We start from the raw sequence: 144,179 nt of genomic DNA, 5'->3' as shown, positions 1-144,179 counted from the left end.
GAGGCCCCTGCACAAAATACTCCAAAAGTTCTCAATTGGGAAGAGATCCGACGACCACTCACGCCAAGGCAGCATTTGAAAAGCACGAACACTAGCAGTAGAAGCTCCCGCTGGTCTTGCTAAAATGTAAGACCTGGATGGCTTGTCTTGAAGGGCCGCTAAATATTATCGACGTACTGCTGTGAAGAGACTAGTCAGGAAGAATCAAACACAAACGAAGTGGCATACGGAAATACTAAGGAATGAAGAGATACATATTCGCTGAGGCTATAGATACTACGATAAGGAATAGCTCAGTACGAAGTTCAGTGGAAGTTGGAGTCTTCCCCTCCTTCCTTCTTCCATTTATTGTCCACATTAAACAATGCCCAGCCCAGAAAATTAAGAAGCAAAGCCTTTTATGAAGATGCGAGAGGTGCGAAGATTACAATAAACGCCGGCCGGTGTGGCCGTGCCGTTATAGGCGCTTCAGTCTGGAACCGCGAGACTGCTACGGTCGCAGGTTCGAATCCTGCCTAGGGCATGGATGTGTGTGATGTCCTTAGGTTAGTTAGGTTTAAGTAGTTCTAAGTTCTAGGGGACTGATGACCTCAGATGTTAAGTCCCATAGTGCTCGGAGCCATTTGAAACATTACAATAAACTATCAAGTTTACTTAGGTTCTCATGTTGAGATGGGTCCGCCGGCCGGGGTGGCCGAGCGGTTCTAGGCGCTATAGTCTGGAACCGCGCGACCGCTACGGTCCAGGTTCGAATCCTGCCTCGGGCACGGATGTGTGTGATGTCCTTAGGTTAGTTAGGTTTAAGTAGTTCTAAGTTCTAGGGGACTGATGACCTCAGAAGTTAAGACCCATAGTGCTCAGAGCCATTTGAACCATTTTTTGAGATGGGTCCAGTTCTTCTTGTCTAGGGGTCTCATTCTTGAAGCTGAAAACGTAACATCAGGTCCTCAAAGTTGGTTTAAACTAAACAAATTGGAAGATTGTTGTTGCAGAATTTTGTACGTAAATATATTTTCCATTGATTATCTCACATTTTAGTACATCATACAGCATTTTGATTTTTCACATCAAAGACGAAATTACATTGTTCGCACCTATTATACAAAATACCTCCGATCACATTAGACAGCAAGCTTACGAATCCCACCCTCTGCGGAAATAACAATATCCGATGTGTACAGCTTTTCTTAAGAAATGCTCTTAGTTTTCGTTACGAAATTAATTTCGACTATTATTTCATAAATGAATCGAGAAATAAGCAAAGCCAACAGTACAGGATTGCGTAATTAATAACGGAAATTTTAAGTGTGCAAATAATTCGTAATTTCAAATGTTTCTAGGAAACAAAGTAATTTTAACTGTATATTGATAGCTAGTATTTATCGGTTATAACATCGAAACTAAAATATTTTGTTAAGTAATTCCTTTTCATAAATTTTAGCTTGAAATATAGCACACTGTGTATAAAATTATATGACAGTTTTCAGAAAAGCATCTGCGATAATACTGACCTGTCCAAAATTCGAAAAATAATACTCCTATCGACAACTACTGTTGAGAAAATGTAATGCTAGAGGAGGATGTCCCGTTACAAAGTTGAATGAACATCTCTAAAGAGGGCAATCGCAGAAATTCGAAAGGAAAGCACAGGTACAAAGAAGGTAACTGAGAAGAAACCGTGGGTAACAGAAGAAATACTTCACTTGATATATGAAAGAAGAAAGTGAAGAATGTTCAGAGACCTTCAGGAATACAGAAATACAAGTCGCTTAAGAAAGAAATAAATAGGAAGTGCATGGAAGATGAATGAGGCGAAATGGCTGCACGAAAAATGTGAAAGAAATAGAAAAAGAAACGATTGTCGGAAAGAAAGACTCACCATACAGAAACGAAAATCTCAGAACACCCTTATGTGAAATTAAGAGCAAAGGTGCTAACGTTAATAGTGCAATGGGAATTCCACTGTAAAACGAAAGAGAGGACGCGGATAGTTGAAAGGAGTACACTGAAGGATTCTATGAGGGGAAGATTTGTCTGATGCGACAGAAAAAGAAACATGAATCTATAGGGAAGAGATAGGGGATCTAGTACTAGAATCAGAATTTTAAAGAGATTTTTAACATTTAAGATCAAATAAGGCAGAAGGGATGGATAATATTCCATCAGAATTTATAAAATTATTGGTGCAAGTCGCAACAATACGCCTATTCATGTTATGTTTAGAATGTGTTAATCTGGTGATATTCCACCTGACTTTCGGAAAAATATCATCCACACAATTCCGAAGATTGCACGACCTAACAAGTGCGAAAATTACCGCACAATCAGCTTAAGAGCTCTTGCATCCAAGTTGCTGACAAGAATAATATTTAGAAGAATGGAAAGCAAGCCTGTTAGCTGACGATGTTTGGCTTTAGGAAAGGCGGAAGCACCACAGAGGCTATTCTGACGTTGCGGTTGATAATGAAAGCAAGGCTAAATAAAAAAAAATCGAGACACGTTTATACGTTTTGTCGACCTGTATAAGGCATTCGACAACGTAAAATGTGTTAAGATGTTAGAAGTTTTGAGCAAAATAGGAGTAACCTATAGGGAGAGACGGGCAATATACAATATGCACAAGATCCAAGAGAGAAAAATGAGAATGGAAGACAAGGAATGAAGTGCTCGGATTAAGAAGGGTGTAAGACAAGGATGTACTCTTTGGTAACTACTGTTCAATTTGTACATCGAAGAAGCAGTGATGAAAATAAAAAAAAAGGTTCAGGAGTGTAATTAAACTTCAATGTGAAATTATATGATTCGCTGATGACACTGCATCCTGGGTGAAAGTGAAGAAGAATTACATGTTCTGGTGAATGGAATGAAGAGCAGTCTAGTGAGTACAGAGTATGGATTGAGAGTAAATCGAAGAAAGGCGAAAACTATGAGAAGTACCAGAAACGAGAACAGCGAGAAACTTAACATCAGGACTGATGGTCACGAAGTAGATGAAATTGAGGATTATACTTTTTTTTTTGTCATAAGTCTTCTGACTGGATTGATGCGGCCCACGAGGAATTCCTCTCCTGTGCTAACCTCTTCATCTCAGAGTAGCACTTGCAACCTACGTCATCGATTATTTGCTGAATGCATTCCAACCTCTGTCTTCCTCTACAGTTTTTGGCCTCTACAGGTCCCTATAGTACCATGGAAGTCATTCCCTGATGTATTAACAGATATCCTATCATCCTGTCCCTTCGCCTTTGCAGTGTTTTCACATACTCCTTTCCTCTCCGATTCTGTGCAGAACCTCTTCATTCCTCACCTTATCATTCGTCTGTAGCACCACACCTCAAATTTTTCGATTCTCTTCTGTTCCGTTTTTCCCACAGATCATGTTTCACTACCATACAATGCTGTGTTTCAAATTTCTTCCTCATATAAGTCCTACGACGACGAATGTTGGAAATTAGATTGACATAAGGTAAGGAATGAGGAGGTTCTGCGTAAAACCAGAGAAGATATATTGGAAACACTGACAAGAAGAAGGGACAGGATGATAGACATGTGTTAATACATCAGGGAATAACTTCCATAGTAATAGGGAGAGCTGTAGAGGGTAATGACTGCAGAGGAAGACAGCGATTGGCAGGTTGCAGTTGCTACTCGTACTCTGAGACGAAAAGTAGGCACAGGAGAGGAACTGACGGTGGCCTCATCCAACCAATCAAAAAATAAATTAATAAAAATTATAAAAGACTGCGGTGCTTCACGGTTCCAAGGATGACAGCCAACGGGGTCCGCAGTGTAAAGAAATGGCACCTCAGACCATCACTCCTGAATTTCGGGCCTTATGTCGGGCGACAGTCAAGTTGGTATCCCGCCACTGTCTGGAGGCTCTCCAGACACGTTTTCGGCCTGGAATCTCTCTGACTGGAATTGTCTTCAATGATCAGTCCGCTTCGGATTGAACCTCGATGACAAACGAACGTTGCTTCTTGTATGGCCCTCGGCAGCATGCGCCTGGTACATACACCCAGGGTGAACGCTGTTCATTGGCAACGAAAACTGAAATCTGCAGGCCATTACCGCACCTGGACCTCCACTGGGTATCGACAAGTGCTCCTTTCATATGAAATACGTGTTGTGCTCCATCGGACTGAAGGCGAACACCTTGCAACAACCTTCGGATGGGCCCAGACCGGAGGAGGGTGCACTACGATTTGGGTTATGTCATCGTTCTGTCGTCGTCGTTCTGAAAGTCACAATGGATCAATAAAAGTACGCATCCCTATATCCTTGGATTTAAACCTCCCCCAGAATCTGTGGGGCCACATAGATCGGGCTGTTAGAGCCGTGGACTCTCAATGGAGAAATCTAGCGAAGCTGGTCACGGCACTTGGGTCGGCATAGCTCTACGTCACTGTCGGTAACTTTAAGAACCTCACTGACTCTCTTCCTGCACGTCTCGCGGCTGTCACCGCTCCAAATGTGGTTATGCTGAAGGAAAACGAATATTTTTCTACAAAAGTACCTTAACGGATTTAGTGAAACCAAGGAAAAATTAATTTTAGATTTACTAACGGGGTTTTGAACCCTATTCCAGTCAATGTGTATCTACATCTGCATCTACATCTCTACTCTGGAAGACGTTTTAAGTTGTGTGACGGATGGAACTTCTGATTCCATTGTGCAATCCACCGTCCTGTTCTTCATTCGTGTGTGCTGCGTGGGAAGAACAGCTTTTTCTCGTCGTGGTCCTTTCATGAAACGAATGTGAAAAGAAGTAGAATACTGCACGACTCTTCCACGAACTTCTATATCTACATCTACATGGATACTCTGCAAATCACATTTAAGTGCCTGGCAGAGGGTTCATCGAAACACCTTCACAATTATCTATTATTCTAATCTCGTATAGCGCGCGAAAACAATGAACACCTAGATTTTTCCGTACGAGCTCTGATTTCCCTTATTTTATCTTGGTGTTCGTTCCTGCCTATGTAGATCGGTGTCAACAAAATATTTTCGCATTCGGAGGACAAAGTTGGTGATTGGAATTTCGTGAGAAGATTCCGTCGCAACGAAAAACGCCTTTCTTTTAATGATGTCCAGCCCAAATCTTGTATGATTTCTGTGACACTCTCTCTCATATTTCGCGATAATACAAAACGTGCTGCCATTCTTTGAACTTTTTCGATGTACTCCGTCAGTCCTGTCTGGTAAGGATCCCACACCGCTCAGCAGTATTCTAAAAGAGGACGGGCAAGCATAGTCTAGGCAGACTCCTTGGTAGATCTGTTATATTTTCTATGTGTCCTGCCAAAAAAACTCAGTCTTTGGTTAGCCTTCCCCACAACATTTTCTGTGTATTCCTTCCAATTTAAGTTGTTTGTAAGTGTAATACCTAGGTATTTAGTTGAATTTACGGAATTTTTAGACTGATTTATCGTGTAACCGAAGTTTAACGAGTTCCTTTTAGCACTCATGTGGATGACCTCACACTTTTCGTTATTTAGGGTCAACTGCCACCTTTTGCACCATTCAGTTATCTTTTCTAAATCGATTTGCAGTTTGTTTTGATCTTCTGATGACTTTATTAGTCGATAAACGACAGCGTCATCAGCAGAAGGCGGCTGCTCAGATTGTCTCCAAAATCGTTAATATAGATAAGGAACAGCAAAGGGCCTATGACACTACCTTGGGGAACGCCTGAAATCACTTCTGTTTTACTCGATGACTTTCCGTTAATTACTACGAACTGTGACCTCTCTGACAGGAAACCACAAATCCAGTCACGTAACTGAGACGATGTTCCACAAGCACGCAATTTCACTACGAACCGCTTGTGTGGTACAGTGTCAAAAGCCTTCGGCAAATCCAGAAATACGGAATCGATCTGAAATACCTTGTCAATAGCACTCAACACTTAATGTGAATAAAGAGCTAGTTGTGTTTCACAGGAACGATGTTTTCTAAACCCATGTTGACTGTGTGTCAATAGACCGTTTTCTTCCAGATAATTCATAATGTTCGAACACAATATATGTTCCAAAATCCTGCTGCATATCGACGCTAACGATATGGGCCTGTAATTTAGTGGATTACTCCTACTGCCTTTCTTGAATATTGGTGTGACCTGTGGAACGTTCCAGCCTTTGGGTACGGATCTTTCGTCGAGCGAACGGTTGTATATGATTGTTAAGTATGGAGTTAATGCATCAGCATACTCCGAAAGGAACCTAATTGATATACAGTCTGGACCAGAAGACTTGCTTTTATTAAGTGATTTAAGTTTCTTCACTACCTCCGAGGATATTTACTTCTTCGTTACTCATGTTGGCAACTGTTCTCGATTCGAATTGTGGAATATTTGCTTCGTTTTCTCTTGTGAAGGCATTTCGGAAGGCTGTGTTTAGTAAATCTGATGTGGCACCACTATCTTCGATAGTATCTCCATTACTATCGTGCAGAGAAGGCATTGATTGTTTCTTGCCCCTAACATACTTCACATACGACCAGAATCTCTTTGGATTTTCCGCCAGGTTTCGAGACAACGTTTCGTTGTGGAAATTTAACAGTCAACCTCCTTGCAATGCAAAACTCCTATCTTGTAGCGTCTGAAACTACAGTCGGTTAAGAATTTCATTAAGGGTAAACGACACCGTGCTGAAACGCGCTGCTCCTCGTTACGCGTTGTCTGACTTTCCTAGTTAACCAGTCTGGTATTGGTGCCGGTTGATGAGCTGCCCTCAAGAATCTTTCTAACAAGTGTTTTGTAAACTGCTTCCTTCTTAAGTGAGTTACATTTCCTTAAGATTTCCTACAATGGATCTCAGGCTTGCGTCCTGTTTTCTTACCACTTTTTTTAATTGGTCATTGCTTTATAGGTGTTTCCGAATGACTGAGGTATTTTAGTGTAGTTACAGTGCCCAACTATTGGCCATCAATAACGTAATCGACCTGTAGTGAATTTCTTCGCCTACTTATGCTTGATACGTCATATTTATTTAGGTTCAACTACCAGGCTCTGCATCAATCGTCGCTTCTCTACAGCTCGTCCTGCGTTTTGCTACAGCGTTCTGGCGTTTTAATCTTTCCATAGACAACAGAAGACTGTGAATAGGCTCAGGGAGACTCCAGCGTTAGACTACGTTAGCCATTATTAATTATAAACTGTAACGCTCCTAAAACATAACCATGATGTACTCTTGAAAATAAATTTACGTCTGTCGAGTATTTCCCTCTAAGGAGGACTTTTTGAGTTCTGTGTACAAGAAAGTTAAGGCAGATGTTTTAACTATAGTATCACCTCACTCTGTGAGCGCTTTTTACCTACAAGGCAGCCTTCCACTGCCACGTAGAGAAAATACCTCGTCGTCCACCTAACAGCGTATTCCGCGGGAAACAATGCACCGTAATGGTTTTAGACGTATATTGCTAAATTTGTAATTAGGATGGTGTTGTTGCACGTAAAATAGAATCTGTGGAAGATGAATGATGAAAATAGGCCGCCAGAGACTTTGCACGCCTTATTCCCGGTGCAGAAGTCCAGTTAGCGGGGCAATTTCCTGCGGCCCTGGAACACACACCTAACTGCACTCCATCTCCGGTCTGGAGATTAGTCGTCTGCCACATCGACACTCTGCTACTGGCGGCAGCAGCGTTCGCCACAACATTCTCTATGAGCTCTGTGGCCTTCGCGACGTCTGTGGCTGCAACACGTGCCAATGAAACGAGGCTTTCATGTTCACCGTGTGGCCGTATCTTTGGTAGTCGCTATCAGACAACGAAGTCGAATGTTGCACGTTTGTAGGACAAATTATTCAGCACTGGAACAGGATGTGGCCTTTACAAGGCTCTCGCAATGGTGTACACAAAGAGGATTTGGGAACCTGTGACACATTTTCAGGAACTTTCCGTCGACCATAAAATGTTCAATAGTTAAAAGCGTTCTATTTAAGAGAAGCGCAAAGGCTTCATTGGTGTCCAATTTCTTCTACTCCATTCACAAATTTCTTATTAGAACCGACTATTGTACACATTGATAGTAATATCAAAGGCGGAAGCGGTGGCCGAACGGTTCTAGGCGCTTCAGTCCGGAACCACGCTGCTGCTACGGTCGCAGGTTCGAATCCTGCCTCGGGAATGGATGTGTGTGATGTCCTTAGGTTAGTTAGATTTAAGTAGTTCTAAGTTTAGGGAACTGATGACCTCAGATGTTAAGTCCCATAGTGCTTAGAGCCATTTGATTTGAATTAATATCGAGTAACGTGAGCGTTACGAAAACCTGTCTTCTGCACTCCTTTAGTACAATAATGTCGTCAACGTAAATAAGAGTTGTGAACTGATTTTTTCTAATAAACATCGTATTCACCTCAGAATACAGTACATTTACATGTTTTGTGATCCGGTTGTTATGACCCGTACTGTATAACGGCCTGTGCGGGGTATTCGGAAATTCTCGTTGCAGTCTTCTTGGACTTGTAGACGGGAGGGAGTACATAACATTTCGAACAGGAACCCATGTCCGGAAACGTATCGTTTCCTTTCCACGGTGGTTTCAACTCAGATGTGTAACGCGCCCACGACTGCTGAGCGAAAGAGAAACGTCTCAGAGTTGCTTGTCTCAGTATGCAGTAGGGTAGACCGCAAGACGTGGACTACTTCCTATGCGGTCGTACGCAAAGTTTAATTTACGAGACTCTTGGACAGACTGAGGAAGATTTGCTGGTAAGAGTTCCGGCCGTTGCACTAGAGATTGAAGATACTTCAGGGGGGCGGAGACTGTGTCCCAGAACATGCTTCACAGGTACAGGATCTGTAACGATGATGGTGGTCGTCACATCGAGTTACTGTTGTAATGCATCAGTACTGTTCTGTACTTATACTATGTTGGTTCTGTTTTGGTTTGATATAATGTCAACGCGTAATGGTGGAGTGTTAATACAACCCCTAAGTGGTAATTGGATGTTTCGTTATGTTTCCTTTTGAATTGTTACCTAATAACTGTACTGCGTCAGGCCTAAAAGGATTACTCATTAAGCTTCTGATCTGAAACTTCTACGAGTCCTAAAAGTTTGTAACGAGAATTTCCGAACACCATGTGTATGAGCCAAACTTGAAAACGCCTGCGTTCTTTCTGTACGATTTTTTTTCACTATCGAAAAACATGTAAACGTATTTTCTTTTGATGCTACTGGACAATATTGACAACCAATTTAGAAAACCCCATTTTATTTTCCAAAATGTCAAAAAAAGTCGGTCTGGCATATCTGGTACAGCACATATATATGGCTCAATATCTAGCAGTTAATTGTTTTTTACTACTACTTTACTGCAGGTCATAATTGCTGCTTTACTCATGTTGCTCATTGACACACCATCCACATCAGTACTCCGTTACTCATGCAGTATGGAATATTTTGAAACAGTTTCTGTTCTTATTCGAACACATATAAACGTCAACTTCACACACTGGACAAAGGATGTGTCTACCCTTGTAATATGGAAATTTGCATCGCTGTCGATCTTTTCATGTAGTAAGTGTCCAATTTTGGTTCATTCACATATGAATAAGTATAGAAACAGTTTCAATATGTTCCATACTGCATGTAAAAAGGAGTAAGATGTAGATCAAGTGTCACTGGACAGCAGGAGCAGTTATGTCGCATAGTAAAGTAGTTTTTAGTGAAACAACAGTAAACGTCTAGTGTGCCACAGACGTGTCAAACCATTTCGTTTTCTTATATCTCGGAAAACACAACATTTTTCTCAAGTACTTATCTTTAACCTCAAAAGCCAATACATACATTGTTCCACTAAAAGAAAGGAACGACGCAGAAAGAGGTTACATGAACAAATATTCACTAAAGTTCACCTACTCCACATCGATTTCACTAAGATCTGTCGAAAGGATATTAGCGTATCACTTTTTCCTGTAAATGTGTATTACACATTCGTTTTTTCATCCTTGAAGAGGTCTTCACTATGCGTCTACAGAACAAAGAATGTATCTAATCTAAAATACATTTTACATTTAACCTACTTTACCTGATTCTGAGTGTATTACTTGTCATCTGCTACCGAGATAAATTAATTATGTTAATAACAGATAAATTCTGGACATGGCTAGAAATTTCCAAACATCCGTCTGAGGAAGCACAAACTGAAAACGATAGGTTGGCGTTCAGAAAAAAAGTTTGATAGTTCTAAGACTTTGTTTCTTGCCACATTGTTCATCTATTATCACATAATTTGCACCCTGCAGTGTGAAAACTAATGATTCTTTGATACCAGTATTGAGCATCGGAGTAGCATTTCCGGATATAAAGGAACGTCTGTTTTTCAGACACCTCCTTACTTTTAAGAACAGTGGAATTTTAGGGAAGAATACACTAGTTCTCACGCTTGTGCGCTGAGAAATTTTAAAGAATGATTTTCTTCAATAATTGGAAAAGTCCTAAACTTTCTACAGCATTACAGGAAATAATTTTTTCGGAGGGAAAAAGAACCATTACTTTAACCAAAATCCACAATCCTCAATCTGTTTTGACTGACGACTGGGATGTATCACTGCTTGATCACTGTGGTAAATTTCTCTGACTTACTTATGACGGTTTCATTGTTTGCTGAAGCGCTTGTTGTGCATTTTCAACTTCTCACGGCGTAATGAATAATCCTTTATATTTCGGGAATGCAGCCGCACAAATAAAATTTCCTCTACTGATATTTCGGCCGCGTATCGTCCGGCCATCTTCTGAGCGAGTCACAAGACTGATGACAAGGTGCCAGGCGCGGCCTTATATGCTCCACCGCGGCGGTACTGCGCATGCGGTTCACAGATGCTGGTCGGTGGCAGAGACATACGCTTACACATGCGCCGCCTGTGGCGAAGGCGTACAGACATTCGATTCGCTTATCGACGTTTGATCGGCGGCGGTGACACGATGACGACTTCTCTGCAGTTTAATTACTCCAAGTGCCGGATTGCATGCTTTGTCCAAATTAAAACCTTGATCTCTGTTTATTAAATTGTTGGCTAATCGAATTTCTATAGCTTCCTTGAATACAGATTCCCAGAAAGAAGAGGTGGATGTTAAAATCTTCACACCACTGTAATTCATGGAATGACCCGTATCAATACAATGTTCGGCCACAGCTGACTTGTCTGGTTGTAATAAGCGTTTACGTGGACGACACATTCGTGGTATGGCCCCATGTTATGGATGAATTACATCGATTTCTTGAGCATTTGAATTCCATCCATGCTACCATTAAATTTACTATGGAAAGAGAAAAAGACGGCTGCCTCCCCTTTCTGGATGTTGTCGTTCGCCGTTAAAGTGATGGCACATTAGGACATGCCGTATATCGGAAACCAACGCACACAAATTTATATTTTCATGCCAGTAGCTGCCATCACCCTTCACAGACCATGGGGTGTCCTTAAGACCTTAGTGCATCGGGCGCACTGTATATCCGATAAAGACAATTTGCAAGGAGAGCTAACACACCTCAAGAGCATTTTTAAATCCAATGGATATTCTCCGCAACAAATTCGTAGAGCATTCGATGCAAAACCTAAAAATCAGATATGTGATGGTGAAGAAAATAGTAATTTTTTCAGATCTAGTGCGTTTTTGCCCTATGTGGGTGCTCTTTCTTCAAAGATAGGCCGTATTCTTGAGAAACACTGTGTTAAGGTGATCTTCCAGCCCCCCACGAAGATTGCAGCTTTACTCGGCTCTGTGAAGGACGATTTACTGCTTCGTAAAGCGGGTGTGTACCAAATTCCTTACGGAAATTGTGAGCAGTCATACATAGGTCAAACAACACGCACCTTTCATGAGAGGTGTGTGGAGCACCGAAGATACACACGCTTATTACAACCAGACAAGTCAGCTGTGGCCGAACATTATATTGATACGGGTCATTCCATGAATTACAGTGATGTGAAGATTTTAACATCCACCTCTTCTTTCTGGGAATCTGTATTCAAGGAAGCTATAAAAATTCGATTAGCCAACAATTTAATAAACAGAGATCATGGTTTTAATTTGGACAAAGCATGGAATCCGGCACTTGGAGTAATTAAACTGCAGAGAAGTCGTCATCGTGTCACCGTCGCCGATCAAACGTCGATAAGCGAATCGAATGAACACGAGGATCTCCAAAAGCATCGGGCGAAATTTCATGGAGTTTTCATAGGTAACTTGAACGAAGGTTGGGACAACGTATAGGCTTTCTTTCATCAAAATCGGATCTCGAAAGAAAATGATATATAGGATAATATACACCACTGGCCATTAAAATTGCTACACCACGAAGAAATGCAGATGATAAACGGGTATTCATTGGACAAATATATTATACTAGAACTGACATGTGATTACATTTTCGCGCAATTTGAGTGCATAGATGCTGAGAAATCAGTACCCAGAACAACCAACTCTGGCCGTGATAACGGCCTTGATACGCCTGGGCATTGAGTCAAACAGAGCTTGGATGGCGTGTAGGCGTGTACATGTACAGCTGCCCATGCAGCTTCAACACGATAACACAGTTCATCAGGAGTAGTGACTGGCGTATTGTGACGAGTCAGTTGCTCTGCCATCATTGACAAGACGTTTTCAATTGGTGAGAGATCTGGAGAATGTGCTGGCCAGGGCAGCATTCGAACATTTTCTGTATTCACTTGCAACATGTGGTCGTGCGTTATCCTGCTGAAATGTAGGGTTTCGCAGGGATCGAATGAAAGGTAGAGCCACGGTTTGTAACACATCTGAAATGTAACCTCCACTGATGAAAGTGCCGTCAATGCGGACAAGAGGTGACCGAGACGTGTAACCAAAGACACCCCATACCATCACGCCGGGTGATACGCCAGTATGGCGATGACGAATACACGCTTCCAATGTGCGTTCACCGCGATGTCGCCAAACACGGATGCGACCATCATGATGCTGTAAACAGAACCTGGATTCATCCGAAAAAATGACGTTTTGCCATTTGTGCACCCAGGTTCGTCGTTGAGGACACCATCGCAGGAGCTACTGTCTGTGATGCAGCGTCAAGGGTAACCGCAGCCGTGGTCTCCGAGCTGATGATAGTCCATGCTGCTGCAAACGTCGTTGAACTGTTCGTACAGATGGTTGTTGTCTTGCAAACATCCCCATCTGTTGACTCAGGGATTGAGACGTGGCTGCATGATCCGTTACAGCCATGCGGACAAGATGCCTGTCATCTCGACTGCTAGTGATACGAGGCCGTTGGGATCCAGCAAGGCGTTCCGTCTTACCCTACTGAACCCACCTATTCCATATTCTGCTAACAGTCATTGGATCTCGACCAACGCGAGCAGCAACGTCGCGACACGATAAACCGCAATCACGATAGTCTGCAATCCGACCTTTATCAAAGTCGGAAACGTGATGGTACGCATTTCTCCTCCTTACATGAGACATCACAACGAAGTTTCAGAAGGGAACGCCGGTCAACTGCTGTTTGGTTATGAGAAATCGGTTGGAAACTTTCTTCATGTCAGCACGTTGTAGGTGTCGCCACCGGCGCCAACCTTGTGTGAATGCTCTGAAAGCTGATCATTTGCATATCACAGCATCTTCTTCCTGTCGGGTAAATTTCGCGTCTGTAGCACGTCATCTTCGTGGTGTAGCAATTTTAATGGCCAGTAGTGAATTTACTCTTAGGCAAATCTAGTTACTCTTTGGCTAATCATCTGTTTCATATTTGTGAAACTGCTTTTATTGATTGATATTTTCTATGTAACATGATTCAACGTAATGAATGCAGTGCTTATACACTGCTCAGTCTGTTTAATCCACACTTCCATACTAATAATATTAAATTTTAAGAAACTCTGTCCTAGAAAGTGGGAGAAAAAAACCTCCAAGAGTCTGAACAATGGAACATCTGTTTTTCATCAGGTAACACAATCTAAGTGCCAACGGCCTTGCCGCAGAGGTATCACCGGTTCCCGTCAGATCACCAAAGTTAAGCGCTGTCGGGCTTGGCTAAAACTTGGATGGGTGAAGATCCGGTCAGCCGAGCGCTGTTGGCAAGCAGGGTGCACTCAGCCCTTGTAATGCAAACTGAGGAGCTACTTGATTGAGAAGTAGCGGCTCCGGTCTCGTAAACTGTTCGGAAGGAGTTTAGTTTTTAATACAATCTATGTTAAAAATTATGAAATTTCTTACATAATGCCAACATTGTATGATTAACAGTTACTTCAGTATCACGATGCACAGAGCATGCCCCTCCCAGGCTTTCAACATGCACAGCTCAGCAGTGATGCTGCGATAGTCACTGCGCCATGTATTAAGGCAGGGGGGGGGGAGGAGGAGGAGGGTAGGGGAGGAGCAGGGGTGCACATCACTTGCTATTCATGCCAGAACGGGAAAACACGTGAGGGCAGCTGACATTATTGCATGTATAGTAATAACCATGTACAATGAATATGTACAATAATAACCATCACTAATCACAAAAAGCTGCTGATATGCGAGCACAGCTGCAGGAAACAGTTAACAAATCAATACATAAATACACTCCTGGAAATTGAAATAAGAACACCGTGAATTCATTGTCCCAGGAAGGGGAAACTTTATTGACACATTCCTGGGGTCAGATACATCACATGATCACACTGACAGAACCACAGGCACATAGACACAGGCAACAGAGCATGCGCAATGTCGGCACTAGTACAGTGTATATCCACCTTTCGCAGCAATGCAGGCTGCTATTCTCCCATGGAGACGATCGTAGAGATGCTGGATGTAGTCCTGTGGAACGGCTTGCCATGCCATTTCCACCTGGCGCCTCAGTTGGACCAGCGTTCGTGCTGGACTTGCAGACCGCGTGAGACGACGCTTCATCCAGTCCCAAACATGCTCAATGGGGGACAGATCCGGAGATCTTGCTGACCAGGGTAGTTGACTTACACCTTCTAGAGCACGTTGTGTGGCACGGGATACATGCGGACGTGCATTGTCCTGTTGGAACAGCAAGTTCCCTTGACGGTCTAGGAATGGTAGAACGATGGGTTCGATGACGGTTTGGATGTACCGTGCACTATTCAGTGTCCCCTCGACGATCACCAGTGGTGTACGGCCAGTGTAGGAGATCGCTCCCCACACCATGATGCCGGGTGTTGGCCCTGTGTGCCTCGGTCGTATGCAGTCCTGATTGTGGCGCTCACCTGCACGGCGCCAAACACGCATACGACCATCATTGGCACCAGGGCAGAAGCGACTCTCATCGCTGAAGACGACACGTCTCCATTCGTCCCTCCATTCACGCCTGTCGCGACACCACTGGAGGCGGGCTGCACGATGTTGGGGCGTGAGCGGAAGACGGCCTAACGGTGTGCGGGACTGTAGCCCAGCTTCATGGAGACGGTTGCGAATGGTCCTCGCCGATACCCCAGGAGCAACAGTGTCCCTAATTTGCTGGGAAGTGGCGGTGCGGTCCCCTACGGCACTGCGTAGGATCCTACGGTCTTGGCGTGCATCCGTGCGTCACTGCGGTCCGGTCCCAGGTCGACGGGCACGTGCACCTTCCGCCGACCACTGGCGACAACATCGATGTACTGTGGAGACCTCACGCCCCACGTGTTGAGCAATTCGGCGGTACGTCCACCCGGCCCCCCGCATGCCCACTATACGCCCTCGCTCAAAGTCCGTCAACTGCACATACGGTTCACGTCCACGCTGTCGCGGCATGCTACCAGTGTTAAAGACCGCGATGGAGCTCCGTATGCCACGGCAAACTGGCTGACACTGACGGCGGCGGTGCACAAATGCTGCGCAGCTAGTGCCATTCGACGGCCAGCACCGCGGTTGCTGGTGTGTCCGCTGTGCCGTGCGTGTGATCATTGCTTGTACAGCCCTCTCGCAGTGTCCGGAGCAAGTATGGTGGGTCTGACACACCGGTGTCAATGTGTTCTTTTTTCCATTTCCAGGAGTGTATATTAATACCTTGCCTGAGCCACGAGATTCTCCTTTCGTTTAGAGGGAAATTCCTGCAGTCACTGTTCAGTCAGAACGCTCATGAAAACAACTGGGGCGAAAGGTGGTAGTCAGCTGCGGCGCGCCAGTGGCGACTGGTCCTGCTGTGGTTGAGTTTCTTTCCGCCCCGCCGCAAAGAAGACAAAACGACCGCTCTGCTTTCTCCTTCTTTCTACCGGCATTACTCAATTAACGCAGACTACGGCATGTAACTCCGTTATGTCCCGTTGTGGAATTGTTACTTAAGGCATTATATTTTCGAAAATAGCTCCATTGGTCCAAGCCGACAACTGCATCTTACTGAGTAGATTTAGTTCTGCACTGTCAATACTGATGTTTAAGAAGGAGAAACACACAACGAATTTGATGAATCTAGAGAACTGTGTGACATTCGAACACCCATTTCTTTTCGACTTTCAGTCACAGGTAACACAAACACTACGTTCCTTTTCAAAGCAAAGCTTCGTTAATAACTTTGAAGTTGACCCAAGTATCCATATGTTGCAGTAACAACAGAACTTCTGAGACCAACTTGCTACTGGTAGCATTTTCTTCACGCTATAACGTAGTCTTCTTCGAATATGTTGAAGGATCTAAACCGACTTCAATTTAGAGTTTTTACTGTTCAAAACCAATGACATGTGATTTCGTTATTTGTTTAAGAAAGCAAGATATAAAAATAGATGTCCTTTTTAGAAAGTATACGTTTTAGTTTATAGTCGCAATTTCTTTATTTTGCCAACTGGCTACCGGTTTCGATACACAGTACCATCCTCAGGTCGTTTTCTGGCACGCAGTCGTCACACTCGCTTCTCAAGTAGGTGTATTAAATACAGTCTATTTTACTCAAAGTTTGCTAAGCGTTTTTACACATATTAATACACACCTTAATGCTACCACAAGTTGTCGTTAGTCATAATAACTTAGACAAAAAAACTGGTTTTTATTCTGATCACTAGTGATAGAAATGCACTCTCGATCTTATATCGAAACGAAGCAAATGTCGTGTTTGTGTGTGTGTGTTGCGAGCTAACATCTCATAGATGTTCGGGCTCACATGCAGTTACAGTTCGTCGAAATGTCTTGGCTTAAACTCGTCTAGAGTTTAAACCACACGTGTCGCATTACACGCCCTAAATTAGACATTTGTGATTCTTTCGTTAAATTGTCTGACTTATGGTAAGTTTGCCAAATACAATGTTACCGTAACATGTAATAACAGTAATAATAATATCGGGAACTAAACTAACGACCCATAAATGATGTAGGCCACACAGTTGCGATTTGGTTACACTAATGTTTATTCAGAAAGCAAATTAATAGCGAAAGTGGTTGTATTCAGAGTTACTGTTACACTCGAGCGCATATCCATTTGACACAGTTCGATCATTCACAATGTAATCGCAAAATGCAAGTTACCTACTAGAAAAGTTAGAGTTCGCACCAGGCGCGCGGCTGCTCACCGCTCAGAAACTAAGTCCACTGATACCACGAAACGAGAAATTTTATAAGTCGTTTCACTTTCTGGCTACCTAAACGCCGACCATCTGTTTTCGCACCTCCACCAGCACTGGACCCTTTGGTGTGTCCAGCCGAACTGTCCGCTTTCGCGTCTGCCCCGGAACTCCGTCTGCCCGTCCACGGTCTCGTTTGCCCGCGCGCCGAACATCTTCGCTAAACTGATTAGGGCAGTCCCCTTTCCTGAAGCCGTCCATCTGATTGGCTACAGCTTATTGTACATTATTTTACATTTTAACATACGTAAATTATCAAAGCTGGACCACTTTCACGTTCTAAATAAAGTAACAATAATATCCATTACATGATAAACGTAAAATTCTTTTACATAAAACCAATACAATTTCCTTCTTAACTTTGAATGTCACGGCCAAAAGCCTTGCACCAATGTGCATTCTAATAAATAACTAAAGAACAAAAGTAACTATAATGCACTAAACATTACAACAAATAACTTATTACCTAATGATTCAATAGGGTATCGTACTGTCGTCGTTCAAAGTGTTTCATGCGGAGGAAATGATGATCTGATGCTTAACTGAAATTACTGATAATTTAAGTTTACAGCATCTTTTAAACAAATGAAGTTACAGAGTTGATATTTACAACATTAGTCATTTTAGTGATGCGCTTCTATATGAAATGCGGATCGTTAAGATCGACTAAAGGATTCAGATTTTAGCATTCAGGTCTTTGTTACAAAACTTGTGAATTTCGCTTTGACAGTAAATCCTAAACTATTATACATATGATTATTATTCAAGTGTTATTGGGATCACCATGAAAATTTATGGAGGATGTCAGATTAAAATTACTGTGGCTTGATTCCCTGCATTACTATAGAATTAAATAGTTTTCATAAATGTTTCCCTTTATGGCCGATCTTAGTCCGCCATATTTAACACTGCTGTGTCTCCTCAGCCACAAATGGCTTCTTCTGGGTTTCCTTACGATGTAGGTTCTCGTCTGTCTCACTCGCACATAACAGCGCTAGGGCCGCAATAAACAATAGACGCGACAATAGACGCCTGTGAATTTCCCAATCTCGTGGTGAATCTCCGCCCTTTGCGGCACACGGTCCTCAACAACAGGGTTCGTTTCACAATTCCTGTAGGCTGACTCTTTCGGCCATGAATTTAAGTGAGAGCGAATGCTTGTTAACTCACGGTGTGTGTGTGTGCGTTTGTGTGTTTGTGTGTGTGTGTGTGTGTGAGAGAGAGAGAGAGAGAGAGAGAATGTAGAATCTGTGGTAGAAATAAATTGATAGAAGAGCAGGAGCGTAAGATCTTTGCCCTTCAGGTGCAGTTGCAATACGCAGAGAAGGATCTAGATAGGTTGAGGAGGGAGAAGGGTGCTGGGGAATGGGAATTGGCCGCTGGTAAAAAGGCAACTAGGAGGAGGAGGTATTCATACAGTTACACTTTGTGTATATGCAATCGATTTGACCAACAGAGTTGAGTGGAGAGGAGCCTCTTGTAGCTGCAGGTGTAGGAAACATGCAACAGACCTCAGCAGTTAGTAGTCCTAGGTCGGTTGCAACGTGTAACAGAAAGAAGGTTCCGCTGCTAGGTACTTCACACGGTAGAGGTGTGGGCCACCAGTAGCATGAAGTGTTGGGGAGTGAGTACCAGGTCACCGGCATTTCGAAGTCTATTGCAGGGTTGGCTCAGGTGACTGACAGCATATGGGAGTTATGTAGGAATTTTACGAAAGAAGATCAGGTATTGATAGTGGGTGGAGTCGGTAATAATCTTGATAAGGACGGGGAATATGACTAGTTGGTGACCTGGTAAAGATAGCTACACAAACTGGTGTTACTAATGTGCATTTCGCGTAACTGTTTCAGCGTCATGATCGGCCTCATCTTAATGCGGTTGTTAGGCGCGTTAACATGCAGCTGGAGAAGGTACTGATGGCAGAGGGCATGGGTCACATTTCATTGGTGCCAGTTGAGTCTATCAGTGCATCAGGTTTCACTAGGCATGGCCTACCCTTCAGTACGTGTGGGAAGGGGAGGCTGGCAAAGCTTATACGTGACAATGTAGTGGGTGGTAATGGGATCACTCATGGAAAAATTCCTGCAGTAGTTGGTGTTAGAGCTGCACCTTTTTTTTAGATCGAAGTCAGCTGATAGGTATACCTGCTTAAAGGCAGTCCCTCTAACTAAGAGAGCACCTTCAGAGGACGTCATGTTTCCGAGTGGAAAAGGTGTTAGCATATTTCATCAAAATATAAGAGGTATTAGAGATAAAGTTAGTGAATTGCTTGTATCTGTTGAATCTGAAATAATTGGTATATCGGGGCACCACTTAAATAATTTGACAATTCAGAGGCTTCCTTTACCAGGTTACAGATTAGCTGGCTGTTTTTCAAGGAGTTCCTTGCGGAGAGTGGGAGTGGCCATGTACGTAAAAAACAGTATTCCATTTGAGTCCATAGACGTATCACGGCACGCATGGAACAGATATTTGAATGTTGTGCAGGGGCAGATGAATTTAGTGCAACTAAACTTCTCATTTTTGTTGTTTATGGATCCCCTAGCTCTGACTACAGAGCTTTTCTGCACAAGCTAGAGAGGGTTCTTGATTCACTTTATAGGAAGTACCAGAAATTAGTTATATGTTGTGACTTCAATATTAATTTTGCATATGATGGTGAAGAAAAAGGATGTTGGTAGATCTCCGAAATTCGTATGACCTTATGCACACTGTGTTTTTTCCGACTAGAGTGTAGAGGAACAGTAGCACATACATAGACAATATTTTTATTAATTCTTCATTACTAGATGGGCATTCTGTTAGTAAAAGGGTTAAAGGCCTAAAGACCATGATGCACAAATTTTAACACTAAAAGGCTTCTGTACTAAAACAAATGTCAAATATAATTACAAACGATTTAGGAAAGTTAATCCAACAGCAGTAGAGAGTTTTTTAAACCTTGTCAAGGAACAAGAGTGGCAGGATGTTTATAGTGCCAATAAAATAGATGATAAATATAATGCTTTGCTTCACACAATTCCCAATCTCCTTGAGAATTGCTTTCCATTAGAACGTTCTAAACGGGTTACTAGCAGTAAAAGGTAGCCTCGGTGACTGGCTAGTGGGATAAGAGTATCCTGTAGAACAAAGCGGGAATTATATTAAGAAGTAAGAAGTAGTCACAATCAAGCTACAGTAGGCCATTATAAATAGTACTGTAAGGTGCTTAAAATGTTATTAGGAAGGCAAAGAATATGTGGTACGCAAAAAGAATAGCTAATTCACAGGATAAAATTAAGTGAAGAAAGTGTCTGATAAGCAGCACAAGGTTGACGATATGAGAGTTTATAGTAAAAATATTTCTGTTACTGATATATGAGATAATGTACAGTATTTAACAATCATTTTCTGAGCATTGCTGCTGAATTAAATAAAACTTTAGTCTCTGCAGGGAATCATATATCTCTCTTGGCAAATATCCTTCCAAGATTGAAGTCTGAAATACTTGTCTGTGATACAAACAAGAGGGAGATGAGTCAATAATTAAATCACTGAAGACTACGGACTCTCATGGATATGATGGAGTACCTAGCAGAATATTCAAGTACTGCGCTGCACATGTTAGCATTCCCTTAGGAATAGTCAGTTTCCAGAACGATTAACGCACTCAGTAGTAAAGCCGCTTTATAAAAAGGAAGAAAGGGATAATGTACACAATTTTAGACCTATTTCTATGCCATAGGATAATTGATCATTTTATATCACACAATTTGCTATCAAATGTACAGTTCGGCTTTAGAAAGCATATTTTATGATTTAACTAAGGCGTTTGATTGTGTAAATCACAAAATATTGCTCTAGAAATTGGACCATTACCTAATACGGGGAGTAGGTCACAAATGGTTCACTTTTTACTTTAGCAACAGACAGTAACAGATCGTTATTCACAGTATTGAGAATGTCTGTGATGTGGGGTCTCAGTGGGGTACAGTCAAATGGGGGGTGCCCCAGGGATCAGCGTTGGGACAACTCCTGTTTCTTATTTATATGAGTAAATGATATGCCCTCTAGTATAACGGGTAACTCTAAAATATACCTGTTTGCTGATGACACTAGCTTGATAGTAAAGGATGTCGTGTGCAACACTTGCTTGGTTTCAAATAGTACAGTTTATGACGAAATTTGGTGACTTGTAGAAAATAAACTAAAGCTAAGTTATAGGATGACTCAGCTTTAACAGTTTCTAACACACAGTTCAATAAAACCCGGTGTTTTAATTTCACATAATGGGCATATGATTCGTGAAACTGAACAGTTCAGATTTCTAGGCGTTCAGGTAGAAAGTAAACTGTCGTGGAAAGCCCACGTTCAGGATATTGTTCAATGACTTAATGCTCCCATTTTTACTATTCGAACGGTATCTGAAGTAAGTGACCGTTTGACATGAAAATTAGTCTGCTTTGCTTATTTTCATTCGCTTATGTCGTATAGTATTATATTCTGGAGTAATTCTTCCGATTCTAAAAGGATATTTTTGGCTCAGAAACGGGCGGTTCGGGCAGTAAGTGGTGTAAGTTCGCGAACCTCTTGTCCACGAACCTCTTGTCGACCCCTGTTAACTAGTCTGGGTATTTTGACATTGGTCTCTTGGTCTCTCAATCTATATATATATATATATATATATATATATATATATATATATATATATATATATATATATATATTCTTTACTGTCATTTCATGTTAACAATATCAGCATATTCCCAAGAATAAGCAGCTTTCACTCAGTTAATACTCGGCAGAAATCAAACCTACATTTGGATCTGACTTCCTTAGCTCTTGTGCAGATAGGTGTGCAGTATACTGCTTCATCCATTTTACAAAAATGACCACAAGAATTCAAAAGTCCACGCGCTTTCAAATCGGAACTGAAGAGTTTCCTCATGGGTCACTCCTTTTATTCTAAAGAGGAGTTCCTTGAAAAATGAAGATGATGCTTGTTGTATTATTGATTGCGTTTACTTAAACTTACGGTTTGTAATTTTTTGGGTTCATAAACATTTTATTGTTATCTGTTATTACTTTTACTTTGGACTGACACGTTCCATGGCCTTGGAGATATACTCCTCAGTTTGGTCCTACGAAACCTGACCTGTAAATAAAGTAAAACACACACACACACACACACACACACACACACACACACACACACACACAGAGAGAGAGAGAGAGAGAGAGAGAGAGAGAGAGAGAGGAGAGAGAGAGAGAGGGAGAGAGAGAGAGAGAGAGAGAGAGAGTGAAAACAAAACACAGGCAAAAATCTTGTTGTAAATGACCAGCTCAAGCTGCTCAGAGCTTCTGTTTTATTTTTTTAGATCTAACTGTTTCCTTGAGGAAATAATCTGAAAGAACTTTTAAATTTTTCATGTTGATTACCACGTGTCCCTAATTTTAAAAATTCAGCTACCTTCTAAGTGTAATGGCATGAGTAGATCTACATACTAAACATTGTTCATTAACGTCAAGACTAATCATTTATACATTCCACATCAATACGAAAAAAATATCGTTCAAATAATCTATGGAACGTTTAAGAAACTAAAATGCAATCCGCGAAAATTTATCGCGTTCCCTGTGTATTGTTCTTGCGCATGGCACGACTAAGTCAAATTAGTGGTTACTATACTTACTGTAAGAGATATGGCAGATGTAATGAGACTAACGATTCTGATATTAGTAATAAGGGGAAACTGTACGAAAAATAAATTACGTTGAAAAGGATTAGTGTAACTTCAAATTTTTTGAGAAAGTAAAATTACGACATTAACTGTTTTAAAACATGCACTGTTGCAACATGTTCACGTTCAAGAACTAATACAAATATTGCCCTCTGTACTAAAGATTCTATTCATTTATGAACTGTCACTTTCTGTTCAGTACTAAAGAAACTCTTTTTCAATTCCATCAAGTTTGTCAATACAACATCACTGTTGCGTCAAGTTCGAGAAGGTGCAGACTGCAATTCACAAAATAAATATTTATCTATCTCAAGTGAAGAATTGTTCTTACGATGAAATTATTACAGTCTGGCGCTTAAGTGAAACCACAATTTTCCAGCCTGCACGTGAAACGGCAGAAGAACATGACGTATGATATAAGTCAATTTTTTGACATCACTTGTTAGAACGATAAATGAAAGAGCGAACCCAGTATGGGACGAAATACAGGGTTTTGCGTCCCGTTTCTTTGAAGTTGGTATGGCGGAAAAGACATCTGCATACAAATTGATGCAAGTTAAATTGCATCTGGAAGAGGTTGAAAATGAATTTCACTTCTTAATTGAACTCGTCAGAGAGAAAATTTTAATTACTTTTCCATTCAGGAATAAATTAACACCACTACGACAAAAAAATCTTACGAACTTATTATTCCGAGAACTGGAAAGTAAGTCATCATTAATGAACTGAGGGAGACTTCGGGGTCAGGCGTCTGACGGACGATCTCATTAGATTCCGAAACTCGTCCTCTGAGAAGCCGGGTTCAGTCAGAGTGGAAACACTTGAAATCATTGAACACGGCAGAGCGCGCGCACAGAAAGGCGACGGAGTGCAGCAGCCTTTGTGGTGTTGTGTTTGCACAGTCTGCCGCAATTTACACTGGACAAAAGCGTGTGGTGGCGTGTAGACCAGCCAAACACGTTCGGTAACTGCAATACTGCTCTTTGGGCTATGAGAGCTATGGGGGATGGGGGATGATTTTTGTTTTGGTCTGCCTTTCTGAAATGTATTGTTGGGGTAACACAAGCGTTGTAGAATGCGGTCGCAATTAATTAGGGACGAAACGCGTCACGTATCATGAAAATTGAAGCAACTCGTCAGATGCAACAGTCCTTACATAGAAGTGACTAACATGATGAAATTTATAAGTGTACCCGTCTATATTAAGATAAGTATTCGAGCTTTACTTATCTTTGGCAATGTAATGCATATGGATTCAAGGAGACGAAAGAGAAATAACTGTAACACAAATTTTGGTGCTTTGCGCCTCACCTCTGCATGCTTCACTTCATCACTATCAAAGTCCTCGAAGGCGTCCTTTTAGTTTTCGAAAGAATGAAGAAAGATGGGGCCACGTCAGGACTGCATGGATGATCGCTGACAATGCAGCCAAGGCGTCAGATTGTTGCAGATGTCTCAGCGCTCGTGTGCGGTCTAACATTGAGATGCTGAAGAAAAGGGTGCTCCGTGAGTGGACGAACTCTTCGAATTCGAATCTCGAGCACAGCATGCTGTTTCTCACGCACCGCCCAGGTTAACGTTATACACCGCAAAGTTACACGCTGCAGCTCGGAGCACTCCAGCCGCGAAGGGCTGGAAAATATGTAAACATGAAGAACAAACATGTATAGCATTAATAATGTTTGCTTTACTCAAAACATTTTTACAGTTTTCGCACAAAAATTCGGAGCCATTACTTTTCGGCACGCTTTCGTAACATATCGCCGGATTTGTGTGTTGCTCTTGTTTGATTAATGCAACAGAACTACACTACCGGCTATTAAAATTGCTACACCAAGAGTAAATGCAGAAGATACACGGGTATTCATTGGACAAATATATTATACCAGAACTGACGTGTAATTACATTTTCAAGCAATTTGGGTGCATAGATCCTGAGAAATCAGTACCCAGAACAACCACCTCTGGCCGTATTAACGGCCTTGATACGTCTGGTCACTGAGACAAATAGAGCTTGGATGGCGTGTGCAGGTACAGCTGCCCATGCAGCTTCAACACGATACCACAGTTCAACTAGAGTAGTGACTGGCATAAGCCGGCCGAAGTGACCGTGCGGTTCTAGGCGCTGCAGTCTGGAACCGCGAGACCGCTACGGTCGCAGGTTCGAATCCTGCCACGGGCATGGATGTGTGTGATGTCCTTAGGTTAGTTAGGTTTAACTAGTTCTAAGTTCTAGGGGACTAATGACCTCAGCAGTTGAGTCCCATAGTGCTCAGAGCCATTTGAGCCATTTGACTGGCGTATTGTGACGAGCCAGTTGCTCCGCCACCATTGACCAGACGTTTTAAATTGGTGAGTGACTTGGAGAGTGTGCTGGCCATGGCAGCAGTCGAACATTTTCTGTATCCAGAATGGCCCGTGCAGGACCTGCAACATGCGGTCGTGCATTATCCTGCCGAAATGTGGGGTCTCGCAAGGATCGAATGAAGGGTAAAGTCACGGGTCGTGACACATCTGAAATGTAACGCCCACTGTTCAAAGTGCCGTCAATGTGAACAAGAGGTGACCGACACGTGTAACTAATGGCACCCCATACCATCACGACGGGTGATACGCCAGTATGGCGATGACGAATACACGCTTCCTATGTGCGTTCACCGCGATGTCACCAAACATGGATGCGACCATCATGATGCTGCAATCAGAACTTGGATTCATACGAAAAAATGGCGTTTTGCCGTTCGTGCACCCAGCTTCGTCGTTGAGTACACCATCGCTGGCGCTCCTGTCTGTGATGTAGCGTCAAGGGTAACCGCAGCCATGGTATCATAGCTGATCGTCCATGCTGCTGCAAACGTCGTCGAACTGTTCGTGCACATGGTTGTTGTCTTGCAAACGTCCCCAACTGTTGACTCAGGGGCCGAGACGTGGCTCCACGATCCTTTACAGCCATGCGGATAAGATGCCTGTCATCTCGACTGCTAGTGAAACGAGGTCGTTGGGACCCAGTACAGAGTTCCATATTACCCTCGTGAACCCACCGATTCCTTATTCTGCTACCAGTCATTGGATCTCGATCAACGCGAGCAGCAATGTCGCGATACGATAAACCGCAATCGCGAGAGGCTACCATCCAACCTTTATCAAAGTCGGAAACGTGATGGTACGCGTTTCTCCTCCTTACACGAGGCATAACAACAACGTTTCACCAGGCAACGCCGCTCAACTGCTGTTTATGTGTGAGAAATCGGCCGCGCCCGGGTTCCCGGGTTCGATTCCCGGGGGGTCAGGGATTTTCTCTGCCTCGTGATGACTGGGTGTTGTGTGATGTCCTGAGGTTAAGTTAGGGTCAAGTAGTTCTATTTTCTAGGGGACTGATGATCATAGATGTTAAGTCCCGTAGTGCTCAGAGCCATTTGAGAAATCGGTTGGAAACTTTCCTCATATCAGCACGTTGTAGGTGTCGCCGCCGGCGCCGACCTTGTGTGAATGCTAATCATTTGCATATCATAGCATCTTAGTGCTGTCGGTTAAATTTCACATCTGTAGCACGTCATATTCGTGGTGTAGCAATTTTAATGGCCAGTAGTGTATGTTTCCGGTTGATATGTACAATGTAGGATACTGGCGATATACCATCATCCACAAAGTTTCCAAGATTGCAAAGAGCCAACAAATGTGAGAATATTCGCAGAGTCAGCTTAAAAGCTCATGCATCCAAGCTGCTGACAAGAATAGTATACATCAGAATGGAAAAGAACATTATCTGCTAGATGACGATCAGTCTTGTTTTAGCAAAGGTAATGGAACCGGAGATGCGGTTCTGCTGTTGCGGTTGATAATGGAAGCAAAAAACAGAATACTCCGTCCGAGCAGGCCTCGGATGGCTCAACGGTACCGACCGACAGCCGTGTCAACGTCAGTAGGAGGCTTTGCCGGATGCGTATATGGAGAGGCATGAGGGCAGCACACCGCCCTTCCATCCGTTGTCAGTTTTCGTGATCCGAGCCGCTATTTCTCAATCCATTATCTCCTCAGTAAGCCTCACAAGGGATGAGTGCACCCCGCTTGTCAAAAGCGCTCGGCAGACTCAGGTGGTCACCCGCCCATATGGTAGACAAGCCCGACAGTGCTTAAATTTGGTGATCTAACGGGAACCGGAGTTACCACTGAGACAAGATCGTTGGCTAATTGAAGCAAGACTGAAGAAAAATCAAGACACGTTCATAGGATTTGCCGACAAAGAAAAGGCGTTCGACACCGTAAAATGCTACAAGATGATCGAAGAACAATAAGAGTAGAAAATGAAGAACGGAGTCCACAGATGAAAAAGGGGTGTAAGACAGGGATGTAGTCTTTCACCACTGCTGTTCAATCTATACGTCGAAGAAGCAATGACGTAAATGAATGAAAGCTTTAAGAGTGGAGCTAAAATTCAAGGGGAAAGGATATCAATTTTAAGATTCACTGATGAAATTTTTATGATGAAAGTAATGAAGCATTCCGTGACCTGTTGAATGAAATGAACAGTCTAATGCATACACAATATCAGCTGTGAGTAAGACAAAGGAAGATGAACATCTTGAGAACAGCAAGAAACTTAAAATCATAATTGGTAATCACGAAGTAGACGAAGTTAAGCAATTCTCCTACCTAGGGAGCAAAAGAACCCATGATGGACGGAGCAAGGAGGATGTAAAAGCACTGGCATAAAGGGCGTTCCTGGCTAACGGAAGTCTACTAATATCGAACATAGGTCTGAATTTGACAAAGAACTTTCTGAGAATGTACGTTTGGACCACAGCATCGTATGACAACGAGGTATGGACTGTGGGAAATCATGAACGGAAGACAATTAACGCATTTGAGATGTGTTGTACAGAAGAACGTTGAAAATTATGTGGACTGATAAGATAAGGAATGAGGAGGTTCTCTGCACAGTCTGCGAGAAAAGGAATATATGAGAAGAAAAAGGGCCAGGATGATAGGACATATGTTAAGACATCATGGATTAACTTCCATGGTTCTAGAAGGAGCTGCAGAGGGTAAGAACTGTAGAGATTGGGATATATTCAGCAAACAATTGAGGACGTATGTTGGAGTAGCTACTCTGATATGAAAAGGTTAGCACAGAAGAAGAATTCGTGGAGCTCGTATCAGTTCAGTCAGAAGACTAATGACACAAAATAAGAAAAAAAGCAATGGTTTAGCTTTTCCCTTAGGCTACCGGTACTGAACCCCACGATCAAGCTCTGAATGGCACACGCTTTTGAACGGCCGCTGCGTCATCCTTCGCCGCCTGGTCTCATAATGGAGGGGAATGGCACTAGCGCAGTGCCCTACTGGCCGTTGCCGACTTTTGAGATGTGGGTCTGCTACTTCTCAGTCAAAATAGCTCCTCAGTTAGCATCAGGGGACTGAGTGCACCCGTTCTAGTCTTCCGGCAAATAAATCATCAAACTTCCTGGCAGATTAAAACTGTGTGCCAGACAGAGATTCGAACTCGGGTAGAGCACTTGCCAGCGAAAGGCAAAGGTCCCGAGTTCGAGTCTCGGTCTGGCACACAGTTTTAATCTGCCAGGTTGCAGAGTGAAAATTTCATTCTTACGGAAATAGTCTCCGGCAATACTGGTAATAGACCCATAGTCCTCCACATGGGATTCAGACGTGCTAGCCTATCTTCAGGTAAAATCACGATTAAATATCAATACGGACAGGTTAAACAGAAAAAGTAAGTAGATTCACACGCTGAATGCATACCTTCCTCGTTTGACGAAACCTCATGCATCACGTCATACCTCGGCCGGCCCACCAAATCACGCTACCTCATTCCCATGGAATATTTCTACGACTAGAACAGCGGATAAAACGTGCCAGCCAACATCCTCGCAAATTAGTAGCTCTTCGGGATATGTTCATCTACTATTGGATTCAGATGTATGTGGCGTACCTGAAGAAACTTGTGAACTGTACGGCTCACGGAACAGAACCGATTATCAAGAGATTGTATAACTGTACGTACATGGTATTAGCGTGATGTCTCATGACATTGGCTAGTATTTTGTCCGGTCTTCTTAACTCGACAAGCAAAAATTCAAGCCTATTCTGGCTATAGATAAGAAGAAGAAACCTAGTTCAACTTTATGCAGAGGCAGAGAGTTTTCTACATTTATTGTCAGGGAGTTCTCAGTTAGTGAGTCCTACCCAAGGAAATGGTGGTGTGATTCAAATGTCGTTGCTTTGTATTGTAATATATGTACTGCATTGCTGTCTGTGCTTCAGTGAGAATACAGCAGCCGACTAACGCGTGGCTCTTTCTTTTTTTCGCAGGGATGGTGAAACAAGTGAAGGGTGGCTACCTGCTGCGATACAAGAGTAAGTAGGAGCGGCGGCACCGCTGTTTGCCGTAGCGCTGACGTAACAGCGCGCTTGCCACCCGCCCTTTGTCATTCAAATGTGCGCTTTGTGCGCCACCGTGTTTGTCCCATCAGCTGTCAGCTAGATGACGTGTCAGACGGCTTTTGCATTACAATGGAGCCCACAAAAACGGTGATTTTGTACACCGTGTGCTTTATTTATATCAGTTGATAACTCCATGACAAAACCTAGAAGTGCCACGTCTATCTCTAATTTCATCAGTACTTATTAATTTAGATGCAGAATAATATTACTGCTTCAACGACTGGAATATGCCGATTGCTGATGAAATTCTTGATGTTTACCTCATTTCCCGTTGCAGTTAGATGGCATGTTCAAATAAGCTTCACAGCACTCAGTGAAGTACGCTGTACTCTTCCAAAATCGCAGCAAATGTGATTATTGACATTGCAATTTGGATGGCTTCAGAATTTCAGAGACAACTTTCTGGGACGACAGATACACCATATATAGATATTACTTTACCCATGTAGGACTTTGTGAACTCCGCAGCCGTTAATGTTGTTTGATGATGACGAAATGTGCTCTAAAGTGCATACCTGAGGAGCTATGACCATTTGTTCATCTTCGCTAATGTGAAACACATCTCCTCTACTGAGCAAGTGTTCATAGCTGTTAATGTACGGCCGGCCGCGGTGGCCGTGCGGTTCTAGGCACTTCAGTCCGGAACCGCGTGACTGCTACGGTCGCAGGTACGAGTCCTGCCTCGGGCATGGATGTGTGTGATGCCCTTGGGTTGGTTGGGTTTAAGTAGTTCTAAGTTCTAGGGGACTGATGACCTCAGATGTTGAGTCCCGCGGTGCTCAGAGCCATTTTTTTTGTTAAGGACATTTTTTCTCGTTTTTGTCCACACAACCACCACTGAAAGTTACCATCCCTACACTCTTCGCAACACAAGAACCGGTACATGTATTCAACTGTCAGATGTATCAGAATGGTTTTCGTTTATAACTTTCGACTCGTTCGTTTCCGGCACAGGGAACCTTACTTCAAATTAGTACATTTATCGTTCTCCATCATCTTAGAAAGATGGGTTCATATTCAAAATACGATGTGCTCGCTCCCCTCTACAAGTCCTAGAAGACTGTAACGGGAATTTCCGACCACCCTGTATAGACAACGTCCTTGTTGTCATGTTTGACTTAAAAGTTATGTCACTAGTGAAAACTAAACCCTGCATCCAACACTTGGGTATTTCTGGAATCGTAAGGAGGTGTAGGTTGACGCATGTACACTTTGTACGTTCTTCCACATAGCGCTCAGTAGCTTGCGGAGTGAAGATATAGATGTCACTTTGATATGAGTTGTATCATTGTACTTTAAGCAAAACCAACCATCAAATGGATTACAGAAAAACTATCCTCTTTGATTAGTACATACTCCAACGACACACTGTAAATATTTAGAATATTATGAAGTAACGGAGCATCCATGTTATTGGGGATATACAGTATATGAGGTAATATGCATCATTAGTCGTTCATGTTTGACGGAATTTGGTCCTGTTTTCTTCAATTTCTAGCGGTTTACATGTAAATTACAGTCAGACTGCCACTACCGACATGGAACGATTGCCAGGGAAGTAGAAACTAGGCCTAGCTCCAGCGCGCGGTGTTGCTATCGAGCGCTGGATGCGGTTGCTGCGTTGCCAGGTCGATACCTGTACGACTCCATGGAGCCCTTCTCCCAACGGACATCTCGCCGCTGCCGAGTCGGGCCAATAAAATTAACGATGCTAATGAAGACATGCGTCACGTTAATGAACACTTTCAGCCGATGGTAACCTGATGCCACAGACATGGCTCCCTCTATTAAGCTCCTCTTGCTAGTCTCGCCACCGCCTCTATGCCACTGCATGTAGTTAATTTCCTACCTTTGAGCTACAGTGTCTGACATTATAATGATAACCCTTACAGCAAGGAAACGTAAATCGGACACACGATGGTAGTCAATGTTTTAATCACTTTCGAGTAAGTTCCAGGAATTAAGTGAAGCACGTAAAATGGCGTACACTGAAGTTAAAAATGCAAGAATTTCTACTAGTAACCATCATTGCTGTTTTTCTATTGAAATCCTGCATTTATATTTTGCACTCTCCTTAGTTATAGCAGACTCAGGCATTGCTACAGCTAACATGCTATAAACTATTTTTGCACATATGGGAAATAAAAGAAGTTATAAAGACACAGCCAGTAACATGGAAACGTGAACCCTATTTTATTTATGCAGGAAGGTAAATATCATATTAATATGCCTATTCTTGAAAAAATTCGAGAGAAAAGTTATCAGAACAGTCCCACATAGATGACTGACGATTCTTATTCGTCAAGTGTAATTTCATGACGGTCATTTACTCAAGCAGCTGACGCCGCAAACACATATCTGATGACAATCAATACTAAGTTAAGTAATTTTCATCGTTTTATTTGGTTTAAATTGTATTTCGGAAAACCAGGCTGTGTAAACCTGTACTAGCAAGTAACAACTCACAATGAATCTTTCACTCAGAATGGTCGTTGCTTTGAAATTTCCTGGCAGGTCAAAATTGCGTGCCAGACTGGAGCTCGAACTCATTTTGCACATAGTCAATACCTCGAAAAGTAACGAGCCCATGGCAAGAAAAGGTTTACTCAGAAAGTTATGAAGGCACTGGTTCATTACTTTTCCTCATACTCATCATGATTATTTACGCATTTGTTTAATGGGGAAACAAGTCCAAACGAGAGTGGAAAATATCAGGGTCCAGGGCTACTATAATAGCCTTCCAATGGACTCCATCGGAAACGTCGAACCAAATAAACCGCAAGCGAGGTCGTAAGCAAGCGCATGTTGTCGTACAGCACCTCTACACCTTTCGAAAGCAATACCGGTCATATCGAATGGTTCAAATGGCTCTGAGCACTATGGGACTTAACTTTTGAGGTCATCAGTCCCACAGAACTTAGAACTACTTAAACCTAACTAACCTAAGGACATCACACACATCCATACCCGAGGCAGGATTCGAACCTGCGACCGTAGCGGTCGCGCGGTTCCAGACTGTAGCGCCTAGAATCACTCGGCTACCCCGGCCGGCACCGGTCATATCCTCCGAATCGCCCTCTGCAACCGTTTCAATAGGGCACAATACAAGTAGGATTCACAGACTCTCCCTCATGGGTGGTCATAACTTTATTCGCCGACACCGTTGTTTTGAACTTCTTATGCGGAGGAGACGAGAGTCGTCTCTCAGATACTGATGCTTTCTTTCTCTCGTGTTTCTTATGAAGCACTCACATTTCGTTCACTAAAACTGCACGGAGGAGGAATGGAACTTCCTTCGCCTATTACTGCATTAACTACTCAAAAAACAATCCCATCCGCTTGAGAGTAGCCACTGTAACCGGCGAGAACACTTCTTCAGCTAGTCCACGTGTTCTGTGTGCCATTCGCTACACTGCCAATGTAAATATTGAATTCATGTGTGTTATGGCTTATGTGAATCAAACCTTCGAGGCAGCATACGTTCACATCGAGGTGGATGTACTTGGCCGCCTTAACCGTTATTCGCCTCCCACAACTGTTTTGCAATTATTAAATTGCTAGCACCAAATCGACGCCTGTTTTTATTACATTCACTAGCTCTGCAAACTTCTTATAGTTGGTGATGAATTGTAGCTGATGATGTTTCCTTTAAGCGCGAAAACGTTATTAAGCTTGTCACTTATGCACTTCAAGCCCTATATAGCAAAACGGCATTTCGAAGAACAGTGGTGTATATATCTGCATCTAACGGCCACGTTTGAAATCTTTGATAGTATGTTCTATCTAGGCATGTTGCTTACTGAGCCATCCCTGCACAACGTGTTAGAATTGGAGGTCAATAGAGAATTAAATAAATACTACTACATAGACTAACAGACCAGCTTTTAGCGAATCGAATACATGTCATTAACGAAGAGAAAATTCCAGATGTAATTTCAAATGTTTCCAAAGGAGATTTATAGCACGATTAATGTCGCGTTATATATACACCTCCTGCGTTCCATACATATAGAATGCGAGTTGTCCTGCATGACAGGCGCGTTTTGTGGCAACAGTGTTCTGCCAAATCAACCTACTACTAGAGCAGCCTACATTTCGGGGACAAAAAACGGTTTTCAGGACCTCAACATGAAGGCGGCCTGCATGACAGGCATGTTGTGATGGAGTAGTATCTCTAAGCTTTATTGGCATACTTTGCATTGCAACCTTTACATGAGGAGGAGCAAATAAAAGATTTTCAAGCCTCAGGTGTGTAGTCTGCCTACCAATAAGAGGCACATTGTGGGAGTAGTTTTGGCTCAGCTTACTGAACTGTACTGCAAAGCTACATGTGTCGGTGAGCAAGGCTGGGGACAGGTTCAGATGGATAGAGAAGGGGTTGGACAGAGTGCAGGGAGAAAGATAGATCCATGAGGCAGGTGGAAGATGTAGAGAGGTAGTGGGCGGGTGGAAAGGGAAGAGGAGCAGATGGAGATAGCCAGCAGGAGGAGCATTCTGTCGATGGAGCGTGGGAGGGGTGGAAGATATGGTCAGAAAGAGGGCTTAGAGAAAATGGACAAAGAGAGAAGTAGATGAAGAGACAGAGGGATTGGGGAGGAGGAGATAGACCAGTACAGGTGGGAGTATGAGGTGGACAGACAAGACAGACAAAGGAAGGAACAGGTGGACGTAGAGAGGGGGAGGAGGAGGAGGAGTTTTCAACAAGAGAAGCCGTGTGTGTGTGTGTGTGTGTGTGTGTGTGTGTGTGTGTGTGTGTCTGTGTGTGTGCGTGTGTGTGTGTGTGTGTGTGTGTTTGTGTGTGTGTGTGTGTGTGGGGAGGGGGGGGGCTTCTAGGATGATGCAGTTGTGTTACAGAAGTGACAACTCTAAAAAACTGTAGCATTATGTAGGAAGATTTGCAGAGGATCGACACGTGGTACAGAGATTGGTAGTTGACCCTAACCATAAAAAAATGCAACTTATTGCGATTACGTTGTAGCAAAAACCTGTTATTGTATGACTGTACCACAAGGAAGAATCTGCAAGAAGTGAAGCCCACCCATTAAGTAGGTAGTCTGCAGAACACATTTTAGACTGATATTTTAGTGCTGCTCGTGCCTCTGGTACGATTACCACATAGAATTAAAGAAATTGTAGAGGGAATGGAGAACATCCAAAGAGCGGTCATTTTCATATAGGAGATGACAATCAAACTCGAGTAGCAAACGCTTTAAAAGAGGCGATATACATCACTGTGTGGTTAGCTGTTGAAATTCCGAGAGAGGCTGGAGTTCAGACGGAAACATATGAACAATCGTCTCTCCTACGCACGATTCAGCAGTATAGGAGAGAATTGACACCGTTAAGCCAAGAACGTTCCAGCATAAACCAGTAGATGAATTGTCAATTATAGATACAGACGTAGCTGTAGAAACTGTTGGAAACGAAGATACAATATCTTTCCTCTAGTGTTCATCCCACATGTGGGAGAGGCAGTGAATGAAATAAAAAGAAATAAGGGATCGAACTATGTGATGTAGGTCTAAATTTGAGGAAGAAATTTCTGCATATTCATATCTGGAACACAGCACTGTGGAGAAGTGAATCATCAGTTGAGAAAAAACCGTGCATGATGAGAATGGAATTGTCTGAAATGTACGTTTACACATGGGAATATTTGAAATTAACGGCAAAATATGTAAATATCAGAGGATCAGACAAAATCAAGTATCTAGGAGAGGTCACTGAGCGTAATGTAGAGGGGATAAAGAAATTATATTAAGACAAAGAAAAATTGAGTTGGAATTTCTCTTAAAATGAAGATGTTTACAAAAAATTGTGCTAATTCGCAAGAAATGATCACTACAGTGCGTTACACAAGGCAGGATATACTCATGTGTCAGAAATACTGATTTTAGGATCAACCAAAGAAAACGAAGAAATCAAGAAAAAGGAAAGAAAGACTGTGAGGAAGACTTTAGGAAATAGAATAACCTTAAAAACATTTAAATTACGGTGTAATCCAAAAGAACATGTGGAAACGTCATGTATCAGGAATAATAGACGAAAATAAGAAAATAAGACTAATGGTCTATGGGGACATACAAAGAATTGGTGCATAGATACTTAGTGAATTGTACATATCGGCTAAAAGTCTTCATCCAACAGTAGAAACTATTTTTGCCAATAACTGACAACGTTACACTAAGACATAAAATGTAAATTCATTTTTCCAGATATACCAGACGTCTGTAACGCGCGTCTGACAACTACACACACTATGATGCTCGCGCGACGTGATGTAGTGGTCTGTAATTATACTAAGCGTCGCCCTGGTTGTTTCACGTAACGCGCGTCTGACAACTACACACACTATGATGCTCGCGCCACGTGATGTAGTGGTCTGTAATTATACTAAGCGTCGCCCTGGTTGTTTCACGTAACGCGCGTCTGACAACTACACACACTATGATGCTCGCGCCACGTGATGTAGTGGTGTACTGCCTGCTGGAGAGTAAGGTCTTTCCGGCGTTAGTTGTTCGCGTAGGGGGTAGCTGCGGAGAGACCTGAATAATAATTTTAAAAAATAAAAAAAAAAAATAAAAAAAAGAGAGAGAATGCTAAGTCGCTATAAGTCCTAGCAGATTGATAAAAAAAATTGGTCATTATTTTGAAAAAATAGAAGAAAAAACTAACTATGTGAATGCAAGGTTTTATGGCAAATTAAACTTCCACCGTGTCACGTGGTTTAAAATCCAAGTCCTTTCAGCCCTGTGATTCTCGGCCATTGTCAGGTGGTGACTGTCGTGTGGATCCTGCTGTCGTCCTTATATAGCCGCGACGCGTTCTGTGACGTCACTGATGCTCATTCCAGCGCCATACACGGTAACATTTCTGGTTCGTACCTTAGCACTCGCCACGCCCCCTTCAACCTTACAACGACCGTGTCCCCAGCTGTGCTTAGCTGCAGACCGCCGTCTTTATTGAGGATGTTGTCACAAATTCTTTATATGGGTCGCTTATTTTGTAGCGCTATCCCAGAAACATTTAGTCTGTTTAGAAACGGACGTCTCGTTAAAAGCTGTTTGGTGCCCGTTTCCCAGAGCATGCATTGCTACCGATGGCTGCTAAGAATATAGTAGGCAGAAATATCTGCCGTGTTCTACATGGGACTGAGCGTTAGCACGCGCAGTCTGTTCTCTCTAAACGGTCTACTCGCGAAGGAACTGAACCACTTACGGAAATCATTCAAGACACGGATACAACAATTGACAGTTGTGGCAAAGGTATCTCCGAAGACACGTAAGCAGAAGGACCGGGAGGAGAACACGAGAAAGTTTGCATTTTTGCCGTTCCGTGGCCCACTAAGTGGAAACATTAGCCGGCTCCTAAAGAAGCAGAAAATAGTTTGGGTCGTCTCGCTTCCAGATACAATTCTACAGCTGATAAAGCCTCAGAAAAACGATGTAGACCTCAGAACGCCAGGAATACCGACTATAAAATACCATGTGGGTGTCGAAAATTTTATGTCGGACACACTGTGTAAACTATTGAAGAAAAAAGAAAAGTTCAAATGTGTGCGTGAAATCTTATGGGTATTAACTGCTAAGGTCATCAGTCCCTAAGCTTACACACTACTTAACCTAAATTATGCTAACGACAAACATACACACCCATTCCCGAGGGAGGACTCGAACCTCCGCGGGGACCAAACTATTGAACACCGCCGAATCGAACACGGTAGGTATTCCTGCGTACGGTGTACTGAGAAATCAACGCTAGCAGAGCATGCTGTAGACAACTGATACCGAATAGTATTCTCTGAGACATATGTTATTAAGCAGCCAATTGTTTCTGGGGTAGCTTAATAAAAGAAGCAATCCAGATAAAAGGCTTATGGCTCTGAGCACCATGGAACTTAACTTCTGAGGTCATCAGTTCCCTAGGACTTAGAACTACTTAAACCTAACTAACCTAGGGACATCACACACATCCATGCCCGAGGCAGGATTCTAACCTGCGACCGTAGCGGTCGCTCGGCTCCAGACTGTAGCGCCTAGAACCGCACGGCCACTCTGGCCGGCGACATTTAGTAACCGGTTGGTTTGGTGAACAGGCAAATGTTACGAAGATGCTTTGTGAATGCAAATGTGAATTCCTCGAGTGAAGATAAAGTGCTTTTCGTTAAACACTATTGAGAAAATTTGGAGAACCACATTTGAAGCTGACGGCTGAACCATGCTGCTGCTGCCAATGCACAGAATAAACGATTTAAGAGAAATTAGGGCTCTTACGGAGGCTTATGGACGGTTTACGTCGCTCTATTTGCGAGTGGAACAGGAAAGGATATCATTATGTGGTAGTAGTACGGGATATCCCTCCATGCTTGCGTAGTATGTGTGCAGATGTAGATATCCGTAGCAGAGGTGGAGCATCATACCGACAGGATTCGAGATCGTCTGGCTGCTAACGACGGTTCAATTCAATTCAATAGAATTTACTGCCACGAATTTTGGACCTCTTAGCTGGAAACTGTAAGTAGGTCATACATATTCAATAATCATGGCGACATTCAGTGTTTCAAATTATTTATATAGTAATATGTTAACAGAAACTATTGCTATTACGACTGTAGAAATAAAACAGAATATTGAAAATATGAATCAATAGAAAGGTAAAAAAATGAATGAAACTAACTCAAGTGAATAATTATTAACTTATGTTAGTAGTTATGTTACTACCATTCACAAAGTAACTCGAGGTTTGCCAACTACCTACAACTATACCTATTTCTAAATCTGTTGTTGCTACTATATTTTCCACTCACGCACTGTTACGTGAGTGCCTTGGTATCTCGAGTCTCCGCTTATCAGTGGTAATGGTAAGTTCCTATGGGACCAAACTGCTGAGGTCATCGGTCCCTAGGGTTACACACTACTTAATCGAACTTAAAATAGCTTACGCTAAGGACAACACATACACCCATGTCCGAGGAGGACTGGTACCTCCTACAGGGGGAGCCACGCGAACCGTGGCAAGACGCCTAAGGTCGCGCGGCCACCCCGCGCGGCTACGCTTACCAGTGTGGTAGCATCGATTCTTTCTTCCCTCGAAATCCTTCACACACACACACACACACACACACACACACACACACTCACACACACACACACACACACACACACACACATATATATATATATATATATATATATATATATATATATATATATATATATATATATACGAGTTGTGCCCTAATACTGTGTCGAATCTCCTTTTGCCTTGTGTAGCGCAGCAATCGACATGACATGGACTCAGATACTCGTTGGAAGTCCCCTACAGAAATATTGAGCCTTGCTGCCGTCTCTATAGCCGTCCACAACGAAGAAAGTGCTCCCGGTGCAGAAGTTTGTGTACGAAATTACGGCTCCATTACGTCCCATAAATGTTCGATAGGATTCACGTCCGGTGATGTGGGTCACCAAATCATTCGCTCCAATCGTCCAGAATGTTCTTCGAACCGATAACGAACAACTGTGGACCGATGACGTGGCGCTCCATCGTTGTTTGGGAACGTGAAATCTATGAATGGTTGCAAATGGTCTCCAAGTAGCCGAACATGATTATTTCTAGTCAGTGATCGGTTCAGCTGAACCAGAGGACCCAGTTCAATAGCCTACACCAATATAGAGCTACGACCAGTTTGGACAGTGCCTTTTTGACAGGTCCATGGCCTGGTGGGATCTCCGCCACACTCGAACCATACCATCAGTTCTTACCAAATGAAATCGTGACTCATTTGACTTGACCATAGTTTTCCAGCCATCTAGGGTCCAATTGGTATGGTCACGAGCCCAGGAGAGGTACTGCAGCCGATATCGTGCTGTTAGCAAAGCACTTGCGTCGGTCGTCTGCTGCCATAGTCCATTAACGCCAAATTTCGTCACACTGTTCTAACGGATATGTTCGTCGTACGCCTCACATTTCTGCGGCTGTTTCTGACAGTGTTGCTTGTCTGTTACCAATGATGACTTCGCAAAAGCCGCTGCGCTCGGTTGTTGCGTGACGGCCGTCGGGCACTGCGTTGTCCTTTGTGAGAGGTAAAGCCTGTAATCTGGCATTCTCGGCACATTCTTGACGCTGTGTATCTTGGAATATTTAACTCTCTAACCATTTTAGAAATAGAATATCGCAAGCGTCTAGCTCCAACTACCATTCCGCGTTCAAAGTTTGTTAACTCCCGTCGTGCGGCCAGCATCAAATGGTTCAAATGGCTCTGAGCACTATGGGACTCAACATCTGTGGTCGTAAGTCCCCTAGAACTTAGAACTACTTAAACCTAACTAACCTAAGGACATCACACACATCCATGCCCGAGGCAGGATTCGAACCTGCGACCGTAGCAGTCGCGCGGTTCCTGACTGAGCGCGTAGAACCGCTAGAGCGGCCAGCATCACGTCGAAGATTTTTCACATGAATCACCACAGTAAAAATAACAGCTCCGCGAATGAATTGCTCTTTTATACCTTGTGTACGCGATACAAGTGCCGCTTGTATATGTACATATCGCAATCCAATGACTCTTGTCATAACAGTGTGTATATATTAAAGGTTCTCTTAACTAAATTTTTATGTGCCTATCATTATCTATAACGGAGGAAACGCTTCGTGTGAATTACTGATGTCACTTCGATATTCAGTACGTCTACTTGATTTTATAGCCTGAAAGTTGAGCAGTTGCCTCTTAGATATTCGATGAGCAATGTTATTAACTGTAGTCTACAAGCTTTGGTCTCCTACATTTGTTTCCCTTATCGCAGTTCCGCTGTCTGAAAGCGAGGATAATTGAAAACTACGATCAGCGAAACCTTCCTCTCTACATTCACATACTGGTGTATTAGTACATACGACTCGATGCGCCGGCCGCTGTGGGTGAGCGGTTCTAGACGCTTCAGTCCGGAACTGCGGCGCTGCTACGGCCGCAGGTTCGACCCCTACCTCGGGCATGGGTGTGTGTGATGTCCTTAGGTTAGTTACGTTTAAGTAGTTCTAAGTCTAGGGGACATGACCTCAGATGTTAAGTCCCACAGAGCTTAGAACCATTTGAACCACTCGATGCAAACATTCGGGAACTGCACAGCGATATATTAACAAGTGAATCGTATTTAGAGTACGATACAGTTCCCCACAGTCGTTTAATGAACAAAGAAAGAGCATATCGACTGCCAGACCAATTGTGTGATTGGATTGAAGAGTTCCTACAGAACACAGCATGTCATTCTCAATGGACAGAAGTCTTCCGAAGTAAGAGTGATTTCAGGTGTGCCGCAGGGAGTGTCGTAGGACCGTTGCCATTCACAATAAACATAAATGACCTTCTGGATGACATCGGAAGTTCACTGAGGCTTTCTGCGGATGATGCTGTAGTACATCGAGAGATTTTAACAATGGGAAATTGTACTAAAATGGAGAAGGATCTGCAGCGAATTGACGCGTGGTGCAGAGAATGGCAATTGAATCTCAGTGTAGAAAAGTGTAATGTGCTGCGAATACATAGAAAGAAAGATCCCTTATCATTTAGCTACAATATAGCAGGTCAGAAACTGGAAGCAGTTAATTCCATAAATTATCTGGGCGTACGCATTGGGAGTGATTTAAAATGGAATGGTCATATAAAGTTGATCTTCGGTAAAGCAGATTCTAGACTGAGATTCATTGGAAGAATCCTAAGGAAATGCAATCAAAAAACAAAGGAAGTAGGTTACAGTACGCTGGTTCGCCCACTGCTTGAATACTGCTCAGCAGTGTGGGATCCGTACCAGATAGGGTTGGTAGAAGAGATAGAGAAGATGTAACGGAGAGCAGCGCGCTTCGTTACAGGATCATTTAGCAATCGCGAAAGCGTTATGGAGATGATAGATAAACTCCAGTGGAAGACTCTGCAGGAGAGACGCTCAGTAGTTCGGTAGGGCTTTTGTTGAAATTTCGAGAACATACCTTCACCGAGGAGTCAAGCAGTATATTGCTCCCTCCTACGTATATCTCGCGAAGAGACCATGAGGATAAAATCAGAGAGATTAGAGCCCACACAGAGGCATACCGACAATCCTTCTATCCTCGAACAATACGAGACTGGGTTAGAAGGGAGAACCGATAGAGGTACTCAAGGTACCCTCCGCCACACACCGTCAGGTGACTTGCGGAGTATGGATGTAGATGTAGATGTAGATGTAATGTCCAGCAGTTTGAACCTGTTTCGGACGCTTGGGAAAATGCAGTAAACCCTCCTTGCAGTGCTTCAAGTGATCAAGGCAGACTGCCATTGACCCAACGTCCACGTTCGTAAATGTCTTCCATCAATGGTATGAATTCTTGTGAACTTGTGGAAACGATCGTACTGTTCACGCACCAACCAAAAAACGTTTCCATATAATATACCACAATATCCATCGGCCATGTCCCAAGATTCATCAGTAAACCCTCTGCGAAAGGCACCAGGGAGTCTCAGAAGTACGCTCTGCTCAGTTCGTAGCAGTAATTTCTTCTAGCTGCATACTGCAAAGCGATGCGCCTAGACCGACAGTGATGCATCCCACAATGACGTTAAAGATACCTTCATTATATGACTACACCACATGCAACGGCAATTTATAGTCAGTAATGTCAGCACGGACAGTCTTGTGCGTGATTTAGAGCTTTGTGAGTAAATGATTGTACACGTTTAAGAAAGTTCCTTTCCTTGTCTAGAAAAATGCCTAAATATCTACAAACAGTGGTGTGTTTTACAGGGGTACCTACAAGCTCCAGGGAATGATTTCTGTCAAGAGAAGGTGTTCCCTTCCGAAGATAGTCTGTGGTTTTATAAACAGCTATATTCAGTTTGCTGCCACTGCACCAATGCTGCATCTGAGCAAGCACTTCATTCGTCTTTTCGCCAAGTCACGTCCTCGTGTCTGTAGACACAAGTAATAGCATATCGTCTGCATGTGCAACAACATATTCAATAGCATCTGCCCCCTCTAACAGATGTAATAGGGGTTCTGTAGTAATAACCCAGAATAATGGACCACTTATGGAACCTGCAGCACAGCCCTTGGTAATCTGATTACCTTGCTCTGCCCCGCAAGCCACTGGACGCTACGTTCACTACAATAATTAATGAAGTTTTTATACATATATTTGAAGACCCTGCATTCACGGAGGCATGCGAATATCGCAGGCCACTTAAGATTGTCGAATGTGCGTACTATGTCAATCATGAGAGCGACTGAATACTTGGTTGTCGAATTTTATACAGTCTAAAGAGCTCATTAACGACACCATGAACGCTCTCCAAAATGTCGTTTATGCCAAATTCTATTCATCTACAGACTTTCCTTTCCTGTATCAATATTGATGTTGATTTAGACCCAAGAGATCCTTCTGCGCCTGCAACCAGTCAGAGAGCAGGCGTTCCTAAACTTTGGCCAAGGCGTTTAATAGGCAAATACGGTGGCGGGAAATATTTAGTACACCGTTTTAGAGGTATGCAATTCACTCAAGATTTACTGTTGCAACAGTGAATATGGAGTACATGATATGGTTACATCTACAAATCATTCGCACAAGCGATTTTAAGGTATTAGGTATCGATCCAGGCTGAAACACCAATATTAGCACGTGATGAAAGGTAGTTCTTGAAATGTCAGTGGACGCTCCAGGGTAAAGGAACAACTAAACGGACATGGTAAAGGTGTAGGTCATTTATTACAAGTCATTTGTTACTTCACAAGAGTTCAACAATCTTTTATTGCACAGATACCAAAATCACTAATAAAATGCAGATGATAATAGTTGCTTGCAATGAACGTAATTAAGAAGTTACAATTAATGAGTGACAGTAATTAGCGCCAGCAGCAGATATGAAATGTTAAAAGCAGCTCAAATTTCAGCAGAAAATTAGATAAATTAATTAAGGAGAGGCATTCAGGCAGTTACTCCAAAATTTTGTCAGTTAAACTATTTGCTGATTAATTAGTTAATTTGAACGAATAAGATGCACCGATTTAGGAAGTACTTTCAAGCAAGTAGGACAATCAAATATAACTCACACACGCCCTAAGCGTTGAGTGAACAATGACAGCAATGATGCTAAGCATTACAATCGCGGCATTTAACAGTATATTGGGGTGCTTAACATTAATGAATACAACTTACAAAAAGTGTAGTAACACGAAATTTCACAAGTCTGGTATCTCCTGAGCTGATGCCCGTCAAGTAGAAATATTTTGTGCAACGAACACAGGAACAGTTCGCAAAGCAAATATTCAGTACTTGATCAATCAGAGAAACCCTTTGGGCGTAATCAAGATACTGACGTGGAAAATTAATAAAATACCATTGAACAAACTGAGAATTGTATTGTATGTTAACCGGGTCCTAGAAACGACGGAGAGGCTCCGTCCCCGCCGCAGCCGCAGTGGTCCAGAACCCCACGATGGCTACCGCAGTCCACTTCACCCCTCCGCCGCCCCACACCGAACCCATGGTTATTGTGCGGTTCCGGCCTCGGTGGACCTCCGAGGGAACGTCTCACACCAGACGAGTGTAACCCCTATGTTTGCGTGGTAGGGTATTGGTGGTGTACGTGTACGTGGAGAACTTGTTTGCGCAGCAATCGCCGACATGATGTAACTGAGGCGGAATAAGGGGAACCAGCCCACATTCGCCGAGGCAGATAGAAAACCGCCTAAAAACCATCCACAGACTGGCCGGTTCACCGGACCTCGATACAAATCCTCCGGGCAGATTCGTGCCGGGGACCAGGCGCTCCTTCCCGCCCGGAAAGCTGTGCGTTAGACCGCACGGCCAACCGGGCGGGCAACTGAGCATTACACCAAAATTAAAACTGTTGCGTTAAAACCAGACTTCAGAGAAGGCAAACATGGAAGGTATAAATAAGATGGTTTAGAATAACGGGCATTTCATGTAAATTTAATGCCCGATTGCTAAGAGATAGAAGCTGGACTTATGAGCGATGCCCTAGCGGGCCAGGAGGCCGCTACGTCTCACAGGCTACGGTGAGACGGGCAGCGGGGCGCCGCCTGCGCGCTTGTGCACAGCCGACGCGGGCAGCCTGCGCCCGATGAACCGGCGGGTAACAGGTGACACCCGGGGCAGCGCCTCCAAACGCTACAAACTGCTCGGAAAGCCGAGAGCAAACAATCAGACATACGATTCATGTGGAATAATCATAGAACATACGAAAATGCTCAAACCAAGACAAGAAACTAAATGTTGGTATGGCCCCAAGCCGCAACCAAACCTTACGTATTACGACAAGAACATTATATTAAGAACTAGCTATACACGGCGAACTTCGTTCCGAATCTGAAAATCTTTATATGTTACAGCTGACCCTGCTAACGTTGTTTTGCCACTTAAATTATCTCTAGTCTATAAGAATAATGTATACGTGTAACACAATGTATACGTGTATCACAATAGCCGTTGTTGGCGGGAGCTCGTGACACAAACAATAATAGTGGCAGAGAACTGTGTAGGGAGTGAGAAAAGGCTTAGGGGGAAGTCCGGCAGTATCGGTCACTATTAGTTCTAGCGTTCCTACGAGAGATAGCGCGGATTTAACAATTGCAGCTGATACAAGGCTCGTCCATGAGCATACAAACATAGTGGCAATTCCGTGTCGAAACGTGTTCGCCAGCATTATAAATAAGGCCAAGTGCACACGCATAGATTTTTATCGTACGTAAAAATATTGTACGATTAAACTCTTTTAGAGGAACAGAGGAGAGCAAAGCAACTTCTTTGTTCCACTAAAATAATTTGATCGTACGATATATTTCCGTACGATAAAAATCGATGCGTATGCGACAGGCCTAAATGTCGGTTTAGCAAATTACGCGTGTTACCTAGTTAAAATTCTCGGTCTAGTTAAGTCGATTAAAAGAGGGATATTCGAGTCGTTGCTTTTGGTACGTTTACATAAATTACCTGTCTATCGAATAGTGAAAGACTATCACCGGTAGACACCTGGCGGCAATAACTGATCAAGTGATATTTGATCAGTTATAGACTGGGGTTGAAAATTATTGAATTACTAAAATCGCTATTAAAAAATATTGGCTGGTGGCAGAAGGGTGAAAATTTAGTGTTGCGTGTATTTTGTAATGCCACATCATAAAATAAAGTTCTTTCCCAAAAATGAAAAAAAAATTTGGGTGGACCACCCTTATCAGTAAGGGGTATGAAAAATAGATTATGACCGATTCTCAGACGTACCGAATATACATGTAAAATTTCATCAGAATCGATCGCGCCGTTGATCAAGTTATAATTGATCAGTTATCGACTGGGGTTCAAAATTATTAAATTACTGAAATCACTGTTAAAAAATAGGGGTCAGTGGTAGAAGGGTGAAAATTTAGGGTTATGTGTATTTTTTAATGCCACATCATAAAAACAAAAATAAAACGTTCTGTCCAAAAAATAAGAAAAAGTTTTTGGGATGGACCACCCTTATCACTTAGGGGTATGAAAAATAGATTACGACCGATTCTCAGACCTACCGAATATACTTGTAAAATTTCATCAGAATCGATAGAGCCGTTTCGTAGGAGTATGACAACTAACACTGTGACACGAGAATTTTATATATATATATATAAGGATAAGGATTACTTAAGACAATTAACCCGTTAGACTTACTATAAAATATAACAAGAAGTTAATGTAAGATCTAATTTAAATGACTTAAAAAGTAACAGTTAAATCTTGTTGGATAACACCCAAAAAACTACAATAGTAATTGTATTTAGAACAATAAATATTAATTTCTTTGAAAGGAGCAAGATCTCACCTGAGTTAGAGAACTTAGTTACCCAAATGAGTCAAGATTAACTGGATCGCTAGCCTTTGCTTACCACGGCCGTAGCCAGTCTCATAGTCATTACATCAGTCAGGGAAGCAACAACTTCCAATACAAATAAGACTCAGCTTCGACATCAGTGGTCACTAATACACGTGGCAGCCTAGAATATATGACACAATTAATTTCACGCCCGAATGACAAGATAAGCAGGATTTGAACAAGTTGCAATTAAAAAAAGATTTAAAACACCCAATAATTATGGCAATCTGATAATTTTAAACAGAGGCACAAGAAAGTAAATTTAATACTTGAGACAGAGTGAAGGAGAACCACAGGCAATCCAGTGTAGCGGGAGAAACTTCGACGTGGGAGCACATATGACAATCAAGTAACGAGTAGCTTACCCCCCAAGGGCAGAACAGATGGCACCAGAAAATGAAGCACTCCAGTACCCAAATCCGCAACTATGCCTCATTAGTCTGGTGTAAACCGGCCGCGTCGACATTAGGCCCAGGTATTGCCGTCCAACACAACTCCACGCACCATCGGCCGCTTAGGCAATCGTGTGCCCGTTGGCTCCGTGATCAGCTCACCGTACGTCACATGTGCCTCTTGTCTTTCTCTCATTGAAGCGGCTAGTTGTCTGCCCATGTGGTCAACAATCCGCTGCGAGAAACTACAACCAAAGAGTCAACTAACAGGCGACCGAAGCGCCACCCGGCGAACAGACAGAGACGGGTCGTGCCACTAGCAAAAGATATTAGAACATAGGATGAGCTGACACGGCTGTATGAGTCGTTGGTTAACGAGTTGCACATGTCATTCTCGTCCCATCACATCCAATAGATGCTCCATTGAAGACCAGTCCCGAAATCGTGCTGGTCAGGAAAGTTTCAGCACATCTTGCAGAGGACGTTGAGTTTCAGAGGCAGCGTCTGAGCGAGCATTATCCTGTTGGAACAACACATTACCTTCCTGTTTCAAGAACGGCAAACGTGTCTAACAATAATCTACGCCAACAGAGCGCTGGCTAGCGCCCCCATGAGAAACACTAACGGTGAACGAGAGTTGTGGCTTATTGCACCCCAGATCATAACGCATGGGTTGGAGCCAGTGTGTCTTGGACTAACGCACTCTAGGAGACAGCGCTCACCAGGTCAATGGTGCACGCGCGAACTACCATTATTTGGGTACAGGCAGAACCTGCTTTTATCGCTGAAGACCACGGTGCTCCATTCCAAGTGATCTTCTGATCTGCATGACTAGAAGTCCCACTGCTAATAACCAGTTTGCAACAGTTCGTGCTGACTGCTCTTGAGCCCTCTTATCTGCGCTGTGCTAGCTGTACGATCTGCCACTGTTGCCCTTATAATACGACAATCCTGGCGGGCGCCTGTATTTCGTGGACGTCCAGAAACTCGTCTACGAGTGTGACAATGTTCTCATGCCTACTGATAACCAGTATCGTTGCACAACTGACGCAGCACGTCCAGCTTGCTTACAATTCTCCGACATGGCCACCCTGCTACACGGAAGGTCGCAATTTGAGCCCTTTCAATTTCGCTCAGTAACTGTAGAAAGCTTCTCAAGTTGCGACATGGTCGCGAATAAAACAGCGACCCGAATACAGAATAAATTCCCTTTACGTCTATGGTCACAATTTTTTTGTCATCAGACTACCGGTTTGGGTTGAAATGACAGTCTTCAAATCTGTTTTATAAAAACATGTCCTAATGTACTGCATCCATAGTGGCATCGCCAAATGTTAGACACAAAATTAGCACCAGCATCGTCAGATATATATATATATATATATATATATATATATATATATATATATATATATATATATATATATATAACAGCATATGCAAGAGTCGTCTTGTCAGCAGCACTACTGTCCAAAACAAACTTTTTATAAAACAGATCTGAAGATGGTCATTATAGACCGAAACCGATAGTCTGACAAAAAAATTGTGACCATTGTCTGTAGGAAGTACGAGTGTGTCTCTATTGAATAGTTGCCTGATTGGTTCATATGTTTGCCTGACGGCAGGCCGGAATGGCCGAGCGGCTCTAGGCGCTTCAGTCCGGAACCGCACGACTGCTACGGTCGCAGGTTCGAATCCTGCCTCGGGCATAGATGTGTGTGATGTCCTTAGGTTAGTTAGGTTTAAGTAGTTCTAAGTTCTAGGGGACTGATGACCTCAGCAGTTAAGTCCCATAGCGCTCAGAGCATTTGAACCATTTGCCTTCTGACTGTAAGCGATCTGGTAGGTATGCCACCACGCTATCTGTTGGTAGACGACGTTGAAATCATTATCACTTCAACAATCCTCCAGATGGCCTATGCCGTTATCGGATCGAAACCGACTTCGTCTTTCCAGATGCGCTATTTCTTTGTCCGACACTGTAGCTCTATATGCCAATGGCTGTACCGCAGTGGTAACACAGGTTCCCGTCAGATCACCGCTGTCAGGCTGGACTAGCACATTGAAACGTCCCCTTAGAAAAATTAATGAATTACTGTGCTGGTAAACCCCTTACGTTATTTGATTATGAAACAGCTGAGCAAAACTGAACGTACTCAGACATTTCTCTCTTTACTAATTCTGATTATAACTAAACTGACACACAATATTTTTAGGGCAACGCAAACTGACTTTTAATAATCCCTACGAAAGAATGGCCCTGACTAACAATAACCAATACCTTTCATGAATCACTTACCTCACAAAAATCTTCGTTACTCAAACTACTGCAATACAGCGAGCGCTAATACTGCCAGCTAAATAAAAGACTCTAACTACTGAAGGCACTAACTACTGATAGGCGTAGTTAGCAAATGAAAGATTTTGATTGAGAACAAACAATGTATTTATCTTAAGAGTGCTCAAAAGTCATTATATATATATATATATATATATATATATATATATATATATATATATATATATATATATCTCAGTTCTTACAAATTTACTCTCTCTGATGGACACACGTCCAGATCATCCGCTTTCAAAACTCCGCCATCTCACTCCCCACATCCACCACCGCTGGTGGCTCACCTCCAACTGCGCAACGCTACGCGCTGTTCACATCCAACTGCCCAACACTACAATAGCTAATATTCCAACAATGCAAACCAGCCACAGACTTCACACAGCACAGTCAGTGATTTTCATATAGAGCGCTATGTGGCGTTACCAACATAAAAATCAAACAGCCTATTTACAACATGTATGGGTCACTGTCCAGGCTGCCGAGCGCTGTTGACAAGCGTGTACACTCAGCCCTTGTGAGATGTAAATGCTGCGGGGCGCGGTGCGTTGAACACGTGCACCTCCATTTCCACATGCAGTGATGCCTGTTGGCCGAGGATGACACGGCGGTCGGTCGATACCGTTGGGCCTTCCAAGGCCTGTTCCGACGGAGAGAGAGAGAGAGAGTATGAGCGGGAGAGTAGGTCCACAGATCTTGGGTAATGCTTACTAGCAAATGAACGCAGGTATCATACCATTTTCGAAAACAATACCCACTTAGCAGTGCCGTTAGTTTTGAAAACCGCTGTGCAGATATGTGCCTGGTGAAAGCGGAGAGTCGCCGTCTATTTCCGGGCGCCGTTGGAAGGAGATGGGCTGTGCAGACGTCCAGTCTACGGGCCCCACCCTGGCCGACGCGGCCCGCTTTAATCCATCAACGTCAGCGCCGGCAGCCGGCAGCCGGCTGCAGCCTGCCCGCTCGTCAGCGGAGCTGGAGAGGAGGGGGGGGAGGGAGGGGGAGGGAGCCTCATTCTGCCCAAATTACTTCCCACGCTCGTCCTCCCCACCACTCTCTCTCTCACCCTCTTTCCCTCTCTCTGTGCGCGTGTGCGCATGTACGTGTGTGTGTGTGTGTGTGTGTGTGTAGGCGACCACACCGTGAAAATTTAGTCGCCACGGCCCTTGTTTCCGCTTAGGAGCCCGTCACACAGCTTTATAAATTATTTATGAGCATGAGCCGTTATTCCACAAACTTTGGGCTCGCGGTTCGTTTAATTGCTTTATAGCTTAATGCAGTTCTCGCAGGGGATATGGGAGACGAAATTTCGTCGCTTCGCGGAACGCCGTAACACAGCAGGCTGCCACTAAAATGTGGTCCGACCAGGGCAACACTAGAGTCCTTCTGAAACTTCTTCGCAGTACAAAAATTACCTCATTCTCCTCTCAGCTTGTTTCCGAGAAACTAGGCGGAAGTAAGTGCCAGTAATTCAAAAATGGTTCAAATGGTTCTGAGCACTATGGGACTTAACTTCTGACGTCATCAGTCCCCTAGAACTTAGAACTACTTAAACCTAACTTACCTAAGGACATCACACACATCCATGCCCGAGGCAGGATTCGAACCTGCGACCGTAGCGGCCACGCGGATCCAAACTGAAGCGCTTAGAACCGCACGGCCACACCGGCTGGCGCCAGTAATTCACCAAGCGTTTGTACGCTAAAAGGTCGCTGTGAGGTACACACAATTAATGCACCGACTAATCAGGCATCTTCATTCGAGGTGCGGTCATGGGCCCATCTATACACCACAGCTTCTGTCTGCCATTCGGTCACGTCTCCACGTCGACCCATCTTCATCATACTGCGCTGAATCCATATAGCCGCTCGCCGCTTACACACCACTGTACTGACACGACCTACGTCAGTTGTGGAGGGTCGTTTGACCACCGGATTCTAGTTCTTTAACACGTGCAGCGCTACTAAGCGACTTACGTACTCCTTTAAGTGCATAACTAGAATTGTCTTAATCAAATATTAAATATCTGGCGTCGTCTAAAGAAGGGATAATCACTACATTAAATCAGGCGACAAAATTGAGTATGCTTCCAATTATGTACAGGATCTCTGAAACGTTCCGCAAGTGAAATCGTTACGAAAACGATGCTCGCCGGCCGCGGTGGTCTCGCGGTTCTAGGCGCGCAGTCCGGAACCGTGCGACTGCTACGGTCGCAGGTTCGAATCCTGCCTCGGGCATGGATGTGTGTGATGTCTTTAGGTTAGTTAGGTTTAAGTAGGTCTAAGTTCTAGGGGACTGATGACCACAGCTGTTAAGTCCCATAGTGCTCAGAGCCATTTCAACCATTTTTGAAAACGATGCTCAATAACTCAGGTTACTGTGTCAAATGTATATCCTTCCGCTTGCCCACAACTACTGTTTCCTACTTACGCCGTTAGAGAGTCCGAAAGTTTAAATTCAAGCGTTATTAATTTACTGGCTTTACAAGCGAGAAACGTAAATTAATTTATCCGAAGTAATCTTAAACTGAGGGGTTATCATGCTAGAGGAGCTAACTGCAAGTTTTGCATAAATAGTGTTTTCTACTTCGTTAGGCGCAATGTGAACAGGGCTTCAAAATATTACGAGGGCAATCTCCAATAATGACTGATTTAGGCGCTCCGAAAGTTAATAGGCGACATGAAAAGTAATTCCTATGAATTCTTACGGTAGATAAGTGCTGAATGTGTTACACGAGTTGCCTATAGTGGACACATTTCGCTTGTCCTGCCTGTATTCAGTGGCGTTACAACGGCTAGTGAAAAAAAAAAAAAGAAAAAATCAATAAAGGGAAGTAACAGAAAAACTAGTAACTCTAAAAGGATGTTTGGGCAAAGATGAGGAATCATTGTGTTACCGATGATGTACTGAATACCATAGCAACAGCTCGCAATAAGCAACCATTTAAAGGGGTTCAGATAAAGGGGACCTATTTTATGGACTTTGAGCAAGAAGCTGATATAATCTTTAAGACAACTCCGGTTAAGCTCTCCCTCAGGGATTTAAACCACCACGTATGGGGGACAACAGATAAAAAAAAATGATAAAATAGATGGACGAGAAATTATAAGAGTATTGAGACAGAATGGCGAAGTGAAGATTTAAAAACGATCACATTCAGTAAGGTCACTGTTGCAAAAGTATTGTATTCAGAGAAGAAAAGTATAATGGAATACCTACCTGAGGTGCAGAAACAGTGTTAACAATGAAGTTTGTCAAGGCTGAACAGTAAAATGGTTACTGCAGGTAGAAATATTACAAAACTTGTTTGATGGGCTTAACCCGTTAAGCATTTCAGTGCAAACATTTTTAGAAAACTTAGGGGTTATTTGTTATTTTTGGGTCGTGCCAAGTGATAACTTGCTTTCATAAAGTAAATGAGCAGGTGTCAATGTGGAGTTAGTGCATATTTATGATCTTGTTATTTTAATTTTTAATACCCTAGAAAGTAAACTTTATTAAACAGCCCCTTCAACATATTAACACTTAAGTTGTCTTCCTTTCATGAGTTTTCAGTCCGAAGATTGGCTGATAGCAGTTGGTTTCCCACAGATCTCCTGGCGTACTGCCTTTCAGAATTAATTTCACACATTGGAGTTACAATCGGGATTTTTTTGTAACTTGACGTGTCTATTTCACTCGTGGTCATCATCCTGTTCCTTTGCCGTTGACATTCCCCTTTATTACCGTTTTCGGAGGCACTCGTATTTTTCAGTGGATGACCGATAACTGGTACTCTTCTTTTTCCGATGGTCTTACTTAAACTTTTGTTCTCTTTCAGCTCTTTAATGACTTCGTGATTCGTGATCTTATCCGTTAATCTGATTTTCAGAATACACCTGAGCACCACATCTCAAAACAATTGAGTCGTTTCCTTTCCCAAATTCCCACAGTAAAACTCTCACAGCAGTTCAGTGTCACACTTCGAACTTAAACGATAAATACAGTATTGAGAATTAAAATGAAGAATTTAAAACTCACACGAGAAAAGGATAAAGACGCGTCTGGATAATCGCTTTCAGGTTTCGGAGAGGCGAGCGTACCCTGGATCGAATCCACTCCTTGGAAAAGGCGAGGAAGAAGGAGAAGAAAACATGCGAAAAGAATAGGCATCGAAGGAATCATCCTCTCATTTCCCTTAAGAAATTACGAAAATACAGGTGTCTCACCTGCTGTCACCCAGATATGAATCAGTTGCCTCATCACTGCACCACCTCGGTCGCTCACGTTCGCGGGTCGGCTTCATGTTCCACCAAATACACAATTTCATTTGAGTTTCAGAGACGAATTTGTGTAACACACCGACATCACAACTGTCGATTTTAGTTTCTTGTATCGAAGCCCTATCATACCTGCGAACAAAGGTCATTATTCACAGTGTTGAGAATGGCTGTGAAATGGGGTCTGAATATGGTATGGTCAAGTGGGGAGTGCCCCAGGGATCAGTGTTGGGGCCACTCCCGATCCTTATTTATATAAATGATACGCACTCTAGTATTACGGGCAACTCTAAAATATTTCTGTTTGCTGATGACACTAGCTTGGTAATAAAGGAAATGTTCAACATTTGCTCGGTTTCAAATCGTGCAGTTCATGAAAGAAACTAACGCTAAATCATAGTAAGAATCAGTTTGTACAGTTTCTAACACACAATTCAACAAAACCGGACGTTGTAATTTCACAGAATGAGCATGTGGTTAGTGAAACCCCAAGTTAAATTTCTAGGCGCTCAGATAGATAGTAAACTGTCGTGGAAAGCGCACGTTCAGGTTCTTTTTCAAAGACTTAATGCTGCCATTTTTACTATTCGAACGGTTTCTGAAATGAGTGATCGTTCGACACAAAAATTAGTCTACTTTGCTTAATTTCATTAGCTTATGTCGTATAGTATTATATTTTTGGGGTAACTCTTCCCATTCTAAAAGGATATTTTTGGCTCAGAAACGGGAGGTTCGGGCAATATGTGGTGTAAGTTTAAGAACCTCTTGTCGACCCCTGTTCATGAGTCTGGATATTTTGACATTGGCCTCTCAATATATATATTCCTTACTGTCATTTCTTGTTAACAATATTACCTTAAACCCGAGAATAAGCAGCTTTTACTCAGTTAATACTCGGCAGAAATCAATCCAGAATTTGGATCGGACTTCCTCAACTCTTAGGCAGAAAGGTGTGCAGTATACTGCTGCATCAAGAAGCTACCGCTAGAATTCAAACATCTTAGCAGTAATCCACACGCTTTCACTTCGAATCTGAAAGGTTTCCTCATGGGTCACTCCTATTCTTTCGAGGAGTTCCTTGAAAAATTAAACTGGTTCTTGTTGTATTGTTGATTTGGTTTACTTAAATTTATGGCCTGACTTTTCGGGTTCATAAACATATTTTTTTATCTGTTACTACGTTTATTTGTAATTTTATGTACTGACACGTTCCATGACCTTGTTCCTCAATTTGGTTCTACGGAACTTGACGTGTAAATAAAATAAAAAATATAATAACAATATTTTAATCCTGCCACCGAGGAAAGACAGTTGGTAATATTAGGAACTGAATCCACAGTTTCCGTGAGGTTGTTATGCTTATCACTTAGTTACAGGAGACATTCATCATTTATAAATTTTAGACTCAAATGAGTAATTGAGGAAATGAATTGTTTTATTTTATGACTATTTATGATAATGATACTAACAAGTGCAAAAAAAAGACAAGGTAAATTTCAAGCCGTTCACACGGTTGTCAGGATCATATCTGCCACTGTACTTCCAAGTATCTTATGTACAAGTGTATAGTAAATTGGAGATTATAGTGGTAAAAGATCTTCTGTAAAATTTATACATGTGCCTCCAGTCTTGTTGAACGAACATATATGTTTTCTGCCTTTTATTTCTTGTCATAAAGTGTTATCCGCAACACAGATTTCAGATTAAGTAGGTGTGGAATTTCAAATGTACTGTCAGTTATCCCTACAATACTCCAGTTATCGCGACCACATTCTCACTAATACACTCCTGGAAATGGAAAAAAGAACACATTGACACCGGTGTGTCAGACCCACCATACTTGCTCCGGACACTGCGAGAGGGCTGTACAAGCAATGATCACACGCACGGCACAGCGGACACGCCAGGAACCGCGGTGTTGGCCGTCGAATGGCGCTAGCTGCGCAGCATTTGTGCACCGCCGCCGTCAGTGTCAGCCAGTTTGCCGTGGCATACGGAGCTCCATCGCAGTCTTTAACACTGGTAGCATGCCGCGACAGCGTGGACGTGAACCGTATGTGCAGTTGACGGACTTTGAGCGAGGGCGTATAGTGGGCATGCGGGAGGCCGGGTGGACGTACCGCCGAATTGCTCAACACGTGGGGCGTGAGGTCTCCACAGTACATCGATGTTGTCGCCAGTGGTCGGCGGAAGGTGCACGTGCCCGTCGACCTGGGACCGGACCGCAGCGACGCACGGATGCACGCCAAGACCGTAGGATCCTACGCAGTGCCGTAGGGGACCGCACCGCCACTTCCCAGCAAATTAGGGACACTGTTGCTCCTGGGGTATCGGCGAGGACCATTCGCAACCGTCTCCATGAAGCTGGGCTACGGTCCCGCACACCGTTAGGCCGTCTTCCGCTCACGCCCCAACATCGTGTAGCCCGCCTCCAGTGGTGTCGCGACAGGCGTGAATGGAGGGACGAATGGAGACGTGTCGTCTTCAGCGATGAGAGTCGCTTCTGCCTTGGTGCCAATGATGGTCGTATGCGTGTTTGGCGCCGTGCAGGTGAGCGCCACAATCAGGACTGCATACGACCGAGGCACAAAGGGCCAACACCCGGCATCATGGTGTGGGGAGCGATCTCCGACACTGGCCGTACAACACTGGTGATCGTCGAGGGGACACTGAATAGTGCACGGTACATCCAAACCGTCATCGAACCCATCGTTCTACCATTCCTAGACCGGCAAGGGACCTTGCTGTTCCAACAGGACAATGCACGTCCGCATGTATCCCGTGCCACCCAACGTGCTCTAGAAGGTGTAAGTCAACTACCCTGGCCAGCAAGATCTCCGGATCTGTCCCCAATTGAGCATGTTTGGGACTGGATGAAGCCTCGTCTCACGCGTTCTGCACGTCCAGCACGAACGCTGGTCCAACTGAGGCGCCAGGTGGAAATGGCACGGCAAGCCGTTGCACAGGACTACATCCAGCATCTCTACGATCGTCTCCATGGGAGAATAGCAGCCTGCATTGCTGCGAAAGGTGGATATACACTGTACTAGTGCCGACATTGTGCATGCTCTGTTGCCTGTGTCTATGTGCCTGTGGTTCTGTCAGTGTGATCATGTGATGTATCTGACCCCAGGAATGTGTCAATAAAGTTTCCCCTTCCTGGGACAATGAATTCACGGTGTTCTTATTTCAATTTCCAGGAGTGTATTTTCGGTCACTGTAGTTCTAAGATACTAGGTTGGTGGAAAAGTACGTAGCATTTTTCCGTACGTTTAATAAATACAAAGGATACACATAACAGATACTTAGTCATCATTAATAAATCCTTCTTCAGGGTTTACAGCAGTCTTCCGATTTGGAGTAACTTTTCGGTTCCGCGCGTTTCAAAATCACATGGTTTTTGGGCGAATAAAACGAGGAGCCATGTTCCGAGCGGATTTGCATCCGGAAAGCAAGTTCATTGAAGATTTCTCGACAGAGACTGGGAAAAGGTTAATAAGGTGGGTACGGAATGACTTCCCAATCCGACCCTTGTACACTGTTTTTTTGTCATTCTAACAGAACGCCGGCGGGCGTTATTGAGGAGTAGCATCACTTCACGCAGCCTTCCTAGTCGTTATTTTGGGGTTACATCTGCAAGACGCCTCAGTTGTTGATAATAAATGTCTGCAGTGATGGTTACACACCGGGGAAGCAATTCGTAGTACACCACGCCATCGCTGATCCACCTGACGCGTAAAATTATATTTTTTGGATGCGCACAGGTCTGTGTACGAGGAATTGCTGATTCGTTTCGGGTCATCAATTCCTTTCTTTTTCTTATGTTAGCATAAAAATGCCATTTCTCGTCACCAGTAACTAAACAGGATAGGAATAGTCGGTGTTATTCACTAGCCACTTCATGTCGAGTAAGCAGAGATGCACATATGGTCACATCTTACTTTTGTAGCTTTGGCTTAGAGCATGCGGTACCCATACACTAGATTTTTGAACCTTCCCCGTTGCAGGAAAATGTCGAATGACGGACGAAGGATCACGATTCATCACATTCGCCAGTTCTCGAGTACACTGACTTGGATCATTGCGAATTAATGGGTTTAAAACATCTTCATTGATCTGTTTCTGAACATCTAGAGTCACTAACGTCGAAACTATCTTCCTTAAAACAAGAAACTATTTTCTCGCCTTGCTCTGTCCAACGGTATTACCAAAATACACGGCCTAAATGTTCTTGGCTGCATTCGCTGCTGTCACCCTTCCAACGAACACAAACAGAACAATATGTCTGAAGTGTTCTTGTTTCTCCACTTTAGCACTTCATTTTCTAGCGACCACAGTTCCACTCTTTATCTCCAAATGACAAAGTGATAATCCCAAATAACAACAGTGAAACACAAATAAAAAATAGCAATCGATAAATGAACCCATGGCAGTCGGAATACCAAAATTATAAACAAAAACGCTAGGAAGAAATGCACCAACCTAATAGAGAGAGAGAGAGAGAGAGAGAGAGAGAGAGAGAGAGAGAGAGAGAGAGAGACAGTGGATGACTGGAAACGAGTGGTTTGGAGTGGTGAATCTCGCTACCCTGTGGCAACGCCATGGAAGAGTCTGGGTTTGTAGAATGCGTGGAGAACATTACCTGCCACGAAATCTTCCGTGTTGTATGGCCGTAGTCCTTGGAACTCTTCTATCCCTGACGTTTCGTCGAAAGCTACGTTCGACATCTTCGGAGGTGCTCCTGGTACATCAGATCGATAGTCATGCAGGGACACGCCGTCATCCAGCCGAACGGCTAGTCGGCACTTACGTGTCCCGCGACAGGAACGCAGGTTGAAAAAAGCATTCATATGTTATGGGAGGATTCATCTTGGCTTCCATGGGACATGTGGTAGCAACCCAACGCACCATGACGTCTTTGGACTACGTGAATATTGTTACAAACCAACTGCAACCCTACACGTATGAGCTCTTCCCGGCAGGGACAGCTTCCTGCAGGACAACTTTCCTTGTCACAGACCATAATCATGCTACACTCGTTTGATGAGCAGACCTCTACACTTTGGAAGACATCTGAGCCACTATCACGTCACAGCTATGGGCTCACAAGGCAGCGGTCCATAATTTACAGGAGTTTCATGACTTGAATTGTTATTTCAATTCATTAAAATTAAAAGTAAAACAGTGTTGACCGCAATAGCACATTTGTTGTTAAATAGCAACCGATGACCATTGTCATATGCACTGAACAGCCAAGTAAACTGGTACATCTGCCTAATATCCTGTAGGGCCCTCCGTGAGCACGCAGAAGTGCTGCAGCACGACGTGGCATGGACTCTACTAATATCTAAGGTAGCGCTGGAGGGAATTGTCACCATGAATCCCGCAGGGCTGTCCATAAATCAGTAAGAGTACGAGAGGTTGGAGATTTCTTCTGAACAGCACGGTGCAAGGCATCCCAAATATGCTCAATAATGTTCATGTCTGGGGACTTTGGTGACTAGCAGAAGAGTTTAAACTCAAAAGAGTGTTCCTGCAGCCACTTTGTAGCAATTCTGATTGTGGGGTGTCGCACTGGTCTGCTGAAATTGTCCAAGTCCGTCAGAATGCACAATGGACATGAACGGATGCAGGTGATCAGACAGGATGCTTACATACTTGTCATCCGTCGTATCTAGACCTATGAGGGGTTCCATATCGCTCCAACTGCACACACTCCACACTATTACAGAGCCTCTACCAGTTTGAACAATCCCCTCCTGACATGCAGGGTCCATGGATTCATGAGGGTTGTCTCCGTACACGTACACGACCATCCACTCGATACAATTTGAAACTAGACTCGTCCGACCAGGCAACATGTTTCCAGTCATCAACAGCCTAACGTCGGTGCTCACGGACCCAGGCGAGGCGTAAAGCTTTGTATCGTGCGGTCATCAGGGGTACATGAGTGGGCCTTTGACTCTGAAAGCCCATATCGATGATGTTTCGTTGTTGATGGCCCAGCATTGAAATGTGCAGCAATATGCAGAAGGGTGGCACTTCTGTCTGATTGAACGAGTCTCCTCAGTCGTCGTTTGTCCCGTTCTTGCAGGATCTTTTTCCGGCCGCTGCGATGTTGGATATTTGATGTTTTACCGGATTGCTGATATTCACGGTACACTCTTGAAATGATCCTACGGAAAATCCCCACTTCATCGCTACCTCGGAAATGCTGTGTCCCATCTCTTATGCACCGACTATAACAACATGCTTAAACTCACTTAAATCTTTATAACTTGTCATTGTAGCAGCTGTAACCGATCTAACAACTGCGCCAGACACCCAGACACGTTTCATATACAGGCGTCCCCCCCCCCCCCCTCCCAGTGCTGTCTTCTGCCTGTTCACATATCTCTGTATTTGAATACATATGCCTAAACCAGTTTCTTTGGCGCTTCAGTGTATTTGAACTGAAACGTAAGTACAAAACGTATCTAGGGGGAAATCCAACAGCGTCAGCTAATAACCGAAATCTGGCATACAAGACGTAAAAAGTGTTATCAAAATGATGTTAATGTAAAACTCTTGTACGAAAATCAAAATTTATTAAAAAAAGTTACATAATATAAATAGCTTCTATGTAAAGTTTTTTGTCAAAAGTCATTTCAATAAATATGAGAATGTATGGAAGGATAAACAATTGTAGTCGTCTGTAAGTATATATATTGCCGTCTACGGGCATTTGAAGAAAACTCGTGGAGCGTAACCACAACAAAGGTAGAGTTATGTGACGCCGTTGGCTTCCACGAAAATAGCGTGAAGGTACCGGTATGCACCATCCAGGACTGGCGGAAGATGTCAAAGATGCCACAGCAACTTACCGCCACAGTATAGCGGCATGCAAGCAGGAAAATTTGTTGATGTGCATAAAACAAACAGCGTCACATAGCTCTACCTATGCTATGATTACGATCTACGAGTTTTCTGCGAACACCCCTGGAGGATAATCTACGTACTTACAGCTGACTGCAATTGGTTATTCTCTTCATTTACTTAAATGCATTTTGGCAAACTGTTTACTATAGCAGCTATTGTGATGTTATGTAACCTCTCTATTAATTTTGTTCAACTGTCTTATCTGTACATTATTTTATTCATGCTTTTTGCATATCAAATGCCATTTTGGCGGTTATTCATGTAATGCGACAAACGGTAGATATAGCATCCAGTACTTAACATATAACCCCTCTTGACTAATCAGCAGCTAACTTTCGTGTATCCACGACTCCTGTTCTGGTCATAGCCACTGCCTGCCATCATGGGTAAACTTAATTTTGGTTTCGTCCCATTTTATAAGTCTTATATTAATTGTTATTGTTAGATTTCTCTTTAAATCTATATTTTGCCTACATTTAAATGCTTATGGTCTGAAGATGGTCGCTTTTTGACCGAAAACGATTGCCATTTTTCAATAAATTTGCTGTTGTGATCAGTACTATTTTAATTTCAGTTTTACAATATTCCATTGAAACTGCTGTTTTATTATCAATAAAAATGCTTTCAAAAATTATTTTACTTACTGTCGTAGTTGGAAGTAGCAATATGAAAAAACTATTCCCTGCCGTCCGTTTTCAAATTCGTGGGGCCGTGGGACGTATTGGGTTAGCCATAAGTACCTCCAGTGTTTCGGACGACTATACAAAAGCTACAGGACATAGAGAAAACAGACAGTATCCTCCAGTTCTTAACTCAATTACAGGTGCTCGACGTGGGCAGTTCATCGTCACGTATTGTCCGGGAAGGCGTTACAGCAGCCCGATTTGCAAATTTGTTCACTATGTTACATTTCTGCATGTGCCAACTAAATCTTAGCGACAATACAGAGCGTTGCGGAGCAGAGTGTTAGCCATGAAACTTGAAGACAGGGCAACGTACAGCTGCAAGCTCTAATTGTAATAATTCTGCAATCCCTTGTCAGGCTTCAGTGTACGTAGATGACAGGCAGTTCCACAAGCAAGTCTACTCCATACTTTTGAATGTACCGTGCGCAGCGACATCTCGGTCGTAGATTCGAATATGTAATCAATGCGTTTTTGCACGCTATATTGATAAACAGCATGAGAATTGAATGTTTTGTTTTGTCGGTCGCAGTTTAAAATGAGTGCAAAATATCTGAACCGTCACGGGGCAGTTTTCCTTGTAAATAATCCAAACGCACCAAAGCTTTCTTATGGAGCTGCTGCTAAAATTCTTGGAGAGTCAAAGACATTCGTTTTGAAGTGGGTCAAACGATATTTAGAGGTTGCAACCATGGGTGATTTATCGGAGAGACAGCTAAAATGCCAAGCTATAATCGATAATGGTAGCTGTAGGATTAATTATTAAGTAATTGTGCAATTATTAATAACATGTATTTTCATACAAACATATATTTATCATAGCATCTTTTATTTCATACAGATAACGGCGTACACTTTCTTGCGGAACTGACTGTATATGAAACTGTAAGACCACAGAAAACAAGAGAAAATCCTAGGGTAGCAAGTACAGACTGCCTGTAGCTGTCTGTGGGTTAGAGACGGGAAAAGCCGAGCGATTAAAACCGATACCACGTTTTTAGTCCTGAATAACCAGTATTTATCGGTATTTCTTTGGTTTCAGCTACAATTTTTTTTCTGTCAATATGGTAAGAAAAACGAAATATCAATTAGCGATAGCAGCAGTGCTAAAATTTTTAGTTTTGAATCAAAAAAATGGTTCAAATGGCTCTGAGCACTATGGGACTCAACAGCTGAGGTCATCAGTCCCCTAGAACTTAGAACTACTTAAACCTAACTAACCTAAGGACATCACACACAACCATGCCCGAGGCAGGATTCGAACCTGCGACCGTAGCAGTCGCGCGCTTCCAGACTGCGCGCCTAGAACCGCGAGACCACTGCGGCCGGCTAGTTTTGAACCAACCAAAAAAAGAATAATTTTCATTCGTAAAATTTGCATCGCTTTGAAATACTGCTTTATTATAAAAAATGGGAAAAGATGTCCGTGCCATTTTAACAACAATGCCAACAGAAACGAGCAACAAATACATGCCGTAAGAATTGGTACAACATTTCTGAGACAATTATGTTCCCATTACCATGTCACGTGGCCTGTTAGATGGTAATCATGTACACGCTGTGTCCGGACTTGACCTATCCGGTGTATATGGTAGATTGTCGCTATGGACGTCGGACGTTAGCTGTACCTAGTTCGGAAGCGTTTTACGAAGTGTGTTATCAGTGAAGTACAGTACTGTATTTGCTTTAAAATATTAAGAACGGGAGGACCCGCGATGAACTTAAAAATTCATTCACTGTTTACAATAAAAACAGAAAGTATGTCATCAGTTTCCTGTGCTACATAATATGTCTTATATATTTGTAGCCCTTGAAAGAGGACAAATGAACCCGAAAAATAGAGTTCTCCAACCTCGGTTTTCACTCTTTATCACTGACTATTGATAATGAACAAACACCGGTATGATCCACGATTTCAAAGTGTTTTTTGAGCAGGAGAGTAAAAATGAATTCTTGTGGTATTCAATCACTTATCACTCTTCCAGAAAAGCAGCAAACGGCTGACGGATAGAGTTTTACTTGTATATTTAATTTAATATTTTGATTCTAAATATCTTGAATCTGAAGAACTCGAAATGTTTCAGTCTTTGACAATTTCTGCTTTTGTTACAGGAAAAAATACGAATGAAAAAAAGAAAATCGTTCATTTCAGGAACCCGTTATTTTAAGTGGCTTTAACAGTCAGATAAATCTGGCGTCGAGAACAACCGATACAAGCGAAAAGTAGTTGTTTCTGGCATGACCGCCATCCCTACTGTGGATGGGCCAAATGAGGTCGGCTGAGTTGTGCTGGGAAGCCTATCTGGATAGGGCGCGAGTGAGGGCGTATTGCGGGCGTGACAGCGCCAACCTGGCAGACGAATGGCCGGGGAAGCTGGCCGCCCCGGATCGCCCCAGGATCTGCTCCGCCCCATGACCGCGTGAGGCCGGGCGCTCGCAGCTGACAAATTGTCCCGCGTAGTCCGGCTCCGCCACTGAATACGCATCCATCTGCCACTCGCACTCAGGTACCGGTTAGGAGCAAGAGCGCGCAGTAGTGCACTTTTCGCGTCTACGTGATGTGTCGAAAAAGAAAAGAGAATTTTAATTTTTTGGAAATAATCCTATTTTTTCCAATGTTAACTCCTTCAAAATAGTCCTCGTGAGGTATTATACAGTTACGCCAGAGATTTTTCCAATCCCCAAAACCCTTCTGGAGCTTACCTTGGATATAGTTTTAGCTCTATTTGTGACGCGTCCATACTCATGTTTACACTTAAAAAACCACCGATCCTTTAATGTTATATTTATTTTCGAGCAAAGAAAAATCTCACATGTTGCCATCTCTAGCGAATATAGTGACTAGAACTAGAATCTCATTACAATATGGTTTTTGGCTAAAAATTCACTAACAAGCAACACCACTTCTTCTCTAAGCTGATCGTAGGTTGTGTTCCAAAAACGAACAGCATAGAGACAGAAGTGATGACACTTTCTTCTGAACCTGACCATCATTTTGCAGGACAATGCTCAAGCAAGTACATTGCAAGTTGTTACTGATTAGTTTCACTGATAAGGCTGCTAAGTGCTATACCACCAACTGCACTCCCCTGACGTAAGCCCTCGCAAGTTCAACTCGATTTCTAAACTGAAGGACACACTTCACAGTATTCGCTTCAGAACTGCTACAAATTCTTCGGGAAATATACCGCGCTGCTCGAACTGTCAACACGACTGGCACTGCTAAGAGTATCCTACGACTTCCACATCGCTGGCAACGGGTTATACACAATGCTGGTGACTACTTTGAAGGTTAGCAAAACTTTGAAACACGTATCTATTTTGTACGAGCTGTAAATAAATAATTGCCACTATTAAACTTCCAACCTTCGTATTTAGCAGATTTTACCTTAATCATGCGACATCGAGTTCGAGAAGCTATATAATCGTCAGTAATACCATTGCCCATATTTTACAATCCATGTCGAACCATTATTAACTCTCCAAGACGTACACACGTCCAGACCGTCCGCTCGCGCTAACACTGCTTCTAACCTCCATCACTGCTAACTATTAACTTCTAACTGCCATCACTGCTAACAATTAACTTCTAACTGCGAGTCCGACCAGCCACAGAGTCTCTTACAGAGGGCGCACAGCGCTTTCAGTGATATTAATGCTGTCTAAAGCGCTGCCAACACACAAACATATAAACATGCTACCTACAGTAGATTTGGTTGTGTTCATAGACTGCTCTGAAGTGCATCCCTACGTCTAGGTTGGTCAACAAATGTGAATGCCAAACAAAGAGCCGGCCGGAGTGGCCATGCGGTTCTGGGCGCTACAATCTGGAGCCGAGCGATCGCTACGGTCGCAAGTTCGAATCCTGCCTCGGGCATGGGTGTGTGTGATGTCCCTAGCTTAGTTACGTTTAGTTAGTTGTAAGTTCTAGGCGACTGATGACCTCAGAAGTTAAGTCGCATAGTGCTCAGCTCCATTTGAACCAGAGCCAAACAAAGTTTGTGTTAACACATTGTCCGATAGCGGAGCCAAGTGTTTACGGTCGCACCACATTAAATTGGTTGATTTCAGCTGAACGCCATATGTACCGCGCTCATTTTAGAGCAATTGTAAATTAATTTAGTAAGTGTATTCATACTTTTTATATTTTTTTCAAAATTGTGACCGTGTTAGTAGAAATACTTTGCTGCCATCGTATAGCCTATTCTCTTGACTACTGAGAAATAATAACATAGAAATCGTTCAGCACGAAACATTGTAGTTCTTTTCGACATCGGCTGTAAATGTCGTTTGGGTGGCAACTCAGCATGCGCCATCTCTGTGATAATGCCATCTTGACTTAATGTAGCTAAAAAGGAGTTTTACTCTCTACACGTTCCTCATGTACTGTGAAAGTTAATCCCTGAAGTCTTAACACATGTGCAGTCATCCTGGCGCTTCTTCTGTTGGCGTATTATTTTCCTTATTTCCTTATCTTAAGTCCATTTAAATTTTCGGCATCATTATGCACACGGTAAATTTCAAACACCCCGAATCTTGTATTTTCCGGCTTTCCCAAGGTCAATATAATTTTGTGCTCCAGAAGAGCACTATCAGAAATTTCATGGTATATTTAATGCCTGCGTTGTTTGTTAGTAGTCTTTTTTCAGTGAGGAATGCCGTTTGATATGGCAGGAATGTGGGTCGGGAGGAGTGGAGAGCGCTGGGACTCCTTACTGAACCGAGTTGCAAGCTATCATTTATAAATAAAAATACACTACTGGGCATTAAAAATGGTACACCAAGAAGAAATGCAGATGATAAACGGGTATTCATTGGACAAATATATTATACTCAAACTGACATGTGATTACATTTTCACGCAATGCGGGTGCATAGATCCTGAGAAATCAGTACCCAGAACAACCAGCTCTGGTCGTAAAAACGGCCTTGATACGCCTGGGCATTGAGTCAAACAGAGCTTCGATGGCGTGTGGAGGTACAGCTGCCCATGCAGCCTCAACATGATACCACAGTTCATCAAGAGTAGTGACTGGCGTATTGTGACGAGCCAGTTGCTCGGCCCCCATTGACGAAACGCTTTCAATTGGTGAGAGATCTGGAAAATGTGCTGGCCAGGGCAGCAGTCGAACATTTTCTGTATCCAGATAGGACCGTACAGGACCTGCAACATGCGGACGTGCATTATCCTGCTGAATATAGGGTTTCACAGGGATCGAATGAAGGGTAGAGCCACAGGTCGTAACACATCTGAAATGTAACGTCCAGTGTTCAAAGTGCCGTCAATGCGAACAAGAGATGACCGAGACATGTAACCAATGGCACCCCATCAATCACACCGGGTGATACGCCAGTATGGCGATGACGAATACACGCTTCCAATGTGCGTTCACCGGGATGTCGCCAAACACGGATGTGACCATCATGATGCTGTAAACAGAACCTGGATTCAATCGAAAAAAATGACGTTTTCCCATTCGTGCAGTCAGGTTTGTCGTCGAGTACACCACCGCAGGCGCTCCTGCCTGTGACACAGCGTCAAGGGTAACCGAAGCCATGGTCTACGAGCTGATAGTCCATGCTACTGCAAACGTCGTCGAACTGTTCGTGCAGATGGTTGTTGTCTTGCAAACGATCGAGACGTGGCTGCACGATCCGTTACAGCCATGCGGATAAGGTGCCTCTCATATCGACTGTTAGTGATACGAGGCCGTTGGGATCCAGCACGGCATTCCGTATTACCCTCGTGAACCCACCGATACCATATTCTGCTAACAGTCATTGGATCTCGACCAACGCGAGCAGCAATGTCGCGATACGATAAACCGCAATCGCGATAGGCTATAATCTGACCTTTATCAAAGTCGGAAACGTGATTGTACGCATTTCTCCTCCTTACACGAGGTATGACAACAATGTTTCACCAGGCAACGCCGGTCAACTGCTGTTTGTGTATGAGAAATTGGTTGGAAACTTTCTTCATGTCAGCACGTTGTAGGTGTCGCCACCGGCGCCAACCTAGTTTGAATGCTCTGAAAAGCTAATTATTTGCATATCACAGCATCTTCTTCCTGTCGGTCAAATTTCGCGTCTGTAGCACGTCAACTTCGCGGTGTAGCAATTTTAATGGCCAGTGGTGTATTACCCATAATACGTTTGGTGACAAGGAAAGTCAAACTTAATATTAAATAAAATTACCAAAGGCGAGGAAACAATGCAGAGACACGCTTTATTTACACTAGACACAATTCCTGTAACATGTATAATTAAAAAGACACGAAACACAAGTAGACTACAACGCGATCCAACGATCCAATACACAAACATGACCGAAAGACATCATTGACGAGGCTAACGCAGTAGTAGACAACGAGATAACTGAGAACCGTGACACTAGTACGAATACAAGTCAAACTACCTTTTAAATAAAGTATGTCAGTGCTGCGCCCCAGAGGATGGTCTCGGCGTTGCTTAAAATCTGGTAACAAAAACACGCCACACTGCTGCAGTTGCACGCGGCAATACAGAGGAACGAAGACAAATAGCCTCTCACAGAAGACAGTAAACTGAACATTGCGTCACTCTGTCGATCACTGGCGATCTAGCCACAAGGAACCAAAGCCACAAACAATGCTAATATATTTCATCACTTCCACAGCCATTCGAAAGCATGCTATTCTTCGTGAGAGCAGCGAGAATAAGGCAGGCAGACAGCCTCAACTCATGCTCCACACAAGGCAGCGAAAACCGGAAGGCACGCAGCATGCATTCATTGCCCCGTCTGTGCATCAACCATCCGGACGACTTACTACGTACGCGGCGGCGAGTAAATGACAGTCACTCTAGCCCCCCGCCCCCCTCCCCCTCGCCCCTCTTTATCTAGGATCGGCACTCTGACGTAGGCGAGCTGTCGCCTCTCAGTGGCACAGTACATAGGTTGGCTGCTCCCCAACGCAGCCCAATCGACTGTGTGTTGTTTTTCTCATCCGCAGGCAGACTGTGACTGAGACTCCACTTCCATCTTGACCACACAAAACACTCACCACACAGCGGTCAAAGCACGCCGCTGTGAATGTGATACCAATGGCAGAGTCGTTCCTGGAACAACTCACTCAATTTGCCTGTGCTAGCCTGTTACTTATATCCTGCTTCCTTTATACGTCAAGCATTACTTGCCATCCTAGGTATGAAAATAACACCACGTCATCTACTTTTTGTGTCCAATTTTTTGTTAATGTTATCGCTAATATCGTTTCCGTTAGTCATAATTACATCTGCATGTAAACGGAAGGGGATCACTGCTATCAGCTGCACCGGAATATTAAGCGGAATCAGCGACGACGAGCGAAAATGAGGACCGGACCAGGATTCGAATGGTGAAGCAGTTCTAGGCGCTTCAGTCTGGAACCGCTCGACAGCTACGGTCGCAGGTTCGAATCCTGCCTCGGGCATGGATGTGTGTGATGTCCTTACGCTAGTTAGGTTTAAGTAGTACTAAGTTCTAGGGGACTGATGACCTCAGATGCTAGGTCCCATAGTGCCCAGGGCCATTTGATCCACTTTTTACTAGGCAGGTGCGGTAACCACTGCGCCATTCGGAACGCAGCTGCACCGACTGTCTCGGTACGCCTCACGACCGGTCCACAGTCCCATCGAGCGCCACTTATCCGCAATCCCTGTCCATTTCCTCATGTTCTCTACTCAGAGATTCCCACAGAACTTCGGACGTCTTTCGTGCATTCGCAATGAAGAAAGTGGATCCATTGCCCATCCATGCTCATTAATTATATGAATGTGTGGCGTCTGTTCTTTCGAAAAAAGAAACACTACACAGATCCATAGTGAACAGGAACTGCTGATAGGTGGCGCTCTGTGGGACTGTGGATCTGCCGTAAGGCGTACCGAGACGTGCGTGCAGTTGCGGTAACGCTGTGTCCCGAATGGCGCAGTGGTTAGTGCATCGCTCTAGTAAGTAGGAGATAACCGGTGCGCTACACATTTTTGCCCGTCGCTGCTGATTCCACTTAATGTTCCGCTGCAGCTGACTGCAGGGATTCCCCTTCCATTTACATAATAAAGTTTCAAATTGTTCGACGTAGCGTCTGTTAGTTCGAAGGAACAGACACCACGCTTTCATATAATTATATCTGCCTTTTATTAGTTTACTCTGAGTACGCATTCTGTGTTCATTAGACTCTTTATCCAATATAACACGTCCTGTAATTTCTCTACACTTTCACCGAGGTTAGCAACGTCACCAGCGTATCTGATCGTTGATATCCTCTCAGTGTGAATTCCAGTCACACTCCTTAACCTCCCTTTAATTTCCATCAGTTGATGATAAATTGTAGGAAGGTTAATTTAAAAGAAAATGATCAGCTGTGGGTGCAAAATTGCTTTAACCTTCAAAAACGTCACAGAGGCCTGGGAAACGTGCACAAGGAAATTAATCGGTCTGTCATCAGCAATCTTAGTTGTGAACTGTGCGCTCTCTCAAGATCTTGGCCAGAAGGTGCTTCAGGAATGCTCCTTTAATGGCTAAGATCAACGTCCTATTTTCTCCCCTCCCGACGTGCAGCTTTGCATATACGTCTCCAGACAAATGGCCGCAATCTTTTAGAACTGTTTACGCCAATCTCATAGAATTTCAACTCAGCTCATTTCGAGAGTATCGAACGAGGTCCCTTATTTCCAGAGCAAGGACGGAGTGCTGGGTAGCAGGTACAATACACCTTGTCGGATCCTTCCACGACCCATTCTTCAGTTTGCATCCTTAATTGTTAGTCTCGTCTTCCGTTTTCCTTCGCTAACATGCAAAAAGTGCTTCATCTTTCGGTGGAGAGCACTCTGCCACCTCATCTGGCACTAGGATAGTCGAAGCCCTGTCAAAAGTTGAAAACCATTGCAATGATAGGTAACTCAACAGTTACGAGAAATAAGCTGACACCGCACTCTTGCTGTAGATGAATAATCGGCAACTGGCGGACCACGATCCAGGTCCGGACTGCAGAAGGTCAAAAACTGGACCGCCAAAAATACACTCCTGGAAATGGAAAAAAGAACACATTGACACCGGTGTGTCAGACCCACCATACTTGCTCCGGACACTGCGAGAGGGCTGTACAAGCAATGATCACACGCACGGCACAGCGGACACACCAGGAACCGCGGTGTTGGCCGTCGAATGGCGCTAGCTGCGCAGCATTTGTGCACCGCCGCCGTCAGTGTCAGCCAGTTTGCCGTGGCATACGGAGCTCCATCGCAGTCTTTAACACTGGTAGCATGCCGCGACAGCGTGGACGTGAACCGTATGTGCAGTTGACGGACTTTGAGCTAGGGCGTATAGTGGGCATGCGGGAGGCCGGGTGGACGTACCGCCGAATTGCTCAACACGTGGGGCGTGAGGTCTCCACAGTACATCGATGTTGTCGCCAGTGGTCGGCGGAAGGTGCACGTGCCCGTCGACCTGGGACCGGACCGCAGCGACGCACGGATGCACGCCAAGACCGTAGGATCCTACGCAGTGCCGTAGGGGACCGCACCGCCACTTCCCAGCAAATTAGGGACACTGTTGCTCCTGGGGTATCGGCGAGGACCATTCGCAACCGTCTCCATGAAGCTGGGCTACGGTCCCGCACACCGTTAGGCCGTCTTCCGCTCACGCCCCAACATCGTGCAACCCGCCTCCAGTGGTGTCGCGACAGGCGTGAATGGAGGGACGAATGGAGACGTGTCGTCTTCAGCGATGAGAGTCGCTTCTGCCTTGGTGCCAATGATGGTCGTATGCGTGTTTGGCGCCGTGCAGGTGAGCGCCACAATCAGGACTGCATACGACCGAGGCACACAGGGCCAACACCCGGCTTCATGGTGTGGGGAGCGATCTCCTACACTGGCCGTACACCACTGGTGATCGTCGAGGGGACACTGAATAGTGCACGGTACATCCAAACCGTCGTCGAACCCATCGTTCTACCATTCCTAGACCGGCAAGGGAACTTGCTGTTCCAACAGGACAATGCACGTCCGCATGTATCCCGTGCCACCCAACGTGCTCTAGAAGGTGTAAGTCAACTACCCTGGCCAGCAAGATCTCCGGATCTGTCCCCAATTGAGCATGTTTGGGACTGGATGAAGCGTCGTCTCACGCGGTCTGCACGTCCAGCACGAACGCTGGTCCAACTGAGGTGCCAGGTGGAAATGGCATGGCAAGCCGTTCCACAGGACTACATCCAGCATCTCTACGATCGTCTCCATGAGAGAATAGCAGCCTGCATTGCTGCGAAAGGTGGATATACACTGTACTAGTGCCGACATTGTGCATGCTCTGTTGCCTGTGTCTATGTGCCTGTGGTTCTGACAGTGTGATCATGTGATGTATCTGACCCCAGGAATGTGTCAATAAAGTTTCCCCTTCCTGGGACAATGAATTCACGGTGTTCTTATTTCAATTTCCAGGAGTGTATTTTGGAAGTACACACAAGAAAATACGTTTGACTGCCACCCTTACCACTTTAAAAAGCATTTTACAAGTATTTACGAGACTCATTTGAGTTCTTAATGGTTAGTAGGCAGGTTAAATGCACAGTCGCTTTGCTGTGTAGCGCAGGAGGCTTCGCTGTGAAGTGGGGGTGCAGCGGAGCTAGGTAGCCGGCCGGCACAGCGTGTAGCGTTGATTCACACAGGAGCTCTGTACACGCTAAGGCAATACAAGAATTCTATATAATGAAATAGGGAACTTTAGAAATCGATCTCTGGCTCTGGCAATCAATGAAGTCCCGGAGCAGGTCTGTTCATCTTAATACAATTTTGCATTAACGCCGCTGTATGAAACTTTGATGACAATTACTATTTTATCCCTTGGGAGGGTGTACTCGGCGGCGACGACTGTGCCATGGAAACGGATTATTTGCAATGCGTCGACACGCAGGCAACTCCTTGCAGTGCGCCGACATGCGCTTCGTGGCGGGCAATGGTACCTCTATAAATAACGAATCGAAATAAAATGGACAAATTTTATTGTCACTTTGTCTAGAGTTGTTTCGATCTCGTACAGAGCTGTTATTAATCTGTCTTGTAATAACAAGCAGCTTATATCGTTACTTTGTATCGATATGGATCCTAAAATACGTAAATATAGTAGTGAACATAGGAAGTTACTGACTCAATGGACTGAAAAAAAAAATTATGCTTCGTTGTAGGCCTAAACTGTTCCAGTGTGCCTCATAAGCAACAAAACTATCGATTCTCTTAAACGTGCCAATTTAAAGTGACACTACCGAACAGCTCATTAACACTTTCAAGAAAGTTTTCCGCTGGATAATGAAGATCGTCAAAAGAATCTTTAGGCACATTTACCATCTTACAAAAAAAAAGCTCGGCCTTACAAAATCTCTCTATGGGCGGGCAACCAAAATCGGTTTTTGGGCGCTTAATAAACACCAGAAGCCATTTTCAGACTCTGGGACAGTAATAAAATTTATGTTGGGAGCGGCCGCCACACATTTGGACGAGAAAAAGAACGTTGTCGCAATTCATAATATTCAATGTCAGCAACAAGCAATGCAAATGAAAATGAAATTTTGGCTGCTGATAGTAAAATTAATTTGTTCGAATTTCTGCAGAAGATGCATTGCCACGCCATAGCACTTGATGAATCATGTGACAATGAAGAACAAACGCCTACTTTCGTGCGATTTTTTGGTATTGAAAGTAAGGCACTTTAGGGTGCACTGCTAGCAATATTGCCGTTTAAAAACGGGACTCACGGAGAAGATTCATTCGAGACTTTTGATGACATCATGACAAAATCGACCCTCAGTTATGATAAAATGATGTCTGTTTCAAGTGTCAGCGTTGATTGGCCAAGACAAGGGACTTGCACATTTCTATCAGACTATCACCTCTGCAATAGAACTTATTCAGGTTTTAAACCTAGCGTTCACTTTTTATTTTCTGCAGACTTTTGTTAAAATTACAAAAAAATACTCTGGAAAGCTAATGTTTCTTCAAATGTGAAAACATGTTACAAGGTACAACATTATCAATTACCCAGGAACAAATATTGCATTGAAATTTAAAAGCGTTTCAGTCCAAAAAATCTGATCAGTACTGTATTTAATCGCCTGTCTATTAAATTATTACCCTACTAAACGCTAATAATCAGTCAGTGAAATCAAATCGAGCAGAGATATTATAAGAAAAACAGTAACAAGGTAATTAAATTTTCAAGCAGAATCTATTTAAAACTAACAAGACAGGTAAAATTGTTCAGACAGTAAATAGCCTTAGTTCATTTGCAAGTGACATGTTCAATGTTAATAGAGCTTCTCCTATTTCATGGTGGAAGATGCCTGATGACAGACGAAGTACGGCTTTAACTGGTCTTATGTTATATAAATAATTCTAAAAATGTATAGAATTTTAGTGATCATATAATTCTGTAACTGTCGGTTTAATATATTCCAAATAGCTTTATCGTACATTATAAGGCCTTAAATGTGTAAAACGTGAAATAGTTACAAATGCTGCGCATAATACATCCTCGTACACAGTAAAAACTAAGCGTGTAAGAAAATGACGGAAGTGCGAAATCCATCATGTGATTGCCGGCCAGAGTGGCCGAGCGGTTCTAGGCGCTACAGTCTGGAATCGCGCGACCGCTATGGTCGCGGGTTCGAATCCTGCCTCAGGCATGGATGTATGTGATGTCCTTAGGTTAGTTAGGTTTAAGTAGTTCTAAGTTCTAGGGGACTGATGACCACAGAAGTCCCATAGTGCTCAGAGCCATTTGAGCCATCGTGTGATTCTAAAATCGGACTTCTAGTAACTTCCGCCGCGGAAGTCGAACACGCGGCAGAACAAATGGACGTGGTCAGCCCATAGAGGGCTCCGCCTCCGTGGCGGCTATTCCGCGCAGCGGCTCTCGCGCAGCGAGGGCGCCACCGCTAAGCCACGTGCAGACAGCGGCCAATAGCCGCTCCCTCCGGTTTCGCATATAGGGACCCGCTCTGCCCTAGTCCAGCCCTTCCACCATCCTTCACACCTACAAATCCATGATCCGCCCCATCCTTTGTTATGCCAGCATCGCTTGGATTTTCGCCCCTCCCCGGTTCTATAAAGCCCTCCAAATCCTCGAACGCCATGCACTCCGACTCGCCTTCCGCATCTGCCTTCCGTCCCTCACGCACATCCTCTATGACCTCATCCCCTTTCCCCACCTTCTCCTTTTCCTTGAGCACATCCGCACACTATATATTGTCCGCCGCCTTGATCCCCCTCACCCCCTGGTGTCCCCCTTCCTCTCCACTCCCAACCAGTTGCCGCGCCTTTACCGTTGTGTCCCTCCCTCTCTCCATCTCCACACCCTCCACCTCCTTTCCCAAAACAACTTCCACTGTCTACCCCTCCCGGATGATGAGTTTCGCCCTGACAACTACCCTTCCTAACAACTCTAACCCCTCTTCCTGCCTCCTCCTCCGGGCTCCCTCTCCTCCACCTCCCTCCTTCTGAGCGAATTTCCCCTCCTACTCCCCCTCCATCTCTTGTGCCTTCTTTCAGTGTCTCTGCGCTCCCTCCTGCCCTGCCTTCCCTTTTCCTCTCCCACCCCATGTGTCTCCTGCCTCTTCGTGAACCCATGGTTGCCCCTCCTCTCTTCATCCCGCCGCTTCCCCAGCTGCCCCATGCTCTCCCCTCCTTTTCCATCCTCTCTGACCTTTCCCTCGGCAGGTCCCACCTGGTAGTTTTATTCTTCGTTGTGTGCTTCAAGTGGATTTTAAGTGTGTTGTTTCAGAGTGTATTTAATACTGTGGCCAACTTTTAACCTGTGCATGCACATTCAGTGTCTTCTCTGTGTTTTAAGAATCGCCAACTGTGTTTTTTAACTTTCTGGTGACTTTTTTAACTGTTCCCCATGAACGTCTACATGTCAGTGTATTTTTACCTCCATTTTCTCCCCTTACTCTGTTTTATGTTCCCCTTTTTTATCTCCTTATGTATGTATCATTTTATTCTTGTTTTAGTTGTCATGTCACTCGGCTGAAGAGCGGCGGATTGTGCCGTTGACAGCCCTCCCCTGCCCATATGGGACAGGGGAATGAAATCACAATAAATAAAATAAAAAAAAACCTAGTCCAGCCAGTCTCTTACTCGCTCTGGATTTCGTCCCTATCTCGGCAGTACTGTTTGTGGTCGTTGCTCGTTGTTAACATTTGCCTGGCTCTGGTTCCCAGTGGATTTACGTTTGGTGTTTGGTGTTGTGGTTTCCACAAGCCTCCATTGTTTATCTCTTCGTTTTTGTGTCACTTATAGTCAGTCGTGGTTGGTCGTTGTCAGTTGTCGTTGGTCTGTCGTCCGACTCGTCCTGTGTTTACCCGGTGGTGCGTGCTCCACCGCCGGCGGCTTCACCACCCAGCCCAAAGCGTTCCCGCTGTTGGTTGTGTTTACTACAGGACTGTCGTGCCGACTAATAAATATAATTTAGTTTGTTTCTAGGTGACTATCTTCTAAGTACAGCACTCTACAGTACTCTTTACTTAAATAACAACCGTTGTCTTCTCTAAAATGGCACAAGACATTCGTTTAACGCAGACCAGTATGTAAACCGTCGTAACTGCTGTCATGATAAATCAAAAAATAACTTATCAGTACTAAATATAAATTTGCACAACATTCGAAATTTTCTTGTTTCCTTTCCCATGTAGCCAGCAATGCGTCTGAAATACGTTGTTACAGAATTGACATGAAATTCTTAACCGAGTACAAAGCACAAACGAGTGCGAAATATTTTGTAAATGAGTCGTAAGGATATTAGGAACAGAACATTAGAATATGAAAAACGGCCTATTACCAAATTCGCAGAATATAAACAGAGAAAGTATATTATGGATGATGGACCGAGACTAGCCAAATGTAATGACGGAAACCTTCTCAGAAGAAGAGGCTATATGATGTTCTTTAGGCACAAAGTAGATAAAGGAGAAGATCGAAGGTTTCTAGAGACCTTGCCTACAACTAACATTGCCACTGCTATTACTACAAATAAAAAACCAAAACTGGACCATCAACTAATATCGTTTAACATACTTGCCGACAGTAACGTTGCGAGACACTGAAGAGAATACGACAGCACAGACAGCAAATATAAGCCTTGACGAAACACAATTAAACGTGTTTATCTACATCTACATCTACATTTACACTCCGCAAGCCACCCAACGGTGTGTGGCGGAGGGCACTTTACGTGCCACTGTCATTACCTCCCTTTTCTGTTCCAGTCGCGTATGGTTCGCAGGAAGAACGACTGTCTGAAAGCCTCCGTGCGCGCTCGAATCTCTCTAATTTTACATTCGTGATCTCCTTGGGAGGTATAAGTAGAAACGCACCCTCTCGAAACCTGGCGAGCAAGCTACACCGCGATGCAGAGCGCCTCTCTTGCAAAGTCTGCCACTTGAGTTTGCTAAACATCTCCATAACGCTATCACGGTTACCAAATAACCCTGTGACGAAACGCGCCGCTCTTCTTTGGATCTTCTCAATCTCCTCCGTCAAACCGATCTGGCACGGATCCCACACTGATGAGCAATACCCAAGTATACGTCGAACGATTGTTTTGTAAGTCACCTCCTTTGTTGATGGACTACATTTTCTAAGGACACTCCCAATGAACCGCAACCTGGTACCAGCCTTACCAACAATTAATTTTATGTGATCATTCCACTTCAAATCGTTCCGCACGCATACTCCCACCTATTTTACAGAAGTAACTGCTACCAGTGTTTGTTCCGCTATCATATAATCGTACAATAAAGGAACCTTCTTTCTATGTATTCGCAATACATTACATTTGTCTATGTTAAGGGTCAGTTGCCACTCCCTACACCAGGTGCCTATCCGCTGCAGATCTTCCTGCATTTCGCTACAATTTTCTAATGCTGCAACTTCTCTGTACACTACAGCTTCATCCGCGAAAAGCCGCGTGGAACTTCCGACACTATCTACTAGGTCATTTATATATATTGTGAAAAGCAACGGTCCCATAACACTCCCCTGTGGCACGCCAGAGGTTACTTTAACGTTTGCAGACGTCTTTCCATTGATAACAACATGCTGTGTTCTGTTTGCTAAATACTCTTCAATCCAGCCACACAGCTGGTCTGATATGCCGTAGGCTCTTACTTTGTTTATCAGGCGACAGTGCGGAACTGTATCGAACGCCTTCCGGAAGTCAAGGAAAATAGCATCTACCTGGGAGCCTGTATCTAATGTTTTCTGGGTCTCATGAACAAATAAAGCGAGTTGGGTCTCACACGATCGCTGTTTCCGGAATCCATGTTGATTCCTACAGCTTAGATTCTGGATTTCCAAAAATGACATGATACTCGAGCAAAAAACATGTTCTAAAATTCTACAACAGATCGACGTCAGAGATATAGGTCTATAGTTTTGCGCATCTGCTCGACGACCCTTCTTGAAGACTGGGACTACCTGTGCTCTTTTCCAATCATTTAGAACCTTCCGTTCCTCTAGAGACTTGCGGTACACGGCTGTTAGAAGGGGGGCAAGTTCTTTCGCGTACTCTGTGTAGAATTGAATTGGTATCCCGTCAGGTCCAGTGGACTTTCCTCTATTGAGTGATTCCAGTTGCTTTTCTATTCCTTGGACACTTATTTCGATGTCAGCCATTTTTCGTTTGTGCGAGGATTTAGAGAAGGAACTGCAGTGCGGTCTTCCTCTGTGAAACAGCTTTGGAAGAAAAGTGTTTAGTATTTCAGCTTTACGCATGTCATCCCCTGTTTCAATGCCATCATCATCCCGGAGTATCTGGATATGCTGTTTCGAGCCACTTACTGATTTAACGTAAGACCAGAACTTCCTAGGATTTTCTGTCAAGTCGGTACATAGAATTTTACTTTCGAATTCACTGAAAGCTTTGCGCTTAGCTCTCCTTACGCTAACTTTGACATCGTTTAGCTTCTGTTTGTCTGAGAGGTTTTGGCTGCGTTTAAATTTGGAGTGAAGCTCTCTTTTTTTCGCAATAGTTTCCTAACTTTGTTGTTGAACCACGGTGGGTTTTTACAGTCCCTCACAGTTTTACTCGGCACATACCGGTCTAAAACGCATTTTACGATTGCCTTGAACTTTTTCCATAAACACTCAACATTGTCAGTGTCGGAACAGAAATTTTTGTTTTGATCTGTTAGGTAGTCTGAAATCTGCCTTCTATTACTCTTGCTAAACAGATGAACCTTCCTCCCTTTTTTAATATTCCTATTAACTTCCATATTCAGGGATGCTGCAACAGACTTATGATCACTGATTCCCTGTTCTGCACTTACAGAGTCGAAAAGTTTGGGTCTGTTTGTTATCAGTAGGTCCAAGATGTTATCTCCACGAATCGGTTCTCTGTTTAATTTCTCGAGGTAATTTTCGGATAGTGCACTCAGTATAATGTCACTCGATGCTCTGTCCCTACCACCCGTCCTAAACATCTGAGTGTCCCAGTCTATATCTGGTAAATTGAAATCTCCACCTAAGACTATAACACGCTGAGAAAATTTATGTGAAACGTATTCCAAATTTTCTCTCAGTTGTTCTGCCACTAATGCTGCTGAGTCGGGAGGTCGGTAAAAGGAGCCAATTATTAACCTAGCTCGGTTGTTGAGTGTAACCTCCACCCATAATAACTCACAGGAACTATCCACTTCTACTTCACTACAGGATAAACGACTACTAACAGCGACAAACACGCCACCATCGGTTGCATGCAATATATCCTTTCTAAACACCGTCTGTGCCTTTGTAAAGATTTCGGCAGAATTTATCTCTGGCTTCAGCCATCTTTCTGTACCTATAACGATTTCAGCTTCGGTGCTTTCTATCAGCGCTTGAAGTTCCTTTACTTTACCGATGCAGCTTCGACAGTTTACAATTACAATACCGATTGCTGCTTGGTGCCCACATGTCCTGACTTTACCCCGCACCCTTTGAGGCTGTTGCCCTTTCTGTACTTGCCCGAGACCATCTAACCTAAAAAACCGTCCTAGTCCACGCCACACAACCCCTGCTACCCGTGTAGCCGCTTCCTGCGTGCAGTGGACTCCTGACCTACCCAGCGGAATCCGAAATCCCACCACCCTATGGGGCAAGTCGAGGAATCTGCAGCCCACACGGTCGCAGAACCGTCTCAGCCTCTGATTCAGACCCTCCACTCGGCTCTGTACCAATGGTCTGCAGTCAGTCCTGTCGACGATGCTGCAGATGGTGAGCTCTGCTTTCATCCCGCTAGCAAGACTGGCAGCCTTCACCAAATCAGATAGCCGCCGGAAGCCAGAGAGAATTTCCTCCGATCCATAGCGACACACATCATTGGTGCCGACATGAGGGACCACCTGCAGATGGGTGCACCCTGTACCCTTCATGGCATCCGGAAGGACCCTTTCCGCATCTGGAGTGACTCCCCCCGGTATGCACACGGAATGCACATTGGTTTTCTTCCCCTCTCTTGCTGCCATATCCCTAAGGGGCCCCATAACGCCCCTGACGTTGGAGCTCCCAACTACCAGTAAGCCCACCCTCTGCGACCGCCCGGATCTTGCAGACTGAGGGGCAACCTCTGGAACAGGACAAGCAGCCATGTCAGGCCGAAGATCAGTATCTGCCTGAGACAGAGCCTGAAACCGGTTCGTCAGACAAACTGGAGAGGCCTTCCGTTCAGCCCTCTGGAATGTCTTTCGCTCCCTGCCACACCTCGAGACGACCTCCCACTCTACCACAGGTGAGGGATCAAACTCAATGTGGGCAGTATCTCGGGCTGCCACTGTCGTAGTCCGATCGGGGGATGCGTGGGACGAGCTGGCCGTCCCCGACAAACCCACATCCGGACCCCCACAGTGATGCCCATTGGCAATAGCCTCAAGCTGTGTGACTGAAGCCAACACTGCCTGAAGCTGGAAGCGAAGGGATGCCAACTCAGCCTGAATCCGAACACAGCAGTTGCAGTCCGAAAATTAAACTTTTCATTCGAGGGAAGACTTAAACCTAGGACCTCTCGTTCCGTAGCTGCTCTTGCTAACCACGGGACCACAGCGCTCCTTTCTATAATGTCTTTCTGCTTGTCTACTGTTTCACTGTGGTAAAAAGACATTATAATACTTCACATGTCCCGTGTTTCTCTCTTTTTCTCCTCTGGAACTGAAGAAAAGGTACCGTAAAAATACGAAGGTAGCAGACAACATTTAGTACACAGTCCGTTTCCTCGGCTGACTTATGTGCCTTCAGATATCATATCACTTTAGCTGTAGCTCATTCACACTTTGGTTGAGTGTTTATGGATAAAGTTCAACGCAATCGTAAAATGCGTTTTATACCGGTACGTGCCGAGTAAAACTGTGAGGGACGGGAAAAACCCACCGTGATACAACAACAAAGTTAGGAAACTACTGCGAAAGCAAAGAGAGCTTCACTCCAAGTTTAAACGCAGCCAGAACCTCTCAGACAAACAGAAGCTAAACGATGTCAAAGTTAGCGTAAGGAGGGCTATGCGTGAAGCGTTCAGTGAATTCGAAAGTAAAATTCTATGTACCGACTTGACAGAAAATCCTAGGAAGTTCTGGTCTTACGTTAAATCAGTAAGTGGCTCGAAACAGCATATCCAGACACTCCGGGATGATGATGGCATTGAAACAGAGGATGACACGCGTAAAGCTGAAATACTAAACACCTTTCTCCAAAGCTGTTTCACAGAGGAAGACCGCACTGCAGTTCCTTCTCCAAATCCTCGCACAAACGAAAAAATGGCTGACATCGAAATAAGTGTCCAAGGAATAGAAAAGCAACTGGAATCACTCAATAGAGGAAAGTCCACTGGACCTGACGGGATACCAGTTCGATTCTACACAGAGTACGCGAAAGAACTTGCCCCCCTTCTAACAGCCGTGTACCGCAAGTCTCTAGAGGAACGGAGGGTTCCAAATGATTGGAAAAGAGCACAGGTAGTCCCAGTCTTCAAGAAGGGTCGTCGAGCAGATGCGCAAAACTATAGACATATATCTCTGACGTCGATCTGTTGTAGAATTTTAGAACATGTTTTTTGCTCGAGTATCATGTCGTTTTTGGAAACCCAGAATCTACTATGTAGGAATCAACATGGATTCCAGAAACAGCGATCGTGTGACACCCAACTCGCTTTATTTGTTCATGAGACTCAGAAAATATTAGATACAGGCTCCCAGGTAGATGCTATTTTCCTTGACTTCCGGAAGGCGTTCGATACAGTTCCGCACTGTCGCCTGATAAACAAAGTAAGAGCCTACGGCATATCAGACCAGCTGTGTGGCTGGATTGAAGAGTATTTAGCAAACAGAACACAGCATGTTGTTATCAATGGAGAGACGTCTACAGACGTTAAAGTAACCTCTGGCGTGCCACAGGGGAGTGTTATGGGACCATTGCTTTTCATAATATATATAAATGACCTAGTAGATAGTGTCGGAAGTTCCATGCGGCTTTTCGCGGATGAAGCTGTAGTATACAGAGAAGTTGCAGCATTAGAAAATTGTAGCGAAATGCAGGAAGATCTGCAGCGGATAGGCACTTGGTGCAGGGAGTGGCAACTGTCCCTTAACATAGACAAATGTAATGTATTGCGAATACATAGAAAGAAGGATCCTTTATTGTATGATTATATGATAGCGGAACAAACACTGGTAGCAGTTACTTCTGTAAAATATGTGCGAGTATGCGTGCGGAACGATTTGAAGTGGAACAAACACTGGTAGCAGTTATTTCTGTAAAATAGGTGGGAGTATGCGTGCGGAACGATTTGAAGTGGAATGATCATATAAAATTAATTGTTGGTAAGGCGGGTACCAGGTTGAGATTCATTGGGAGAGTGTTTAGAAAATGTAGTCCATCAACAAAGGAGGTGGCTTACAAAACACTCGTTCGACCTATACTTGAGTATTGCTCATCTGTGTGGGATCCGTACCAGATCGGTTTGACGGAGGAGATAGAGAAGATCCAAAGAAGAGCGGCGCGTTTCTTCACAGTGTTATTTGGTAACCGTGATAGCGTTACGGAGATGTTTAATAAACTCAAGTGGCAGACTCTGCAAGAGAGGCGCTCTGCATCGCGGTGTAGCTTGCTCGCCAGGTTTCGAGAGAGTGCGTTTCTGGATGAGGTATCGAATATATTGCTTCCCCCTACTTATACCTCCCGAGGAGATCACGAATGTAAAATTGGAGAGATTAGAGCGCGCACGGAGGCTTTCAGACAGTCGTTCTTCCCGCGAACCTTACGCCACCGGAACAAGAAGGGGAGGTAATGACAGTGGCACGTAAAGTGCCCTCCGCCACACACCGTTGGGTGGCTTGCGGAGTATAAATGTAGATGTAGATGTAGATGGTAGAGCATTGCTACGAAATTTGGCTAAACTAACCAGTTGCCATTTCATTTACAACCTTTAGTGTGTTATTTCGTGAAAATAGGTTGATGTAAACATCATTTTGTATCTTGTGCATATTCAAACTTTTATAAGATTATGAACCCAACAACAGCGAAACCATGACTCATGTTTTCTGTCCGCCCAGGAACTGAAGAAGTAAATCAGATCGAAGGTGAAGATTTTGCTTTGTGATTGCTACAGCTGTGTATCATGAGTTTCAATCAACTGAACATCACCTTCTCTCGTTACGTCAGACCAGAGTGCTCTAAGAAAGGTCACGTTTCGCATCATAAGTTCTGCACATTTATGTCAAAAATGATAACGTGTGACAATATCGTTTCCTCGCTTTAACATTGGGAAATATGTTTAACATCATTTGAAGGATCTAATGAAGTTACATGTGCAGACCACGTTTCGATGCAATGTAGGTACTAAGTTCGTGAAATTAGCTACTCTAATGAAGCAACTACGTTGGAATCATTTACCAAGCACAAAATTATTTACAGACTAGTGCCATATTGCTCGATAGGAGACAGTTTTGTCCTCTATTAATAAAATAAAGCAAAACAATTGTCCGCGAACGCAGAAGAAATTATTATAAGGTAAGATTTTATATGTAGCTGTTTTCAAACTGTGAACATGTCTTTCACCGCTGTTGCCTAGATTTGTTTGCAGTGCACCAATATCATTGTAGCTGTGAGTATAATTATTTCCCGCCAAATGACCCCACATAACACTACTTCACCAGTACGAAATTTGAACTCCTAACCACGCTAGGTCTGTTTGGCTTTCCAAAGGTTTTATCTTAGGACCATTAAAAGCAACATGCGTACACCAATATGCGTACTCTCAATAGGAAAGCTACGCACCCAAAACTTCTTTTTTATGAAAGAACAATTATTAATAATTGTTTTAAAGAGAAATCTTGAATTCTAAGTCTTCTTACTTTACATTGAAAACATATACCTAATAAAATTAAAAGACTGAATCGGTGAAGTGTACATCTTTCTCATAACCTAACGGACTGGAATAAACGTGAACTATCTACAAACATTCTTGGGTAACGATACTTAGAAATGAAGAAACCGATTGTAGATGCCAAACTCAGGAAAGATTAGATTGGCTTCCGGAGAAACTGAAAAACACGCGAAGTTCATCTTACGACTTACGTTAGAAAACAGACCGAATAAAGGTAAACGTATGTTCATAGTAATTTTACATTTGGCGAAAGCTTCGGATAATATGATGGAAGCAGGAGTAAAGTGTAGTAAGTGGAAGAAATATCTACAACTTGCATGGAACCAAACTGCACTTATTAGGATAGCAGTGTATGAGGACAGTGGGAGACAAGGTCGAAAGCTACCCCGTAATTATTTAGTCTGTAAAGATGCCAAAAGATAACAAACCGATGGATGATACACCTTGCAGAGACGATGCAGGATTTTTCTGTCTATGGTAATGCAATTTTTTTTAACTCAAAAGTCAGAAACCCCAATTGTAAGTAGATTTAAAAGATTCCTACAGCTATGTGACACCGTTCTATAAAATATCCGGTCAAAGCAGTCTTATTCTGAAGCTCTTAAAACTTGTGTTTCAATGTTGTATGTATCTAAAATATGAAAAACAAGTCGTAAATGTAAAACACTGAGTCGTATTTGCTTACTTTTCGCTAGCAAATAAAGAAAATTACATGAACCAGAATGACTTTTGTGGAGAATATCAACATTTTAGGCTACAGGAACACAATATACCAAAAAGTAAAGACAGTAGTAGGACTGAAATGTGAAATTACTGTACCAAATCCTCCTACCTCCGAGAATCTGAAAAATTTTTCAGCAATGCTGCCGCGAAAAATTATATCAATGAAACATATTTGGAAACTGAATGCATTTATTTGTTAATCAGAATATATTTCAAATGCACAAAAGTTTAAATTACTTGTCAGTGTGGGCCATGGGAGTGAAATTGGCGATATCATGCATGTAATACTCACTGGCGGCCTAACGTAGGTGGTGTTTTTACGTTATTCATATCGTGTAAATTTTCTACATCACTTGGTTCACATTATTTAAATCTCGTACACGGCCGGTGATAAATATTAACATTATACATAGAAACTGAATTATTGATGAAATATATATTTTGCTTTTTTTAATTGATGTTTTATTCAGTGCAATATCGCTTCTCCTTTTGATCAATGTTTCATTATCCCACTTTCATTTTGAAATTTTTAACTGTGTGAAAGTTACCATGAAGGCAGGAAAAAAATTGTCCTTGTCAACAATAGCTTGTTAATTCTTTCAGAGTGGTACACGCTCCACCTACTACCGACATCAGCACAATGAGAATACTGGTAACACCTCCTGTAACTTCTTCAAAACTCAATAATTTCGTTACGACCGTCTGGATTATTTCATAAAAAAGGAAAGGGAATTGATTTTAGCTCCTCATCATAATTAGCGTTAGCATAATTATCAACAGCATTTTTCTCATTCATTTATCGTCCACTGCTGGATGTAGGTCTATTCCAGAACTTTAGCTTTTCGGATTTTAATTTCACCAACTGTTTCTTTATGTCGTACATCCATTTTCAATTACGTCATCTTCCATGTCTTTTCTTGTCATGAATAATCTGTATCTACGTCTACACCTATACTCTGGAAGGCACCTTACGGTGCGTGGTCGAGAATATTAGTGATACCTCTTTCTTTCTTGCCTTTTCTACATCTACATCTACATCCATACTCCGCAAACCACCTGACGGTGTGTGGCGTGTTTCATTCACGAACAGTGCGTGTGAAAATTGACTGTCGATAAAGCTCCGTATGAAATCTAATTTCTCTGTCTCGTCGCGATCATTTCGCGAGACGTATTAAGGATGTAATTTGTTTCTCTACTCTTCTTGGAAGATAAGCTCCCAAAATATGGTCCCCTGTACATAAGAAGGGTAAAAGAGCGGACCTGCAAAATTGCAGACCAATATCACTAAATTCGTTATGCTGCAGAATCCTTGAACACATTCTCAGTTCGAATAAAATAAATTTTCTTGAAACGGGAAAGCGTATGTCCACGTATCAGCTCATTTATAGAAACGCTAGTGCGAAACTCAGCTTGCCTTTTTCTCACACGATATCCTGCGAAACAAGAATGAAGGGCAAGAAGCAGATTATATATTTCTAGATATCCCAAAAGCATTTGCCACGGTGCCCCATTGCAGGCAGGTAACGGAGATACAAGAATATGGAATACGTTCACACATATGTGAGTGGCACGAAGACTTTTTAAATTATAGAACCCGGTCTGTTCTCCAAGGCGAGCGTTCATCGGAGTCAAGGATATCGTCAGGAGGGCCCCAGGGAAGAGTGATAGGGCCGCTGCTGCTCTCTGTCTACATAAATGATTTTCCGGAGAGGGTGGGTATCAATTTTCGATTGTTTGCTGAAGATGGTGTGCCGGCCGCTGTGACCGAGCGGTTCTAGGGGCTTCAGTCGGAACCGCACTGCTGCTACGGTCGGAGGTTCGAATCCTGCCTCTGGGATGGATGTTAACGATATCCTTAGACTAGTTAGGTTTAATTAGTTCCAAGTCTAGGGGACTGATGACCTCAGATGTTAAGACCATAGTGCTTGGAGCCATTGGAACCATTTCTGATGATGCTGTGGTGTACGATAATGTGTCAAAGTTGAGAGAGTGTTGGAGGATGCCTCAGCCAAAATTACTAGCTGGTGTGATGAGTGGCAGCTTCCTCTAACTGTGTAAAAATGTAATCTAATGTGGATGAATGGGATAAATAAACCCGTAACGTTGGTATACAGCATTAGTAATCTCTGTTGATCCACTGTGGATATGGGACAGCGGCTGGTCAAATATTTGACAATGAAATTCGCCAAACAGCCGTGCAATTGGGAAGTTATTTTATTTTAGCTATCAGTTTCATCAATTCATTATGACAGCTTCAGGCCCCATATGCACCTCTCGATAATAATCGATATTATCATACTGGGGCTATATGTTTCTTGATGTCATGAATTCTCAAGCCAAGTCAAGTCTTCGAAGGAAGCACTTGAGAACAGATTTGGAGCCTGAAGATGGCGTAATGAATTGCCGAAACTGGTGGGTAAAATAAAATAACTTCACAATCGCACGGCTCTTTGGCGCATTTCACTGTTAAACAGCGTTTGTAGGGTCCTGCTTGACACAGTCGCGTCATTTAAGCATCTGGGGTAACGTTGCAAAGTGGGTTGCAAAATGGTATGAAATGGAACGAGCATGTGAAGACTGTGGCAGGGAAGGCGAACGGTCGACTTCGGTTTATGGCAAAAAATTTAGGCAAGCGCGGCTCATCCGTAAAGGAGACCACGTTTCGGACACTAGTGCGACCTATTCTTGAGTGCTTAGGATCCGTTTAGGTCGGATGGGAAGACATCAAAACAGTTCAGAGGCGGGTTGCTAGATTTGTTACCGGTAGTTTCGAACAACACTTGAGTGTTACGAAGATGCTTCGGGAACTCAAGTGGTTATTCCTGGAGGGAAGGCTACATTCCTTTCGTGGAACACCACTGAATAAATTTAGAGAGCGGGCATTTGAAGCTGAGTGCTGAACCATTCTAATGCAGCCAACGTAAATTGCTCGTAAGGAGTACGACGATAAGATACGGGAAATTAGGAGCCATACGGAGGCATACAGACAGTCGTTTTTCCGTCGTTCTATTTGCGAATGGATCAAGATACGAGGTGACTAGTAGTGATACGGCGTTCCTCCCACCACGCTCCGTATGGTAGCTTGCAGAGTGTCTATGTAGATGAAGATGTAGAAATACCAACAGCAAAGCTCTCCGTCAATGAAAACGTCTCTCTTGTAGCGTATGCAGTGGAATTTGTTGGGCATCTCCGTAACGCTCTCCTGTCTAGTAAACAATCCCGAGCGAAACGCGTCGCTTTTCACTGGATGATGATTTTTGGATCGGGGTGCACTCAACTGCACGCTCATCAGCGCCGTACAAAGTCCGACTTTTTTCACAGTCCAACCTACCTACTCTCACGGATGATCATGATGATGAAATGATGAGGACCACGCAAACACTCTGTCCCCAGGCAGAGAAAATCACCAACCTGGCCGGGAACCGAAAAAATATTTCAAACGGCTCTGAGGTCGTCAGTCCCCTAGAACTTAGAACTACTTAAACCTAACTAACCTAAAGACATCACACACATCCATGCCCGAGGCAGGATTCGAACCTGCGACCGTAGCGGTCGCGCGGTTACAGACTGTAGCGCCGGGAACCGAATCCTGGACTCCGTGATCCAGAGGCAGCAACGCTAGCCACTAGACCACGAGCTGCAGACCTTTTCACTGGAGCTCCTCTGTCTCCTCTACTAATCCTACTCGGTATGGCTCCCAGAATGATGAAGAGCACTTGAGAATCGGTCGAACTATTGTTTTCTAAGCCACCTCTACCATGGATGCATTACATTTCCTCAAGATTCTCACAATTAATCTCAATCTTCTTTTCCTATTATTTATTTTGCGTGGTCACTTCACTTTAGGTCACTCCGGTGGTTCCTCCTAGGTATTTTACAGTAGTTACTGTTTCTTGTAATTTGCCGCATAGAGTGTAAATGAACAACAGTGGATCTCTTCGTCTGTTTATACGCACTTCGTTACATTTATTTACGTTCTAAGTCAACTGCTAGTCCCTGCACCAAATGCCGATCCTCAGCAAGCCTTCCTGCAATTCGCTACAGTTTCCTGTATGTGTCTACAGAATCCTACATCGAATCCTTTTAGTCCCTCAATCATCAATTAGTTACGCTGTATGACTTTTCCCTTCTCCATCTGTCTGCTAATTTGTACCTTCCTGTTATGTCGAATGTGCGTTTTTCTATTCCTTTTTGAGCAAGCTTCTATTTTTGAACTGTTGATGCGATGAACACCCATGTGCCACTTTTGTAGAAGTGGCACTATCCACCGGTTATAGACTGTTTAATGCAGATTGGGAATTTAGTTCTGAATGCAGCATTAACTTTCCCAAATGAACTTCAAGCCATATTTAATCTCCTGTTTATTTCTTCAAGTAGTCTTCTTTTGTTATTCTCAGGTGTTTCAATGCACAAATCGCCGATTGTCACAACAGCTTCAGATTATGTTTTGCTCTCTTGTTATCGGCATGATATTGTATAGTATTTTCATCTTATTGTATATAATCTTCACACCTACTGCCGTGATTGTCCAGGTTCTCCGTTATTGCTTAATTGCTTTAGGTTCGAAGGAAACGAAAATATCGTCTGCAAATGTGGTAATGTGCTACCTGTGTCGGCATATTCCAGCTCAATGTTTAAAATCCTTATAACACACATGTCGCAGGAGGACCTCCGGCATAAGAACCGCCTGAAATGGCGTAGGAAAACATGGACAAAAATTAATTTGGGGTATCATCCAAACATAAGTATCGAAAAAAGCAATGAAATAATCTTCACGGGAATAACAAATCTATTTGCCTAGCAATGGACGAGTTGCCTGCCACCTTTACTCTCACGTTACTTTCAGAAAAACGATTTTAAGTCTTCATTGAGTCTAATCGCGTGGACGCTAATAAACATTTAAGGAATCAGTTCTCTTAAAACTTGAGAAGAATGAAAAACTGAAATGAAAGCGATCCAGGCGATTCGTACTGCCCACAATACCGGAAGAAGAGTAACCCACGACTTCAGCAGATTGCTGAAATTTATTGGAAACAAGCTTCTTGTGAGATCACAAGACAAAAGATTGGCTGAGAAGGATCACAGCAACAACCAATGAAAGTAATGTAGGTGAAAAAGATGCAAGAAACGATATTATACTACAAACAGCAATGAGAAAATCACTTTAATATAAATTGTTTTAATTGGAATTGAATTATTGTTGTCTTGAAAAATGATCATAATATGGGTATACTGAGCCAAATATTATGACTATTCTGCGGCGTGTTTGCTACAGTATTCTGCGGGATGACGTATGAGATTTGCATGAGAATTTTAGTAGCTGTTTCTGTGCCACATAACTTATTGAACACAAGGGAACTGCACTTGAGCTATTGAACACTGTAGACAAGCTAACTTGTCGACAGAATACATGAAAGAGTCTAGACAGAATCAGTGTGCAATCACACTGCACATACTGCCTGCAGATGCCACAATTATAACAAGTGTGTAGCTCTTGACGCAAGGTGTTTAGTAACATTAATGGAGGGAAGGGTAAGAGTATATTTTCAAGAGTTACCTATTATTTTTATTGCCTGAAAATTGTACAATACTTCTTACAGTCCTGTATGTTACCTAAATATCACTTTTATAAAATCCTAGCATCTCATCTTCAGATAGTCTGATACTGAGCACTTTTATTTCTGTATACCTTGTAATCAGTTTTCTATGTCGTGTTTGTGGTATATATCTCTGTCAATTTTCCTCCCTTCTCTGCCTCTCCCTGAACCTGTTGTCAACTTCGTACATTATTAAAGCCATCTAGAATTCCAAGTTTTCGCCCTACCCTCTCTCTCGTCCCTGTAACCTTTCCTTCATTGACTCTTCGTTGCAGTGTTTATTTCGTAGAATACGTCACAGACAAGATGTTCTCTTTATTTTCATTATTTGCGCTAGTTTTCGTTCGTCTCCTTTTCTTGTACTTCTTAATTCATCATTGTGTCAGCCTATTCTGCTTTCAGCTCTTTCCTCCACAAGTACATTTAATTACCATCCTAGAACTTTTCCTCTTTCTTTTCGAAAGTCCGAAATTCATTGCCATGCAGTGCTACATTCAAGGTAAAACACATGGTAAATGGGTTTGTTAACTCTGATACAATTCTTTTTGCAGTTAAGAAAACTTTCACCTTTTCAGAAAGCACTTTTAAAAATGAATATTCTTTATATATCCCCAGCACGGCTTCCATTCATATCACAAAACGTTCTAAGTACCTGAAAGATTTTACTTCTTTCAACATTTTTCATTGACTGAACACATATATTTGGTGACTCTCAATATTTTTGTCGTGCTTGCATTCATTCCCACTCCATAATTTTATCCCTCTTTCTTCGATCGTCTCCCTCATAAGTGGTAGTTTTTTCCTCAGATTTCTCGAATTAAAATGAATTCATGAAATTCTGTACACACCTTTGTAAGTTCTTTCGTTAAGCTAAAACAACGTTGCAGAAATTGTGAATATCTCTGTTTCACAATGTAACAATGAGCACAGCTGTTTTGTTTTATAAATACACTCTAAGACAAAAAAAAAAACATTGTAACACGGTGAAATTATCCGATTGGGACGCAAATCAGTAGCAGTGATGTAAATGTAGAGACAATCAAATGATTACAGTTCCAGAAAAAGTTGATGAGTTAGTCAATAGAAAGAGCTTCACAAATTTAGCAATTCACTAACGCGTTGGTCTACCTCTGGCACTTATTCGGCTTGACATTGATTGAAAGATTTGTCGGATGTCCTCGTGAGAGATAGCGTGCCAAATTCTGTCTTACTGGTGCATCAGATAGTCAAAATCCCGAACTGGTTGGAGGCCCCCGTTCTCAAGTGGAGATAAGTCCGCCGACCCTGTTGATCAAGGAAGGGTTTGACAAGCACGAGGATAGGCAGTAGAAACTCTCGCTGTGTGCAGGCGAGCATTATCTTGATGAAATATAAGCCCAGTATAGCTTGCATTGAGGGAAACAAAACAGGTCGTAGAATATTTCGACGTACACCTGCGCTATAAGGGTGCCACAGATGAGAACTAAATGGATCCTGCTATGAAAAGAAATGGGACCCCAGACCATCACTTCTGTCTGTCGGGACGTATGACGGGAGACAGCCAAGCTGGTATCCCACCACTGTTCAGGGCGTCTCCAGACACGTCCTCTGCCTGGAATCTCCTTCACTCAAATGTTCAAATGTGGGACTTAATTGCTAAGGTCATCAGTCCCTAAGCTTACACACTACTTAACCTAAATTATCCTAAGGACAAACACACACACCCATGCCCGAGGGAGGACTCGAACCTCCACCGGGTCCAGCCGCACGGTCCATGACTGCAGCGCCTGAGACCACTCGGCTAATCCCGCTCGGCTCTCCTTGACTGGAATTCTCTTCCGTGAGGAATTCCACTTACAAATGAGATCCGATGTTCAGCAAAGACATGTCTCGAGTCACACCTTTCAACGGTGGTATACCAATCTGACTGTAGCCCTCTGTACGGCCCGACAACCAGGAATGATAGATTGGGCCGTCATTTCTTTTCGTAACAGGCAGCATTACTGTAAGTCGACGATATGCTACGTCTTGTTTTGTGGCCCTACATGGGCTTACATTTCGCACTCACACCACGAGAATTTGGATTATTATGGGCAGGGCCCTCCAACTACCTCGGGATATTGACGATCTAACGCACCCGTTGGACAGAATTTGGCACGATATCCCTCAGAAGGACATCCAACAACTCTCTCGATCAATTCCAAGCCGAATATGTGATTGCATAAGGGCAAAAGGTGGACCAGTGCGTTATTGACTTTCTGAATGCGTAAAGTTCTTCCTCTTGACTAAACCATCCTCTTTTTCTGAAATTGTAATCATTTGTTTGCCTGCACACGTTCAAATGGTTCAAATGGCTCTGAGCACTATGAGACTCAACTTCTAGTTAGAACTACTTAAACCTAACTAACCTAAGGACATCACACACATCCATGCCCGAGGCAGGATTCGAACCTGCGACCGTAGCGGTCTCGCGGTTCCAGACTGCAACGCCTAGAAACGCACGGCCACTCCGGCCGGCCCTGCACACGTGCTTCACATCTACCGATTCCCGTCCATTTCGGAATAATTCCTTCGTCGTGCGTCGGCTTTCTTTATTTTCTTTTGTCTTAGTGTGTATGTTGGTACAGCCGGCCGAAGTGGCCGTGCGGTTAAAGGCGCTGCAGTCTGGAACCGCAGGACCGCTACGGTCGCAGGTTCGAATCCTGCCTCGGGCATGGATGTTTGTGATGTCCTTAGGTTAGTTAGGTTTAACTAGTTCTAAGTTCTAGGGGACTAATGACCTCAGCAGTTGAGTCCCATAGTGCTCAGAGCCATTTTTTGTATGTTGGTACAGGAAATAACGAAGCATTTAATAAAAATGAGTTTCCAGATGTAAGACTCTTTTCCCGAGGAATTCGTCAAACACAACAGAAGTATGCTATGACTGCTAGTCGTTATTCTATAAATGTCGATCAGTGTGTAAAAACTTTTCCATCCATGTGTAGCATAACATGAATGTCCTTGTGTGGAAGTTAAGACGAGGCCTGCAGAAGACGGTATTTCTGTTTCTACAGAGAGGCTATTCGGCAAAGCATGGCGAGAGGAGTGGGTGGTGCTGTACGACGACTCGACGCTGGCGTGGTTCAAGGAGAAGGGCCGCGGGCAGCCCGAGGGCAGCGTCAGGGTGAAGGACGCGCCGGAGATGATGGCCGTCAGCCAGTGGACGGCGCGCATCCCCGGCCGGCCCGACCTGCCCTCCGGCTGCCACGTGGTGCAGCTCATGGCGTTCGGCACGCGGCGCCGCGACAAGGTCCACTGGCTGCTCGCCCAGTCCGAGCAGGAGGTCAAGTGAGTACCCGCGCACCGTCAGCTAACAGGACAAATCTTAGGAACAGATCACACAGTCACCATCAGCATGGTTCATTTCATGACAGGACATGGCGCTTACTATCAGTATTCACATAGAATAGGAAATGGACCAACAGATAATTGTTCACATCATTTCATGACTGTACACACCCCATACCTTCAACACTTAAACAAAATACGATACAGACCAACAGGTAACACAATTTCTACCTCATTCCCAATAGAGGGATGGTTCATTTCGTGACTTAACATGGCCCACAACTCGAATACTTACACAGAATAAGAGGAAGACCAACAGATAACACAGTGTCCACCCCACTAGAGGTACCATTTATTCCATGACAATACATCCCTCCCCCTTGTCCTTCAACACACAAAATAGGAACGAGACCAACAGCATTTGGTGATTGGCTATTTAAGACTCTCCCCCTTACCCCACAGTATGTGGTTTTCATATGACATACTGCACCTAATTGCAAGTTAGGCGACGTAAGACCCCTCCTCCCCCCCCCCCCCCCCAAAAAAAAACTCCACACTAACACAAGATGATACATAGTGGTTAATAACAATAAGTTAATCGAATTCAAAGTATTTTCAACACATCTCGGGTATTGGGCCAGCTGACGTCAACTTCTCTACGGATGATTATCTGCCTGCATCTTGTGGTCGTGCGGTAGCGTTCTCGCTTCCCACGCCCGGGTTCCCGGGTTCGATTCCCGGCGGGGTCAGGGATTTTCTCTGCCTCGTGATGGCTGGGTGTTGTGTGATGTCCTTAGTTTAGTTAGGTTTAAGTAGTTCTAAGTTCTAGGGGACTGATGACCATAGATGTTAAGTCCCATAGTGCTCAGAGCCATTTGAACCATTTTTTAGATGATTATCTGAGAAATAATCAAAACCCGCCAGGTTAGCCGAGAGCGCTAATGCGCTGCTTCCTGGACACGGCTAGGCGCACCGGCCCCGGATAGAATCCGCCCGGCGGATTAGCGACGTCCGTCGGTGTGCCAGCCAGCCTGTATGTGGTTTTTAGGCGGTTTTCCACATCCCGCTAGGTGAATACCGCGCTGGTCCCCACGTTCCGCCTCAGATATACGACTCGCAGACATCTGAACACGTTCGCACTATCCCATGAATTACACTAGATGCAGACAGCAGGGGTACACTAATTCCATCCTGGGGGGTACGGGGTGGCGGCGGGAAGGGCATCCAGCCACCCTTTTCCCATAACCTTGCCAAATCCGTTCCTAACAATGCCGAACCTGCGTCTGCGCGGGACATGTCACCAGTCCAATAAAAAAAGAAAGAATCCGAGAAATAATCAAAATGTTCCGGTGCTGGAAAAGCATAAAATCACAGGTTCGGAGTAGACTGTGAGGGGCAGTCAAATGAAAACCGAACACCCACCATGATGCGACCATGGAATGGCTCTATTCAAAAGTAATCACCACATGCATTAAGACATTTATCCCACTGGCAGACAAGTCGATCAAATTCTGTTTCATAGAAAGCAATCGCCTGCTGACGGATCCACAGCCTCACCCACGCTGGCACTTCCTCTTCCGACTGAAACCGACGTCCACGCATGTCTTTCTTCATGTCACCAAAAAATTGAAAATCTCACGGTGAAAGATCCGGACCCTATGTAGGATGCTGCAGTGTTTCTCAACAAAATCGCTGAAGCGTAGCATTCGTCCAATTGACAGTATGGGCGGGAGTTATCGTGCAACGGAATGATTCCATCCGAGAGAATTCCGAAAGCCCGTGCGAAAACGGCAAAGCCAACAATGGAAGCATCCAATATCTCCCCCGCCAAAGAAATTCCAAGCTGTGCACCAGGTCACAGTGGCCTTCTCCTTCAACTTCAGGAGCCCGCTGCTCGTCGAGTTTCTCGAGTCTGGAACCACAATCACTGCGCAGCGCTATGAAGAGACTTTGCAGAAACTGCGAGTTGCCATAAATACAAGAAGCCCAGGAATGCTGTAGGGCGGAATCACCGTGTTGCACGACAACTCCCGCCCCCACAGGGCCAATCGGACAAAGGCTACGCTTTAGCGATTTGGTTGGTAAATGCTGCAACATGCTCCGTACAGCCCGGGCCTTTCACGGTGTGGTTTTCACATCTTATGCGTCCTCAAGAAACACACGCGTGGACGTTGACTTCAATCGGACAAGGAAGTGCAGAAGTTGGTACGGTTTTGGATCAGTTAGTGGCCGCTCGCTTTATGCAAAACCGAGATTTATCATCTCTCTTCTCAGTGAGGTACATGTGTTAACGTGTGTGGGGTTTACCTTTGAGTGGAACCATTCCATGTTCATTTGTCTGACCCTTTTACATATTAGCAATATAGACAGGAACGTGTACCTCACAAATCTTAACAAGGAAGAAAATGTGAGCGACAGGGAAGATGCTATTTATGTGTCATTTTTTAAATGATAATGTTTTCGCCTATTTATTGTTATTTAGTCCAATATCAACTTTGTAGTCATTGGTCATTGACTAGTAATTTATTATTATCCCTTCGAAATTAATTATGTTTCATGTCGTAATGCATGCCTTGAATATTGACTATAAAAGGAGAGTCTCTTTAATACCAACTTTATTGCTTTGTGTCAATTGGCACTCTAACAGACAGCCGCAAGGCTAATTGAGAATTGGGCTAAAATCTGTTCGCAAGTTTCAAATTGTTTGTACGGTTCCCCACAGATGTAAAGCGGTACACGTATTCGTATCGAGGTAACAAGGTGGTTGAGGGTTCCACAGGTAGTTAATCGGGCTTAAATCAATGGAATATAATGATCGGGAAAATATTTTACTTTCCTGTTCTAAACACAACTCACCACTTGGAAAGACTCATTACTTCACTGAAAGTCAGTCCAGAGGAAGTTGGCGAAGTCGTGAGATGGTTGAAAAGTATAATACCAACTGCAGAGGACTGATGATTGATGCAGAGACTGAAAGTTGACCAAGATGTCAAACAAATGCAACGTAATACTTGTAAATGAGAGAAGAGATCTAGTACTCTTCGATTACGGACGTAAAACACATAGCGATAACTTTTCAGAACGGCAATGATTACATTAATTGCAGTATAAATTGATGCCTGATTGAAATACGTAGGAAAATTGTAGGAAAATATACAGTCACCCAGAACATTACAACCACCTACCTAAAAGCCGGATAACGCGTCGTGCATGGAAGCAGTGAGACCTTTGTAGGTCCCTGGAGAAACGTGGCGCCACATCTGCACACAGAACTCACCTAATTGCCGTAAATTCCGTCGAAGGGGGCGATGACCTCTGACGCCACGTTCCGTCACACCCCAGATGTGTTCGATAGGGTTCAGATCGGGCGAGCTGGGTGGCCAGCACATCAATTGCAACTCGTCATCGTGATCCTCGAACCGCTCCATCACTCTCTTGGTCTTGTGACACGGTGCATTATCTTGTTGAAAAATGCCACCGCCATTGGGAAACATAATCGTCATGAAGGGGTGTACGTGGTCTACAACCAGTGTACGATACTCCTTGGCTAATATGGTGCCTTGTAGGAGCTGCCCTGGACCCATGGATACCCATGTGAATGCCCCTCAGAGCATAATGGAGCCGCCGCCAGCTTGTCTCGCCCCCCCCCCCCCCCCCCCAGTATAGTCGTCAAGGAACTGTTCCCCTGCAAGACGATGGATTCGCGCCCTTCTAATGGCGTGATGAAGAAGGTATCAGAATTCATCAGTGCATGCAACCCTGTGCCACTGCCAGTGTCGATGGCCACGTGCCCATTTCAGTCGTAATTGCCGATCTTGTGGTGTTAACGTAGGCACTCGCATGGGTCGTTGGTTGCGATGAGCCATCGTTAAGAGTGTTGGGTGCACTCTGTTTTCAGACACACTCATACTCTGCCCAGCAATACGTTCTCATATTAGTTCTCCACAATTCGCCTACATTCTACACACGGAAAGCACAGTGCGCGTGTCTGACTAGTAGTCATTCCTCGCCAGACGACGCCGCCATCGCGTGGACTGATAGGTGGTCATATTGATCTGGCTGGTCAGTGTAACTTCCAGGAAATCTTCCTGTTGCCCTTCAAGCGTTCAATAAGCACCAGAGCGTTATCGAGACTTTGCAGACGTACAGGAAAGGCGTAGTGCATCACAGAAGCATTTACTATCGCACACCCGAGAATGTACGATCCAAGAAGATTTCGACAGGATAAATCTTCGTCGTGCTCACGTCCGTCGAAATGACACAACAGGAAAAGCATAAGAAATGAGTCTGATAAAGTGGTCTACGGGTAGCATTTTTTTTACAACGAATCCGAGTGTTCCGGCCCCGAATTCGAATCTAGCAACTGCTTAAAATTTGAAAAAAAAAACAAAATCGGCAATGGCAGCAGAAGACTTCCGGCAAAAGAAATAACCCTCGTCCTGTCAGTGGCATTGTCAAAGAGGGCGGAGGGGTGGACAGAGATTCAGCTACTCTCTTGCTTTTTTCTAGGGAATGTGCCATTAAAAGCCAGAAGAACAGCAGTGGTTAACGGCATGTTCATGCACAAGACAATGCGCCCATGACGCGTAACATGTATTCACATGACATGTGGCATGCAGCTGAAAAAGTGCTATGATGATCTCTCCATTGGCAAATGATTCCGGACACGTTCCCCATTAGGATCTCTGGGAGGGGACTGACAAGAGGGACGCGAGCATGAGAAAACCAACGAAAGGATAACGTTCTACGAGCCGGGGCGAGGAATGTCAGTAGTCTGAACGTGGCAGGGAAACTAGAAAACTAGAAAAGGAAAATGCTAAGGCTCAAATAGATATGATGCGGGTCAGTGAAGTGAAGTGGAAAGAAGACAGAGATTTTTGGTGAGATTAGTACGCGTTAACATTAACAGCAGCTGAAAATAGTAAAACGGCAGTAGGGTTTGTTATAAATAGGAAGTCAGAACAATCCAGTAATAGGTTTGTTGCTGTTAGAATCGACAGCAGACCAACACCAAACTGGGTGTTGTGTAATGTCCGTAGGTTAGTTAGGTTTAAGTAGTTCTAAGTTCTAGGGGACTGATGACCGTAGATGTTAAGTCCCATAGTGCTCAGAGCCATTTGAACCATTTTGAACCAACACCAATGACAATAGTTGAGGTATACATGCCGACGTCGCAAGCAGAGGACGACGAAGTAGAAAAATTATATGAGAATATTGAACAGTTAGGTCAGTACATATAGGGAGATGAAAAACGTAATAGTCATGAGAGATTGGAGTGCGGTTCTAGGCGAAGCAGTGGAAGAAACGCTTACTGGATAATACGGACTTGGTAGTACGGGAGAAAAATTAACTAAGTTCAGCAACACATTTCAGTTACTAAAAGCAAATACATTGTTCAAAAGTCACAAGAGAGTGAGATATAATTAGAATTGACTGGAGATATGGAGAAATCACCGTTTGATTACATCATGGGAAGACAGAGATTCCGAAATCAGAAGCTGGATTTTAAGACGTAACTATGACGCGATACAGACACGGATCACAATTTAGTAATGATGAAAAGTAGACTGCGGTTTAAAAGAATTGTACAGGAGAATCAGTACCGAAGGAAGTGGGAAACTGAAATACTGGGGAACGATGAAATGCCTTTGAAGTTCGCTAAAGTTGTGACTACTGCGGTAGGGAATACCACAGAAGAAACTTTAGTTGAAGTGACTATGTCTTCGAACCATTGACGAAAGAAGCTAGTATATAAGTGTTCAGAGAAAGACATGAACACAGCAATACAAATCACTCAGAAATGAAATAAACAGGAAATGTAGAGAAGTCGAAGTTAAAAGGCTCCAGGAAAAACGTAAAGAAATCGAAGAAAAGAAATGATCGTCGGAAGGACTTACTCGGCATAAAGAAAAGCCAAAACTACCTTCGGTGAAATTAAAGGCATTTACATCGTTAAACTCAGAGGAGAGAATGGATTGGTGAAAAGAGGATGCTGAAGGCATCTGTGAGTTGATATAGGAGACTTAAGGGATCGAGTGTGGGAATCAGAATTAAAAGAGTTTTGGAAGACATGAGGTCAAATAAGACAGAAGGGATAGAGATCATTCCATCGGATGTTCTAAAATCTTTTGGGAAAAATTCAACCAAATGACTTTTTAAGCTGATGAGGCCGGCGACGTACCGTCAGACTTTCTGATAAAAATCATCAACACAATTCTGCAAATAGCAAGAACAGGTAAATGTGAAAATGATTGCAGAATCAACTTAACAGCTCACACAAATTGCTGACAAGAGTAATATACAGAAGAATAGAATAATGAGGAACTGTTACTTAAAGATCAGTATGGCTGTAGAGAAGGTAAAGGTACCAGAGAGACAGCCCTGACGATGCTCTTGAAATTGGAAACAAGACTGAATAAAAATCGAGATTCATTGCCGATCTGGAAAACTCATTCGTCAAAGTTAAATGATGCAAGATGTTCGAAATTCTGAGATAAACAGCTGTAAGCTACAACAAAGAATGAGTAACATGCAGTATGCACAACGACCCAGACTGAAGAATAAAATTGTAAGACGAAGAACAAAGTGCTTGGATTAGAATGAGTGGAAGACAGGAATCCAGTCTTTCGGCCTTACTGTTCCATCAGAACATCGAAGAAGCAATGCGGAGATAAAAGAAAGATCAAGAGCGTGATTAATATTAAATATGAAAGGTAATCGGTTATAAGATTCGCTGATGATATTGCTTTCGTCAGTGAAGGCGAAGAACTATTACAAGATCTGTTGATTGGAATGAACAATCTGATGAGTACCGAATATGGATTGAGAGTAAACCAAAGAGAGGCAAAAGTAACGAATAATGAAATTAGAGATAAACTTAACATAAAAATTAGGGACCACACAGTAGACAAAGTAACGGAGTCTGCTACCTTGAAACCAAAATAAATCCATGAAGAACGAAACACGGAGGACATAAAAGAGTGATTAGCACAAGGAAAGGAGGCACTTCTAGCCACAAGAAGTATACTGCTGTCAAATATAGGCTTAATTTTGAGGAAGAATTTTCTAAAAAGGTGAATCTGGAGCACAGCACTGTCTACTAGTGAATCAATGACTGTGGAAAAACCGGAACATAATAGAATCGTAGCACCGAGTACGTTGAAAATTAGATCTACTAAAAAAATAAGGAATGAGAAGTTTTCCATTAAATCCGCGATGAAAGAAAGATATGAAAACATGATAAGAAGAACTGTTAGGATGATGGGACATGTTTTAAGACACCAGGAAATAACTTCTGTGGTGCTGAAGAGAGCTGTAGAAGTAAAAAACTGTGGAGGAAGACAGAAATTGAAATATACCAAAAAAATTCTTGAGGTTGTAGGTGCTACTTTGAGATGGAGAAGTGGCACAGGAGAGAAGTTCGTGACGGGCCGCACCAAACCACTTACAAGGCCGATGACACAAAAGAAAAAGAGGTAAAGAGGAAGTTCAATGACTCTTCATAAATGGAAAGCTAAGGTGGAAGCGGATAGTGCTACCTGAAGTTCCTTCGTCGCACATCATAAGCTGGTGGAGTAATAGTGTAGATGTTGAATGGAACCATTTTCTGTTGGGAATATAAACCTGCTTACGAAAACGCATCTCTGACTGCGCTAAGATGTTTCGTCCTATGCAGATTAGTCCTGTGGTCTCACTCCAGTGGACAGCTTTTGTTAGTCACTTGTCTGGCGTTTTCAATCAGTCATGTGGCTTAAAATGCATGCTGGGCACAACACCAGAAGGGAGTGATCACTGCAATGGACTGAATGGACTTGCAGCCTCAGGACTGATTGAAAACGTCAGTGAAGTGACCATGAATAGCTGTCCACTGTAGTGGATGTTATGCGCCACAAGGTTTAGAGAGGCAAAGGAAAGCTATGAAGTAATCTTCCAGAAGTACCACCGTTTCCTATGCATTTCCTACCGGGATGCGCCCTTAAAAATTTCTTATCGGACACGACATTTACCACGACAGTTGTGTGGGGAATTCCTTCCTTCGGACAGTCTCAGCGTTCGCCCAGACTATCAGCGAATTACGTCATTCTATATACTTTGTAGGCATTACAAGAAGAAGATGATGATGTAATTCAGCACTGTAGCTTTCAGTGATAGAGACTTCTTTACTAGAAAAAAATTGCAACACATAGCTTAAAAGTGATATGATAATGTGCTGTATTAACCCTAGGACGAAAGGCCATGATGAGATACTGATCGATAAGTTTGTGGCAGTGTTACGAGAATCGGTGGCGATATGCCTGTGCAGGTGTCTACAGCGTTTGAAATTTAGATTGCGGTCGGCCCGACAGCTGCTAATGACAGTTCGGTTCTGTGGATGAGAGCATCGACCGTTTCTTCCCCCAGCCCCCTACTACTTCTCTCTCTCTCTCTCTCTCTCTCTATCTTTCCCTCTCTCTCTCTCTCTCTCTCACACACACACACACACACACACACACACACACACACAAACACGCGTGCGCGCAAGCAAGAACACATACTAACACACACGTTCCAATTTTTAGAGCACCACGTGAGCAATAGAAAACAAAAACCGGTGGTTTGAGCAGGAAAAAGATTATGGTAGGTAAACGGAAGGAAATGATCATCTTTACGTAAACAATGAACAGGAGGGAAAATGAAGGCGTAGAGAGAAGAGTATTTGAGAGAAATATTACGAAGATAACGATTAGAGTTGCAGATGTTTATCTCATAGAGAAAAGGGCGAGAACGACGTCTTCGGGATAATGGCCTGTTAAGCCGCTTAAGGAAAATCGTGAATATAGGCATAGAACTTTTTCTCAAATGATTTACCCGTTAAGGACTGCTTAATTAGAACTTATCGATGCGTAGATAGTAAAAGACCGGAGCTAGTTAGTTAGGTTGTCAATAACAATATTCGTAAAAGGTGTTATCAAATAATAAACTATTTGCTTTTAATGTCAATATGTCACACAAAATGCGATCAAGTAGCCCTCTCCCACCAATATCGTACGAAGTATCATTTAGGTGACATTAACCAGTCTCGAATCTTCTTCTTTTCCTTCAGCGTTTGTCCCGCGTGCCTGCGGGGTCCGCTATATGCGTCCGTTGTCTCCATCTCGCTCTCTCACGGGCTGCATCTGGGTGGATGTTCACGCATTTAAGGTCTCCATGAATCTTATCAGCCCAACATTGCTTAGGGCGTCCTTTGGGTCTTCTGCCGACGACTTCAAGTGTGTAACACGCCTTGGCCATAGAGTCATCACCGGCCCGTAAAACATGCCCAAACCATCGAAGACGAATCTCACGCATCTTTTCTTGGATCGGTGCAACACCAAACTGCTGTCATTGGTAACGTGATCTAACTTAGTGAGGCCCGCTGTCCACCTTAGCACCTTCGTTTCCATTACACTTAGGCAGTATTCTGTGTCAACTGTAGTCGGCCAGCACTCACAAACATACAAGGAGACTAGTCGGACGACAGTGCGATAGATTTTTGATTTTAAATTGTCTTTCATCATGCGGTTGCAAGTGACTCCTGTTGCTGTTCGCCACTTCATCCAGGCTTCCTGAGTTCTGGTGTTGACCTCTTCGCTGAGTCGGCCGTCAACAGTGACCGTGGAACGAAGGTACTTAAACTTACTTACATGACTCAGATCTTCAGCATTAATCGTGATGGTTTCCATTTCATGTCTGTCTGATATCATGTACTCGGTTTTCTTCAAATTAAGGCGCAAACCATGTCGCGGCAACCGTTCACTGCATTTTTCAGTTGGGCTCTGCGGATCAAGCCTGTTTTCTGCTGCCAGCATCACGTAGTCAGCATACAGTAGGGTCCATGGTAAGAGCCGGTGCAGGTCAGCTGTCACGGTGTCTATTACCAGAATGAAAAGAAGTGGCGATAATGCAGAACCTAGATGGAATAAGTGTGTTAACATGTTTCTTATAACTGCAGAACTATTACCTTTTCTAAGAGCCGTTACATGATATTCTGTAGATCAGTCAAATTTTCGCCATGCCTGCACGTTAACAGATAAATTTCAGATTTTTCATCATATTGATGTTAATGATTTGTTGCTTGATATCGATGGAGGACACATTTTAAAATAATGTTGCTACTAAATACCTTACTTTAAAATTGATTACTTTGGATCACCATAGTTTAACCTCAGCTGCATGTCATATTCTTCTATGCTTTCTATGCTGATGTGTTCTCGAAAGACATATCATTCATACAAGTAGTAATAAACTACAGCAACTAACTAATAATGGGCTAGTCGTGTCCAGTTTTCGACTCTTTTTCTTCAAATTCTCTGTCTCACGTTCTTTAAATTTATTTCCTTTGTTGATAGACTAAGTAGGACAATTCAGCTTACACTGAGAACAAATGAGGCATAAGCTCTGCAAAACCAGGAATGTTGATTAGTTTTACCTTTTGTCATTTTCTAACGGTAGCCTTCTTACCAATTATTAAAATCCTACAACGCTGCCAGTTGTGTAAATTCCTAGGCTGTGGAACATTAGGGGCAACGAGAAACTGACGCAAATGAGAAAGACAAAGCAATATTAATGCATTAAAGGAAGGAGACATTTTCCTGTAATAGTTCTATTAGTTAACAAATGGTTTCAGCCTTTTAGGCCATCGTTAACTGATTTTGCCATTCTGTACAATATAGGATATATTACCTCCACGATTAGAAGTGTAATGATGTTGAAACTTCTGTATAAAATTTTACTTACTTGTACTGAAATAACTGAGAAGGTGAAACTCCTACATAATTTGATTCTGAAACTGCTGAGTGAGATGGAATGGAAGTGTCACTTTGCTGGTCTTTATCATTGCGATACTGACCTACAGAATTTGCCCTGACTAACAGAACTCAAACTTTTCTTATACATTAATTACCCACAATATTTAACAGTAACGCGATCTGACTGCTTTAAATTAACTCAAAAGAATGGCCCTGAATAAGAAGAAATCCTGACATCAACATCTACGTGATTACTCTGCTATTCACAATAAAGTGCCTCGCAGAGTGTTCAATGAACCACCTTCATACTGCCTCTCTGCCGTTCCTCTCTCGAACGGCACGCGGGAAAAACGAGCACTTAAATTTTCTGTGCGAGCCCTCATTTCTCGTATTTTATCGTGATAATCATTTCTCCCTATGTAGGTAGGTGATAGCCTATTCATTCACATACCTCACAAAAATCTTCATTACACGAACTACAGCAATAAAGCAAACGCCAATACAGCCAGATAAATAGGAGGTTCTAACTACTGAAGGCTGTAACTACTAATAGGCATACGGTTAGCAAAGGAAAGATTTTGTTCCAAAACGAACAATATATTTTTTACCTTAATAATGTGACAACCATTTAAAAAAATATATATAATCGTCCGTGAAATCCAGTTCCAAAAATTATATAATCATGAATAATATTCAATCTCCAAGTTGGACACGTCCAGATCGTCCGCCCGCGCTAATACTGCAAACCTCCAACACTGCTAATTATTAACCTCTAACCTCCATCATTGCTGACTACTCACTCCCAACTTCCATCACTGCTGGCTGTTCACCTCCAAGTCTCACTAGCCACAGAGTCTCTTACAGACTGCCACAGCGCAGTCAGAGATATAATACAAAGCGCTACATAGCGCTACCAACATACAAACACATAAACTGCCTACTTACAATGTGAGTGTCAACTTATTCCAAATACATTCACATGGAATTGAAAATTATGGCATACGTATTGTAAAGGCAGCTTCCTGAAGTTTGTTTCTTCTGTTTGTGTTGGTTCGGAAATGCCGTGTTGTTATTTTGACATTTTGATATTTATAAAGGTATTACGTTGACCAAAGAGTAAAGCTAAGCACGGAATAAAAGGAACAGTAATTCCAAACACGGACTCTACATTCATATGCGTATTCGAGGAGAGTTAAAATATAGCTATCTATTGCAAATACGTGGATATACAATAAGTTTACATTCACAGCATTACATTTATTTTTGTGGAGGTAGTATAATATATTCTGAATCAATTTTGTACGGAATCACAGAACCAACTGAGAATGGCCTAGAAGACTGAAAAATGGTTGTGAACTAATAAAATTATTACAGCAAAAGTGGTAAATGCCACCTTCTTTCAATAAATTCCTTGCTGTTGTACCCACTAAGAAGAAATGAAAATATTTTCTTATTGAAATGGAGCAATGAGCATTAATGATTAGTTACTACGAATTTACCTATGAATGAGGATAGTGTGTTTTCCAGTGTTTGAACGTGTTCCAAATTAGAAGTGTAAGTTAATCAAAGTTAGGAATATAACGTTAAAACAACCCATTTCTTGGAACTACAGTTTAGTCAGGAAATGTTACTATTCGTCTTATTCTATATACAAGGTGCTTTGCATTTCCTGTCACAGGTTTCTATACGTTGTAGAGGTGACGTAGTATACAGAGTAGCGGAATTCATTCAGGAAATGTACCGTTTGGACATAAAGCAAGTTTGAAGACCGGATCACTTCCAAATCTCCCTCTTCTCAATACCTACACAAGCTGAGAAGAGGACGCTGTCGTCAGTGCCCTTACGTAATGTGCCCTTCGCTTGCAATCGCTGCTTCAGAGCTCTGCTCATTTATCATTCCGTCATAATTCGTCAGTGAGCAGTAAGGACTCCTGAAACAGTATAGGATGGCGAAAAACACGCTTGAAGAATACACAGAAAAGCTGATAATTTACGATGAAGCAGAAGATAATGGTAGAGCTGTACGATGCGTGTCTCGAGAACATTTTTCCGGATCGGTGCAGTGCATCACATATCATTTTCGTCTGACTACAACAGAGACTGTGAGAAACCGGTACGTTGGCAGCCAGGAGGGTCGACTCCGATGCTCCAAGAACGCACCACGCTCGCGACTTTGAAGAGAATGTCCCCCATCATGCAGAACGAGAAGTTGTGGTAACACTGTCCATGCCATGTCCCAAGCGAGCATCAGTCGCGTCCTGGATGACCTGCATCTCCATACTTACCACCAACAGAACATGCGTGCATTGATTGTGGCAGATTTTCGTACGGGTCAGTTTCTCTACATGGTTCTACTTCACTGAGTCGACATACCCACATTTCGACGCCGCGTTTTTGCTACGGATTAAACTCATTTCACCAGGGACTTTTGAACTATCGAAACAGCCAGATTTGGGACGACGAAAATCCAGATTTTTTACATGCACGTGGATTTAAGTAACGGTTCGGTATCAATACATCAATGGTATCTGACATCTACATCATACTTCACAAGCCACCTAATGGTGTGTGGCAAAGGGTACTTTCCGTACCACTATCTGCACCCTCCAACCCTGTTACACTCACGAATAGCGCGTGGGAAGAATGATTGTCGGTAAGCCTCTGTATTGGCTCTAATTTCTCGGATTTTCTCCTCGTGGTCAATACGCTAGATGTCTGTGGAGGGAAGTAATATGTTGTTTGATTCCTCTTGAAAAGTGCTGTCCTGAAATTTCAATAGTAAATCTCTCCGTGATGCACAACGCCTCTCCTCTGACGTCTGCCAGTGGAGTTTGTTTAGCATTTCCGTAACGCTCTCTCGCCAGCTAAACGATCCGGCGACGAAACGCGCCGCTCTTCGTTGGATCCTCTCTATTTCCTCTATCAGTCCTACCTGATAGGGATCCCAGATAGATGAAAAATACTCAAGAACCGGGCGAACAAGCACCTTATGAGCCACTTCTTTCGTTGATGAGTTGTATTTCCTTAAGATTCTTCCGATGAACCTGAGTCTGGTGTCTGCTTTCCCCAATATCTGTTTTATACGGTCATTCCACTTAAGGTCACTCTGGATAGTTACCCCTAGATATTTTACGACGGACGCTGTCTCCAGCTGTTTGTCATCAACAGTGTAGCTGTACAGTGGTGAATTACTTTCCATATGTCACATTTATTTACGTTCAGGGTCAACTGCCAGAATCTGCACCATTCATTAATTGTCTGCAGGTCGTTCTGCAAATTCTTACTATCTTCTGGCGTTGCACTTTGGTATAGACAACTACATCATCTGCGAATAGCCTTAAAGAGCATCCGACGCTTTCTACTTGATTATTTCTATATATTGTTAACAGGCACGGTCCTATCACACTTCCCTGTGGTATTCCGGATATTACCTTTACATCTGTCGATTTAGTTCCGTTAAGAACAACGTGTCGAGTTCTATCTGCAAGAAAGTCTTGAATTTAATCGCAGGTCTGCTCCGATACTCCGTAAGCTCTTTTTTTTCATTTAACAGCAATGCGGGACATTGTCAAATGCCTTACTGAAATCAAAGAACACGGCATCAACCTGATGGCCGTTGTCCACTGCGCTGCGGATCTCATGGAGGAACAGAGTGAGCTGAGTTTCGCGGGAATCCATGTTAATTTTTATAGAGGAGATGTTCATTTTCCAAGAACGTCATAATTCTTGAGTAAAAAACATGTTTCATAATCCTACAATCTGACGATCGCCTTACTGTGCTATACGTTCGTCCTTGCCACGTGACGGGCCCCAGATACTTGACGTTCATTCAAGAGGCACCGGTGGAGTTATTGGAAGCAAATGTAGTTCCACCATTATGGTACTAACCATTTGGCACGTAGCGGCTGTGAACTTTTCGATCAGACATACGGTGAAAGGTGGATAGGTTTGGACCACTACCGTAGCCAGACTTAATTTCTCCTGACTTTTTCTTGTGAGACCATATGAAAAGTTTTGTGCATGAGACTCTTGTACACTCTGAAGAAGACCACCTTGTACGGGTTCTGGCGGCAGCAGATAACATTCAGCACGCACCAGGATTTCTGAGCCGTGCGCACGAAGCATGCGCAGCAGGTAAACCTTGCAATGAACAAAAGGATCGTCACTTACAACAGCTTCTTTAGAGCACACAGGTCATAGCTTATTGTCTCTGCTATGCTGTCGTACTTGTTTCACATACAAACAGTAAATTTCTGGTTATGGCTTCCTTATCAAAACTATCTATAAATCCCCTCCAGAGCCCTATGCCTTTAACAGGAATTGTGGATCATTCCGCAGCTGGAACCGTTGAAGGTGATGTTCTTTTAAAAATATCGACTGTCTTGTTATTTCCCATTTCTATATTCTGTATAAACATTGCTGATAGTGATCGAGATCTAATAGAGGTTTGTGTAGGCTGTTGAGGTCGCGCATAAGCCTTCTAGATTCAGAACTTGTATGTGTCAGGTGAGAAAGAATTTTGTTGAAACTTCCTGGCAGATTAAAACTGTGTGTCGGACCGAGACTCGAACTCGGGACCTTTGCCTTTCGCGGGCAAGTGCTCTACCAACTGAGCTACCCAAGCACGACTCAACGCCCCGTGCTCACAGCTTTACTTCTGCCAGTACCTCGTCTCCTACCTTCCACTTGCCCGCGAAAGGCGAAGGTCCCGAGTTCGAGTCTCGGTCCGGCACACAGTTTTAATCTGCCAGGAAGTTTCATATCAGCGCACACTCCGCTGCAGGGTGAAAATCTCATTCAAGAATTTTGTTGATTGGAGTCACAAAATAAAAATGAACTGTACCAACGATCGGTGTTGCCACTGATGGAATGTACGTGGTTAATTCTCATTCGCTTTCTAATTATCATAATAATGAGGTACACCTTTTTTACCAGTATATCTGTTAACCCAAACAAAGTAAAATCTTTTATTGCTTTATAAATTCCCAGTAGGTGGATCCTACTCGATTTGGCCCGAACGGGCCGGCCGGTGTGGCCGAGCGGTTCTAGGCGCTTGAGTCTGGAACCGCGCGATCGCTAAGAGACAAGAGGGAACAATGAGAGTGGAAGACCAAGAACGAATGGCTCGGATTTACAAGGTGTAAGAGAGGATGTAGTCTTCCACCCCTAATGTTCGATCTATATAACAGAGAAGCAATGATGGACATAACAGAAAGGTTGAGGAGTGAGATTAAGGTTCGAGGTGAAAAGATATCAATGATACGATTCGCTGATGACGTTGCTATCCTCAGCGAAAGCGAAGAAGGAATAAACTGTCTAATGAGTATAGCATATAAACTGAGAACAAATCGAAGATAGACGGAAATAATGAAAAGTAGTAGAAATGACAACAGCGAATAACTTAATATGAGAATTGGGGATCACCAAGAACACAAAGACAAGGAATTCCGATACCTAGCAGGAAAATAATACATGACGGAGCAAGGAAGACGTAGAGAGCAGACTAGCAATGGTTAAAAGAGCATTGCTACCCAAGAGAAGTCTGCTGATGTCAAACATAAACATTTATTTGAGAGAGATATTTTTGAGAATTTACGTTTGGAGCACAGTGTTGTATGGCAGTGAAACATGTCCTGTGGGAAAACCGGAACAGAAGAGAATCGAAGCATCTGATATGTGGTGCTACAGTGAATGTTGATGATCAGGTGAGCTGATAAGGTTCGGAAATGTTCCCGCAAAATCGGCGAGAAAAGGCATATACGGAAAGCACCGACAAGAAGAAGGCAGAGGAGGATGGATGATTGATAGATGTGGCCTTATAACAATAGCCAAAACGGCCTTGCTACGCTGGTACTGCGAACGGCTGAAAGCAAGGGGATGCTACAGCCATAATTTTTCCTGAGGGCATGGAGCTTTACTGTATGGTTAAATAATGATGGCGTCCTCTAGGGTAAAATATTCCGGAGGTAAAATAGTCCCCCATTCGGATCTCCGGGCGGGGACTATTCAAGAGGACGTCGTTATCAGGAGAAAGAAAACTGGCGTTCTACGGATCGGAGCGTGGAATCTCAGTTCCCTTAATCGGGCAGGTAGGTTACAAAATTTAAAAAGGGAAATGGAGAGGTTAAAGTTAGATATAATGGGAATTAGTGAAGTTCGGTGGTAGGAGGAACAAGACATCTGGTCAGGTGAATACAGGGTTATAAATACAAACTCAAATAGGAGTAATGCAGGAGTAGGTTTAATAATGAATAAAAAAATAGGAATGCATGTAAGCTACTACAAACAGCATAGTGAACGTATTATTGTGGCCAAGATATGTACGAAGCCCACGCCTACCGCAGTAGTACAAGTTTATATGCCAACTAGCTCCGCAGATGACGAAGAGATTGATGAAATGTATGACGAGATAAAAGAAATTATTCAGATAGTGAAGAGAGACGAAAATTTGATAGTCATGGGTGACTGGAATTCGATAGTACGAAAAGGAGGGGAAGGAAACCTAGTAGGTGAATATGGAATGGGATTAAGTAATGAAAGAGGAAGCCGCCTAGTAGAATTTTGCACAGAGCATAACTTAATCATAGCTAACACTAGGTTCAAGAATCATGAAAGAAGGTTGTATACATGGAACAGGCCTGGAGATACTGGTGGATTTCAGATAGATCATATAATAGTAAGACAGAGATTTCGGAACAAGGTTTTAAATTGTAAAACATTTCCAGGGGCAGATGTGGACTCTGACCACAATCTATTGGTTATGAACTGTAGAATAAAACTGAAGAAACTGCAAAATGGTGAGAATTTAAGAGATGGGACCTGAATAAACTGACAGAACCAGATGTTGTAGAGAGATTCAGGGAGAGCATTGGGGAACGATTTACTAGAATGGGGGAAAGAAATACAGTAGAAGAAGAGTGGGTAGCTTTGAGCGATGAAATGGTGAAGGCAGTAGAGGATCTAGTAGGTAATAAGACGAGGGCTAATTGAAATCCTTGGGTAACGGAAGATATATTGAAATAAATTGATGAAAGGAGAAAATATAAAAAAGCAGTAAATGAAGAAGCAAAGAAGGAAAAGCAGAAAGGCGGAAGGAATATATAGAGGGTGTATACAAGGGTGATGTACTTGAGGGCAATATCATCGAAATGGAAGAGGATGTAGATGAAGACGAAATGGGAGATAAGATACTGCGTGAAGAGTTTGACAGTGCACTAAAAGACCTAAGTAGAAATAAGGCCCCGGGAGTAGACAACATTCCATTAGAACTACTGATAGCCTTGGGAGAGCCGGCCCTGACAAAACTCCACCATCTGGTGAGCAAGATGTATGAGACAGGCGAAATACACTCAGACTTCAAGGAAAATATAATAATTCCACTCCAAAAGAAAGCAGGTGTTGACAGATGTGAAAATTACCGAACTATCAGTTTAATAAGTCACGGCTCCAAAATACTAACACGAATTCTTTACAGGCGAATGGAAAAACTGGTAGAAGCCGACCTCAGGGAAGATCAGTTTGGATTCCGTAGAAAGGTTGGAACACGTGAGGCAATACTGACCCTACGGCGTATCTTAGAAAATAGATTAAGGAAAGGCAAATCCATGTTTCTAGCATTTGTAGACTTCGAGAAAGCTTTTGACAATGTTGACTGGAATACTCTGTTTAAAATTCTGAAGGTGGCAGGGGTAAAATACAGGGAGCGAAAGGCTATTTACAATTTGCACTGAAACCAGCTGGCAGTTATAAGAGTCGAGGGGCATGAAAGGGAAGCAGTGGTTGGGAAGGGAGTGAGACAGGGTTGCAGCCTATCCCCGATGTTGTTCAATCTGTATATTGAGCAAGCAGTAAATGAAACAATCGAAAAATTTGGAGTAGGAATTAAAATCCATAGATGAGAAATAAAAACCTTGAGGTTCGCCGATGACATTGTAATTCTGTCAGAGACAGCAAAGGACCTGGAAGAGCAGTTGAACGGAATGGACAGTGTCTTGAAAGGAGGATATAAAACGAACATCAACAAAAGCAAAACGAGGATATTGGAATGCAATCGAATTAAATCGAGTGATGCTGAGGGAATTAGATTAGGAAATGAGACACTTAAAGTAGTAAATGAGTTTTGCTATTTGGGGAGCAAAGTAACTGATGATGGCCGAAGTAGAGAGGATATAAAATGTAGACTGGGAATGGCAAGGAAAGCGTTTCTGAAGAAGAGAAATTTGTTAACATCGAGTATAGATTTAAGCGTCAGGAAGTCGTTTCTGATAGTATTTGTATGGATCGTAGCCATGTATGCAAGTGAAACATGGACGATAAATAGTTTAGACAAGAAGAGAATAGAAGCTTTCGAAATACGGTGCTACAGAAGAATGCTGAAGATTAGATGGGTAGGTCACATAACTAATGAGGAGGTACTGAACAGAATTGGGGAGAAGAGGAATTTGTGGCAAAACTTGACTAGAAGTAGGGATCGGTTGGTAGGACATGTTCTGGGGCATCAAGTATTGGAAGGCAGCGTGGAGGGTAAAAATCGTAGAGGGAGACCAAGAGATGAATACAGGAATCAGATTTAGAAGGATGTAGGTTGCAGTAGGTACTGGGAGATGAAGAAGCCTGCACAGGATAGAGTAGCATGAAGAGCTGCATCAAACCAGTCTCTGGACTGAAGACCACAAGAACAACAACTACGAACTGTGACCTCTCTGTCAGGAATTACGAATCCAGTCACATAACTGAGACGATATTCCATAAGCAAGCAATTTCACTACTAGGCGTTTGTGTGTAGCAGTGTCAAAAGCCTTCCGGAAATCCAGAAATACGGAATCCATTTGATATCCCTTGCCAATAACACTCAGGACTTCGTGTGAGTAAAGAGCTAGGTCGATTTCACAAGAACCATGTTTTCTAAATCCGTGTTGATTGTGTGTCAATAGACCGTTTTCTTCGAGGTAATCCATAATGCTCGAACACAATATATGTTCCAGAATCCTGCTGCCTATCGACGTTAGTGATATGGGCCTGTGATTTATTAGATTACTCCTACTACCTTTCTTGAAAATTGGTGTGACCTCTGTAACTTTCCAGTCTTTGGGTACGGATCTTTCGTCGAGCGAACGGTTGTATATGATTGTTCAGTGTGGACTGTGGATCAGTGTAAACTTGTCACCTGGTCGGATGAGACATGTTTCTTGTTATACCATGTCGATGGTCGTGTCAGGATCCTCCGCCATCCACGCGAACGGCCGCTTGAAAGTGGACTTCGTTGGTATCGTTGCGAACCACCTACATCCTTCACCCTTGATGGGTTCCGAGATGGCGATAGTATCTTCCACGAGGCTAACTGTCCTTTTTACAAAGCCAGAATAGTGCCATGATTTTAGGAGCATAATAGTGAACGCTTGTTGGTCTCTTGACCACGAAATACGCTTGATCTGAGCCCGATGGAACACATCTAGGACGCTACCGATTGCCACCTTCGGACACACAAATCACAGGCCCGTAATTTGTAGAAATTGCTTGAGTCGTCCGTAGACATCTCGTGCCACATACCTCCGGAAACGTTACAAGGACTTGTCATATCCATGCCGCACAGAATCGCAGCCGTATTGTGTTCAAAAAATGGAATAACACGCTGCTGTGCAGGTAGTCTAAATGTTTTGGATCATCCGTGCATTTCCTAACAAGCACAAAAGGGGGAGATTTGAGATCAGATGGATGGAAACCGTTACCAAATGAAGAGAGATGCCTTAAGTCATAAATCCCATCTAATTTAACAGTGTAACCGAGTATAAAAATTATATGAAAATAAATTCAATGTGTTGCATATATAGTTAAGAGATAACAAATACTGTACACATAGAGAATAAGAGACTGATGAAAGCCCCAAAGAAACAGATGGAAGTGACCCTACAGTAAGGTCTGAATCAAATAAACGTTTTATCTTCTCACATGTTCTCTCACTTGACTCCGAGAAAAAAGAAGGCACCGTAGAAACGTGTCTTATTGATGTTCTGTTGTGGTCTTCAGTCCAAAAACTTATTCGCTGCAGCTCCCCGTGTTAGTCTGTCTTGCGCTAGTTTTCTACCCCTGCATTTGTAATCAAACAATGGTCTCCTTCTACGACTTTTGCCGCCTACACCCCTCCGTCATCAGCTTAACTGTTCTTTGATGCGGTCCGGGACTTATGACCTCAGCAGTTGAGTCCCATAGTGCTCAGAGCCATTTGATGCGGTCCAATGTGTCGTATTAACTGATCCCTCCTTTTTGTCAAGTTATGCCTTCGAATTATTACTTCATAATTGCTTATTAGATCTACCAATTTAATCTTTCATTAGACGCATCACTCCGCACAGCAAGACACACACACACACACACACACACACACACACACACACACATATATATATATATATATATATATATATATATATATATATATATATCCAAAACTTTTAATTTTTCCTGGAAAAAAAGAATGATATTTTCCAAAATATAATCTAAGTTAATCCCAACCCCCCAATTCCGACCTAGAATTTGTTGGTAGGTAAATACCGGATCAGGGCAGCCCCTCCTATTCATTCCTAATTGGTCCTCTGTCGCCTAGTGACTCTGTAATGATTTGGACCCACAACAGCCTGCTCTACTCCTTGGACAGGAAAGCAAAAAGTCCAAAAGAAAGTACATCTCGTGTTTCTATAGCACCACATTTCAAAATCCTCTCTTCTTCTCCTTTCTGGACTATTCCTTGTCGACATGTCACTTGTCTACAAGGTTACATGCCAGGTAGATAGTTTCTAAAAATACTTACCTGAACTTAAATATTAGATGTTGTCGTGCTATTCCTTTTCTGAAAGGCATTTCTTAATATTTTATACCCATTCTGGTCTACCATTGTCAGTGGTTTTGTTTCCCAGCCAGCTGTAGGGGTCTGGGTTGAGACTTGTACTGTCCTCAGAGCATGTAGTACCGTGGAACCTGCTGATTCAGTCCCAGGAAACAGCCGCGACGTCGCCCACTGTGCTGGGCAGGGGGCAGGCCTCGTGGGCGAACGGTATAGCCGATACGAGAAGCGTGACTCCGCAGGGCAGAGACTGTGAACTACCAGAGCGCTCTCGTTGATATCGAACAGGTATGCTCAGGTAATCCCTGAACAACTCTGCTTGTTGAGGAGATGACCCACAGTACATCCCTTCCACCAAGGAAGGCAAGGAATATGTATGACTGCTTACAGGTACCAGTCGGGGGTAGCAGTGGTTAGTGCGTCTCCCAAATACTGGGTCATGTAGATAGTGTGCCAAGCACATTGGATTTGGTTCAGAAAGCCATAGGTAGAAGAATCCAAGTCTTATCAGTGCTTACGAGGTAGGCAGCTTACAGCGACCAAGTATAGTAGGCAATAAATGTGCCAGCCTCGGAGGAGAAAATCATCTTGGTGCACAGCTTAGGTTCCTGCTCGAAGCAGATGTACTGCAACTTAAAAATTGACACAAAGGCACAAAAGTTTGGATATTTGTTACTACCGGTTAGAAACCGTGACATTATTTCGCATCTGTGATGACCCACTTTTCTGGGCTCAGAAGCGGTCTTCTCCGGTTTAGTAAGAATGGCTTTCCGGACTTCAGTTTGTTGCTTCTCCGCCATATCAGCGGGTTGATAGGTGTTCTTGTGAGACTTTTTCCCTGCTCTGAGATCAAACTGTGCTGATAGAATGATGTGATGTCCTCTGCTCGCCTAGATCATGTTTCTGAGTGTACGGTTCAAGCTTCTCACTTGCGTGGGGTGAGGAAATCTCTTCCCGGTTTGTTCTGCTTTCCAAAGTGTCGAGTTTCTTCCTATTTGTTATTTTGCCCGTGTCAAGGGCGTCTGGGAGGTTTGATCGGGCTTGGGCTTCGATGGAGCTGACTTTGAGAAAATTTCACATTTGTCCGTAATACATCTGTGCCTTGTCGAACAGCAGAACTCGTCTGCAACTTACAGTATATACAGACCTAAATAAACTTATTTCTGTTCATTTTTTCACATGAAATCCTTGAACATCTCCGCAGTAGTCGCAGCAGTTCTGCCTCACCACGGTCTGCCATTCGAAAGAGAAACAATGGCGTTCACAGACCATTCCACTTCCCGCACCATCAGTTGCTTCTTGGTTCAAATGGCTCTGAGCACTATGGGACTTAACATCTATGGTCATCAGTCCCCTAGAACTTAGAACTACGTAAGCCTAACTAACCTAAGGACATCACACAACACCCAGTCATCACGAGGCAGAGAAAATCCCTGACCCCGCCGGAAATCGAACCCGGGTGCGGGAAGCGAGAACGCTACCGCACGACCACGAGCTACGGACGCAGCTGCTTCTGCGAAGTTATTGATTTCCTTGAACACTGACTACCAACAAGGAACATTAGCACAAATTCTCTTCATGGACACAATGAACAAAGTAACCGTTTAACCACAAGGTTGTACCGATAATGTTATACAAATCTGTTGAGTTTTTCATTTCAACAACCTACCAGCATATAGCTGACTGACTCTTCCGAACAGCTTAAAGGTTCAGGTAACAATGCACAGCGACACACGTTCGTAATACCTACACCCAATACATCATACCAGAGAATTCTACACAGTAAATATAGATATTTACGTCGATGGTTTTCAATGTGTCCTGATCTAAAGAACACGATATTAATGTCATTCCCCTGAGCTCAACATCTCACACATCATGGCGGGATAGTGCCTCTGTTTTCCAGAGAAACTGAAGGGAAGGTAGTAAGACATACATGGAGCATAATATCATGTTTACGGTCCTCGAATCCGTTTCTTGGACAGACTAAAGGAAGTGAAAAGAGCATAACAGCATGTTCGTGGTCCTGGAGTTTCTACACCTTGTCCACGGAATCTAAAGGAATGGTTTAAACAGATGCAAAGAAACAGTACAACACCATTGTAAGTTATATTGTGCATTTTGTGCAAGATCGGTATGATCAAAAGAACACTGTATAACAGGGAGCAGCCTAATGATTCATTTTAGTTTTTAAGACACTGACCCCCTACATTCAGAAGGATGGAATTTGCCCTGTCTGGCCGTCCTGATTTTGATGTTCCTGAATGCCGGTGTGGTCCCTTCAGTAAGGAGCACAAACATCCGTTTGTGTTCTGTGTGTACATATATTTAGCTATTTATTTTCATTGCCTTATGTTAACGAATATTATTATTGTCTGACGAATAAATAAAAAAAAAGTATAAGGTATGTAGATATTTTTCCTTACAGTCTGAGATTCTGGCCTTGAGAAGCGCACGGAAAATTAGAATTTCTGCTCCGTTTCCTTTAAAGCAGCTAGTCTGGATCCGTGAACCACTTGTACTTGACCGACGGCCTTAGTCCGTCTGAAGAACTCTTTCCAGCGGCATTAAGGCAGTAAAGAATCACCTGGCTAAGCGATGCGATGAACGTAGATCTTCGGCTCCCGAGAGCGAAGCCTGCAAAGGGCCACCGCTTTGACGACGGCTGAATGGCACTGGACAAAGGGCCGGCCCTTGCCCCGTGCAATGGTACTGCCGTGGCTCCGCTAAAGGCTCGCGATACTCTCTCAGCACTCACAGCGATTAAAATTTCCACAAAATGGACGCGTTCTTTTCAAATTACTCTCTGCAGGAGCACTCAAGCCTGTGATAGGTTCTTCAACGGTACTAGACAGACTTCTTTCATTGTCTGCTTCTATTCAGAGGCTGAGAACCGCGCAGTACCACCAAATTCGTTTATCTATATCGTTGGGGAAAATGCCAAGATGATCCATTTTAACAGCAAAGGTTATATCTGTTCACATAATCCAAGCATCATGCGCAAGAAATGATTAAATCACTGTCTGAGACAGCCGAAAAATTAAAAAAAAAAAAGACTGGTTAGTGCTGGAACTACTTTAAAAATGAATACTACAAACGTTACTTACTTTAAATTCTCAGTTGTTTAATCTCCCACACTAGTTGTTCCAACTACATTCGCTGCTCAGTGTCGACTCTATTTGCAATACCAGCAATTTCTTAATTGGCACTCCTATCACCACCACTCCCTCTCGAAACACCCCGTCCCCATTTTTTATGATAATGGTACCAGTAGTTTTCTTGGTACTTTGTACATTGTATGTTTAGCATAAGCGACGATCCGTTATTTACAGTTTTTCTGCGATGTTGTCCCTTTTTTGGTAAAAATTCGCTAATTAATGGTATTGGACTAAAATGGCAGTAAAATTATTTAAAATTTATATCACTGAACAGGGGACACTGTATTCCATGTTTCAATTTCTTTTACTGTTGTGAAATTTCAGACAGAATGAAATATGACTGATTCTGATTTTCTACTTATAACTGATTCTGATTTTCTGCTTATAACTACAAAGCAACACACATCATAAATTATAATACTTGTGAATAAATGTTTGATTTTCTGATCCTATAACAATGATTTTGTTTTTGTTTTCCAGCGACTGGATGACAGCGATCAGCAACACTGTAAGTATGATTTACTTTCTTTCTGATTAATACAATGTTCATTTCAGTGTTGGTCTTTTGGGCGTTATATTATAATTAAAGATTTGTTTTTGTTTATAAGGTACAGTTGTAACATTAATGAGCTCTAAGTAACGCTCTTAGTTCTACCCTTGGTAGCTCTCTCACTCATAGTTCTTCTCTTTGTCTGTTTCTTTTCTTCCTGCAGTTCAGTGAAATTTTATCTGTCTTACAGTCTTAAAGCTGACATCTACGTGGTGAATGGAACTTACCTGGCTGAGTCTTGGCGTCAGACCTACCTGTAGGCAAAATTCTCGAAAACTGGGGATAATATGCATAGAATGATCTATCAGAACTGCATGAGTTTGTAATGGATTGTGTTTCAACCCCGTATTCTGGCGAGGTGCAAATGCTCAGAAGTGCGCTGGCCATAGCCACACGCAATGTGGTCATTGATTCTGTCGAAAATGGCTTGTTTAATGAGTCGTATCATGTATGTAGCCAGTGCATAATAAATTAATTTATAAGTTTATCTCTCTGCTCGAAGATCACCGTAGTGGAATGCTGACTTTCAGCGGTAACGCTTGTCCCAGAAAACCGAAGGATGCCAGGCTGGTCGGGAGATATTCGTCTCTGCTTTTCCGTGGGAAGCTCACCGGCTGTTCATGTTAAAATCTTTTCCCTTTCGCCCTTATGGAGGTGAAAGTGCAACAGCTAAATATCACTATAAATGGAGTGAGAACTTCTCTCTCTTGTCAGATGGGAAGACAGCTCATTGGATGATATAAAAACGTATTTGTAAGTGGCAATTCAGTAAGACAATTTCTAGACTTTCTCACGCGGGAAAATAGCTGATTGGGCATCGTAAAAGAATATTTGGGAATGGTAAATTTGTAGCTCTTAGTTTCCTCGGAGTGGTATGCGCCAGAACACAATTCATCGGATTAAGTATAAAACATTTCGTTGGTGTGGCGTTGGACCGAGGTTTTAAAAAATATGTCGCATTGGCAAACATTTAGCGGAGACCTTTCATTGGCACAGTATTGTTTTGTGTAGTTACCTTGCTGCCTAGGTAGCAAAACTCCTTAACTTCATCTACTTCGTGATCACCAATACCGCTGTTAAGTTTATTGCTGTTTTCATTTCTGCTATTGCTCATAGTTCTCGCCTTTCTTCCATTTACTCTCAATCCATATTCTGTACTCATTAGACAGTTCGTTCCATTTGGGAAATCCTCTAATTCTCCTTCGCTTTCACTGATAATGGCAATGTCATCAGCGAATCATATTATTGATATCCTTTGAGTTTGAATTTCAGTTCCAATCTTTCACGTTTGTTTAATTTCCGTCATTACTTCTTCGACATATCGAATGAACAGTAGGGGTAAAAGACTACATCCCTGTCTTACACCCTTTTTAATTCGAGCACTTCGTTCTTGGTCTTCCGTTCTTATTGTCCCGTCTTGGCTTCTGTAAATATTGTATATTAAAAAGGGTGTAAGAAGGGATGTAGTCTTTCACCCTTTTTAATTCGAGCACTTCGTTCTTGGTCTTCCGTTCTTATTGTTCCGTCTTGGCTTCTGTAAATATTGTATATTAAAAAGGGTGTAAGAAGGGATGTAGTCTTTCACCCTTTTTAATTCGAGCACTTCGTTCTTGGTCTTCCGTTCTTATTGTCCCGTCTTGGCTTCTGTAAATATTGTGTATTACCCGTCTTTCTTTGTAGCTTACTCCTATCTCTCACAGAATTTCGAACATGTAACACCATTTGACACTGTCGAACGCTTTTTCCAGCTCGACAAATCCAATGAGTGTGTCTCGATTTTTCTTTAATCTTGCATCCATTATCAACCGTGACGTCTTAATTGCCTCCGGCTTTCCTCAGGCAAATATGATCGTCAGCTAACACATCCTTAATTTTCTGTTCTATTATTCTGTATATTATTTTTCTGAGAAACTTAGATGCATGATCTATTAAGCTGATGGTGCTACGGTTCTAGCACTTGTCGGCTCTTTCAAGCTTCATAAATGTGTGGATGGTGTTTTCTCGGACCGCGCCCGTTAGCTGAGTGGTTATCGCGGCGGACTGCCACGCCAAGTGTACAAAAAATGGTTCAAATGGCTCTGAGCACTATGGGACTTAACTTCTGAGGTCATCAGCCCCCTAGAACTTAGAACTACTTAAACCTAACTAACCTAAGGACATAACACACATCTATGTCCGAGGCAGGATTTGAACATGCGACCGTAGAGGTCTCGCGGTTCCAGAAGGTAGCGCCTAGAACCGCTCGGCCACCCCGGCCGGCCTTGCCAAGGGACCCGGGTCTATTCCCGGCTGCGGCAAAAGATTTTCTCCGCTCAGCGACTGGGTGTTGTGTTGTCCTCATCATCATTTCATCCCCATCTCCGAGTCGCAAGTCACCCAATGTGGCGTCGAATGCAATAAGTACTTGCCTTCCATTCTCGGAAGTCAGATCGCATATCCTCAGACTCATACATCCAACACACCAACGCGAATAATCGTTTTGTTGAAACTTGCCTCAATGGTTTAAGAAATTCCGTTGGAATGTTATCTGTCCCTCCTGCCCTATCTGATTTTAAGTCTTCCAAAGCTCTTCTCAGTTCTGATTCTGATAACGGATCTCCTGTCTTGTTCCTGTTGGCACCTCGTTTTCTCCTACTACGTCATCAGCAGAGACCGCATTATATACATCGTAAGAACATTAAAATATGCATGAAAAATGCATGAAAAGTGTTGAATCAGATCAAATAATAAGAAAAATCATGCTAGTCACTGCGTGCGTCATATCTCTAAGTCAAACCTGAGCATATCAATTACGAGGAAGGGAGCCGACCACGCGAAATATCGTCACATTTAGAACGCTGATATTTTCTGAATACTTTCTGCCAGAGGTTAGGAAGGGGGCGTTTCTGGGACTATTTTCTAAAAATTTGGAAAGTGGGGGCGTATACTGTGTATCAATAATCGTTCCATCTTTGCTATTGTTGACCAACTTCGAGATATATCGCACGTAGAGGGGCACGCTCAAAAGCTCCCTAATATTTTATTTAAAAAACAACATACAATCATGAATTTTTTTGAACATCATTAACTTTTAACTAGTACTGTTGGACCAAAGCATCTTTTAAAATTTAGTCTACATTTTTCTACTATTATAAACAAAAATGTCCCAGCACTGTTCTAAATGTTCGGTAGTAAGATTATGTTTTCGATCACTCAAAACAATTCTGTAAGTAGAAAAGGACCGGTCTACATCAACTGAGGTAACTGGGCTCTATTTGAATTTGGGTGCTATGTTGGTACTTACTGTTTCTGGTAAAAGTTCATCCATCCCATTAATAGAACTATCGATTTGTCACAAAGGTTCCAAGCCTGGATTATTGTTTACAATGTTTCCAGACTTTTCTTTATGTTTTGTTGGGAGTACCTTCAGCAGTGAGGAGTTCATTAGAATAATTTTATTCTTTAACTGAATAGATGCGTTCAACAACAAACCTTCAGTTTCAAGCTTTTTAGTACTTGCAGGTAATGGGAAAAATGAGTACTAATCACTGCAATGTCTTTTTTAATACTAGAATCATTAAAAACTCCCTTGCACTGTCAAACGGCCAAAGCTTCTGCACTATCGAAGTCGTTCATTACCCCTCTAATGGCCTCGAAAAGTTCATTGTAAAACAACAGAGCTTCGACCCATGTACCCCAACGACCCACCACTGGTTCGGGAGGTAAAGGCACATTTGGTATCTTTTCTTTATAGGACTTGATGCCAGCAGGAGTCTTTAGAAACACTTTCTTTGTCGATGAAATTAGTTTATTTACATTCTCAAACGTGGAAATTGCTTCTTCAGCAAGGCGATGTACTCCATGGGAAAAGCACGTCACATGAATCAAATTGGGATAAAACACTCGTACGGCTTTTCCTGCTTTGATCATATAGGGAGCAGCATCTGAAATAAACACAAACACCCTTTTATCTGCAGAAGATTCAGGAAATATTTTCTTGATACAGTCATTCACAAATCAGGCGATCGTAGAATGACTGACTTTTCAAGTTCTCTGCAGCCCGTTAAATAGGAACAAGAAGGCTCTTCTCTTAAATCACCAACAATTAAACCTGCAATGTAACGGCCACAAGTGTCTGTAGTTTCGTCAACTGAAATCCAGATAACGCTGTCCTTAAGTTCATTGTGTATTTCTTCCAGAACATTTTCGTAAATTGTCGGTATGTAATTTTTATGCAATGTTGGTTCATCTGGTATATTTTGATTTAAGAAATATTAGCTTACGGCAAATAATGGAGAAGTGTTATGAGTGGAACAGGGAATTGTATCTATGCTTTATAGATCTAGAAAAGGCATATGACCGGGTTCCTAGGAGGAAGTTATTGTCTGTTCTACAAGATTATGGAATAGGAGGCAAACTTTTGCAAGCAATTAAAGGTCTTTACATGGATAGTCAGGCAGCAGTTAGAGTTGACGGTAAATTGAGTTCATGGTTCAGAGTAGTTTCAGGGGTAAGACAAGGCTGCAACCTGTCTCCACTCTTGTTCATATTATTTATGGATCATATGTTGAAAACAATAGACTGGCTGGGTGAGATTAAGATATGTGAACACAAAATAAGCAGTCTTGCATATGCGGATGACTTAGTTGTGATGGCAGATTCGATTGAAAGTTTGCAAAGTAATATTTCAGAGCTAGATCAGAAATGTAAGGACTATGGTATGAAGATTAGCATCTCCAAAACGAGAGTAATGTCAGTGGGAAAGAAATATAAACGGATTGAGTGCCAAATAGGAGAAACAAAGTTAGAACAGGTGGACGGTTTCAAGTACTTAGGATGCATATTCTCACAGGATGGCAACATAGTGAAAGAACTGGAAGCGAGGTGTAGCAAAGCTAATGCAGTGAGCGCTCAGCTACGATCTACTCTCTTCTGCTAGAAGGAAGTCAGTACCGAGACTAAGTTATCTGTGCACCGTTCAATCTTTCGACCAACTTTGTTGTATGGGAGCGAAAGCTGGGTGGATTCAGGTTACCTTATCAACAAGGTTGAGGTTACGGATACGAAAGTAGCTAGGATGATTGCAGGTACTAGTAGATGGGAACAATGGCAGGAGGGTGTCCACAATGAGGAAATCAAAGAAAAACTGGGAATGAACTCTATAGATGTAGCAGTCAGGGCGAACAGGCTTAGATGGTGGGGTCATGTTACACGCATAGGAGAAGCAAGGTTACCCAAGAGACTCATGGATTCAGCAGTAGAGGGTAGGAGGAGTCCACTAGGTAGCACATTAGGTGTTGAATTGTGTATGCACGATGCAAAACAGGAAGTCTATACTGTAGGGGCAGTCCACTTAGTGGTGCATTTACGACCACGCGGGAAACATGAGGTCGCAAATTATGTGAATTGCCAGGGGACTGACGCAAAGGAAAAACCAACTAACTCATTGATCTGTCCACATATTAAAGTGCTGTATATAAAGATATCTGCACATGTACCCGTTACAACCTGTGTGTTAGTATTTTAATGATAACGTTTTCCTTTGAGCGTTATAACCCGTGTCCAGAGGAGAGCGGCCGGCGTCTTTTAATCTGCTTACGTCGTGCTTGTTGGCAGCTGCCGCCGCCGCCGCAGCCGCCGGATGAGAAGTGCACCTCGACGCCGAAGCTGCTGGACCCGATGGCGCCGCGGCTGCCGCACGGCCCCTACTACTGTGAGTGTCTGCCGGCTGCTCCGCTCTGCCAGCCATGCTCTGCCAACTCCATATGCCGACCTTTTCAAAACACTGGCATTTTACTTTTTACGGAGTCCTTCAGTAATTAATGAGTAAAACCTATTGTACAGGAGCGACAGGATATTGGAAGGGCGGGTTGATTAAGTGAGTTATTCTCTTCAGGTTTCAACAGCACACACAACTTAACACAATACTTAATAATAATTTTAATACAATCAGATCAGACATGTCTCCAATGGCACAGTTTAAAGAATTACAAAATACTACCAAGACTGTTTAGGCGCAACGACCAAATAAAAAAAAAATCATAGGCGGTGATGTCACCAATTACGACAATTTAACTCATATCATAATTAAATTAAGACCCTAAGCTAGCGACAAGCGTTGATATACATCAACGGGGACAGTTGAAATTGTGTGCCCTAACCGGGACTCAAACCCGGGATCTCCTGCTTACATGGTAGACGCTCTATCCATGTGAGTCATCGAGGGCACAGACGATAGTGCGACTGCAGGGATTTATCCCTGGCGCACTCCCCATGAGACCCACATTCCCAACTTAATGTCCACACACTACATTGGTTGTGTCCGTGCCTATTACACTCATTACTCGCGGCTGACAATCTTACCGAGTCCCGTAAGAGTTCGTGCAATGCGTGTGCATCCAGTATAGAAGAAGAAGGTCAATGGCCGGCTAGCGTTAACTATATAAAATGGTATCTGTTCTTTTGGACATATCAGATAGTATCTGTTCTTTCGCACATGTCCGAAAGAACAGATACCATCTTAATATAGTTAAGGCTAACCGGCCATTGACCTTCTTCTTCTGTATTGGATGCACACGCATTGCACGAACTCTTACGGGACTTGATTGTCTGCAGCTAGTAATGAGTGTAACGGGCAGGGACACTACGAATGTAGTGTGTGGACATTAAGTTGGGAATGTGGGTCTCACGGGGAGCGTGCAAGGGAGAAATCCCTGCAGTCGGCCGCACTACCATCTGTGCCCTCGGTGGCTCAGATGGATAGAGCGTCTGCCACGTAAGCAGGAGATCCTGGGTTCGAGTCCCAGTCAGGGTACACATTTTCAACTGTCTCTGTTGATGTATATCAACGCCTATTGACAGCTTAGGGTCTTGATTTAATTATCATTTCATTCTAAGAGAGCTGGATGGTCACCGATGGTATCTGTTCTATCGGACATGTCCGAAAGAATAGATACCATCTTCAAATATTTAACTAACAATCCCACAGTCTAGGTGTAACGTTTAAAACTATGAAAGCCACAGTAGAGCTGCCGTTGGCACCTGTACAAAAACAAGGGAAATATGAACGGCTAATTTGCCATGATAAAAGCTCGGAGATTACCTTCATCACCTGATTAAAGAAAATTCATCTCAAGGTTGCTCTTGTGTAGCTGGTAGTTGCATCTTGTTCACGTGACGGTGCAGATTGTAGAATAAGTCGGCTAGAGTTGCAAGAGTATATCCCAACCGATGTGTGTGCCTTTCTCTGTCCAGCAGCAATCATCCATCCAGTGTTTGTTCTGCAGCTTGACCCAGGAGTCATTGTGTCCACTAGTTCCTCGCTGTTTTCCAGCTCGCGCTCACCGGAGATCTGTAGCTCGCCAGGCAACAGGGCAGCCGCGAAATCCTTTTTTGCCCAGTGGGCACCGACGGAACGGTGCTGTCATGGCATGCATTCACACAGTATGAACGATAACTGTTTACAGTTTACTTCAGTCGTTTACGGGAAGTCGAAAAAACAATTTGATACAGGATACTTACGATCCGCCAAGCTGGGAAATAGCCTTTAATCGTCCTACAGAATCCACCTAAACCATCGCGCAAGTGCACCGTGAGAGATATTCAATACCCCCTCGCCCAGTCACGTCACCGTCTTAGTTGGCTGTTACTTTAATTACTTTCGTTAAAATGATGTATGTTAAGGATGTGAAGATAGCAATTAAAGTTTGCGGAAACCAGTCGACCACGTCTGTAATTCATGCGATCTGGACAAATAAAATGTCTTCAACTAAAACGCTATGTAACCGTAGTTTCTAGTTTAAACTATCCTTTGAGGGCAGTGAAAGAAATAACACTTTTTAAAGGATTATACAAAAACTAATTACGTTAACACTAGACGTATCACGTGGGTAATTTCTGACCCATGAGGGGTTTTCGAGGACCCTAATCGTCGTAGCACCAAACGCTCCCGTGAATTTTCATCATTTATGTGCTGATACAATTTATCAAAATTTCATATCCCTAGCAAACGTAGAAGTATGAAAAATTTACCTTTTATACCAGTAGTACCATGTGGGTCATTTTTGACACATATGCATTTTAACGTAATTTTGTATCAGTAACACCTGTTTTCAGACACTAAATAGTTTCTGGGCGTGCCTCGACGTTATTCACGAGATGTAGGAGTATATTACAAAACTGGATTCTAGATCAGTGTCAAGAAAACTTCGCTGATACGATAAGAAATGCCTAAGAATATGGAACAATTGCACAGAATTGGTGGCGATTACTTGGAGGAGTAAACAGAAAATTGTCTTGATCTAGTACGCCATAACTGCTGTACAGCCACTTGTTTAACTGTCGAATGACCCTCGAATATGGCAAAGAGGAGAAGTTTCACAAGCCCTTCCAGTTCTTTTAAAAAAGGCATTTGACGAAGTGAAGATAGTAACTGTTAGGAAAAAACAGATACCAATGATGAACATGCAGCTTACCTAGATAGAAATTACAATTAATCGAAATCCTCAGATGCGAGGATCTCGGTCAGGGCACACATTTTCAGCTGTCCCCATTGAGGTATATCAACAACACCTGTTGACAGCTGAGGGTATCGATTAATTATCATTTCTTTCTAGAGAAGCTCCATGGTCATCATTGGTATCTGTTCTTTCAGAACAGTTATTATCTTCATATAGTTAAAGGCCACCTGGCCATTGACCTTCTTCTGTGCGAATGCGCACCCTTTGCCCAAACTTGTACGGGAATCGTCACCTTAGTTGGCTCGAGTAATGAGTGAATGGGCAAATATCCTTTAGGAACATTACGAATGTAGGTTGTGGGTAGTTGGGAATGTTGGTCTCACGGGAAGCGTGCAAGGGATAAGTCCCTGCAGTCGCGCTATTCATCTGTCCCCTCGCTGGCTCAGATGGATGCCGGCACGGTAGCTCAGCGTGTTCGGTCAGAGGGCTGCTCGTCCTCTGTAATACAAAAAAAAGAGTAAAGGAATCAACGATCAACATGAACGGATGTCTTGTGACGTCCGCCCAGACCAAATACCACGAAAAAAATGGATAGAGCATCTGCCATGTAAGCAGGAGATCCCGGGTTATATCTGAGGGTTTCGACTAATTGTCATTTATTTGATGAAGTGTTTTTGTTAGACAAGTTATATGGACGTGTAAGTACACTCACGGTAAGAGTCTGCCATACTCAATCTAGAACGCAAATCAAATCCGCGAGAATTCCAAAAATGTTTTGAACGCCTTCTATAAGGATTTAGTGTGTAGAGAAAACCATTCCAACTGCGTATTGTTCGCTTTATTAGTTGTTTCGTTCATCTGATGTTCACGCCTTCATGGAAATACATTAAATGTTTGAAACTCCACTCGGTAGCGTCGTTCACACAAAATGTTGACACATCAAATCTGAGTAGAAACTTGAACTTTCGAGGATGGTCCCCATAACTTTTATTAGCATGAACTGATTTCAGAACTTTTTAATTCCTTGCTTGGGACAGTATCATATGCCAAAAGTCTTATAATAAATTTTTACTTGATTCTAATACCATTTTGAGTTACTGTTGAGGAAATATGCTCTCATTTCACGATTGCACTCAAGTGAAAAATATGGTCTACAAATTCCTTATCTTTTCAGTGTAATTTCTCGTCTATTGTGCAGCTGTCTGCTTAAAATTACAATACTGCACCATTGTCTCGTAACGCTCTCCCACAGACTCACGTTCTCGCTGGCTGGTGCCTGCCCAGAATGCCGGACATAATGTGCGAAAGTTATACTACCTGAAGTGGAGTACTTGAGGAGAAAGAGCGGAACATCAAAATTGAAAATGAGGAAGTACGGAGGAAAATGGAAGTTAAGAAGACTATTATAGCTACAATTGAAAAAGAAAGACTGCTTTGCAATAGGTATCGCGAAAAAATATTCATCTTTCAAGATTCCCATTGCAAAGCACACGATGGCCGAAGCGATTATTGCAGTTGATACCCCCTAGAGGAAAAAAAAAGAGGTAGACCATTAAGAATATGGAAACAGGATGTAGATGTAGAAATGCTAACTAGAGATCTGGAATATGGAGCATGGATGGATATGAAGAAATGGAAAATGGGAAGCGAAAACTAGCAACAACAGTAACACATAGTTTAACTAGCTTTGAGAACATCTTGTTAACTCGGATTGGTCTGTAATACGATCAATCTAAAAAAAAACTCTCTGCCGGTCGGAGTGGCCGTGCGGTTCTAGGCGCTGCAGTCTGGAACCGAGCGACCGCTACGGTCGCATGTTCGAATCCTGCATTGGGCATGGATGTGTGTGATGTCCTTAGGTTAGTTAGGTTTAATTAGTTCTAAGTTCTAGGCGACATATGACCTCAGAAGTTAAGTCGCATAGTGCTCAGAGCCATGTGAAAAAACTCTTAGCTTAGTTCCCTTAAACTTTCGTCGCGGTTTCAGTGCGCTGCTAGCGAATATATCACGTTAATTTAAACAAGGGAATCCATTAGTGCTTTACATCATGCACTGCAACTAGCAACTCCTATGCAGCGAGAAGCGCGATGAAGCACGCTGTCTGCACTTCGAGAGGGGAATACGAACAGCGCAGGCAGCCAATTACAGCCACAAGTCCGGAAGGACTGCGCGCGCTCCTAGCTGCTAACCAGTCTTGATGCGCAGTTCTCAGCTAACAATTGTTAAGTCTGTCGTGCCATTCATTCCGCCCACCCCTGGGAAATTCCAGTGAAACACGCGCAGGCCCACGTCTCGCCTCGTCTCCATTACATAATATCCCCCATTTCACTGGTGGCTTCAGTCGTTAGCTGGCAACTGGTCCCGAGTGAGCCATTTATCAGCTCGACAACTTTGCTCCGCGATTGTTTGCCAGACGACCGTCGCTGGCACGTGAAAATGATGAGCTGCAACGAAGTTGTATATCTCTTGTACTCTGCACTTACTTGCATTGGAAGTATGGAAAGAGCGAGTTCCAGGGATATCTTGTAGTTATGTACTTCTAATCTGAGCTTAACGTAACAAGTTTTACTAGGAACATCGGTGCGCCACCAAAGATGAAACTGTAGGGGTCATTTGCCTCTCAGCGCCTTAAGTCGCAGTGCAAGGAACTTCAAACTTTCTAAAGCTAAGCGTATTGCACTTGCAGTAATAGCGACAGGAAACTCATTAAACGAACCGTGCCAAATCTGTTAACAACCACGCCGACCTTGCTCCGATGTGGGATAAGTGCACAATAGAGGAAGAAGCAGACTGCACTCCAAGCTAATGTCTTCATTCCTACAAGACCGATACTTAACACTCGTTCGATATTGTGGGGGGGGGGGGGGGGGGGGGCATGTAAGGAAACGTAGGTTAGGTAAGAGAACCAAAATCCTAATGGCCGGACAAAGATTTGTGCTTTCGAATATGAGCCTATTTACGAGCTTTTGGTGCAAATGAATGATATCGTGGGACATGTGATTAAGAAATCTACATAGTTACTGTCAGCCCACTATTCATCACATCCACGTTACCAAAGTGAGCCGTTCTTTCTGATGATTGGCTACGCAGAATACCTGAAACCTCAAATGCAATTGGCCCTAAAAATACGTAATATCATCGTTCCAATGTCCGGCAAAGAAGCTGTCTAGCACCACGTTTAATTTCCGAGACGCTCTTTTGGAACATGCTAGTAACGACACATTCCCTTTTTCCGGAACGCAATAGCACAGTTTATGTACGTCTGCGTCTGGTGCGCTCGCTGTTGACAATATTTTATATTTTTGTTTCATTTGTGATAGACGGTCGCAGGTATGCGGAAATTACAGTTGTGGATGTAAGTGAGAAACGAAATGAGAAACAACTGAAATCGATATAAAGAATGCCATAGGACCTCCTAATAGCATACTCAGCACATTTTGTATCGAATATGCTGAAGAACTGCAATCTCCCCGCGCCCCCCTTCCCCCCCCCCCCCCCCGCCCTCTGCCCTCTTGCGCTCTCTCTCCCTCCCTCCCTCCCTCGCTCCCTCCCTCCCTCTCTCTCACTCTCTCTCTCTCTCTCTCTCGCTCTCTCTTTTTCGATGGAGTCCGGCGGCGGTCGCTAGTAAAACGTTTGATTCTTAGAGGATTTTAAAACGGGGGAGCTCGTTCCAAATTTTAAGAATGGTTGCTAGAAAGATGCACAGATCTACCTCACTGACGTCGATTTGCTGTACAGTTATGGACTGGACCAGCAGTTTCACGTTCTGCATATACAAGATTAGTGAAGACGACATGCGCACGAGGAAAAACAGTCGAAATATGATTGTCTAGCGCCAAAAATCAAAACCGGTAAGTTAGCAATTAGGACTAAGTGATTCTTTTTACGATCTACAGATACATACCCGTTCTTTTAAACATGTAGTTGCTTACTGACTCAACATCACACTAAAGATTAAATTTAATGTAGGAAGATCTACATGTGCCAACAAGTTGATACTGTAATTGATATGAAGAGAGCAGTCAGATTTCACTATAATTTCTCAGCGATAGGTAATATGTGCTACGTAAAACCGAAGGGATACTACGAGGGTTGGAACTTCAACAGTGGCAACTATTTATTTACAGCTCGTACAAAATAGATACGTGATTCAAAGTTTTGCTGACATTCAAAGAAGTCACCAGCATTGTGTATAACCCGTTGCCAGCGACGTGGAAGTCTTAGGATACTCTTAGCAGTGTCAGTTGTGTTGGCATTTCGAGCGGCGCGGTCTATTGCCCGAGGAATTTGCAGCAGTTCTGAAGCGAATGCCGTGAAGTATTTCCTTCAGTTTCGAAATCGAGTTGAACTCACGAGGGCTGAAGTCAGGGAAGTCTATTAAGTGGTATAGCACTCAGCAGCCCATCAGTCAAACAAATCAGTAACACCTTACAGTGTACGTGCTTGAGCACTGTCTTACAAAAAGATGGTCAGGTCCTGCAGAAATTGTCATCACTTCTGTCTCTAAGCTAATCGTAGGTTGTTTTCCAAAAATGAACAGCATAGAGCCAGAAGTGATGGCACTTTCTGCAGGACCTGACCATCATTTTGCAGGACAATGCTCAAGCACGTACACTGTAAGCTGTTACTGATTTGTTTGACTGATGGGCCTGCTAAGTGCTATGCCACCTGCTGCACTCCCCTGACTTAAGACCTCGTGAGTTCAACTCGCTTTCTAATCTGAAGGAAACACTTCACGACATTCGCTTCAGAACTGCTACAAATTCGTCGGGCAGTAGACCGCGCCGCTCGAACTCTCAACATAACTGGCACTGCTGAGAGTTTCCTAAGACTACCACATCGCTGGCAACGGGTTATAAACAATTCTGGTGACTACTTTGGAGGTTAGTGAAACTTTGAAACACGTATCTATTTTGTACGAGCTGTAAATAAATAGTTGCCACTATTATAGTTCCAACCCTCGTATTTTGGAGAAGAAACTGTGAATGGTTTGCAGTTCAAATGGTTCAAATTTCTCTAAGCAATGTGGGACTAAACATCTGAGGTCATAAGTGTCCTAGACGTAGAACTACTTATACCTAACTAGCCTAAGGACATTACATACATCTATGCCCGAGGCAGGATTCCAACGTACGGCCGTAGCAGCAGCGAGGTTCCGGACTGAAGCGCCTAGAACCGCTCGGCCACAGCGGCCAGCTGGCTTGAAGTGTGGTTAAAGGAAGGACGGTGACGTTATGGGTCGTATGAAGCATTCAGTTGTACCGCAGGTTTCTCAAATTAAGAAAGGGTATCAACAAGGCGCTTGGTCGTAGTCGCAGATCATCTAAATTAGGTATCTGTGAGTAGGTTATGGATGGTTGGATCGTGTTTCGTTGTTGAAGGACCAGGACAGGCTATCACCAAGTCCTGAAACCACTTGGACGTAGCTGCAGGTTGACTGTATTAGTTATTTGAGCGTTGGTGATGGATGAAGGAATCGTATTGTATGGTGAATGTACCATGCGCGTAAAAATATCTGGATGCATAAGAAGCTATATGAGGAAAGTGATTAACGATTTTATAATCCAGCGCACTCGAAGTCGAGTGAGGGACCTCAGTGCGTGGTTACAAGTTGACTTGATGTGTGCAATCTAGATGCTAAGTAAATCCGAGTGTGTTAGACCGTGGTAGGTGTTTTAACAAGTCAGCATGTGGCAGTTACACATTAAAAACGAGTAGCAGCTCGTGGTTGCAGAGTGCAATACCAAACTGTTTTCACTAATATTGTGGAGTATGCAACTTTCGCAGGTGATAGTGTCGAATGAAAGAAGAAAAGGAAGCCTAGAAAATATGGGCTCTAATGCTCGTAGCTTAAGAGGTACGAGGACTTGTTCATCTTCGATAGTGTGAAACTTATCTTTTCAACAATTATCTCTTTGGTTTTCGTATTTTTAGAGGAGGAAGTACGGATAAAAAGAATTGTCCAGTAAATAAGGCTCTAAAATGCTTTCCTTATAAGCTTGCACAGTAGAAGAGACGTGATTCGCAATATCGAAGATGAACAAGTGCTCATATCTCTTAAGGTATACATTTTAGAACCTTGTTTACGAGTCATTTTTTTCTTGTTTTGGACCATACTAGCACTTCTGAATGTTGCCTCCCCCACACTCTTATCTCCAAATCGACACATTTGCCCTTCTGCATCATCCATGAAAACTTGTAACACCATCACGGAATTACCCTGTGTATAGCGGCGGCTTGATACGTAATTTTTATGTAGGATGGCGGTGCTCTCCACGGCCACATATATTTAATGTGTGGCGCTTGGCTGCTTAATACCTGCAGTTTCTTCCGTATGTCGAATGAAACCTGTCGGTAAGAGAAATTTACTTGTGACTTGTGGCTGCTCTGCAGTTTTAATTTCCAACGGTTGCTGTTCCCCCTGTAGACTACGCCTGTGTTCGCTATATACATTGACGTAAAAATATCGTGGCACCAAGGAATTGTGCAACATAAATGAAAGTTGGTAGGCGTGTTTATACATCTCGAAGGTGGTGTCTATCCAAATTTCGCACCAATCACAAAAGAGTAGTGCCACTATGAGGATGCAAATCAGATTTGCTTTGAAAACACGCTGTAACGGTCGTGAAAGGTGGTTACCTTTGAGACAGGGCGTGGTGAGGTGATATTAGTCAAGGATGCCTTTATGGTTACAAAGACGCCATTATCAGAACCTCTCTGAGTTTGAACCAGGTCGTGTAATAGGCCTACAAGAAACTGGACATCCCTCTACGATATTTCAGAAAGACTTGGCAGGAGTGTAGCCACTGTACATGACTGCTGGCAGCGATGGTCACGAGAAAGTACTGTCTCAAGAAGACCGGGCGTCGGTCGGCCACATGGGACTACCGAGAGGAAAGACCATCATCTTCGGCGAATAGCTCTGGCACGTCGGATTGCACTTGCAACATCAATCGGAGCAGCAGTTGGCACCACAGTGACACAACGAACTGCTACAAATCGATTTGAAGAACATGCAATCTTGGTTGGAAAACTGGATCCTTTATTTTATTTATCCTACAGTGAGGTGTTTCACATTATACAGGGCACCTTCAGATTGGCCTACGAGAAAAGCATACAACCTTTTATATAAATCTCATGACCCTCATTCAGCAAAATTGGACTACCAAGAAAAAATAAAACAACAAACTGGCAAAATATGGTGTTAACCACATAGGATGTCGCGCATGGAAATGTTCCAGCAGGCACCGTATGTGCTTAGCACCACATTTTGTCCGTAGCTTGTTTTATTTTTTGTTGCTAGCCAATTTTCCTAAATGTAAGTAACGCCATTCATACGAAAGGTAGGACTTCTTTCTGTTAGGTGAATCTGAAGATGCCTTGTATTCGCCGAAACGTGTCACTGGTGGACAAATAAAATAAAAAATCCAGTTTTGCAACCAAGACTGCTTGCTCTTTCAAATCGATTTGTCACTCTTCGTTTTGTCATTGTGGGGGCAACTGTGGCTCAGATTGCTATTGCAAATGCAGTCCTTGTGGCAGAGCTATTCTTTCATACTGATACCACTGGTTGCTGTACCACACCGCCATGGATTGGATAAAGTTCTGTTACAAATCGATTGCTTGTAGGACAGCTCCGAACCAGACTCCCTGTAGCGTGCATTCCAACCGCCAGAATATTTTCACCCCTGGAAGAAAGTTTTTATCTGCCAGGAAGTTTGATATCAGCGCACACTCCGCTGCAGAGTGAAAATCTCATTCTGGAAACATCCACCAGGCTGTGGCTAATCCATGTCTCCGCACTATTCTTCCTTCCAGGAGTGCTAGTTTTGCAAGGTTCGCAGGAGAGCTTATGTGAAGTCTGGAAAGTAGGAGACGAGGTACTGGCGGAAGTAAAGCTGTGAGGACGGGGCATGAGTCGTGCTTGGGTAGCTCAGATGGTAGAGCACTTGCCCGCGAAAGGCAAAGGTCCCGAGTTCGAGTCTCGGTCTGGCACACAGTTTTGCGAATTCATCGGTGTTAAGCGACAGCTCATTGGAGAGCGGGGTGGAGATCTGTCCTGATGATAGTTGGCTCTGCCTTGGTGCCAGTGATGGCCGTGTGCTGATTAGATGGAGACCAGTTAAGGGCCTGTCTGCTTGCTAGACACACTGGACCTACGCCTAGAGTTATGGTGTGGGCTGCTATTCCATAAGTCAGAAGAGGCACTCACGTGGCTGTCCCACTTACTTTGACTAGAAATCTGTATGTTAATCTCGTGATTCGCCCTGTTTTGCTGCCATTCATGCAAAGCATTCCAGTATTATTTTCCAACAGGATAACACTCGTCCACAAACCGCTGTTGTAACACAACATGCTCTGCAGTGTTTGTCTCATCCTGCTCGTTCACCTGATCTGTCTCCAGTCGAGTACATATGGCACATCATCACACGGTAGCTCCAGTATCATCCGCAAACATCCCACCAAGTCTAATAAGTTTGGAACTCGATCCCACACACTGACGCCAGGCACCTGTACAACACAATACATGGACGTTTGCATGCTCGAGTTCAACAGTCTGGTGGTTAAACGGGTTACTAGTGTACCAGGATTTCACATTTTGCAATGGCTTATCTTACGCTTATATGATCTTGCAATGTTAATCATGTATATTACCTAGACAAATACACTCCCAAAAGTTTCATTACTCTGTATTACTTATTTTTTTTGGAGTTGCGGTTTTTTCCCGACAATTGATATGTAACGTGTGACATTGTTGTTGTTGTTGTGGCCTTCAGTCCAGAGATTGGTTTGATGCAGCTCTCCATGATACTTTAACCTGTGCAAGCTTCTTCATCTCCCAGTAACTACTGCAACCTACATCCCTCTGAAACTGTTTAGTGTCTTCATCTCTTGGTCTCCCTCTACAATTTTTAGCCTCCGCGCTGCCTTCCAATAATAAATAGGTGATCCCTTAATGTCTCAGAATATGTCCTACCAACCGATCCTTTCTTCTAGTCAAGTTGTGCCACAAATTTCTCTTCTCTCCATTTCTATTCAATACCTCCTCATTAGTTATGTGATCTACCCATCTAACCTTCAGCATTCTTCTGTAGCACTACATTTCGAAAGCTTCTACTCTCTGTTTGTCTAAATTATTCATCGACCAAGCTTCAGTTCCATACATGGCTTCACTCCACACAAATACTTTCAGAAACGACTTCTTCACACTTAAATCTATACCCGATGTTAACAAATTTCTCTTCTTCAGAAACGCTTTCCTTGCCATTGCCAGATTATGTTTTATATCCTCTCTACTTCGACCATCATCAGTAATTTGGCCCCCCAAATAGCAAAACTCCTTTACTTCTTTAAGTGTCTCATTTCCTAATCTAATTCCCTCAGCATCAGCCGACTTTATTCGACTACATTCCATTATCCTCGTTTTGCTTTTGTTGATGTTCATCTTATATCATCCTTTCAAGACACTGTCCATTCCGTTCAGCTGCTCTTCCAGGTCATTTGCTGTCTATGACAGAATTACAATGTCATCGGCGAACCTCAAAGTTTTTATTTCGTCTCCATGGATTTTAATTCCTACTCCAAATTTTTCTTTTGTTTCCTTGCTCAATATACAGATTGAATAACATCGGGGATAGCCTACAACCCTGTCTCACTCCCTTCCCAACCACTGCTTCCCTTTCATGCCCCTGGATTCTTATAACTGCCAGCTGGTTTCTGTACAAATTATTAATAGCCTTTCGCTCGCTGTATTTTATCCCTGCCACCTTCAAAATTTGAAACAGAGTATTCCAGTCAACATTGTCAAAAGCTTACCCTAAGTCAACAAATGCTTAATCTATTTTCTAAGATAAGTCGTAGGGCCAGTATTACCTCACGTGTTTCATTTCTACGGAATCCAAACTGATCTTCCCCGAGGTCGGCTTCTACCAGTTTTTCCATTCGTCTGTGAAGAATTCGTGTTAGTATTTTGCAACCGTGGCTTATCAAACTGATAGTTCGGTAATTTTCACATCTGTCGACTCCTGCTTTCTTCGGGATTGGAATTATTGTATTCTTTTTGAAGTCTGAGGTTATTTCGCCTGTCTGTTACATCTTGCCCACCAGATGGTAGAGTTTTGTCAGGGCTGGCTCTCCCGAGGCTGTCAGTAGTACTAATGAAATGTTGTCTACTCCCGGGGCCTTGTTTCGACTTAGGTCTTTCAGTGCTCTGTCAAACTATTCATGCAGTATCATATCTCCTATTTCATCGTCATCTTCCATTTTCATGATATTGTCCTCAACAACATCGCCATTGTATAGACCCTGTATATACTCCTTCCACCTTTGTGCTTTCCCTTCTTTGCTTAGAACTGGGTTCCCATCTGAGCTCTTGATATTCATTAAAGTGGTTCTCTTCTCTCCAAAGGTCTCTTTAATTTTCCTGTAGGCAGTATCTATCTTACCCCTAGTGATATACGCCTCTTCATCCTTACATTTGTGCTCTAGCCATCCCTGCTTAGCTAATTTGCACTTCCTGTCGATCTCATTTTTGAGATCTTTTTATTCCTTTTTGCTTGCTTCATTTACTGCATTTTTGTATTTTCTTCTTTCATCAATTAAATTCAGTAGCTCTTCTGTTACCCAAGGATTTCTATTAGCCCTAGTCTTTTTACCTACTTGATCCTCTGCTGCCTTCACTATTTCATCTCTCAAAGGTACTCTTTCTTCTTCTACTGTATTTCTCTACCCCATTCTTGTCAATAGTTCCCTTATGCTCTCGCTGAAACACTCTACAACCTCTAGTTCTGTCAGTTTATCCAGGTCCCATCTCCTTAAATTCTCACCATTTTGCAGTTTCTTCAGGTTTTATCTACAGTTCATAACCAATAGATTGTGGTCAGAGTCCACATCTGCCCCTGGAAATGTCTTACAATTTAAAACCCGGTTCTTAAATCTCTGTATGACCATTATATACTCTATTTTAAACCTGCCAGTATCTCCAAGCTTCTTCCATGTATACAACCTTCTTTTATGATTCTTGAACCAAGTGTTAGCTATGATTCAGTTATGATCTGTGCCAAATTCTACCAGGCGGCTTCCTCTTTCATTTCTCACCCCCATTCCATATTAGTCTGCTTAATTTCTGCAGCTGCGTGCATGTGTCGAGTGAAACAGTGGATAAAAGGTATTTACAAGTCACTGCTGCTTAATTTCAATTTGCAACGGTCTCTGTTACCCCTGCAGACTATGCCTGCACACGTTACATGTAAAGCTCTTTTAGCTTGTATATGTGAGGTGACTGACGCTGTGGTCTGTCGCAGCAATGCCGGGCGAGGTGCCGCCTCCATACGCGCACCAGCAGCACTCGGCGCTGCTGTCGTCACCCCTGGCGACCGTGGGCGGCGTCGGCGGAGTCGGAGGCGTCGGCGTCGTCGGCGGCGGAGTCGGCGTCGGCGTCGGCGGCGGTGTGGGCGCGGGCGCCTTCACCGCCCCGGTGCCGGCCAACGGCTACCTGCCGGCGCCGGCCCCGGCCAGCAACACGACGATCGTGGTGCGCGACCGCGACCACTACGTGGGCGGCAACGGTGGCGCGGACTTCGCGACGGGGCTGATGATGGGCGCGGCGCTCACCAACTGGGGCCACGGCTGGGGCTGGCACCACGCCGCCAGCGACGTGCACGTGCACAACCACTACGACGTCAACAACACCGTCATCAACAACGAGCACCACTCGGCCACGTACGTGCACGAGGACTACGCCGACCTAGGCTTCGACGACGGCGACTACGGGATGGACTGCGGCGGCGACTTCGGCTTCTAAGCGCCGCCGCGCGCCCCCACCGGGGAGGAAACGACGCCCCGCTCTGTGTCTGCAGTTCGGTAGACGCCTAGTATTTTGTACTGCAGGGAATAATACGAAACTTTTGACGGCTAATTGTATATTTTGCACCTAATACTACTTTAAGTAGTAAGTCTATGTCTATTATTGTATAAATAAGGAGAAGAAAAATCGAAAACGTGTAAGTCATGTACACCAAGAGACTATAACTTTGCTTAGATCGCTCACCCACTACAGAGCGCCTCAGAACAGCGAAGTCACTGCCCGTCAACTAGAAAGTGTAGAAACTGAGTCAACAGTGCCGTCGAATAGAGTCTTGTTCCCCCTCCCCATTAGAGTGTGGAATTGAGTAGGTCGCTATCTTCTCTCAAACATTTGGTTGCACAATAGGTCTAGCTGATCGTTGGTGGTAACTTTTGCATCTAGAAGACTCCATGACATTTTCGACAAGGTTCTATGTAGCACAGTTAACGCCGTGAGCTGTATTATTGGCTTCATTTATATGCAACTGGTTCGGTATTACGATCTTCAGGAGCTCAGGAGCCTCTGTGAGCCCAGGTAATCAAAGGAAATATCACACGACTTTTTTTTTTTTTTTTTTTTTTTTTTTTTTTTTTTTTTTTTTTTTTTTTTTTTTTTTTTAGCAGGCCCAGAAACCATCGGCATCCTCAAAACTCTACAACCTACTTCTCATGTGTGGAGTTTTGCGGACGCCAATAGTTTCTGGGTCTTCCACAAAACATATGGAACTGATTTCCCTTTGTAAACCTAATTACCCAGACCATTAGAGGGGCATGAAAGTACTGTGACACGGAAATCGGATGTCTGTAAATAACTCCAGTGGATGTAGTTAATGGTGTTAACGTTACTACATATAAATGTAACAGGCGTCTAGAGCCCACTAGAAGATGGACGTACGGAAATTCAAGATCCTGGGTATATCTGTTTTACAATCGCTAGACCTTGGTCCAAGGCATATTTCCGTGCCCAATCTTTCGTTTCTTAACGCTGGAGACATCCGTATTTTCTCAGTTAGGCAAGCTATAGAAACCGAACTGTCTATACGTCACAGCGCAAAAGTCGGGTCGTGACGTCATTATAATGCCGATTATGATCGCAGAGGGACGCCCACGTGTTGTTTGGTGCTTGTACTGTGGAATAGCTGGCGCTGTTTCCTTTAATTAGCCTTAAGGCTCGTATCTTATTTCTATTAAATGCTTTTCTGCTTTTGGATTTCTATTGTATCCCTGTACATCCTAACACAGTAATGTTTGGATCATGATGAAACTATAGTATCCAAAAAACCCATTTGGTGCTACTGCTACTGATTATTTATGCGTGTTGCTCATGTGACAATCAGTCCTCTGTTCTCTAAGCAGGAACTTAATGCTTCCTTTACTGTTTGCAATGTACACTTGACCGTAGCTGCAAGGAATTCTGTGTACATCTGCTTTGGTGCGAGATCGTGCCTTACACCACGGCCTGAGGCTTATGTAAAAGATAATCACCAAGGATGAAAATAAAGGCTATGAAAGTCTGCATCATACGATCGAAATGTCTACGGCCGGAACTGGAATATCACGTTCTTTAAATAAGCTGCTGTCAATGTTGATGTTAGCAGAGAAAATGTTTCAAACGAAGTAAGTTATCCTTGATGTCTAAGCTCTTGATATTTTCTAACTTTCACATGCAAAAGTGTAAGTAATATGTTCTAATTTTTTCAAAGAACACCCCGAGCCCTTCGGATGAAAAAAAAATCGTCACCTTCGTCCTAAAAGCAAGTAAGATTTCATTGAGTCTTTCTAACAGCTATAGTTTTCCGCAACATAGACTAGATAAAAATTCAGATGCAGGGAACAACATTTTTGAATCACCAGTGCCTCAAGACGTCGAAATAAGCGTACAAAATTCCTCTGATCGGGATCAGATACGAGGATTTTATCAAGCAGCCTAAGACTCATTATTTCTGAGTGATTCCCTGCCAAACATATTCGGACAAATTCTATCTTCGGTGACACAGCTGTTCATTAAGATGACGGTCCGCCGGAAAAGCTCGTTCTAGCAGGTCGGGAAAGGCTAGAGTTAACGCCATACAGTAATCCTAGCCTCACACTGAAATCACTCGTGGACACTACACGGAATATTTCCCAGTATTCTCAAACCGTTTTGATCGTATTTTCACTGTAGTTGCGACATATATATTTAACTCACCACTTTAAGTTTATTGACTTACTTCAATGGATGATACTTGGCCACCTCGCAAGCCACCATCCCCCAACGCTACATACATTCTGCAATCGGTGTTGTATAACTTCGAACGAAGCAGGCACTGCATTCTACATTCTGAACACTCGTCTCATCCCGCAAAGCAGTAGCGCTCACTCATCCTCTTTCAAAATCTTAAGCTGTTAATTTCAAAAATAAAAGAAACAATAACATTCTGGAGACAGTATCACCTCTTTTGCTGACTAAGCAATAATCGTTGTCTCTGGATACTGCTCATCTCTTCTCTTTCACGACTGTAATGGTGACATACAGCGTTTAAGAGCAATATCAGAACTGGCATCAGGACGTAATGTTTTCAGTTTGTTTCTGTACAGATACTCTCGGTCCAGTAACCGTACTAGAAACAGTATGCCTAGTCCAACGGGTCCTTCAGGTTCATGAAAGCAGAATAACTAGATGCCAGCTAAGTCGACAATTACTCTTATTTCCTTATTTCTTTAAAAGTATTTCTGTCGTTGTAAATCTGCTCCTCTTCGGCACTAGAAACTGATCCTACGCACGGTTTTAGTATGCTACGAAATTCCAAATCGGAGCACAGTCAGCTGCAAAGTGAAAATTCATTCTGTAAAAGTCTGGTAATTGCTTGAGAAATTTATCTGATCCATATTTCTATTTCATGGACTAATAAGCCTTGGAGTGTCATGGTTCCCTATTTAATCTCACTTTGCTGGACTTCAGAAGAATATGGTGAAAACCGTAGAGCACAGTGGGTTACAGTTAATCGGTTCTGTTGGCCGTTAAGATACTTTGTGGTTGACAGCAGTGATTACAAATTCAGTGAGGCACCTGTATAAACTATTTCCTTGTTTGTTTCGTATTACAGCACGTCAAAACCTTTAAGAACTATTTAATTCCATTGTCGCGGATACTTATTTCTGTAGACAGAAATGCGGAATAGGAAAATAGCTCTTTATGTTTCATTTAGTCCTTTCACCGCGTATATAAGAGCTTGTTCGATGTTTCTTAGATTTTTGTGAGCCATGTAGCCGAGAGTTTGCTTAGAACTAAGACTTGCCACTCAAAGTCCTTTGAAATTTCAAGGGATTTGTTCTTTGACCTGTATACAACAAAACCCTCCGCCCAGCGCGTAAAAACGTTCGTACCAAACTGCATTTTCAGAAGCTGTAGTGTTCGTATGCGGTCGCCAATCTGCGAAAGTAGTCATTCGCTGTAGCGACACGGGTATGCATGTTGTAGTAGGTGTAAATGTTGTCTGAGTAAGTCTGTGCATGTATAAATATATGTACATATGTATATCTTACATGTATTATGTGTATACACATATTCGGTGTTGTGCATCTCAACGTCACAATTAGACACTCAGGAATTAAACTGTTGACATGTGCGCCTAATCAAATGTTTTGGTTTGTCCGCCAATGTTGTATATAAGACGAACTGATTATTTGGTTACAAATGTAGCTGAAAATATTTGAAAAGAGGTGCGTCGTTTCCTCCCTGAGAAACTAACACTTACCCTTAATTGAACTAAAGAGATATGTCTCAAAACTTTGCGGTGTGAAGAATGGACTATGGATAAAATCAGAAAAATTCATATTTACCTCCTCAATGAGCAAGTCTTGCAGTTCTTCGACTGGTGGCAGTTCAAACGGTGGTGCAAGTGACTGACTCTTCTTTAATCTGAAATTGGGTCATCGGAGTATCCAGTGTTGGTGACCGCGCCTGTACTACGTGTCGGCAGATGGACACTTATCTTTCCTGGCATCACAGCAGAATACAAGAGCTGCATTCTCATCTGACGCCACAGCATCGCCGGACAATCCGGTGCCAGGCCCTTTCGAGGTGTGAAGGTAAGCCATCCAGGAGGCTCGGCGTGGACATTGCTGTTTAGATTTCACCAATGGCGCAGGATCGATTTCTTTCTATCCCTTGACAGTCAGGTTTTCGTAATCAGTATAGTTTATCTCCATTTACAATGATTTTTGGTTGCTGTATCGTTATTTGCCATTGTAAGACATGTATAGTATTGCTGCATGAATCTCGCGCACGCAAAATTGGCCATGGTAGTATATTTAGTTAATAGCACCACTTCCGAATGATTGTTCTGCCGTATAAGAACTGTCTGTTGTTGTTTACAACCCCGTAAATGTCAGTTTTTACTTTTATTCAGACAACGGTTTTAATCCTGTGTTGTCTAATCTGACAGCAGAACGAAATATTAGTGAAATTATCTCCAACGTCCAGTATTTATACTTGAGCACTGACTCCCACAGTCTTTTGTTCAAAGTGTACCATGATCAATCTTCTATGATTGCAAACATGGTTACTGGAGCATGAGAATAATGAGCTCTTTTTTACCTTCAAGATGGCCACAAGCCCTAGTTGAGTGCCTCGCTCCTTGTGTGGTGACTCTCCTGCTCACACTGCCATTCCATCCGTCGTCAATCCCTCCACTGCTACTGTCTGATCGACAGTCAGTTGGTGTCATTTCCGCCGTGTACACCCATCTGCGTTGCACGTCATAATTATATGCGAAACTCGCAGGGATTGACAACAAGAAAGCAACAAACATGCGCCTTTTCCGTAGTCGTCAAAGCATGTAATCTTCTTCTGTACAATTTCTTTTCTTCAAGGTTCTTTTATGATCAAACAGCGCTATTAGAGGAGCACTGAGTTCAGCGCCAATGTGGATATTCAAAGAATTCCTTAATCATCTGTGCTTTAATAAAAATATGAGATGACACCTGAGATCTCCGAGGATATGGTCATCTTGCTTATCCTGCCACTTAAAAGAAAAGGATTTTTTTTCTTAAATCTGAATATTCCTATGTCTGTGAGAAATAAACTTTCAAAGAAAACGAAAACTTATGCTTTTAATTTAACGAAACATTACAAAAGAACAACAAAACTGAATTAAATCAAACTTTAAAGAAAAAAACGTAAAATATATTACACATGCTTCCCTGACACAGCCTAACCAGAAACAATTGTAGGGAACCTAAATGTTCCACCTAAACAATTGATACGGTATACAAAATATAATATTTGAAGCGACGCCAACTCATTCTATGTCGGACGGTAGCAGTGAAGGGGTTGACGATCGATGACGTGGGAATGGAGTTT

General features: G+C 43.2%; 1 protein-coding gene and 1 non-coding gene across 2 annotated transcripts; both read left to right on the top strand.

Annotated features, from left to right (window-relative positions):
- The first annotated feature begins 29,576 nt into the window (after positions 1-29,576).
- Positions 29,577-138,794, top strand: LOC124613617. The gene is made up of 6 exons (XM_047142333.1): positions 29,577-29,619; positions 92,966-93,239; positions 118,484-118,511; positions 124,149-124,245; positions 138,295-138,354; positions 138,448-138,794. Exons 1-6 carry the CDS (start codon positions 29,577-29,579, stop codon positions 138,792-138,794), a joined length of 849 nt encoding a protein of 282 aa, XP_046998289.1.
- Trnat-cgu lies at positions 125,272-125,346 on the top strand. Its single transcript has one exon. It is a non-coding gene; the product is annotated as a tRNA-Thr (tRNA).
- Positions 138,795-144,179: the final 5,385 nt, after the last annotated feature.

Source organism: Schistocerca americana, chromosome 4 (assembly GCF_021461395.2).
Source record: "Schistocerca americana isolate TAMUIC-IGC-003095 chromosome 4, iqSchAmer2.1, whole genome shotgun sequence".
NCBI lineage: Eukaryota > Metazoa > Arthropoda > Insecta > Orthoptera > Acrididae > Schistocerca > Schistocerca americana.
This window is presented reverse-complemented; position numbering and strand designations above follow the sequence as displayed.

Coding starts and splice junctions, on each gene's coding strand:
- LOC124613617 (XM_047142333.1), top strand. CDS start 29,577: ATGGTGAAACAAGTGAAGGGTGGCTACCTGCTGCGATACAAGA. Junction 118,512..124,148: donor TGACAGCGATCAGCAACACT/GTAAGTATGATT, acceptor GCTTGTTGGCAG/CTGCCGCCGCCGCCGCAGCC. Junction 124,246..138,294: donor GCCGCACGGCCCCTACTACT/GTGAGTGTCTGC, acceptor GGTCTGTCGCAG/CAATGCCGGGCGAGGTGCCG.